The following is a 144,179-nucleotide window of genomic DNA, read 5'->3' as shown; positions in this document are numbered from 1 at the left end:
CGTGTCAGGCTCTGTGCTGACTGCTCGAAGCCTGGAGCCTGTTTCAGATTCTGTGTCTCCCACTCTCTCTGACCCTCCCCCTTTCATTCTCTGTCTCTCTCTGTCTCAAAAATAAATAAAAACATTAAAAAAATTAAAAAAAAACAATATTTATTCTTCCAATCCATGAGCACAAAATGTTTTTCCCTTTCTGTATATCTTCTTCAATTTCCTTCATAAGCTTTCTATAGTTTTCAGCATACAGATCTTTTACATCTTTGGCTAGGTTTATTCCTAGGTATTTTATGCTTCTTGGTGCAATTGTGAATGGGATCAGTTTCTTTATTTGTCTTTCTGTTGCTTCATTATTAGTGTATAAGAATGCAACTGATTTCTGTACATTAATTTTGTATCCTGTGACTGCTGAATTCATGTATCAGTTCTAGTACACTTTGGTGGAATCTATTGGGTTTTCCATGTATAATATCATGTCATCTACAAAAAGTGAAAGCTTGACTTCATCTTTGCCAGTTTTAATGGCTTTGATTTCATTTTGTTGTCTGATTACTGATGCTAGAATTTCCAACACTGTGTTAAACAACAGTGGTGAGAGTGGGCATCCCTGTTGTGTTCCTGATCTCAGAGGAAAGCTCTCAGTTTTTCCCCATTGAGGATGATGTTAGCTGTGGGCTTTTCATAAATGGCTTTTATGATGTTTAACTATGTTCCTTCACTCCTGACTTTCTTGAGGTTTTTTTATGAAGAAAGGATGCTGAATTTTGTTAAATGCTTTTTTCTGCTTTGATTGACAGGACCATATGTTTCTTATCTTTTCTTTTATTATGATGTATCACATTGATTGAGTTGCGAATATTGAACCAGCCCTACAGCCCACGAATGAATCCCACTTGATCATGGTGAATAATTCTTTTTATATGCTGTTGAATTCGATTTGCTAGTATCTTATTGAGAATTTTTGCATCCATATTCATCAGGGATATTGGCCTGTAGTTCTCTTTTTTTGCTGGGTCTCTGTCTTGTTTGGGAATCAAAGTAATGCTGGCTTCATAGATGATTCTGGAAGTTTTCCTTCCCTTCCTATTTTATGGAACAGCTTGAGAAGGATAGGTATTATCTCTGCTTTAAATGTCTGGTAGAATTCCCCAGGGAAGCCATCTGGTCCTGGACTCTTATTTGTTGGGATATTTTTGATAACTGATTCAGTTGCTTCGCTGGTTATGGGTCTGTTCAAGCTTTCTATTTCCTCCTGTTTGAGTTTTGGAACTGTGTGGGTGTTTAGGAATTTGTCCATTTCTTTCAGGTTGCCCACTTTGTTGGCATATAATTTTTCATAGTATTTATTCCCTGATAATTGCTGTATTTCTGAGGTTGTAATAATTCCATTTTCATTCATGATTTTATCTATTTGGGTCTTCTCCCTTTTCTTTTTGAGAAGCCTAGAGGTTTATCGATTTTGTTTATTTTTTTTCAAAAAAAAAACCCTCTTGGTTTCATTGATCTGCTCTAGTGGTTTTTTTAGATTCTATATTGTTCATTTCTGCTCTGATTTATTATTTCTCTTCTTTTTCTGGGTTTGGGGTGTCTTTGCTGTTCTGCTTCTAGTTCCTTTAGGTGTGCCATTAGATTGTGTATTTGGGATTTTTCTTGTTTCTTGAGATAGGCCTGGATTGCAATGTATTTTCCTCTCAGGACTGCCTTCGCTGCATCCCAAAGCATTTGTTTCCATATATATTTTAATTGCTTCTCTAATTGCCTGGTTGACCCATTCATTCTTTAGTAGGGTGTTTTTTAACCTCCATGCTTTTGGAGGTTTTCCAGACTTTTTCCTGTGGTTGATTTCAAGCTTCATAGCATTGTTGTCTGAAAGTGTGCATGGTATGATCTCAATTCTTTTATACTTATGAAGGACTGTTTTGTGACCCATTATGTGATCTATCTTGGAGAATGTTCCATGTGCACTCGAGAAGAAAGTATATGCTGTTGCTTTGGGATGCAGAGTTCTAAATATATCTGTCAAGTCCATCTGATCCAATATATCATTCAGGGCCCTTGTTTCTTTATTTATTCTCTGTCTAGATGTTCTATCCATTGCTGTAAGTGAACTATTAAAGTCTCCTGTAATTACCACATTTTTATCAATAAGGTTGCTTATGTTTGTGATTAATTGTTTTATATATTTGGGTGCTTTCAAATTCGGTGCATAGACATTTTTAATTGTTAGCTCTTCCTGATGGATAGACCCTGTAATTATTACATAATGCCCTTCTTCATCTCTTGTTACAACCTTTAATTTAAAGTCTAGTTTGTCTGATATAAATATGGCTACTCCAGCTTCTACTCCAGCTTTCTTTTGACTTCCAGTAGCATGAATAGATGGTTCTCCATCCCCTCACTTTCAACCTGAAGGTGTCCTCAGGTCTAGAATGAGTCTCTTATAGACAGAAAATAGATGGGTCTTGTTTTTTTTTGTTTTTTTTTGTTTTTTTTTTTTATCCATTCTGATACCCTATGTCTTTTGGTTGGAGCATTTAGTCCATTTACATTCAGTGTTATTATGGAAATACATGGGTTTAGAGTCATTGTGATGTCTGTAGGTTTCATGCTTGTAGTGGTGTCTCTGGTCCTTTGTGGTCCTTGCACATTTCAGTCACAGAATCCCCATTAACATCTCTTGTAGGGCTGGTTTAGTGGTGATGAATTCCTGTAGTTTTTGGGGGGTTTTTTTGGCAAACCTTTATCTCTCCTTCTATTCTGATTGACAGACTTGCTGGATAAAAGATTCTCAGCTGTGTATTTTTTCTGTTCATCACATTGAAGATTTCCTGCCATTCCTTTCTGGCCTGCCAAGTTTCAGTAGATAGGTCTGCTACTACCCTTATGTTTCTACCTTTGTATGTTAGGGCCCATTTATCCCTACCTGCTTTCAGAATTTTCTCTTTATCCTTGTATTTTGCCAGTTTCACTATGATATGTCATGCAGAAGATCGATTCAAGTTACGTCTGGAGGGAGTTCTCTGGGCCCCTTAGATTTCAATGCGTTTTTCCTTCCCCAGATCAGGGAAGTTCTCAGCTATTTGTTCAAGAACACCTTCAGGCCGTTTCTCTCTCTCTTCTTCTTCTGGAATTCCTATGATACGGATATTGTTCCATTTGATTGCATCACTTAGTTCTCTAATTCTCCCTTTGTACTCCTAGATGTTTTTATCTTTCTTTTTCTCAGCTTCTTTTTCCATAATTTTATCTCTAATTCCCTTATTCCTTCCTCAGCCACTTCAATCCATTCTGTGGCTGCCTCCATTTTATTTTGCACCTCATTTATTGCATTTTTTAGCTCCTCATGACTATTTCTTAGTCCCTTGATCTCTGTAGCAATAGATTCTCTGTTGTCCTCTATGTTTTTTTCAAGCCCAGTGATTAATTTTATGACGATTATTCTAAATTCTTGTTCCGTTATATTGTTTAAATCAGTTTTGATCAATTTGTTAGCTGTCGCTACTTCCTGTAATTTCTTTCAAGGAGAACTCTTCTGTTTCATCATTTTGGCTAGTTTTCTGTCCCTTATGCATTTTGAAAGCTTGCTCTGTGCTCTGCACCTGTGAGCACTGCTATATTTAAGGAGGGTCATACACTGTCCAGGGGCTGGCCCTTCAGGAGGTGTTTTTTTTCGGAAATTGTTACTTGTTCTCTGTTGTTGACTTCAGTTATTTTATTACCCTACTCATAGTAATATTTTGGACACTCCACCAGGTGTGGTTTGATTTGCTCCTTGGAGTAGCCCTGTAAAGGAAAACAGACAAACAGGAGGCAAAAACAGGCAAACACAAAAACAAATAACACAAACAAATAAACAAAAACAAAAAAATAAAGAACAAAAACATAAAACCAAAAAACATCGACTATAAGTAAAGAAGAGTGTGGAAGAGCATGTACAAAGAGAAAAATGATGCGGGGGCGGGAGGGTAGAAAAAAACGTTGATTAGGTAGAGAGACTAAAAGGCTTAATCCAGAGAGAGAGAAAAGAAAATAAAGAAGGAGGCAGGGAAAATGAAACAAAGGTAAAGTTAACCAGACAGAGAAACTATATGGCTTGATTATTCCAGAGAGAGAGAAAGGAGTAAAAAGAAGGAGGTGTAGAACATGTATCAAAACAATGGGTTAAATATGTCTGTTTAGACAGACCAATAACCAGAGTAAGCAGCTTAGGGGAGGGAAGAGATAAGGAGGAGAAATGGGGGAGGGGAGAGAGAAAATATCTATATATCCAGAATTGACCTAGAGTTAATCCAGGCAATGCTGCATCGCTTGTCAGGAGTAGCTATCCTCAGGGTCTGTGCCACTCCAGTGGATACGCAGTTACCCAGTGCAAAGGGGCGTGATTTGGTGTTATCTGGACCCACCTCCACTATGGGCCCTGGGACTGATCCCTGAGGCCCCACCTTGGTGGTGGCGGTGGTGGGGGCAAGGGATGGGTCCCCCAGTCTCTTCTCAATGGAACCAGACTGGGTAGATTCAGTTTGAGTCGTCCTCACTGTGCCACAGGTGCAGATGAGGTGGTCCTTCTATCTCGCCAACTCACCTGACCCTGCGCTTGGCTAGGATTCAAAGTCGCACTCTGTGCAGTCTGGCACCGGGGAAGCACCTCTCAGTGCTGCGATATGTGGTCCCAGCTGACTTTGTCTGTGCCGTGGCACTTCAGGGAGGACTTCCTTCTTCTGAGGACGGAGCTGCCGCCCTCGCCAAAAGCCCCTGGGGTGGCAGTCGCAGGCAGGCTTTGTCTTTTCTCACAGCACTCCAGGGAGATGGCTGCCTTTTCCTCCTGCAGACTGTGCCCTTGGCCCAGCCACTGTGCCCAGGGTGGCAGACGCAGCCAGGTTCTATGCTATGGTGCAGCCCTCCAGGGAGGGAACCACTTCTCCAACTGAAGACTGAGCCCCTGACCTACTACCGCACCCAGGCCTGGCTCCCCTTCTTCCCAGGTGTGCGAGCAGGCAGCCGGCTCCAGTCTGAAGAAAGCCCCACAGTTAGAGATCAGATCCCTCTCAGTCTCAGTCTGAGGTCTTTCTCCTGTCCAGATATGGTCCTACACTTCCCTAGCCAGTCTTTCTCTTCCCTTTGTCTCTCTGCAGAAGGGGGTCCCTCCCCTCCATGTTCACGTGGCCTTTTTTATCTCCCCCAGTTCACAGTTACCCACCTATCTTTTTTCCAGCTTTCCCATTTTCTTCCTAGTAGATTCAGTCTCTTTTCCTCCCAGGCTCTGATGTTCAAAGTCCTTTGGCTTCTACACTTCTTTGAGAGATGTGGGAAGTATGGATTCCCCTTCTTCTCTGCCATGTTGGCTCGGTTTTCAAATTTTCTTTACATTAAATAATACTGGCCAAGTTCTTGGTATTAAGTACTTAATGGATAATACAAACAGTCTCATTAATTTATTTTAGAATGTACTTCTGATCATTGTCATTGCATCTGTCACCCTTTCAGGCCATTCTAAGTGACTCACAGGTGATATTCAATCATCTCTGCCAATATAAACTTCACATTGTGACTCAAAACACGCAAGGGCTATAATGTGGGAGTTTAACTCCAATTATTCCAAGATTGCAGAGTAAGGTTGGTAGTTTTACCTTTTTATTCAATTTAATGGCACTAATTATATATTATTTTCTTTATTCTAGGAAGTCTAAAAGAATAGCATTGTCTTGCAGATCTTAACAGCTTTTTAGAATCTAAGGAACATTTATCTGGCCTTATCAAATCTTGGGTAACAACACAACTTACATGAAGGATATTTATTGATTGAAAGGATGGTTCACCAGCCCTCTCCTATAAAAGACTCTTATTAATTAGGACAGAAGGTTTTCAAAGGTCAATAGCTAACATTTTATACTGCCGACTGTTCTTCAGATGACTCCTCATTTTGATTTTTGTTAGTTTTCTTTACTCTAATTATTTCCCCTTTTACTATTGGAGAGGTGGTAGAAAAAAAAACCTTTACAAATAAAAAAGAAGTCTAAAAAAATAAAAAGCAGCCTGTTTTCAAACAAGGCAGAATTGAAACAAATTCAAATTTTGTATTCACTACTTGCTCAATTCAAATAGCAGAATCAAATTTTCTGGCCTTTTTTCCATGTATTTTATTCATTCCAGGAAGCACTGAATTTTCTTCCCTAGTTGTTGTAAAGGATGAATTCAATAGGTCATTTTCATCTCAAGCTTAACTAATTTATTCAGTAAAGTGATGTTAATTCTGAGGTACTACTCTAAGAACGTAAAGTAGTATTCATTTTAAAAGTAACACAAGGGAAACTATTATATATTTAGGCGTAGTTACTTAAATAGTCAACAAAGGAATACTTAGAGTAATTGCTCTTAAGTTATAATTTTTGCATGATATGTATGCCAATCACACAGATTTAATCAGTCATCCAGATGTTCACTAATTAACTTACTTACAATCTTAAAAAATATGCTAACCACTTTTTATAAAAGTATAGTTTCCTTACTTTAAGATGCAAAAAAAAGTAATCAGTTTATTTTAGATTTTTAAATTTTAGATTGGTTAATTATATTGTTTCCGTTACCATCAAAAGATCATTGGTACTATTTTCCTTCCCCAAAAGTGTTATTATTACACATCAGCATAACCTTATTACCTTATTAGAAAATGGTAGAAAGTGTAGGGGGTGCCTGGGTGGCTCAGTCTCTTAAGCATCCAACTCTTGATTTTGGCTCAGATCATGGTCTCACCTTTGTAAGATCAAGCCCTGCATCAGGCTCTACAGTAGGCCTGGAGCCTGCTTGAGATTCTCTCTTTCTCTCTCTTTTCCTCTTCCCCTCTCCCCTGCTCTCTCTCTCTCTTTCTCTAAAATAGTAAGTAAAAAAAGAAAATTATAGAAAGTATAAACTAATAGGCTTATTAGTTTTTAAAAGACACAACTTATTATAACATGGTAAAGTTCTTTTGGTTTTGTTTTTTTTTTAAAGCTGAAAACAACTTTTTTTTAAAAAAAACAATGTTTTTAATGAGAGAATAATTTTTGTTTAGGGAACAAGCTTAATAAGCTCCTTATGGGGAAACAGAGGAGACCCTGAGAGGCACAAGACATAAGTTGGTGTAGAGCAAGCAAAAATATGGTGGAACTTCCCTTCATGAGGAAATTAGGGGTTTGGGGAAAGGCAGAGAGAAAGGAAGGGAGCAGAATGATGAAGAGTTGGAGCTCTGTGTAAATTCTCCATCTTCTAACAACCTTATATAAAGTGTTTAATATACATAAATGCATTTAAACATAGTTTATTTGGTGCCACTTGAGCTCTGAGTATCATTAAGCCAGTGTACAGAAAACATGAAACAGAAGGTATCATGATCCATAAACTAAGTTAGATAATTCAGCTTAGTTCTGTGCGGGATCTCCAAACCAAACCAGATGTGAACTAAATTCTCATTGACTACACACACACACACACACACACACACACACACACACACGGAGGGAGTATGGGATGGTGGGAGGGGAGGAGAGGCCAACACAAGTCTTTTTAAAATACCCATTTATATATATAGTTCCTGCCTGGGGAAAAAAAATCTGGTCCTCTTATTGTCAGCTAGGAAAACAACACTACTAACTAGTAGAACCAAAAATCATATAGTTTAGCCTATTGTTGTATTTTGTTTTTATTATGTTCACCAGTACACAAAAATTTCAGTGTATATGCGTTTACTACAATTGTGCAGTCATTTGTAAACAATTTTAGATAATTTACACAGTATCCATTTTTTGTTGTTAAAATTCCAGATTTGGGGTTGCCTGGGTGATTCAGTCACTTAAGTGTCCAACTTTGGCTCAGGTCATGAACTCATGGTTTGTGGGTTCGAGTCCCACATGGGGCTTAGTGCTGACAGCTTAGAGCCTGGAGCCTGCTTCGGATTCTATGTCCCTCTCTTGCTCTGCCTCTCACCTGCTCATGCCCTGTCTCTCTGTCAAGAATAAATAAACATTAAAAGAAAAAATTTAAAAAAAATTCCAGATTTAGTGTTAAAATTCCTAACCCCATGTTTGCTTCTGAAATTGTACAGAACCTTGCAGATATGTGTAAAGGTAAAGCAAAGCTTCTTTAATCTTTAAGCAAATAATAATTAGCAACATACATTTTCTGATTTCTATGAAAGGCCATACTATCGATTCTAAACCCAGATAGAAATAATTTTGTATTTGGACTATCCCAACGTGCCACTTATAGCTTATCTATTTTCTCCTTAGACTAAATAAAAAAAAAACATGAAAGTTTTTCTTTTATTTTTTTATTCAGAAGGAATTCAATTGAAATCTGCAGAGGTATGGTCTTTTCAATTCTTTCACTCTTCTTAAGTATTCCCAAAACGCTGAAAGGCAAAAATCAGAAGTTCAAAATAAACACCTTTTTCATGACAAAAAAAATCCAAAGCTACTTTTTTGAATTTTATCAGTTTTAATTGACTTGAGGCCTTGAAGAACTGTATCTGGCCTGCAACCACTCTGCGATATCTCCTAACTTCACCCTGAATTCTTTCCCCTCTCCATTTCTCTGCAGATAGACTAAACATATATACAAGTGTGTATTCTGCATGTAGGGCAGCATTTTATTATTATAGATAGAACAAGAATACATATTAACTCAATGGGGAAAAAAAACTTTCTACTTTCACTCATCTGACAATAGACGTTGTGTCCATCTGTGCCAAGTATTGTGATAGACACTGGAGATAAAGAAAATGAAAGAAATGATTATAAATAAATGATATGATGAGGATGTACCAGGAGCAAGAACAAAGTATCTAAGTCTATGCAGAGGGAATGAGGGAGCTATAATAATGTTTTCTTAGAGAAAGTGACTTTTAAACTGAGCTGAATGATCAATAAAAGTTAGCCACATAAATAGAAGTGAGGAGAATATACAGGTAGGGGGAAAAGCAAGTGAAGATAGAAATCAATATAGAATATGGCCTATTCAATGAATTTTTAAAAAGTCAATATAATTGGAACAAAGAGAAAAAGGGGAGTAGCAAGAGAAAGGCTGGAGAAATAGAGGTCAGAGCTGGTAGGTTTGGTTTTCATCCTAATGGCAATGAAAAGACACTCAAGAGTTTAAATAAGAGAATCAATATAATAAAATACCTTTTTAAAAATTATGATACCTTCTTTGTGAAGAATCAATTGAGGAATGTAGTGCTGGGTATCAGTGAAGGCAAGGCTGTTGTCGCGATTCAGGTAAGAGCTGACAGTGACTGCTATAATGGTTCCATGACCTGTTACCATGAATTCTTGGTACTGAAGGTAAAGATAAGTGAAAGCATTGAGTAGTTATTTAGAAGCTTGAATGGGTAGGAAATGGTTTCTTTGAGTATTAGGGGGAAATGTGATTGTTGATGGCATGAAGGATAGCTGCCAGAAGTTTGGTATGGATAACTATGGACGTTGGATTAACTTTTTGAGTAAACATTGAGATGACAATAAAGATGTGTGTGTGTGTGTGTGTCAGAGGTGTAGTGAGGGGTTCAGTTTTGGATATGTTGATTTGAATGCCCAGCAAGATACCAAGGCAGAAATATTGAAAGGTAGTTGGACATTTGGGACATGAGTTGGAAAGTAGTTGGAGTAGGTCATCAGTACATAAGAAATAACTGGACTTGAGAACAGGCAAAGCCACCTAGTCAATGTAGAGTAGAAAGAGAAGAGAACCTGGTGTAGAAGGCTGAGGGACACTAACATTTAAGGGTTATGTAAAGCAGTGGAAGAAAAGAATATGGTGGTTTCATAAAGCCACAATGAGTGTGTGCTTTCAGAAACGGAACTTAAACAAGAATTAGAATTGTCCTTTGGATTTAGTAATGGGGGGTCACTAGTGCCTAACAAAATGTTTGTACCTCTAATGGTAAAATGCCCAACAACAGGGGAATAACAAGAACAATGTGAATGATGAGAAAAGTAATGTCTTCAACAGTGACAATGGTAAATACTTGTAAAAACATCCATTTCCTAGAAAGTATCAGCAATGTCCAAAACATGAGGAAGTGGAGAAGAGTGTAGACAGAAGTTTTACAGAGACTTCAGTAGTTAACAAGTAGCACAGATAGGGCCTATGAGCACATAGCTTGCAATGACATTTATGGTTGTTATTGCTTCTGTGGCCCTATACTCTCAATTGTCGTCTTAATGGTGTAGACAGTTTGAAACTCAGCGAAACAGATTAGATATGATGATTATGATAATAGCACGATTAGAGAACTCTAAAGTACATCTTAGAACTACCTGTTAATAATTCATATTAGGAAAACTTCCATTTTGAGTAAGGTGAGAAGGAATTGTAAATAAAATATATGAGATGGAGACTCAAATCTCCACTAGGCACACAACTTCACATCTCAGGGAATTCTTGGGAGACATCGCATAACACTAGCAGAGACCAGGGTCAGGAGGTGTGGATGTGGATAAAAATTGTGCACTGCCTATCTGAGAGGCATGAGGGATGCAACTGTAGTTTACACTTTTGATTCTATGTGCATCATAGAAAGCATCTCCAATTAGAATAGAGTGTACCTACTCCCGAAAAATGAACAGCAAACTAAACAAGGCCATTTGGAATAATTAGATGCGTATCTCCTATGCATATCCATTGTCAAGTATATAGAAACTGAATGAAGAGATATTTTTTACATGGAGGGGTTGCAGATGGAAGGTATCTTCTAAATATGCAGTAACTCACACCATTAAAGGTGCTTCTACCTTTCTTTGTCCACAAGTGCTCCTGCTTTGTCATTTCACATAGACCCCAGCTTAAAGCCGATTGGTAACACCTATCTAGTTTTCCTATATCCACAGGGTGAATTGTACCTAATTTTCTCTGGATAATTTTATTATTTTGGTTGAAAGTTATAATATATCACACTACACTACTTTAATTTTTTGGAGGAAATATAACAGCAGCCAAAGATCTTACTCTAATTTTCAAAGCGTATAAGGAGTATTACTTTTAGGAAAAGCAGAATAGTTACAAATAACTGTTTCTCCTGGTGGTGTGGATTGTTCTTTTTAACTTCAGTTGTGGTTATAAATAATATTTTCTCAAAGCTACCTTTTTGAGCTGTTACATTTTTTAAATGGTCACACATCCTTATAGCTTTCTCCAGGCCCCTGCAACACAAAGCTAGATGCTGCTCCGCCTAACTGACCACTTGGAGGAGGATTTTGTAGCAGAGCTATATTTAGCACTGGTTTCTCAGTACCATGGACAGCACACTACAGATTACTATGACAATTCAGACTTCTGCAGAGATTCATCACATCTGGAAGAAGGTTGGGTGGTATTGGTAGCCCCTCCAGGAGCTGGCCCTTCATCTAGTAACATGACATTCTTTGGGAAAAATGAAAAGGGAACAAATCTTGTTTTATCTATAGCACTATGTTATTAATAGCATCTCAAGTCTTGTCCTTCTTACTTTTATATGACAATATACATCAAAACCTGAGAAGAACTGATAGTCACAAAGGCAAGCCAGATTTAGAGGATGAGATCAGTTCTAGGCCATTCTCACTATGCCTGCTTGGATGAACCTATCTGTACCGCAGGTAGATTCAGGGACAAAGGGGTTTGGGAGATGATTGCAAAAGGAGAAACAATCTATGAAAATATGGGAAAATTTTACTAAGTCTTTAAGACTATTGAAGCTATGTGATATGATGAAAAAGACACTGGACTCAGAGTCAAGATTCCTAGGAACCAACAGACAGGTATTTTGTGTAAACTTTAGAGAGCCATTTTATCTCCTAGACTTGATTCTTCATGAGAAAAATAAAGGACTAGACTAAGTGATAATAATATTATTATATAGTTTTCAAAAGGAATTTTATACATATATCATAATTTAATATCCATGTAATTTTAGTGTATTGTTTACAATATATTTTTTGTATTCTATTCTCCCTTGAGTGAGAAATTGCAGAGAAGAAAAAAAATCCCTATTATTATTAGGACAAAAAACTTGGATGACAAGCAATTATACAACCGGAGCAAGTAATTACACTCAAAATTAAAAGCTTTCATTCTGCATATTTTAGGCCATTAGACTGAATAACAATCTGTCATCTATCTGCATCTGTTCTATCATTTAGACATAGCAACATCCTTAGAATTTATCATATATTCTGGGAACCAAAATTCACTGAAAAAATTAAGAAATAATCTTTATCCCTCATTAGGCAGAAGAATACCAGGCTATGTGAACATTCATTTACTAGCCATTCCTTACCAGAAGATACCAGGTACAAACTTGTTCCTGGGGAGGGGGGTGGAAAAGACCACAGTGAATGATTTTGGGTAGTTGAAGATGTATGTTTTAGGGATAGGATTTTCAAAACAAAATTTGGGGTAAAGAGACCCCAAAGGAATAGAAAGAGACTTTGATCCAGCAAGAGCATTTATGCGTGGGATTTGGTGACAGCAAAGCCAGTTTTTATGCCTAAATTTTTATGCATTTTCACTTTTATTATCAACTCTAATAGCAAATAAAACATATATTCATGTCTTCAAACCCAGACTTACTGAATCAAAAGTTATGGTGTGGATACCCTAGTGAAATTCCTTGAAAAAATTGAAACTGGTATAAAAGAATATGGGGAAATCAGAGTTCAAGGTGATGCTAGCAGCTAACTCCAACCAGGAATCTGAGAAATGTTAGGCAGGAATTGACAGAAAATGAAAACACAACTCCTGGAAGAAGAGCTGTGATTGTTGTTGGCTTCCCACCTGGGATTTTCCTCACACTCTGCTTATACTCTGAAACTTTTTTTTAAATTTTTTTTTCAACGTTTATTTATTTGTGGGACAGAGAGAGAGAGAGAGCATGAACGGGGGAGGGGCAGAGAGAGAGGGAGACACAGAATCGGAAACAGGCTCCAGGCTCTGAGCCATCAGCCCAGAGCCCGACGTGGGGCTCGAACTCCCGGACCGCGAGATCGTGACCTGGCTGAAGTCGGACGCTCAACCGACTGCGCCACCCAGGCGCCCCTATACTCTGAAACTTTTAAAGAGAAGATTCTCTTATAGGAAACAGGTAAAAATCCAGTTTTGTGATAAATATATTCAGGTGAGAAGAGAGCAGAAGTCACTCAAGCAAGCTGAATCAAGGTATTAAAAAGCTTAGGGGGTTAAATAAGTACAGTGTAACTCAATTATTTGGAAGATGGTTAAGATTCTGTTGGGAAATAGTGAGAGATGGAACATCATGGTAAAATTATGTAAGACCACTTTGTAAAGAGATGTTTACCATGTTAAGTTGTATGGATTTAATTTGATGGTAATAAGGAGAAAGATCAACATTTTATAAATGATCTTCAAATTTTGTTTTTGAAAGTTAACTGGTACCAGTGTGAATACTGGGTTGGAGTGGGGAAGGGCTGAAAGAGATGAGTTAGAGAACTACTGCAACCATCCAGCTTAGGGATGGAGAAAGAAAGGCATTAAGGCAGTGATGATAGTAAAGGAGAGGAAGGGATAAATTGGACAGATATTTGAAAGGAAAAAATAATCAATTACTGAAAGATGGTGTGTAAAGGTTATAAAATTGCTAACGAAGGCTCTAAACACAAGAGCTTGAAGAATTGGGTAAATGATAATTTTATTAACAGTAGTATAGAATTCAAGAACAAAATTATTGTAATTTTCATCCAGGCTGGGTCAGGCTGCAGAATATCCAGGTGGAAACACTCCTTGAGTAAGTTTGGAGCTCAGGAGACAGTAAGGGCTATAGAATATAAAGTTTATCATAGATAATCTATAGATAGCTCCTACTATAAATGTTCTACCATTCTACACCCATGTCTTCCTCTAATCTCTTGATCATCCAAAATTAATCAAAACCTTATGATCAGGTTTGGTTTTTGTTTGTTTGTTTTTGACTGTGAAATTGTGCTAGAAAATTCGTGAAAGCACCAGCTTAAACCTATGTGGACACATTGAATATTTAAAAAAAAAAGGAAAGAAAACATAAAATCTTTCTAAAATTTAAGTTTTAGTAAATTACATTTAGTAAAATGTATTAACATTATCTTAGATTCCATTAAGACCTATGACAAATACTTTCAATTTTTCCAAAATCTTTAAACAGTTTTCTGCCAAATACATCCAACTTAATTTAGATATCTTTTATTCACACAATTCACACAACTTCAGGACCATGATGTATCCTATCACACCTAATTTAAAATGCAAATAAAGTGTCTTCTGTTTATGGAGGTATGAGCTCAGCATGATAATTCAATGTTCTATCCAGTTGCTAAAAACAGTGTGTTACTTGTGTGTTGTTCAAAAAACCATGTTCAAGATGCCCTTCTGTGTAGCTCTTTCTATGATAATAGGTAATGATTTCAAATGAGCATATCTCTAGGCAGTTTTGCCAAATAATAAATAAATGTTATACAAATTAATAAATAATTTAAACAAGGTTAAGAATGCTTATATGTACTTTAAGTCATTAAAATAAATACGAAGAATTAAACATAAAGGTCTATTGACACAGATAATGAAATTAAAAATGTAATTTTTTAATTGAAGTATAATTAAAAAACAGTATTAGTTTCAGGTGTACAATGAGTCAACAATTTATACTTTGCTCAGTGCTCATCATGATAAGTGTAGTCTTAATCCCCTTCACCTATTTCAACCATCCTTCCACCCACCTCCCCCCAAAAAGTAAAATTTACGTCACATTTCATACTCTTTTTGGGCTCACCAAGAGTTCTCAGAATAAACTACATGAATCTTTTTTTCCCATCCATTTTTTGTTTTTATTTTTTTATTTTTTTTAATTTATTTTTTATTTTTCAAAATTTACATCCAAATTAGTTAGCATATAGTGAAACAACGATTTCAGGAGTAGATTCCTTAATGCCCCTTACCCATTTAGCCCATCCCCTCTCCCACACCTCCTCCAGCAACCCTCAGTTTGTTCTCCATATTTATGAGTCTCTTCTGTTTTGTCCCCCTCCCTGTTTTTATATTATTTTTGTTTCCCTTTCCTTATATTCATCTGTTTTGTCTCTTAAAATCCTCATATGAGTGAAGTCATATGATTTTTGTCTTTCTCTGACTAATTTCGCTTAGCATAATACCCTCCAGTTCCAGCCACGTAGTTGCAAATGCAAGATTTCATTTTTTTTGATTGCCGAGTAATACTCCAGTGTGTGTGTGTGTGTGTGTGTGTGTGTGTGTATTTATACACCACATTTTCTTTATCCATTCATCCATTGATGGACATCTGGGCTCTCTCCATACTTTGGCTATTGTGGATAGTGCTGCTATAAACATGGGGGTACATGTGTCCCTTCGAAACAGCACACCTGTATCCCGTGGATAAATCTTTTGATGGAATACTAGGTTTACCTAAATAATGACAAGGTCTGGTTTTTACTTGATTCTCTTTTTTCCTCACCTGCTTCCTCTCTAATATTCATCAGCAAAGTCAACAAAAACATATTCTTATTTTTTCTTCTTCTTTTCGGTAATCTCCAAATGCACCCTAACCCAAATAAAAATCATTTCTTATGTGAGAGAGAAAATTATCTCTTTCCTTTCCCTCTTGCCCACCCTTAAATAGATTTTCCCTTCAAAATAATCTTTTAAACAAAATGTGTTTACTTTTTTTAAATCCTCAAAAGGTCCCCATTACACATAAAAACTAATCACCTTACACTGTTAATGTCCTTCATAATCCTGTGCCTACTTCCAACCAAAATTCACTCTTTCTCCCTCTAGCCTTTGTGCTTCAGCCATCGTGGGCTTCTTCTGATTCCTCAAATGTGCCACATCTATTCCATCTCAGGGTCCTGGCATCAGGTCTTCTTTCCACTTTGAACACTGTTTCCCTGGTGTTTGTTTAGCCTGTTCCTTATTGTGTTCCAGATCTCTCAACTTGAATAGAAAAGTCTCTATCATTGTCCACTTTCCTCTGTGTAATATTAAAGTCCAGGACTGTTCTGTCCATGGTAGAGATGGTCACAGTGATGAAGAGCCACCCAATGGCTAAGGTTTGAAGCTGTGGTTATATTCATATGTCATATCTCTGGAAAATTATTAAAACTTGCTTTGCCTCAGTTTCTTATCTGTAAATAGGGGTAACATTAGTGATTACCTCTAAAGCTCTTGTGAATATTAAATGCATTTAACTAGGGCTGGTGCAATTTAAAGATCTGAGAAATGATCTATTGTTATCCCCTGGACCTCACACCTTGAACAGCACTTGGTACAAGTGGAAATCTAATAAATATTGAAAAAAATGAAAAAAAGCGATCACGCTATACTCCCTATTTATATTGAAGTGATTTTTTTTTCTTTTAGAAAAGATTCATTATCTTCTTTATTTCTGTCTCAAGATATGGGTATATATCCAAAAGGAAATTTATTTTTAAATTGTAATCTAACTTATCATAGATGTTAATATTAGATTATGCTTAAAGCTCACTGGTCTTATAAAATGGAACTAGTAATCCCTGACCTTCAGCAGTCCATAGAAATGTAAAGAAAAAGAGAAATGAAAAATAGCAATAATTTGCTAGCTGTTTGTTAATTTAGTCGCTGTCTCTGTGTAACCCCACAGCTGCAATATAAGGCAGTTTCGATTGTAAACTGGGAAGAGTATAAATTATGGCTAATTAAAAGTGCCAAGGAGATCTGAAATATGACAGAATGCAATTACCCAATTTGGGCATGGGCCAGTCCAGTACTGGTTATCTGCTCTTGGAAATAATGTGGAGTTTTATGTGGCTAGAACAACTTGGTAAAATATAGCTGCTACACTTAGCTAGTATCTCAGTTTCCCACAGTCTCTTCATAGGTCTGCATTCCGAGGACTATGTACTACTTGGACAGGAGTTTGTGGAACTTTCTTTCTCACAAATGACCACGTATATGCACAGATAAAACTTTATATTGGCTACAGCTCAAGAGTGCCATGGTTTCCTGGTCTGGGATATCTACTGCCCTCAGAAACCACAGGCTGTTAATTTGGTTTTGAGTCAGAAACTGCTATTTTCTTAGTCTTGGGGATTGAATAAAACACAATTTGGTCCTCTCTTCAGCCAAGAAGATGGAATTTAATATAATATTTTTTCTTTTATGTATCTTTTATGTGTCTTGGGCTTTAATTTCATGCATATAAAGAATACTTGCAAGATTTTTTAATACTTTTTATTAGGTTTGCTTTCATTCTGAGCTGTGAGTATTATGAGTTCATTAATTTATTTCAAACGTGGAAGGAAAGTAGGTTTCATTCTAATACCTACCTGCCTTATAGTAGTTTTCATTATTCCCACTTAACACAGTGTTAGAGAAGTTAAATTCCTTCTGTAAGATCATTCACCTTGTCCCTGGCTAAGCAGGGATTCCAGCTGAGATCTAGGTGATTACAGAACCACTACTTTTTCCACAATACCCCCCTAGTTTATAAGGACAACTAGATGCAAAATTATAAAGAAAGTTGAGAAAAGGGATCTGACATTATCTAAGGCCTTAAAATTTTACCCTTTGGTTATAGAAAATGCTATGTATGTGCATAATTAGTGAGGACATCGCCTCCTACTGCTTCTGCCCTTTTCTTAGAGGTCAAGCTATGATTATTGCTGGGATCCATGCATATCTGGCAGGATCTGTGCCCTGGTAAGTGAGCCTAAAGGAGACCACGGGCTTGAAGGGCTGAGTGGCTAGAAGAGGAGTTATCATTTCAGGAAAAGAATCACACATGACAAACTCATCTCCAGGAGTTGGAGCTGATTTAAGCCTCCCTGCTGCAAGTGTATTTCTTGTTCCTCCACAAGAACACATTCCACACTGTGTGATATTTGACAATCATTGCATGATGTGTTTGCTAAGAGACTGTTTGACTTCCTTGTGCACCAGCAATGTCTTGCATAGGGCTTGAAGCAGGATTTCAAAGTCTGTTGGTAGTGTAATAGCTAAAAGCCCTACCTCTGGGGTCAGCTCCAGGTTCCAATTTCTGTGTCACCAGTTACTATCCGTGTGACTTTTGACAAATTCATTAATCTTTCTGTGTCTCAGGTATCTCATCTGTAAAATAGACATACTAATACTACCTACTTTTGACCGCTCAGTATAAGGATGAAATGAATTAATATCTGTAAAATGCATGGAAGAGCTTAAATAATGGATTGAGCTTAAATATTCCCCTATCATGGTCATAAACCTTTGTTCTTTAGTCTTGCTGGGGCCTGGAGAGGAGCTTGGTTTGGCTTGTACAGTGTAGAGAGGAGCAAAAACTGAAATAGAATATGTTCAGAAATGGCACACACTCTTCATTTTTACATAGTCCCTACTGCTACGTGTTTTCTTACATTCTGCACCCTACACTCTTGTCTCATATGTCACACCTCCAGTAATTTGTTCTAAGACAGTGATAAAATCATTAAGGAGGACAGGACAGGGATTTGAATTCATTAGGATGGCACCGAGGTTTGATTCAATCCTTCTTAAATGCAACTGTTCAAACGGCTGTGAATCCATGTTAATGTACATCATCTAAGCTACATTTTCATATACACGTATTACTTTTTAAAGCCAATATTTTATTTAAAATAGTGCTTGTGGAACAACTATTATCTTCTAATTACATAAATATGCATACAACTGTCAGGTTACATATCAAATGTTAACAATTGCTGATGTTTGCTATAAATACATTTTCAATTTTTTATTTTAAAATGGTAGTAGAAACATTTGAAAATTTAAAAATATCTTTTCATGTGAATAGATACTTATTTTTATTAATAGTACTAGACTAAATCATATTCTATCATGTACTGTCTCATAATTTAGCCAGACTTGTATTAATGGACATTTTAATTTGTTCCAGTTTTCATGATTATTTCAAAAAATATTTTTGTAAAAACATTCATACATAAATTTTAATGCCCATCTCAGATCATAGCCTTAGGATAAATTTCTCTAATGTTATTGCTAGGATAAATGTTTTGCTGTTTTGGGGGCTCTCTATACATATTACCAAATTACCTCTAGAAAAACTGTACAAGTATATACTCTATATAAGAATGTGTGAGAAAGTCTGTTAAAAGGGCTTTCTCCCACTGAAGCTAACAGATCTTTCACCAGATTTTATAAATGAAAATATGGTATATCAGTGTAGCTTCAATTTGCATTTCTTTGAATATTAGCAAGGTTGAATGTATCTCCCAACTTTTCATTGGTTATTTAAAATTTTTCTGTTATGGGGCACCTGGGTGGCTCTGTTGGTTAAATGTCCAACTTCGGCTCAGGTCATGATCTCATGGCTCGTGAGTTCCAGCCCCACAGTGGGCTCTGTGCTGACAGCTCAGAGCCTGGAGCCTGCTTGGGATTCTGGGTCTCCCTCTCTCTCTCTCTCTCTGCCCCTCCCCTGCTCAGGCTCTGTCTCTCTGTCTCTCAAAAATAAATAAACATTAAACAAAAAATTTTTTAATAAAATTAATTTTTTTCTGTTATGAATTACCATTCATATTGTAATGTAAGTTTTCATTTTAAATTGGGTATTCATGTTTTCTGATAAATCTGCCAGAATAATATGGATCCTAAAAAAAATGTGTTTTTTCATAATAATACTTTGCAAAGTATTTCCTGGCAGGTTATTTACTTTGTAATCTTGCTTTTTTCATGTTTATATGGTCAAATCAGGTGTTAGTTTCTCTGTATTTTCATGCAATTAGGTCAACTTTACAAAGTCCATTTCCCTTCGAGTATTCATTTGTTCTTCTGTGTGTTCTTAATTTTTACTATATAGATTTCAATCTACAGTCCTAGAACTTATTTTGAGAACTATAAGGATACATGTTCCTTAGGCTTCAATTTGATTGTACCATCCACATAAAAATCAGCTCCACCTTTTGTGTATTCTAGAAGAATATAGGATTAGCTTTGTGTGGGTGTGGGTTTTTGACAATTTTTTTTTCACCTATTGCTATTTGTCTCTTTGGGGTTTTCCACATCGGTTTGCATCTGTCTTCATAATTTATATTTTCCTAGAAAACCAATTCTTAGAAAAATTTAAATATTTCCTGAATATTGAGCATGTTTTTCTCTTAATTTTTTTTTCATATTTATTATTTTTTATTTTTTTTTCAACGTTTATTTATTTTTGGGACAGAGAGAGACAGAGCATGAACGGAGGAGGGGCAGAGAGAGAGGGAGACACAGAATCGGAAACAGGCTCCAGGCTCTGAGCCATCAGCCCAGAGCCTGACGCGGGGCTCGAACTCACGGGCCACGAGATCGTGACCTGGCTGAAGTCGGACGCTTAACCGACTGCGCCACCCAGGTGCCCCTATGCTTGTGTTTTATTAACACTTTCAATTTTTTTTTAAGTTTTTTTTATTAAAAAAAAATTTTTTTTCAACGTTTATTTATTTTTGGGACAGAGAGAGACAGAGCATGAACGGGGGAGGGGCAGAGAGAGAGGGAGACACAGAATCGGAAACAGGCTCCAGGCTCTGAGCCATCAGCCCAGAGCCCGACGCGGGGTTTGAACTCACGGACCGCGAGATCGTGACCTGGCTGAAGTCGGACGCTTAACCGACTGCGCCACCCAGGCGCCCCATATTTAATTAATTATGTATTTTACTTCTCTATTTTCGTAGAGGTTTGTCCACGTCATCTTTTTAAAAATTTAGCTCTTGGATTTATTTATGAATTGTAATACTTACTTTGTTCTTATTCCTGATTTTATCTTACTAAGTATTAATTTCTTAATATTTTAGCTTAGGTTACTATTCTTTTTCATGAGGAAATGCTTGGAATCTTTTCATTATTTGTCATTTAATAATAAAATGATAAAAAGAATTTTTCAAACTTATGGATTATTTTCTTTTCCTCTCTCTGTCCTGTGTTTTGTCCTATTTATTCAAAGAGTTTAGTAAACTTTTCCTACCAGTCCCTGTCTCTAATCCTTGTTCCTACCTCTAAGGACACGATTTGGAATTTTTAATCCAGATATTATTACATTATTTTGCTATTGGAGAGTTTCTCCTCTGAAAATTTTAACTTTAAAATTATGTTTTATAACAAGATTTAAGACATTCTCTCTCTTTTTTGTTGTTGTTGTAATCACTGGTTTTAGGAGTTTTTACTGAGCTTTCTAAGCCATAAATTTCTTATTCATAAAGAGACGCAACTACTTTCACATGGGAAGGTGACACATGGAAAGAGGCAGGGAAGAATGAGAACCTTAGTAGGGTACTCTTCCTGGGTTCTTGTTTTTGAGTCACACTGTGCCCTTGCCCTTTCAGAAGTTGGGTTTATCAACAGAATTCTGAGAACCAAAAAATGTCATTATTTCTAATTTATGTAGTGTTTTTGACAGTTGAAATAAAAAAAGTCTGAGAAATGCCATTAACACATTTTCTGAATGTATACATATCTTAGAATGCCTTTCTGTCCCCTCACAAGCAACAACTTAACCATGTATAATATTGTCACCACCTAATTTCTTCAACATCCCATGTGTTGTGCTTATCTTGGACATAGTTTTGTAAAGGAGAAGTTAATATCAATTCTTTTTTTATTCATTTAAGTAAGCTATATGTTTTTTACCTGGATGTACATAACATTTTTCTCTTTTATCAATGAATTTAAAATTTTTTCCTCAAGTACTGATTAGTGAGCATTTCCATAAATTGATTTTATCTAGAACAGAATGAATCTTTTAAACTTACATGCATATCCATTTCTTTTTTCTGGAAATGTCCCATTATATACTTGTCTATTTTTCCTATTGAAGTTACTCTGAATCTTCCTTCCAGAGTTAATGTTTATTTTTGTTTGACTTTACTGTGCTTTAAAAAATGGCCCCTAGCCTCAGTAATTTATTTACAAAACAAGCATTTATATCTTGTTTACGTTTTATGTCAGTTATGTTACAACTTATATATTTTTTATTCTGTGATCTAGGTTGATCAAAAAGGAGTAGCTCCTTTTTGGAGTTTGCCATTCCTGTGGCAGAAGGAATAGTAAGGGAGATGGTAGAAACATGGAGTATTGTCCAGAAGTTCATCTTGGAAGTTACATACTATTATTTCCACCATGTTTTCTTAGCCCAAGCAACCCATGACCAAATTTGAAAATACAGAAGCATACTCCACTCCAGGAAGGCACTGTAAGCCATGTTGATTTGGGTAGAAATATATTATCTTCTTACAGGGCAGGGAGCACCTTATTGTAAACAGTAGTAAAATCAATGACAACATCTATGCTATTGTTGTCTATCCCCCAATTTTATTAGCTTTTTTTAAAATCACATACATTATTTTGCCTTTTTCCTTTACATACATGAAAACTGGTCAATTGTATCCTTTACTTCACTGATCCAGAGTTCTATGGCACTAATTTTCCTTTTACCATCATTAACAGGGGTCTGGTTGTTTTAATTTCCTTGTAAACTATCTTCTCATTTACTTCAATTACTAAGTTTCTTCTTCATCATATTCTATTCTTCTTTTATAGAGGCCATATACTCTTAAAATCTGCTTTAGATAAAAATAGTCACAAAATTTTTTTTTCTCTTTCCTTTGTATTTACTCACTGTTAAACAGGGTGAGATTTGTCCATACTCAATAATTGCCAACACACAGAATATATACTCTTTCTTCTTGTTGTTTTAACCTCTGGGTTATGTGCCAAAACCTCTTCATAAATCAGTTGGAGAGGACATTGATATAAACATTTTAATACTAAATGTCTGTGATGTATTCACCTGTTTTGTAGTTATTTTTGCTTCTTTTCTTCTCTTAATGGCCATCTACTCTTTGGGCTCCTAAGATTTAGGGTTCTCATGAATTATATTCCTTTTTCCACCTATAGAATACTGCTTTGGGGGACGACAGCTGTCAGATTACACATTGCCATTTAAATTTCTCATTGATTATTGTTGATCATTTATTCTGTAAATATGAAGTATCCCCCTTGGTTTCAAGAAGATAGTATGGGAGGAGTAAAAGAAAAGAGGAAAGATTGGTGATATTTATAGGGCAAGAAGATCAGCATTTCTTCTCAGAGTAGTTTCTTATGAGTAGGAGGAAGCCCCAGAACCTCCACACACGATTGTGCCCTGCACAAGGATGGCCAGTGATGAACATTGGCAGGAGCTGAAATTCATCCCTCTCCATCAACCAAGCCATATGCTCTTCATCAGCCTGAAGAAAGGGTGCCTTTTGGCTGCTTGCACAACAATGTTACATGTGCTAACAGCAGCCCAGTTTTTTTTTTTTCTGTTTATGCACTTAATACAAATAGGGTCCTAAATATATAGTATTTTTTGTCTGGCTTCTTTCAATATTATTTTTTTAATCTTCATTCATATTGTATGTAGTTTTGGTTTATTCTTTCTCAGTGTCAAGTGGTATTTATGCAATTTATCTATTCTATTATTATTGTTCATTTGAATAGTTTTCAGTTTGGAACATATAAATATTTTTGCTATGACAATTAGAGTAGATGTTTCAAGGGAATATATTTGCTTATTGTTAAATATATTCTTAGGGGTACAATTGCTATATTATTATGTATGTGTTATATTGTTATATAGTCTTACGTATATATAGTTTTAGTAGTATGAGCATCTAATTTTCTAAATTGTTGGGGCACCTGGATAACTCAGTTGGTTAAATGTCAAGCTCTTGATTTTAGCTCAGGTCATGATCTGAGGGTTCTGTTGGTGAGATCTAGCCTCTGGTCCAGCACTGCATTGACAGTGCTTGAGATTCTCCCTTTCTGTTTTCCTCTGCCCCTCCCCACCTCCAGCTCACTTGTGCGCATGTGCTTACTCGCTTTCTCAAAAATGAATAAATAAACTTAAAAAATAAGTGTTTTATTAGCTGATACTCCCACCATCTGTGCATTGGGGTTCTGGTTATTTCGTATTTTTGCCATTGCCTAATACTTCTATGTTCTTCTTTTTTCCTTCTGATGGGTATACAGTGGGTTTTTATTAGGATTTAATTATCAAATCCCTAATACTTATCATATGTATTAACATGTTGAGCACCTTTTAACATATATATTAAACTTTTGGATATGCTCTTTTATTAAGTGTTAATGTCTGCCCATTTTTCTATTGAATTATCTTGTTTTATTATTGGTAGGGGTTCTTAATACAGGCTTTTGTTGAATATTTGTTTTATGAAAATGTTTCATGATTTGCAGATTTTTTATCACTCTCTGAAAGGTGGTTTTTGATAACAGAAATTCTTAATTTTATTCTAATACAGCTGATTAAGTTTTTCTCTTGTGATTACTACCTTGGAGTCCTATTTAAAAAATCTTTGCATTACCAAGTTCACAAAGATTCCTTTTTAATAAAAACTTTATTATTTTACCTTTCACTTTTAGATATGCATTTTGAACTGGTTATTTTTATATGGTAAGTGTCCAGACACATTTTTCTTACAGATGCCCAATTTGATCCTAGGTCCTCTATTGAAAAGTTCATCTTTTGCCCACTGTAATATAGTATCACCTTTCTCATAAGTTCTAGGCAAATTGTAAAGTTGAAAAGCATTTTTAAAATGACATAATGTGTAATAAGTGCTCAGTATGAACCACATTTTAAATGGCTTTTCTTTTTCTGGAGTTAAAGTATTTTACAAACTTCTTACTTATTCTTATTCAACTTAGTAAGAAGCAGTCCTGATACTTCCTTGGGTGATCTGCTGATTTTTATTAAGCTTTCTTGCCATGTGCAAATGACAAACATTAAAAAAAATGAAGTAAAATATATTCTTCTCATCACGACCTCTACTCACTACAGTGGTAATGCACTCATTAATAGACCTTTTATACAGTCAGAGAAATTTCTATCTCCAAGTAACCTTAGAAATGTACTGATTTTAATATAAGAAAATTTTAGTCCCAGAAAAATGAAGTGGCTTGTCACAGTACTGGTTAGAGAAGGAGACTGGAGTTTAAACCCAAAAAATTCTGGGGCACCTGGGTAGCTCAGGTGGTTAAGCATCCAACTCTTGATTTCTGCTCAGGTCATGATCTCAGGCTTCTGAATTCGAGCCCTGCCTCATGCTCTGTGCTGGCAGCATTGTTCTTGCTTGGTTCTCTCTCCCCCTCTCACTGCCTCTCCCCTGCTCCTGCGCTCTCTCTCTCCCTCTCTAAAGAAATAAACATACTCTAAAAACCCAGAAATCTTGGGTCTTTTCTAGAGACTCATATTTTTTTTTAAAAAAACAAAGAAAAACCTGACTTACCTAATAATTTTTGAAAACCTCACAACTCAACAAAAACATAATTTCACTAGCTTCTTTGCTCTCCATATGATTGGAGATCACTGCGTCTCTGAATTTTGAGCTTAAGACAATGGAAGCCCTATTGCCAGGTTCCTGAGGATACTTGTTATAGGCTGAGTGTTTGTGTCCCCCCTGCCCCAAATTCACATGTTAAAATCCTAATCCCCAAAGATGATGGTATTAAGAGGTGTGGGACCTTGGGGAGGTTCTTAAGTCATGGGAGCAGAGCCCTCTTGAGTGCTATTAGAGAGGGGCAGTAGGGGGATGGATTAAACCGGTGATGGGGATTAAGGAGTTCACTTGCTGTGATGAACACCAGGTGTTGTTTGGAACTGTTGAATCACTATTGTGAACACCTGAAACTAATATTACACTATATGTTAGGTAACTGGAATTTACATTGAAGGAAGGAAGGAAGGAGGGAAGGAGGGAAGGAGGGAGGGAGGGAGGGAAGGAGGGAAGGAAGGGAAGGAAAGGAAGGAAGGGAAGGAAAGGAAGGAAAGGAAGGAAAGGAAGGAAAGGAAGGAAGGAAGGAAGGAAGGAAGGAAGGAAAGTGCTGAAAGACCTTTGGCTGTGTGAGAACTGAGAGAAGGCACTGGCTGTGAACCAGAAAGAGAGCCTTTACCGAAACATGACTATGCCAATGCATTGATCTCAGACTTCCAGCCTCCAGAACTGTGAGAAATAAGGTTTCGTTGTTTGTAAGTTATTCAGTCTGTGGAATCTTGTTATAGCAGCCTGAACAGACTAAGACAACACTTAACCTCTTGGTGACAAATCAAGGAAGCGACAGAGAGTGGAAACGAGACGCCCTGCCTGTGTGAATTCTTGCTGATATTTAGACTAATGACTCTAAGCTATCATTCACTGTGTAGACTTTGGAAAATTATAAAACAATTTGTGAAGAAAATGTATCTGTATCTGTATATATGTGTGATAGGGTATTTCTAGTTTCTGTATGTTATATAATCTTTCATGTATTTTTCTTGATCTTTTTAGTTGGACTTTATATAAATTTTTAAAAAAATACAAATTAAGTCTAATTGAGAGCCATTCCATATTTTTTTTTATCCAGAGGTCAATATATAATGTAGCCACACATTTCCTCTTTTTGAAAATTGAGTCATTTGCTTCTTTCTGGTTGTTCTGCATTTTTCTCTTCCTGCATAATTAAAATATTTATGGCAGTGACTCTGAGATCATATTTGTACATTTCTACGGCTCCCTAGTGTATAAATCTTCTGTTTCGAGACTTGGGTTAATTTAAAGTAACTAGGGAGTGTCTCAGACCATTTACATATTACCTCAAGCAGTAATATCTTTTTTATATTGTTCTAGATTTTTAGCTTGAAAGTCATTTTCTTTGCTACAAAAGATGGAATTCAAGGAATGTTTGAATATTCTTCCTTCTTTTATTTGTTATAATTTTCACTAAGCAGTATGTCCAGTTTTTCTTCTCATCTCTACAAGTAACTTTAGAAGAGTATAGATTTTTTTTTATTTTAAAATTGGTGTCGTAATGGACTCAAGAACACATGGATGTGAATCTTAATTCTGTTTTGTTTATTGGTTTGAGTGACTTTCTTAGCTTTTAGAAGTTTTCTTCATCTGTAATTCTGAAAAAAAATACATATAACCATTTAAGCTTTGTTAAGCACTTAAGGAACATACAATGTAAATAGAAAACATTTAGCATAGTGTTTGGCATATAGTATATAAAACACATTGTTAATTTCATTAAGTCACAAATTCATTTTTTCTGTGTTTTCTCGGAGTCATCATCACAGAGTAATTGAGAGTTACTGTGTCTGAGTTGTGTCTCTGGGAAACAGACCATGAACTGGATTTAGGAATGCAGAAGTTTAATTAGGGAGGGAGGGGGTGTGCAGGAAGAGGCTTCAGAATGCAATCCAGATCTGTCTTCTGTGAAAAGAGAAGAAAGTCTTAAACTGATATAGAATTCTGTCACATTCTCATCTGGCCAAAGGAGCTTTGGAGCAAAATTACCCATAGAGCAGACTCACAATAGGTAGAAATGCCAGACTCCAGCATCTCTGCCATGCTCCTCATTGGCTGGGGAAAGCCTGGGAAGAGTGTAACATTGGTTCAAAAATTTAGATATTGTAATGAGGCACTGTCAGCCAACTGTGTTTCTTCCGGCCAAACAGCCAACTTTCTTGGAGGGAAATCGAAGCGATGCCTCTCAAGCTGCCCCATAGGTTTCTGGAACATGCTACCTGTGTTCATTCAAATATGTCCCCTTCACTTACTAAATGGGGGGTTGTAAGGTACTTAACCATTCTGCTCTTGGTTTCTTCATCTGTAAAAAGAAGAAAGTAATGGTAGCTATCATAACATTATTGTGAAGGTTAAATTAAATAACATATAGAGTATTTTAAATAGCATCTGAAGTGCTCAATAAATACTTGCCATTATTACTGTCATATTCTTACATATTTTGCTACTTTGATTTACTCTTGCCTACATACTCCCTTCTTGCATTTTATGTACATATTGTTTTTAAAAAACAGGTTTTGGGCACCTGGGGGGCTCATCCGATTAAGCATCCGACTTCAGCTCACGTCATGATCTCATGGTTCTGGGGTTCAAGCCCCTCATCAGGCTCTGTGCTGACAGCTCAGAGCCTGGAACCTGCTTCAGAGACCGTGTCCCCCTCTCTCTGCCCCACCCCTGCTTGTGCTCTGTCTCTCTCTGTCTTTCAAAAATGAATAAACATTTAAAAATAACATTTAAAAAAACCAGGTTTTGCTGTGAACTTAAAATTGCTCTTAAAATCATCTTAAAATAACTTTTCAGAGAGTCCCCTGAGTGCGTATTCATTGTTTATATGCTTTCCTTCTCTGATTTCTTCTTGTTCATTGTTATCAGTCCAGGTAATTGCACATATTAATATTTCATTTAATAATCCCATTTGGTATAGGTAAGAAGAGAGTCTACATGAGATTTTCATGTCAAAAGCTTGCAGAGTCGATGTACTAGTTCCACAGTATGAACAAAATAAGTTTCTTTGAGAGAAAATCATAAGCACTATGTGCTATATCCTTCCCAGATAAAAAGGAGCTATTTTATATCCATCAAAGTTGAAATAAGGTTTAGTTTAGTGGACCAGAAAAATATTACCTGTTTTGACACAAATACAATAGAACAATTCCAAAGAAATCCAATTTTGAACAGCATTGCACGCAAGGATTAGAAAGTTTCAGAAGATTTGGATTTTCTGAATGCTTTTTGTTGTTTGAGGTGCTCTCCTAAGATTAACTGAGCATATTATGTAAGGATGAACCAGCTTTATCGTTGTGCTTTTTCAATCTCTTCGAAAATGAAAATTTAATCACAAGCCATCATATTCACAGATTCTCATCCATTCCAAGGATCTAAGGTTTTTTTTTTTTAAGTTGTAGTATATTTTATTTCTTAAATCATTATAAAAAAATGTCTAAGTTGTGAGATTTAAAACTATTCTGAAGTTTTTTATTTTTATTTTTTTATGTAGTTGATACTAGTAAAGTGATATGCCAGTGTGAGCCCTGGCTTGACAGGGGAGCCCCATAAAAAGCTTTGGTTCCCGATTAAATCGTCTTTTAAATAATAACACATAAAATCTCAACAAAGGTCTAAGGTTTTAGATGTATCATCCTCTTAAGAAGATATTCCTTGACAGCTGTCCCAAGGCCACTACTAGTATTCTTACATAATGATATAAACTAAAAACTATAAACTATGGGTGCAGAAGAGAAATTGGATTATTTCTGCCGGCTTAAATGATCATGTCTTTTTTAATGATGTTTTTAAAAATCATGTAATAGTGATAGCATGACATATAGAGAAAGTAAGTAATGGATCGGAGTTCTCTTTTCATATTTTAATCACCATTTTTCAAACATTGCCTTAGCAATCATGTATTCACTGTAAATACTTATTGAGTAACTACTTTGTGGCCGGCCTACTTCTAGGTACAGTGATATAGAAGTGAACAATTGACCTAGGATTTATTCCCCAGCTTAAGATTCTCCATTATAATTAAGAATTATTACATTACCTGCAAGGCTAAATCAATACACAAGTCTTTACATCTATGAGCTTAAGTCATACAAGATCCCCTGAGCTTATTCCCCTGTAAACCCACACTGTTCTACTGCCCTTCTCTTTGTCTTTGAACATGTCAAACTTTTTCCTGCCTCAGGCCATTTGCACTAGTAGTTATTGTTATCTGGTATGCCCTTCCTTAAGATCCTATGGTTTCTTCTCATTATTCAGATCTCTGTCAAAAGTGCAACTTCATAGGCCTAAATAAAATGGCTCTCAACCCCACTCTCCAATTACTATCCTTTAATACTGTTTTTTTTAATCTAAAATAAGAATTATTGGAAGTTATCTTACTTATTTTTAAATATATGCTGATTTTTACAAATCGTTTATGCCCTTTCTGATATTGTGACTCCATTTGACAGCCATTTCCCAATTTTTTGCCCTTTCTCCAAGAACCTACCATGTGTTGTTCCTGGATGACTTTGCTCTTTGTTCTATTATAGCACTGAGTACTCTCTGTGTTATAGTGCTCTTTGTACTTGACTGCCCCTGGCACTAATATGTGCTTCACGTCCGTATATACAGCTCCTGCAGCAATGCAGTACACCGTGATTTCTGGGGAAAAGAAAAAAGTTATTGAGCAAATTAATGAATTAATTTTTACATTTGTACAATATTTACCACTTAATTACTACATGCTGTTTCAACCGTTTCACATAAATAAGGGGAAAAGGGCGTAAGCTTAATATCTCTTCTTTATTAAATGTTGCAGTGTTACATTCTTTTATTTTTTTAAGTATTTACTTTTGAAAGGAGAAAATGTGAGTGGGGGAGGGGGATAGAGAGAAAGAGAAAGAGAGAGAGGGAGAGAGAGGTGGGAGGTTAGAGACAGAATCCCAGGCAGGCTCCACACTGTCAGCACAGAGCCTGAGGCAGGGCTTGAACCCATGAACCATGAAGTTGGATGCTTAACCGACTGAGCCACCCAGGTGCCCCCAAACAGTGTTATATTCTCACCCTAAAATTCTCAGAGTCATGTATTCTTACAAGCCACTTGTGAGTTCTAAAGTATTGAATCTTTTTCTCATTAGAGGTCTATAACAGAAAGCAAGTACCAAGAACTATGAATGTTTGGGGTACTACCATTTGAAATTTCTGTTCTAGGTCACATAATTCCCTTAAGCTAATTATGGAGAAAATCTCTGACATTTCATAGGAAGGAACTCATTTGCATATATGCATGAGAGGATAGGAGAAGCTTTATGTACTAATATTTTAATTATTCTTTGGATGTTTTTTATTTCTATAACCATTTTAATATATATCCCTTCTGTAGCAAAGAGCATATTGAATTTCTTCCAACAGTGACAATATCATTGGAATTTCTTCCACCAATGATTATAGTTCTTCAGTATCCTGAAACTCAATTATTTATTAATTTCTCAAGGAGAAGTATGCTTGTTACTTATTAACATCATAATAGGTAATTCCTCCTATTCAGATAGATTTATGGAGTAAATCTTAGATAAGAAAAAACAGAATACTTAATGGCCTGATTATATGCAGAGAACAAAATATATATCTATTTGATTATGCTTATTTTCATAAGAATTCTGTTTCAGGGTACCTGGGTGGCTCAGTCACTTAAACATCTGACTCCTGATTTCAGCTTGGGTCATGATCTCACAGTTTGTGAGACTGAGCCCTGCATCAGGCTCTGCGCTGAGAGCCTGGATCCTGCTTGGGATTCTCTCCCCCCCACCTCTCTCCCTCAAAATAAATAAACATAAAAAAAAATAATTCTGTTTCAAAATGGAATTTAAGTCCCCAAATACTCATAAGAAAACAAAATAAAACAGATCACCAATTAATGTAGCTATAATGTGTGCCACTGAGGTAACTTCCTCATATATCACTAGAATCAACCAGAATAAAGACAGTCTTGCTAGACTCATACAAAGAGAAATAATTCAGCTTTTATATTCAAATATTATTCTTCCATATGTGGTTAATATACATATCAATGACAGGAACATCAGAAAATTTATTAGATAACTAAACTGGGTCAAGTATTAATTTAAAGGCGTTACTTAATTCTCCAATAACCTTAGATCTAGAATCAAGTTTTTAAAAAATATTAAACTAATTCCTCATAAAAGGATACCTTTCATTACTTTATTTCAGAATGTTGTTTTATATAACTTATGACATATTTCTCTAGAGTTATGTTCTCAAGAGTATAGTAATTTTTATGATCTGGAAAAAGGTATGGGTTGGCATTGCTTTTGCTTTCTATTTTATTGAAGCAGTCAACTTGAACTGAAATTAATGCAAGAGAGAAATAAGCATAGTTCAATGGAAATTTCCATGCCCCACGGTCTGTGGTGTTCTTTGTAGAAATCTAGGGTGAAATGGCAGTGATTTCCATTCTAAAATTTTTTTTCCAACATTCTTTTCAATGCCTTTGATAGTGCGTGCAAAGAGGTATTGCAGTCACTGGCAGCCACACTTGCCCAAATACTCACGATGATTGCACTTTACGTAGATTTATATGTTGAGGATTTTACACACTGAGATAGTCAGCAATTCATGTCCACATTCTTCCAGTGCAAAAAAAAAAAATGTGCAAACCACATGCCAGTTGATTATGTGTAATACCTCAACTTGGTCAGCACTGCTTTAAAAGAAAGATGAACTCAGGAGCATACTGGAAAAAGAGAAAGTGTGGCCTAGAAGAAAGGAATAAAAGAGAAAAATGGTAGATGGGCTAGATTTTTATCTTGGAGTCCTACAACAAATTTAGGTTGATTTTCTCATTACCTTCTCCATTTCCCCACACATGTGTCCTACTCAGTCCATATTGTTTTCCAAATCATTTTATTTTTATTAATCTTTACAACCAGTACAGTAATTAATTCCAGAAACAGGCTTTTTGGCTTCCTGACTTCACATTAGCAAAGATAGTCCTTTAGGACTGAAAGTAATGATCTCTGGCATGCCATGTGTACAGTTTTAATTTTGAATTAGTAAAATGTTTGGCAGAAATATTAGGGACAAGTGAGGGTGTACAATGAATGAGATAACAGTTCCATTTTTCCCACACACAAGTGAAACTACTTGCCATGAGGGCAGGTAGGATGTGGCCATGCTTCCCTACCATGGTGAGGGAATTTCTCTCCCACAGTGCATCCTGGGAAGTGATCTTGTTTTATAAACCCTCCAAAGGCTTATGATTATGACAAGAGCCATGTTGGAAAAAAATAAGCAACTGACCATGCTGTAACCATAATGCTTTTCCTATTCCATGTCTATATACTGAAGATGATCCCTCTGTAACACGTGCATTTTCCCCATAGTGAGCTCCACTCAGCTGATGTGTCAACTTATGGTCTAAAATGCAAGGATATCTGTTGGGTAAACTATGGCCCTAATTACAGAAGCATGAGGGATGAAACTGATTTGTGTTAACAGTTATTATGTTCACCCTTCTACAACCCTATGCCCTAGATTTTAATGTAATTTTTAATAAATAAGGACTCCCAAACTTGGACCTTTCCTGTTACTCCCATTAGAACTTTTAACCCATTAACCTTTAACCTTTCCCATTAACCTGTTTTCTTTAGAACATGGACCTTTAAAGTGAGCAGTAAAATGGCTTTTTCTAGAATAATTCATGTGCTTTTTACTCATGAGAATATGCCATACAAATGTAGGGGATTGAAAGTTCCCCACATTTTTTGGGATGAATACTTGATTCAAAATGAGACTTTCTCATGAGGAATCAAAATGGAGGCTTTATTTCTCTTCCTTTCTGGAGGCCAAGAAGTAATAATTGTATTATATATTTTTCAAGTTTTTATTTAAATTCTAGTTAGTTAACATATAGTGTGATATTGGTTTCAGGAGTAGATTCAGTGATTCATCATTTACATATAACATCCAGTGCTTAACACAAGTGCTCTCCTTAGAACTAACTCATCACTCATTTAACCCATGCCCTGCTTACCTCCCCTCTATCAACCCTCAGTTTGTTCTCTATAGTTGGGTGGTTTGCTCTCTTATGGTTTGCTTCCCTCTCTCTTTTTCTTTTTCCCTCCCCCTATGTTCATTCATCTGTTTTGTTTCTTAAATTCCACATATAAGTGAAATGATATGGTATTTGTCTTTCTCTGACTGACTTATGGAAATAATAATTTTAAAACATTGTGTTGTATTCAAAACAGAAGAGGATGATAGGTTGATTTAAGTGACTAAACAAACTCAAGGACAGCAACAACAGAACAAGAGCAATCATTGTGCTCTTTTGTGATTAGAACAGAGATTATTTAGTATACCTCCTCCCTTCAAAGATCTGCATTTGAAAGTTTAACCAGAATGATATTTTGCTTTTCTACTTGTATTACTGACATTTTAATAGTCTCCCCCCATTTCTCCTTTAGAAACTGTAATCTCAAAAGAATGATTTAAACACTGATGCATTTAGATAATACAATGTACATGATTGAAAAAAATTTAAATACTATAATTTAAGACACTTAATGCCACAGTTATTTTCATATTAGTTACACCCTCATGCTAGTATAATTCTAATCTAAATTTCTGGCTCGACATGTTTGATTCTGTGGGCATAATCTCAGGTGTCCAAAGCCTTAGGTACTTTTCCATTTCATTTTATTTTTAGCCTTTGTTTGATTTCAATAATGTAATTATTGAAACAATTAGGAAAAAAGCACAGTGAGCAAACTTTCAAAACCTAAAATTCTATGAATCTGTAAAAATCACCATGCCACTGACCAAATTTAGAAGCTATCAAATAAGCTTAAATCAGGTCATTTTGATCTAGACTATTTTTATCCTCAGAGAAATAAAGAGGCAACTTTTCTGCCAATGAGCAGTTTTTAAAATATTTTTAAAGAGATTTTATTTTTAAGTAATCTGTGCATCCAATGTAGAGCTCAAACTCACAACCCCAAGATCAAGAGTTGCATACTCTACTGACTGAACCAGCCAGGTGCCTCTTTAAAAAAATGAATAAATAAGATTTTATTTTTAATTCATGCCATTAAGTAGTTTAAAAAAATGTAAAAACTCCTTTTTCACAGATTGATTATCCCCTTCCCATCTCACCTGTTGGTCACCTGTCACATTAGTGAGAGCATGCATACCTTCTCTTAGGAACATAGCAAAAGTTACAGCTTTTCTTCACAGCACAGGTGAAGCAATGAAAGTGAGGAAATTTGGAAGCCTTGTAAAGATCAATGAGAAATAAACGCGAAGTTACTTTGCAAAGTATAAATTACTATTTACATATAAATACGGCCATTCTTTGCCCCATTACTATTATTATTGGTGCCGTTACTGCTGCTACTACTATGACTATAGTTAATAATTGGATTTTACAAAGCCTGAAAGAATCTCAAAGATCCTATTCGTCCATGAGAGGAGGTGAACTGCCATCAGTTGATAATAGGCCTTGTCACAGAGATCCATATCTGAATTGTGGCTCAATATTCAACATCTTTGTTATCTGAGCCAAATTACCTTAATTATCTGTGCCTCAGTTTCCTTCTCTGTAAAGTGGGAATACAAATTGTATCTGACCTTCAATTAAAAAAAAAAAATGTATCTGAGTAATTCCACTTCGGGTCATGATGGAGTAAATGGTACTAGACTTTTCTTCTGTGTAAATAACCAGATAAATATGTACAAATAACCTGTGTGTCTATTTCCAGACATTAGGCTATACCCAGAGCCAACTGCCCTTAAAGAGAGGAAAAAACATGCTAAGACCTACAATTGTTTCAGCTTTCTGCCTGGATGTGTATTCCAGACTGTGGAGCAGGGAGAGAGAATTTATATAAGGGTGGCATTTTTGCTCAGTTGAGGAGTTAGCAAGCAGAAATCAGTGAAGCCTAAGCAGCTGGAATTTTTAGGGTGGAACTGTAAGGGGAGGAAGCAACACAAGAAAAGGCACTAAAATTTACAGAGGGGTTCCGTTGGTCTTTAAATATGGAACTGTCACATGTGATCAGACTCCATGAGGCCATCACAGAATAATTACTGGAACAGGACAACTTCTGGGAGCTATTTGCTGAAAGATCACCAAATGAAATTTTTAAAGGAGCTGAATATATTCGAGGTCTGACCAGCCAGAGCAGAGTATCTTACAGAACATTCAGTAGAGAATCTACTATACAGTTAAAAACAAAACAAAACAAAACAAAACAAAACAAAACAAAAAAACTTTAAGCAATTTAGTCTGTATTGGTTATCTTCATTGAGTCCTTCTTGTTCCTGTTTCATTTTCTAAACTTTGAGGTGAGGATGAGGGTAAATTTTACTAAAAGAGAGGTGGAGATGTGACCCTCTTCTTACAAAAGGAAAAAGGAATAAGAGAGAGATAAAAAAAAGTAAACATGAGACACATACGCATGAATCCAAAGGAAAAGGGACAAATGTCATAAAATATGAGTTCTGAATCACTTTAATACTCATGACAAAAACTCTTACCTCTCAGCGCCATGACCTAATAATATTCTTCACCAGACCTCCATCAGCGCTGCTTTTTCTTGGGGGTAGAATACAGAGGGCTTCAATTCAGCTAGAGAGGCTGAAGTTTTCCATTAGTATCATGACCTGAACTCCAGTGATAGCAACATGGAAAAGGAAATAAATTGAGAGATGCTGCAGAGGGATAAATACAGGAGTTTCAGTGATTAAAATGAGAGAAAACCGTGGCACCATAAATAGGATATGGGCCATGTATATAATAGACAGGGATACAAAAAGTACACAATGCCTTGAACATACGGAGACAAGTCTAATTTTGTGTATACAGAATCGGGCTGGTGTATCACTGAGGTGAAGCTGTGCAGCTGATAACAGAACAAGGAGACATATTTTATATGAGCTGTGGAAATAAATATATAGATTTCAAAGTGATCTGTTTGGAGGTGACTATAGACTTTTAGAAAATAATTAAGGAAGAAGTTGACATTAAGGGAAATAAAATAAGTTTAGATAAAATGTGAAGTAAATGGAAGATGAGCCAGCCAACATAGATGAAGGGTGAGAACACAGATGAAGTGAGAAGTGAGATTACCAGTGTTCAATGGGTAAATTAACTTGCTAGGGCTGTGTGATATTGCGATTATAGGAAGAAATATATGTTTACTTTTTGACATCCTTCCAGCACAGAGCTCCTAAAACCATTAGGATTTCCTAAGGAATGGAAACAATAAACATGTTTCTGTTGCCAATGAAGTGACTTTTGCAACAAACCTAAGGATGAGGGCTGGTTTCCAGGAGAGCCAACCTGTGATTATAGACTGTTGAAACTTTCAGTTCCACTCCACCCTTAAACAAACATACTGGGAAGAGAGGGGCTGGAGATTGAGTCCAGTCACTAACAGCTGATGATTTAATCAAGCATGCCTATATAATAAAACCTCCATAAGACCCTAAAAGGGTGGGGTTTGGAGAGCTTTCAGGTGGGTGAACATGAGGAGATCAGAGGAGAGTGGCAAAGCATGGTAGCTCCACATCCTTTTCCCAAGTCTTGCTCTATGCATCTCTTCCATCTGTCTGTTCCTGAGATCTATTGCTTTATAATAATCTGGTGATCTAGTAAGTAAAGTCTTTCTCTAAGTTCTGTGAGCTTCCCTAGCAAATTAACCTGAGGAGAGGGTCTTGGAAATCTCTAATCTGTAGTCAGAAACCCAGATGATAACATGGGCTTACAATTGGCATCTGAGAGGAGCATGGGGGAGGAGGGCAGTCTTGCAGAACTGAGCCCTTACCCTGTGGAATATGATGCTAGCTTTAGGTAGATAGTTGTCAGAATTGAGTTGAATAGGGCACCCAGCTGTTGTCAGAAAATTATTGGTGGTGTGGGGAATCAACACACACACACACACACACACACACACACACACACACACACACAGACACACGTGCACACACACAATAACTGAGTGTAGAACCCTTTTGCTGCCATAACAAAATACCATAGACTGTGCAGCTTAAACAAAAGAAATATATTTTCTTACCATTCCGGAGGCTAATTGTCCAAGATCAGGATGTCAACAAGTTTGAATTCTTCTGAGACTGCTCTCCTTGGTTTGCAGGTAGCTGCCATTAACCGTGCCATGCAGGGTTTTTTCTCTGTAAAGAAAGATCCCCAGTGTGTCTCTGTAGGTCATAAGAGCCCTCTATTATAAGATCACCAGTCAGATTGGATTAGGGTCAACCCTAACAACCTCATTTTTACTTAATTACCTCTTTAAAGGACCTATGTTCAAAGATAGCTACATTCTGAGGTGCTGGGGGCTAGGACTCAACATATAAACTTTGAGGGAATACAATTAGCCCATAACAATGAGAGAGAAAGAAAAGGATTTCAAGATATCTACAATAAACTAGAAACTGTCTAAAACTAAAACTAAACTATCTACTGAAAGATATCTACAATAAACTATAGAGTGAGGATAGAGAGATTACAAAACATAAGCTGTGGAATTCATAAACAAAATAGTATGAAAGGGATAGAAGACAGAATGTAAAGGATTAGGATTGAGTGTTTGGGTATTGAAGACAGATATTGCAATTTGAGGGTATAACAAGAATGGAAGGACCATTTTTTCAAGTGCAAAGATCTGTGCACTTTCAGTTGAATGGAAAAAGTTGATGATACATGATGTAATAGATATGGTTGATGGAAAAAAAAATTGTGAAGGACGTTGGAAGGAAATAGATTAGAAGGAAAAGGTGTTAGGGGGATTTAATTTGCAAGATTTTTTTAAGTCATGGAGAGAGAAGTTGAATATGCCATTGGTTTCAACCTTCATTAAAGTAGTTAGCTAGGCCATCTTGAAAAAAAGAAAGTGTCCTTCTCGGACTGACTGATTTTACTTAGCAACTTGCGTGATGTATCTAAAATGGTCAAACACAAGGAAGCAGAGAGTAGAATACTGGTCATGAGGGGTTAGGGGAGTAGGAAATGGGAAGTTTCTATTCAAATGGTATAGAGTTGCCATTATATGAGATGATTATATTCTAGAGATCTGCTATCCAACATTGTTCCTATAGTTACAATACTGTATTGTACATTTAAAAATTTAAGAGGGGGGATTTCATGTTAAGTGCTCTCACCACAATAGAAAAAATAAAAGTGGTGCAGCTCCAGCTTACTAGTAATGCAAACACATAGGAAATGATGGAGAAAAAAGAAGTTAATGTAATAGTGGCATTGAGTAGGTTTAAGAGGAAGCAACAAATGAGAGGTTGAAGATAGGTAATTGTATTTAAAGATGTGTTTGGTGGAATGCTGGAGAGATAATAAGAATGGAACGTTCTTGTGCTTCAAGAAGATACAATGCTAACACTAGGTTTCAAGGATTTGTCAAATAAAGAAAAGTAGTTTAATTTCACTGAAGAATGAGTGGGAGATGAGCTAATATCAGGCAGCTGACATTAACAAAAGTAATCTTTTTTTTTTTCCCTGTCACTCTTAGTGGCCCTGCTCACATAATAAACCACATTAAGAGCTAAGGGGTTATTTTAATTCTGTAACAATGCCTCATCTTTGAATTATCTGAGTGGTTTTCATTATAAACTTTTGTTGCAAATTTTAATAGGCTGAATATACACAGCCTTAGGAAAGCTAATTTGTTTCGAAGGAATTCTTTAATAGCTATTACAAAAACTAAGAAAAAAATAGACCTTAAAAAAAGGATTAAAGTTGATTTATCTATGTCTCAGAAAATGCAAGCTAACTGAAAATACAACATGCCTCAATGCATGGAAATTGTTGTCATAAAAATAAATTATCTCAGTGGATATGCATTCAGAAAGTGGTAAATAATGCTGTTCACTCATAAGAACACATTTTAAACTGGAAAAAATTACAGACATCTCCCATTAAGAAAGATAGCCTCTTATGTTCTTGTAATATAGACACACTAAATGGTATAAAATCACAGCACAGTCAGCAAGTCTGAAAACTCATGAGGTCATGTCTACATAATGATAGTAGTAGGATCCAGGTTCAAAAATTATATTTTGCCCATGTTGCCTGTTCTCATTCCACTACAAGATAATGTAAGTAAAATAGATAAGCGGATTTTTTATCTATGGTTTCATAGGATTCAGAAAAATTTGGTACATAATCACACTCACAAGGAGATAAATTTGGCAGGGTAACATATTCACTTCCGTTGCAGTTCAAAGGAATAAAAGAGTGCATTGACCTCTTATTCTTTCTATCTGATCTGCTCTTCCTGAAAAGCCTCCAACCCCAGTGGACTACTGAAGGAAGGAAAACTAAATTTACCTAATCCAGTAATCTTAGTTTGAGTCGATAATGTCAAATGATCCTTTTTTTTGGGGGGGGGGGGAGGGAAGGGGGGAGACTAAAAGCTGGGGAGAGGCAGAGAGAGGGGAACATATGATATGAGGCAGGCTCTGCATTGACAGGTTGACAGCAGCAAGCCCAATGTGGGGCTCAAACTCCAGAACTGCATTGAGTCCTTCTTGTTCCTGTTTCATTTTCTAAACTTTGAGGTGAGGATGAGGGTAAATTTTACTAAAAGAGAGGTGGAGTGAAAACAGTGTGCTATTTATCTTCTTGGCCATGATGCCTACCCCAGAGTTTTTCACATCATGGGTTTTCAATCATCTCTTTTTTTTTTAATGTTTATTTTTGAAGGAGAGAGAGACAGAGTAAGTGGGGGAGGGGCAGAGAGAGAGAGAGAGAGAGATAAACATAGAATCTGAAGCAGACTCCAGGCTGTGTCAGCACAGAGCCTGACGCAGGGCTCGAGCTCACGAACCTCAGTATCATGACCTGAGTTGAGGTCGGATGATTAACCTATTGAGCCACCCAGATGCCCCTTTCAATCATTTCTTGAATGAAAACATAACTTTTAAGCTCCTAAAAAGTAGATGACATAGTGATTACATATGCATGTTGTCCACAAAACCAGATAAGTAACATCTCTGTGAAATGTGCACTATAACATTTGGTCAATGAGACAAATCAATTTCAACTTGTTTAAATTTTCAAAACAGATGCAAACTCTGCCAATTTGGATTTTGTGAGGCATCTCTTTTAGCAAATTACAGCTATAGATTTATGGGGAACTTTCATCAATTTTAAGGACTGAATAAAGCCCAAGCATCTTGGGAGGATCATCTGAGGCTATGTTGTATGATATCAGGAAAAAGAAAATAACTTACAGAATAGTCAGATTAATATAAGATGAAAAGCATTACATTAACGTAAAAAACAGCCCTAACATTTCCCTTTGCCTTTATTTCATAAGTTCTGCAGCATTGAGGGAGACTAGCAAAAAATCCTTCTTATCTATTTGGTTGGTAAGTTTCCCAAATCTTCACAAAGTCAACATATTTCATTTTAAAGAGTTATAAAGTATAACTGTTGTCCCCATTCCTATTTGACTTTCTTAAAATTAATTTCCCACACACAACAGCCAAAATATTTTTGAAAATCCCTATCAGATCATGTCATCACCCTGCTTAAAATATGAGATGTTAGGATTAATCTGCCTTCTTACCCTGAATTACATAGCCCTGTATATTATGACTCTTACCTGCTTCTCCAACTTTTCTTACCACTTTCACTCTTGATTACAGTGCTCAGTACACTCAGTCCAACACTACCTAACATTCAAAAAAATTTTTTTTCATGTTGAGGTCTTCACCCTACTTCCCTCTATCTGAAATGTTGTTCTGTTTTCTTTTTTTTTTTATGTGAGTCCTTATTACACTTCAGTATCAGCTCAATGTTACCTTCTTAAGATAATTCTCCCCTAATAATCCTATCTAATGAAACCATATGTGAACATTTCTTTCATAGCACCTTTTATAATTCAACATTAAATTATATGTTTGTTTATTATTATTATTATTTTTTCCTTATCTCGCTCTTCCCCCATTAGGTCCATGAAAACAGGGACCTTGTCTTTTGCATGCATTGCTATATCCCTAGTGATCTGTCCATAGCAGGTGGTATTCAATAGATCTCTATTGAATAAATGAGTGAGAACATTATATATATATATACATATATATATATATGATGGGAGGAGCATAGGGCCTTAGAGTCAGATTGACTGGTTTTGGATATCAGCCCCACTGCCCACTAGCTATATACCGTGAGCAATTTAGTTGATCTCATTATGCCTCAGTAAAATAGAAATGATGAAAAGCCAATCTCTACACTATTGTGGAGATTAAATGCCTAGAACACAGTTAAGCATAAAACATACTTAATAAACATTAGCTTTATCAGAGTGGGAAGCAACATGGTCTTATTTAAAGAGAAGGAAACTGCCTATATGTCCACCACTCATTTTTAAAATTAGGAACCCGGGGCGCCTGGGTGGCGCAGTCGGTTGAGCGTCCGACTTCAGCCAGGTCACGATCTCGCGGTCCGTGAGTTCGAGCCCCGCGTCGGGCTCTGGGCTGATGGCTCAGAGCCTGGAGCCTGTTTCCGATTCTGTGTCTCCCTCTCTCTCTGCCCCTCCCCCGTTCATGCTCTGTGTCTCTCTGTCCCAAAAATAAATAAACGTTGAAAATCACCTTTAAAAAAATAAATAAATAAATAAAATTAGGAACCCTAATATTTAGAGGAAAGGAGACTGGTAGTGGACTTTGTTCCCTTCATGTAGAAAGGGAAAATTTAAAACTTTTCCATTAGCATATCCCTGAAAAAACAGGCCACAAGCATGGGTTGACTTAGCCAGCTAGGAAAAATGTCTAGGAGACAGTGATTGTTTTTCATAGAGTACTACACATAATGACATGAAAGATTCTCAGAACAGGCAAAGTGGGTAAATGCTATAATTTCCTATGATTAATTCATGAAAAGATTGAATAATTTTCCAAAAGAGACTTTATACAGATGAAAAACACTATTTTGAACCAGGAGAAATGGATAAGCTAAATTTAAGGTTTATTTTTTGTTCTTTATTCCAGTCTTTTGAAACTAGGGTTAGATAGTAAGACGAAATCAGTAATAGGAAATAAAATTCTGTGAATTTGACTTATAGTGTATACCTTTTGAAATTCCAGACACACACATACACACTCATTTAAAATGGTTTTGAATAGGGGCGCCTGGGTGGCGCAGTCGGTTAAGCGTCCGACTTCAGCCAGGTCACGATCTCGCGGTCCGTGAGCTCGAGCCCCGCATCAGGCTCTGGGCTGATGGCTCAGAGCCTGGAGCCTGTTTCCTATTCTGTGTCTCCCTCTCTCTCTGCCCCTCCCCTGTTCATGCTCTGTCTCTCTCTGTCCCAAAAATAAATAAATGTTGAAAAAAAAAATTTTAAATGGTTTTGAATAATATTTTAAAACATACTATGAAAAAATTCATCAATTATGCCGTGTCTGACGCCAAGGAAAAAGTCCTTGAACTTGAGTGTGCAAAAGAATTGGCATGGTGATGTTATCCAATTACAGATATTCAGTCTTTAACTCCAAAGAGTCCGATTCAGTAGGGTTGGGCGGGCCTGGAGATATGCATTTAAAAAACTCATAGATGACCAGTCATGTGGCAGGCTGCATGAGGAATAAACTTCAATAAAACTCTTTGCTTTAAAGACTTGTCAGACTGGTAGTTTCAGCAAATTAAGAACACACTTTCGCAGGGCTTAGTCCATAAGTAAATAACAAGCCCAGACTTTAGATTGTATGAAAAGAGGGGGAGTAAGTCATTGAAAATACAAATGCCTTCTGCTCATAATCTGAAAACCTAATAACTATCATTGGCCGTATCAACTGATAACCAGAAAGTGTTGAAATACGTTTTTAAAACATACTTTAAAGTGGCCAATTAGCTCAGTTGGTTAGAGTGTGGTGCTAATAATATAAAATACTTTAGGGAATGCAAACTCTGTATAATTAAAAAGGTTAGGGGAAAAAAAGTCTTACACAGAAATGAAGACAAAATTTCATATATTCTTCTACTCTTCCTAAATATTTCATTTCCAAATAGCTTAAATTATACCTGAAGTCAAATACAAGGTGTGCCAACTGCTGACAAGTACCCTTAATTTTATACCCTTAAATGCTGATAATCAAGGGCAAATGCATTCCCATTGGAGTCTCAAGTGGCTTGAGCCAATATGTCATTTAAAAAAGAATTTTCTTCCCACTGTGTGGTTCCATCTATGTATTACATTCAGTGACAGACAAAACTAATCCATGCTGTTAAAGGTCATGATTGTAGTTGCCATTGAGGGAAGAGGAGTGATAGGGACTGGGGATAGAGGACTGGGGGAAAATGAGGAGGTTTTGATGGTGCTGGTGATATTCTATTTCATGATCTGGGAGGTAGATATACAAGAGTTTAAACAACAGTGAGCTATATACATAGGACATGTACCTTTTGAAATAACTTTTTGTAAAAAAAAATTAAGTTAAAAAAATAAAATGTTTTTGTTGTTGTTTTAGAATACTTTTAGATTTATAGAAACATTGTAAAGATAGTCCTGAGAATTTCCACATACCTCACACTCAGTTTCCCCTATTATTAACATCTTACGTTTGCCACAGTTTATTCAGATTTTCTGTTCCAGGATTCTAATCCAGGATTCCACACTGCATTTAGACATCATGTCTCCTCGGCTGTGATGGTGTATCATCAATTTTTGATGACCCTGACAGTTTTGAGAATATGGTCAGGTATTTTGCAGACTATCCCTCAATTAGGATTTGTCTGATATTTTTCTCATTATTAGACTGGGGTTATGGGTTTGTGAGAGGAAGTGGCATTCTCATCACATCATATCTGGAGTACATACTATCAACATGACTTAACACCATTGATGTTAACGTTCATCACCTAAGGTAGTTATTGTCAGATCTCTTCACTGTAAAGTTACTGTTTTTTCTTCTTCCTTTCTGCACTTTGCTCTAAGGATGGAAATCACTTATGCAGCCCACACTCAATGTGTAGGAAGTTATGCTCTACCTACTTGAGGTTAGGATACCTACATAAATTTTTTGGAATTCTTCAGCACAGGAGAATTTTTCTGTTTCCTCCTCTTTATTTGTTTATTCTCGTAGTTATATTACTATGATCTAATAAATATTTATATTTTACTTTGGATTGAACTAATACTACTTCATTATTTGTTCAAATTTTACCAGCCTTGGTCACTGGGAACCATCTTAATTCCTGAGTTCCTGAGTCCTTTTGATGTATACACACACAGTGCCTTTTTGTTTTGTTTTTGTTGTATTTGTTCGTTTTGGCAAACATTCCCTTCCTTTCAGGCACTACAAAATGCTCCAGGCTCCTCCTACACATTTCCTACTTCAGGTCTAGAATCAGCCATTTCTTCAAGGAGCAACTGGCTCTTTTTATTGGACAATGAGAAAACCAAGATCTGACTACTGAGTGTGATCACTGCCACTAGAATGTTGTTGATTCTATGCCCTCTCAGCTGACAGATCAAGAAAATATGTGTGTATATACTAGCTCATGTATGTTTAAATATCTATACATATCTCTATATGTCATCACCTGCTTCTATATTAAGCTGAATATAAATTTACACAAACTCTACTCCATCACCCCATGAATCCTTCTAGTTCTTCTTCTCTGTAGCCCCCCACTCCAACAACAAGAAACCTGGTATGCAACCCATTAATTTAATTGTTCAGTTGCAGTAGACATGTAAAACATTAGCAAAATTGTCAACCAGTTATGCTGTGCAAAACAGTTTTATCAACCAGGGTATCGTACTTACAAGCAGTTTCTTCTGCCTTTAGTCTTACAGACTCCACACATCTCCCAAATTACTTCAGTCACCACCTTTCACTCCCTCCCCTTTAGTGAAGTTGTTTCACATTTATTTACTCTTGTATTCTGTCCTGTGGTATCTTTTTAAATATTTGAATTGACTTTTTAAAAGTTTACATACTTAAAGGTTCATTCTTTGTGCTGGAAAGTTCTATGGGTTCTGACAAATACATAGTTGCATATAACCATCATTACAGTATCATACTGACCAGTTTTGCCTGCTCCTAACATTCCCATTCCCTCTAAGTCATCCTTCCCCCACAACCACTGAACTCCTGGAAGCCACTGATCTGCTAGTTGTCCTGACGGTTTTGCCCTTTCTAGAATGTTATATAACTGAAAGTATATGTATGTAGCCTTTCAGACTGGCTTCTTTTCTTTAGTAATATGCATTTTAGATCCATCCCTGTGTTTGTGTGGCTTGATACTTTGTTTCTTTTTATTGAGTAGTATTCTGTTGTATGGATGTAAATGAGCTCACTTATCCATTTACCTATTGGAGGACATCTTGGTTGCTTCCAGACTTTGGTGATTATGAATGAAGCTACTATAAAAAAATTGTGTGTGGGTTTTGTGTGGATGTTATGTTTTTAAATTATTTGGGCAAATATCTAAGAGTTGTATTGCCGAATCCCAAGTGAAGATTAAGTTTGGCTTTGAAAGAAACTGCCAAAGTGTCTTCCAAAGTAGATGTACCACTTTGCATTCCTTCCAGAAATGAATGAGTTTCTGTTGCTTTATATCCTCACCAACATTTGGAAATGTCAGTTGTTTGGATTAGCCATTCTAATATGTGTATAGCAGTATCTCCTTATAGTTTTAATTTGTATGTCCCTAATGACCCGTGATATTGACTATCTTTTCAGGTGCTTATTTGCTATCATTATATCTTCTTTGATGAGGTATTTATTCAGTTCTTGTGCTCATTATTTACTGATTTAATTTATTTTTGTGCTTGAAGAGTTCTTCGTATAATTTTGGTAGGTTCTTTATCCTATATATGTTTTGCATATATTTTCTCCTAGTCTGTAACTTGTCTTTCATTCTCTTAATAGTATGGTTTGCAAAAGTTTTTAATTGCATTAAAGACTAACTTACCACATTTTTGTCTTTTATAGATCACGCTTTAAGTATTACATCAAAAACTGATCACCAAATTTAAGGTCACCTAGGTTTTCTCATATATTCTGGCAGTTTTAAATTGTTTCATTTTACATTTGGTATATGCATTTTATATGTAAGACATACATCAGTGAAGAACTCTTTTTGTTTTTGTTTGTATTTTTGTCAAGATGAATCTTCTATTCCAAGATATTTTTGCCAAGTGTTCACCCACTGGCCTGAGCTGGATTAAAGAAAAGTTGTGTCCTGAAGTGGCCTGGCCTCAGTTAGATAGGCCAACACTTTGGTAACCACTCCCCCACATGCCATAGCTCTAGTGGCTACCAAGATCAAGCTCTACCTTGGTGCTATGGTATGTAGTGTTCTAGTGTGTTACTCACTTTCCATGCTTCCAGGTGTAGATAGCTCTGGATCTTGGGTGAACTTGAAGGCTCCTGAAACCTTAGGTTGAATTTTTGAGAATGTATTATGGAGAAGAAGGGCAGAAGGTAGTGGTGGGTTGTACCTGGCATCCTCTTATATCCTTAGTTGCCATATTTGATGTTGGATCCTGTAATGTGTTTTATGCTAAAGAAAAGACACAGTAACCCGACTTGATTATATAAACTAAAATTACTTTGTTCTTGTGCAAGTCTTATTTCAGTAACTGATACCGGGAGGTCAGATTGATAGCTCTTTGGAAACCATAGTACAGTTATCAGAAATGCAGGCGGGTGGGCATGGCTGACATTTTAAGAACTAGATTTATTATACAGCTAATTCTAAGGTTGAAGTACTCTCCCTTGGGTTGGAATTCAGTTTTTGTTAATTAAAAATCCATTTATCTAAATTGTGTTAGGTTTCCCACAAATCTAAAATGTGAACACCTGCAAGTGATATTGACATTCTAAAGCCCCGACTGCATAAGGATGGGGCGGTTATTTTTCATTGTCAGAAATGCCCTTTTTCCAGATCTCTCTATGAGGAAAATAAGTATATGGTAGAGAAAAAAAATGAAGCCCACCATTATCCTCTGAGAAGATGGATACTTTTTAGAGGAAGGGAATGTCACTATATTGATAAATCCTTATTCTGAATTATTTTGCAGTAGATATTTAGAAGCAGTAGAACATTATGATAAATGAAAGCTCAGATGCCAGACTACATGGTCTTGTATCCCAGCTCCAAAAATGATTGAATAGGGGAGCCTGGGCAGCTCAGTCACTTAATCCTCCAACTTTGGCTCAGGTCATGATCTCATGGCTCCTGAGTTCAAGCCCCCATAGGACTGGGCTCTGTGCTGACAGCTCAGAGCCTGGTGTCTGTTTCAGATTCTGTGTTTCCATCTCTCTCTCATCTCTCCCCCATTCACATTCTGTCACATGCACGCTCTCAAAAATAAATAAACATTAAAAAAATTTTAATGACTGAATAGTTGATCTTGCACAAGTTTCTTAATCTCCGTTTCCTAATGTATGCAGTACATAATGATAGTGACTCTATACTCACAGGGATATATTCTGGTTTAATTTAGTGCTGCTTTGGTCAGGGATGAAGTTCTTTCCTCAGCCCTATTTCCATTAGAATCTTCAAATTTCCTACCATTTTTTCAAGAAGGAGCTTACAAGCATCCAAACTGTGGAAAATCAGGTTCTTTGCCCTTGATAGATTGGTGAGGGTAGGGGAAATTCATGACCCATCACAGTTTCATCTTAGAAGTGTCTCCAAACCATCCAGTCTCTCCTTTACATTTTACATGTAACATCATTTTTTCCTCTCATTTCCACAGGCTATTTCGTCTACGAAAAAGTCTTTTTCTGGAAAGAAAACCATGTTTTCCCTATATATTGGCAATTTCTTTCAATCTTTCTTTTCCCTTTAGTATAAGATACACAGAAGGAAAATAGCCCCTGGGTTACAAATGCCAGAGAAGAGGTTAGAGAAGTCGGGAAGATAGCTATATTAATTAATACTTCAGGATATAATTCCACCATACGTAGAACACCCAAAGCCTCATGCCTGGCACTAGTAAGGGACTAATAACAGACTTGTTATTATCTAATCATAATCAACATTATAATGATGACTGTCTTAGTTCGGGCTGCTATAACGAAATGCCACAGATTGAGTAGCTTATAAACAATAGAAATTTAGTGTCAGGTGGGGGCCCTCTTCCAGAGCACAGACTTCTTGTTGTGTCATCACTTGGTGGAAGGGGCAAGGGAGCTCTCTGAGGACTCTTTTATAAGAACACTATCCCATTCAGGAAGGTTCCACCCACATGACCTAAGCAACTCCCAGTGTCCCCACTTCCTAATACCATCATTTTGGGGCTTTAGATTTTTAATACACACACACACACACACACAGAAATGACCCAGAAAGTTTTCCTGATGTGGAGTTTGGAAAAGATTATAAATAAGAATGCCTGACGAGAGAGAGTTAAAAAAAAAAGAAAGAAACTGTCCTGACCACTTCAAATAGCAACCAAACCAATGATAGAGAACAAAAAGAGAGTGATCCAAGGGATGAAAGGAATCAGAATTGCCCTAAATGCTTTCTTGGACTAACTTGTACTTCACTCTAAATAGCAGCACCTTGATCTCAGATCCAGGAAAAACAGAGTCAGTCCTGCGTGGGGACCCACATATGTATTGGCAAGTGCCAATAGAACATTGTTCAGTAAACAGCAAGATGGGCAACACATTGCTCTCGTATCAGTCTGGACTTGGGTACTGGTCTCTCCAGAGCCTCAGGTTGTACTAACGCAGGACTCCCTGCAGGGCCCAGTCTGGGTGACCCCCTAATATTTTCCTTTTCTTTTCAGTGCAAATGGTTTCCAAGTCACTTGGAATAAAAAAAAAAATGAATAAATAGGAAACTTGCCATTAGCAAGAAATAATGACGTAATTAGAAGATTGATCCCAATATAAAGGCTTAATCAATTTGAGAAGTCATTTTTTATTTCTTAAGCTGTACTTGGGTCAGTTTTACATGTTGTATTCAGAAGCTAGAATTACTCCTGTTCCTAAAATCATCAAGCATATTTATTTTCTTTCCATTTCTATGATCCTCTAGGATATTCTCTGAAGCTACTCTGTGGCTAAAGTGACTTAATCATTACTTTTTATTTGTTTTCACTAAACATTCAGATTTTTAGCACTGAACCTCAGCTTGACTTTTACATAATAATAGCCTATTTGCATATGCTTTACATGTTAATTGTTGTGCTGCTAATCTCTTTGCTATAATTAAAGTTAGCACTTCATTATAAAATCCTATTTTCTAAGTTTTATAGCATGACAGTAAATATTTCCTGAAGCTAATATTAACCTACCCACTTATTGCAGCTCCTTTTTATGTATTGAGATATGTGTGTGTGTGTGTTTGTGAGTGTGTATGTGTGTGTGTTTTCCCAAGTGTGGGAATGGTAAAAGCTTGGAAAGTTTTGCATTTTTGTTTTATTTTCATTTCTTAGCCTGAAGTTAAAGTTTACTCGAGTTTCATGATTGAAAATTTGCATTAATAGTTGTTTTATCATTGCTACATTAGTTTGGGTTGCATATATTGATGCAACATTTCCTATATCAAAACATTTTGTATTAAATCAATCCTACCATCTTATGATTCATGGGGGTTCTGAATAATCTAAGTATACGAGTGTCTTCTTGTAATGGAAATAGATTCTACCAGAACTTTGCTAAGTGCTAGCACCACTATTGAGTCAGCTGGTCTTATTAAGTTTAGACACTCGAGGAAAACCTCAAAGTACAGATATCATTTACTTTTCATCTACATTCCAAAACATGGAGCCACATCTATTTCCTCCTCTAAATCCTCTTTAAGTAACTGTGAAGAAATACTCTGAAAAGAACATGTGACAATATGGATTGGTTGTCAGGCAGTCAAAGCTTTATCTGGAAGTTTGACCAGGTACATGTCTCTTAACTTCTCTGGTATTTGGCTCAAAATATGAGGGTTTTGTTGAGATAATTTCTAGGCTCTAATTGGTTTAAAATTCTGAGATTCTGAGAACTGAAAATTATAGAAGGCTTATGTTCAAATCTCAAATCTACTGTGATAAGCTTTATTGTTCAGTTAATCTCCCTAGAGTTAGGCTTCTCATCTATGAAACAAGACAAAGAAAGTATCTGATATCTGTAGGCCTTTTCAAGTATAACCTTAAGGATCACAGATTACTAGTGCAGCAAAATAAAGAATGAAACCACAAATAAGGGCATGTTGAATGTATGTATTATGTTCTACTTTTTGCTAAAATCCCATTAAATGACACCAAAAGAATGTTTATAAGTTTTGGAGATTTGAAGATTGGGAGAGAAAATTTTATAAGAAAATGACAAGTACAGTGAGAATGGGAGGAGACCCAATAGCGACCAAATTTGGGAGCTGGAATGTTGAAGCAAAAGGAGGAACAGACTTGGTGCACCCAAGAAAACAGGAGCCAATGGTAGGGAAAGCAGAACAACAACCCTTCAAAAGGCTCCAGAATTCACTTTACTAGTTACTTCTGGAAACGGGGCAGAAAGTAGGGTTATACAAGGCTGACTGAAGATCCCTTTAAGGTATTGGTAGACCTCCACATATCCATCTCAGTTTTGCAACTGAGCAATGGCTCTTCCTCTATCCAGAGAGTGATTGGAGCTCTTTCTGGATTGACTCAAACTGAGGATTCTTGAACTAGGAGACAGCAGACCAAATTGAAAGAGTCCATACAGAAAAGAAGGAGTAAATTGAAGTGCACGTACTACTTAAGTCTTCAAACCTTCTCCTTCACTTATCCCATAGAATGCCAGCAGCCAGGTCAGGAGACAGAAAAAAAAAATCTCCAAGTACCCTGAATCAATCAGTCAAGAGGAAAGACCCAATGACATTGACAGAAAATGCTTCAATAAATAAATAGTCCAGATGAACAACCCACATTAAAACTACACTCAATACAACTTTACCTAGATGTTCCTATCACTGTTTTATTGTCTACACTAAAATGTAAATGGACAGCCAAAGGTAATCATGCATTTTAGACATGCATTTAATATGAAAGACAAGGCCAAAGGTGCACAAAAAACAGCATAGGAGGGTAACGTGAGAACCATTTTTTTAAGTGTTTTTTTTTAATGTTTTCTTTATTTTTGAGAGAGAGAGAGGGAGAGAGCTTGAGTAGGGGAGGGGCAGAGAGCAAGGGAAACACAGAATCAGAAGCAGACTCCAGGCTCTGAGCTGTCAGCACAGAGCCCTCTGTGGGGCTCAAACTCATGAACCATGAGATCATGACCTGAGCTGAGGTCGGACGCTTAACCCACTGAGCCACCCAGGCGGGGGGAACCATTTTTTTAAAGCAAGGTGACAAAGAATTACCAAAAAGATTTGGAAAGATGAGGGGAAAGGGTAGGGATGGAGGGATGAAGAGCAGGAGGAGAAGAAGGAAGAGCGACTCTGTGGATAACTGATGCAGTAAACTGAGCCAAATTGCAACCAACCAATACCCAGAAAGAAAACTTTGTAAGTTATTCACCAATTAACTTCTTTCTTTAATATGAAGAAATCAAGAGGTAAATTCAGGCTTTATTCAAAGAAACTCCTAAAATGAGAACTTAACAATGACCTCTTATCTAAAAGTCTCTTTTAGTCGTGTTTGTTTGCATTCATTGCCTCAATTTTCTACTCAGTTTTCCTAGCTGAATTCTGACTGTAGTGACAGAAACATGCTGAATGTTTTCTTCTTGCTTGTTTTAGAACTGATTCAGAGGGAAGTCCCGAACAACCCTTTCACATCTCTAGAGGTCCTCTGGGGGACCTACAAGGGCAATCTCAGAGGCTAGAGCCACACGTACACGGGGGGGAACCACTGATTTGCTCCTGTCATTCTCAGCACATTGCAGTAGAGGTCTGTGTTAGAGTATGAAGTGGAAGGGATTGAGGCAGATCTATCTGAAACAGTCACCAGGTAGAAAGGAGGAACTCTCAATGGTCTGGGACCCCTGTGGAGAGCTCATGGCTGTGCTCATGAAAGGAAATCCACATGTACATTGATCCATATGTTTGATCTTCTTTCTTATGGCATTATCCTAGGAAAACCAGGAGCCCCAGCTCAGCTCAGCACTTTCTGTGCTTAATCCATCATAGGAGCCCGCTTGGTATGTGCAATTCACAAGCTGAATTGCCTACTTTTCTCTCAACTTTGTGTCCAGTTTCCATGTTTTAACCCAGTGCTTGGCCAGGCCCAGGAGCTCCCAGCTAAGAGAGGAGGCTATGCAGTGTGAAGTAGATTTGAGAGCAGTGCAAGAGGCAGAACACAGCTCTTCTAACATATTTTGTAGAGAAAGAAACCAATATGCTTCCTGTGTTTGTTTCTCTGTTACTCCTTCTTTATTAGAATGCAGGAAGATAATTATTCTGAAAACACCAATTTTTAATTTGAGAGGTATTTACTTTGTATTTTTAGGTGTGGAAATAATATTTAACTATATAGTATGCCCATGGTATCTCTTCTTGTTACAATATTCCCTACCTACTTCACAGAGGTGAAAGACATTGTCACACTTCAATGAAGGATCCTTCATAAACTGCAAGTACTAGTTTGAGAAAGCTGACATTTGAGAAGTCATGCTGTGTTTCCATGGAAACTACTTGCAGTTTTAAGAAAAACTCTTAGAGCCAGATTTTAATCTCAAATGCAAGAAGCACAGAACCACGTATTCTAAATGGAGAAGAGGAATGGAGTGATAGAAGAAATGCTAATTTGAAGGCACAGAGTGACAGGGTTTTTGTTTGTATGTTTGTTTGATTGTTTTCAAATTTAAAACCTCATCCCAAAGTCATATTTGTTGTATGTACATAGTTTACTAATAGTGCATCCATGTTTATTTTTGTCAGAGGTCCAAGCGCATTGAAATGAAGCATTTTTAGTATGAGACTCTCCTCTTCAATTTTGGAGGGAATTTGAGAAAGCTGTTTAAACGGAAGAACTCTATGGACGAATACTTTTGCAGTCATGCACCATGAGGCTATGAAAGTTTGGCACAGACTCATCTCTGGAAATATAGCATCATTCTTAGGCACTAAATGACAAATTGGCTATGTGCTAAAAATTTATTATGAGGATGGGCAGGTGTGTGAGAAGCATATTAAATAAAGACTCAGAAAAAAAGAGTAGGATTCTTTTATAATATTTATAATGAAAAAGATGGGAAAAAGGAAAAGCTTTGTGATGGTCTCAAAAACATACAGAGGTATGTTGGCACATTTAAAAAGTAAGTTGGAAGGAGATATGAGGCATTGCTAGCTAAGACAAAATGTCTTTCAAAAGTTTTGAATGCTCTTTTGAATGTTTTTGCCATCTGTGAAAGATCAAAGCTAACTAGGGGATTACTGATTAGGTAATGAATGTTATAAAATGTCCTAAATAATTCTTTTTTTCTCAGTGAAATTTGCAGAAAAAATTCAGTTAATGAGAATTTCTTAAAAGCCTAGATAATAAAGACTGCTATGAGAGTTGAACAAGGAAAATGGAGACAAGATCCCCTATTTCCCAGAAAGAAGAAAAATGAATCTATCAGAAATGTGATAAGATCATCAAAACCACATAAATAGCTACAAATAAATTGTAGCACTATGCGATGAATCTATTGCATGACAGAAAATTCTTCATCACGATATAAAAATTTTAATGAAAGACAGACTTTTCTATAATTCAACAAATGGTGATATTTTGATACTTTAATTTTTACAATTTGCTGCTCTGTTCACGCTTCACGTTCGCCTCAGGAACTTGTGTGCACTGCAATACAGCAGTGAGTAAACAAAGAGGACATACCAGGACACAGAGCCTGAATTCCAGAAAGGATCACAGACTGTAAAAACAGCTGTATAATATTGTCTTTTGGTAAAGGATCCTTGAAGAAAAGTGACATAGTACAAGGGAATAGAGAGTGATATGCCTGCTATTTTAAATAGTATAGTCAGGGAAAAATTTGAGACTTTTGGACAGAAGCAAAAATGAAATGACGGTTGCAGGGAGCGTTACAAATATCTTGGGGAGGATCATTCTGAAGAGGAAACAGAGGGACAAAGAAAGGAGGAGCCTGAGGAACACACCTGCATAGAGTGCTGTAGAGAAGGCAAAAAGGTCTTTGTGGCTGGGGTGGAGTGAGCAAAGAATAATGAAGGAAAGATGATCAGGACTGAAGCAGGGGCTAGATCATGCAGGCTTGGGCACCTACTGCAAATATTTCGGATTTTATTCCTACTGTTGAGGAGAGTCATTGGATAGTTTTATGAAATATCATAATGTATAATTTAACATATTAAAAAGAATAACTCATGGGCATCTGGGTGGCTCAGTCAGTTAAGTGTCCAACTCTTGACTTCGGCTCAGGACAATGGGGAGCCTGCTTAAGATTCTCTGTCTCCCCCTTTCTCTGTCCCTCTCCCACTCATATGCTCGCCCTCCCCCCTATTTCTCTCTCAAAAATAAACTTAGCTACTAAGAAGGAGATAGACTATATGTTTCCAAAAATAGAAACACGATGAGAAGTTACAGTCAGGGAAGAAAAGGTGGTGGCTACAACCAAACTAGTCTTAGTTAGTGAATGGAGTGAGAAACTTTCATATTTGGGACACATTTTAAAAGCAGAACTGGCATATGCTCCACAAAGGAATGGGTGTAGGATGTGAAGTAAAGATTGATTCTACGCATTTTGGTATGAGGAACAGAAAGTATGCTGATGCCACTTGCTGGGAAAGCAAATGTTGGGGGGATGTAGGAAATCAAATTCAGTTTTTTAAAATTAAATTTAAATTACTTATTAGAAACCCAAGTTCAGATTAGCTATATAAGCCTAGACATTTGGATGAAAAGTCAAGGCTTACACACACACTTTTGGAAGTTATATCCTATAGATATAGTTTTGGAAGTTACTTGCATATCCGTGGTACTAGACAAAGTTGCCTAGAAAGAGAATGTCAATAAAAAAGAGAAGATAAGCAAGGACAGAGCCCAGAGCCTTGTAACCTTCAGTGGTTACAAAGGGCAGGAGCATGCAGCAATGTTGACTGAAAAAGAACTTCTAATGTTAATTTTTTTTAATGTTTATTTTTGAAAGAGAGAGGGAGACAGAGCGTGAGCAGACAAGGGGCAGAGAGAGAGGGAGACATAGAATCCGAAGCGGGCTCCAGGCTCTGAGCTGTCAGCACAGACACAAACACAGAGCAGTGAATGTTAGAAGGAAAACCTAAAGTGGGTGATGTCACCAAACTAAGGGAAGAAAGTTCTTCAAGGAGGATGAAATGATGAACTGAACTCACTGCTGGGAGTTTGAATAAGATGGAGACTGAGAATTACCTTCTAAATTTGGCAATTTGGAGGTCATTAGAGACCCTAATAAGAGCACTTTTAGTGGAGTGATAGGAAAGAAAGATTTAACTGGACCCAAAAGAGAAAAGCAGGAGAAGTAGAGAGTATAAACAACTCTCCAGAGATATTTGCTGTATAAAGGAATAGAGAGCTGTAACTGGTGGGAGATAAAGTCAAGGGAAGATTTTGTTGTTGTTTTATGATGGGGATATTACACATTCTTCTATACAAATGAGAACTCTCCAATAGATAGAGAAAAATTGATGATGAAGAGGGAGGAAATAATTCTAGAAACAGAGTCTTTGATGTGAAGAGAGGTAATTGGATTAAATGCACAATTCAAAAAATGGCATTAGGAACACAGAAAGTCTATATATTATAATAGAAGAGACAGTTGAATAACGAAGAACAAACTGTAGGTAGATTGGAATACTTGATGGATGTAGAAATTCTCTTCTGATGGCCTCTATTTCCTCAGTGAATTCTAGAGATCATAGATAAAGAATTTGGGGGGATTCAGGGGTGTGTTAGTTGCATATTTCTGTGTAACAATAATATCACAAACGTAACAGCTGAAAACAGTGCAGATTTATCATCTTCCAATTTCTGTGTGTCAAAAGTCTAAGCATGGTTTGTCTGGTCCTCTGAAAGGCTGCAGTGAAGGTGTCAGCCAAAGCTATGCTCTCAACACTTGACTAGGGATGGATTCACTTCCAAACTCATGTCGTTGTTGGCAGGAGTCAGATACTTGCAGACTGATGGATTAAGGGTCTTAGTTTCTTGCTGCTGTCAGCTGATTACTCTCAGTTCTTTGTCATGGGACCTTTCAAGTAAAACTACTTGCTTCATCAAAACCAGCAAGCGATAGATTCTTCTAGCAAAGCAGAAATTTCAATCTCAGATCATAACCACGGATGTGACATCTAGTCACTTTTGCATATTTTATTAGTTAGAAGCAACTCCCAGCACCCCCCCCAACCCACACACAAAAGGAAGAAATTACACAAAAACTTGAGCACCAGAAAGGTGGGATAACTGAGGTTGTCTTAGAGTCTGTAGGCCACAGGAAAGAATAGGAGCTTGAGTCAGATTAAAATAACGTTTAGTGCCATGTGAAGGTAAATTGATAAAGGATGTGAAGTTTGGACTTTTTGTCAGGGAACTAAGATAAACAAGAATATAGGACACAATAGCTATTTGTATTGATGGTGTCTTATGGGGATATGAATGATTAAGTCTAATTATAGACCCATCTTGGAACTGGTTCAAGATAAGTTTGAGATGATTGGAGGATGGGAAGTCACAGTCAGACTGAAAGTAAAGCAAACTCTGTCATTTCCCCTCCCCTCACCACTTCCCAATCCAATGGAGAGCAGTGCGGGAGCTAGTGGAAGGGGTTCTTTCAGGAGCAGTTAGCCTTCAGTATGTCATTATAGCACAATTAGGCACATAAACTATAGAGTTGAACAGGAAAGGTTTAATCCTGGTCCTAAACTGTTAGCTCTGCAACCCTGTGTAGGTTACTGTGCAACATTTTCCTCAACTAATGGCACATAACTCCAGGAGTTGTGTGCTATTATTATTTGCATTTTACAGATGAGGAAACTAAAACTGGAGCTAAAGTTAGCTCCTTTGCCCTACAAGGATGTTTTGAAGGTTATTGAAACCACCAACCTAAAACATAGTCAGTAGATATTCAAAAACTATTAGTCATAAATATCATCCTCATCTATGATGAATCAACGTGCTATAATCAAAATATATGTAGGGAGTGATGCAAGTTCAACTATTATATAATTGAGGGTTTGTAATTTATGAAAAACGTGATGACCATCTCCACTAAAACTTACTTTTGAAGTCTACAAAGTTCAAGACAGATTATAACATGTAAAAATCACTTTGGAATTTAGATTTAAAAAGTGAAGAGAGAATTTTAAAATGTATATCATCATATACTTTGTATCTCAATAGTTCTACCTGTTAAAAAACCTGGTCTGAAGAAATGTTATTTGGAGCAGTTAGCTTTTTTGTAGAAAGGAAGTAAAGAAACTGGCAAGGAAATAAAGAAGGAAGGGAGGGGGAAGGAAGGGGGAAATATAGAAAGCAAGGAAGAAATGAAGATAAAAAGAAAAAAAAAAAAGAAAAAGAAAAAGATACCCTAGGGAAATTTGTAAAAATATGAAAATGAAAGATTTAAGCTTATTTCCAAGTTGATTATCAAGTTTTTCGTGAAAGTGTCACTATAAATTGTTGGCTCACTTGAAGCTAGTTAGGTAAAATAGGTTTCTCAAATTCATAGTTGGAAATATTTTATTTCTTAGAGCATAGTAATTACCATTAAGAAAGCATGATGCTTAATGACGCTTATAAATGGTGAATAAAAATACATTTCTCTGGAGCTGTTGGAAATCAGCGCACAGTAAAGAAGATATATTTCAGTTTAGGATCCTCGGATTAATGCCTACAAAAGTTAAAAAGTCAAAAGGACTGAAATGTTGCAAGGCATCATTAAAGAAAATCAATATTTTCTCAGCTATCTTAATAATATACAATGCCATAATGCTGAGCAACAAAAGAACAGTTGTCAGTTAGTGAAAGATACCTTATTTAAAGAAAAGTTTTGTGTGCTTCACCAATGATAGATTACTGAGATCAATCTGCATGGTGTTACAATCACATCTGTAGAATGTCAGATATTATTTGAATAAAGTGAATATTTGAAAATGTGGATAAAAGGAAACCATTGTGCATTGATGATAGGGATGTAAATTGCTGCAGCAACTATGCAAAATAGCATGGAGGTTTCTCAAAAAATTGAAAATAGAACTACCATACTATCCAGCAAGTCCACTTCTGGCTATTGATTTGAAGAAAACAAAAATACTAATTCAGAAAGATATGTACCCTATGTTCATTGCAGTATAATTTACAATAGACAAGATATGGATATATCTATAGTCCATATAGATAACGATAGAAAGAAAATGTAATACACACACACACACACACACACACACACACATGAATATTACTCAGCCATAAAAAACAATGACATCCTGCCATTTGTTATGATATGAACTTAGAGGGTATTATGCTAAATGAAATAAGTCAGAAAAAGACAAATACTATATGATTTCACTTTCATGTGGAATCTAAAAAAGCGAAAGGAACAAATGAAATAAAACAAAACCAGGCCACATAGATATAGGAAATAAATTGATGTTTGGAGAGGATGAAGAATGGGTGGAATAGCTGAAAGGGATTAAAATGTACAAACTTCCAGTTATAAAATAAATATATAAAGTACAGCATAGAGAATATGGTCAATATTATAATAATTTTATATGATAACAGATGGTAACTAGACTTAAGCTCCATAATTTTCTAAAGTATTTAAATTACCTCCATTAAACCAAGGTAAGAACACTTGAAACTAATGTCATATTGTATATCAGCTATATGTCAATAAAAGTAAAATTAAAATGAAATAAAATAGAATAGGGGCGCCTGGGTGGCGCAGTCGGTTAAGCGTCCGACTTCAGCCAGGTCACGATCTCGCGGTCCGTGAGTTCGAGCCCCGCATCAGGCTCTGGGCTGATGGCTCGGAGCCTGGAGCCTGTTTCCGATTCTGTGTCTCCCTCTCTCTCTGCCCCTCCCCCGTTCATGCTCTGTCTCTGTCCCAAAAATAAAAAATAAATAAATAAATACAAAATTTAAAAAAAAAGTTGAGAAAAAAAAAAAGAAATAAAATAGAATAAAGCCATGTTTAAGTGAATCCAGGTCTTAATCATAACAGTATGGAATTTTAAGTTTATGAACACTTAGGTAATGTAATAAGTACAGATAAAGAAAATTTAGTAAATATATCTGAAAATAAGTTATTCAATGTGATTTCATATAATTTTCAAATACTGTAATAACCATGAAAATTTCCAAATATGAGTCTGTGGCAGCTGGCATTGAGAAAAAATAGAAAATAATGTGTTCTCATTTATTAGGCATCTCTGCACAAATATATTTTATTTTTTAATGTTCTCAATTTTATAAATTATGGAATGAAACTTTACAGAAAGAGCTAATTTCGTGTGGACTTTAATGATGAAACAACACAAACTTAAGCAAATTATCTGCGGTATGGTTTTGTTATTCAGTCCTTACTAGCAAATTAATTTAATATTCATCAATACAGTCCCCTTTTAATATAGGCAAAAAATATTGGGTTATATTGTAAGTGTAGTGTATTAAGAAAGAATGTCCCTATCGAAACTAAACAAGACATGCTTACTTGAGGCAGCAAAATCAACATACTTAATTTAAATAATGTTTTTTCTTCTATGTAAAAATATATAATGGTTATATAAATATATCATGCATAATTTACATATTAAGCTTAAAATGGTTTTATAAGAGAAATATTCATAAGAAAAAGTTCAAGAGGCTGCAGCATATAGAAAATTCTAGATCAACTGGTGTTGGATGGTATTAGATTTTGTTAGCAAATAAAATAAATCTGAAGTTCTCTCAAAACTGTCAGTTTTTATAGGGCTATTTATGCATTCTCAAAAATATTTGTCACTCTTCCTCATAGAAATTAACATGTTTTTTGTAAAAAATATTTTGCTACCACTCGGAGCTAAAGCATTTTAAAAGTATCACATTTACATGTCTCAACTGTTTTTGTTTGCTTGGCTAAGTTGCACTCCTGGAGAGAACACCCACTAACTCATCCAAGCAGTTGTCTCCAGCTCTACTTGACTCAGTGGTTCAGCCACACTAGGGGAAATACTTGATTCCCATAAGAAGTTGTTCATAATTGTATATGCTTAGAAATAACCGCTCCACTCAGGGGTGGTAGCTAACAGGTAATAAACCACTGGTCTGTTTTACCCATTGGTGCTTAGTATATTGTTCACCTTAATTAAACCAAAGTTAGATGATTTTAGGACTCAAATTATACCCTTTATAGAAAATCCAGTCCAGGGGCGCCTGGGTGGCGCAGTCGGTTAAGCGTCCGACTTCAGCCAGGTCACGATCTCGTGGTCCGTGAGTTCGAGCCCCGCGTCGGGCTCTGGGCTGATGGCTCAGAGCCTGGAGCCTGTTTCCGATTCTGTGTCTCCCTCTCTCTCTGCCCCTCCCCCGTTCATGCTCTGTCTCTCTCTGTCCCAAAAATAAATAAATGTTGAAAAAATAAAAAAAGAAAAAAAAGAAAATCCAGTCCACAACAAATAAGGTTTATTTATGTATTTATTTATTTTGGAGAGAGAGCATGTACATGTGTGTGCAAGCTAGCACAATGTGGGAGGGGCAGAGACAGAGAATTCCAAGCAGGCTCCATGCTGTCAGTGCAGAGCCTAATGTGGGGCTGGATCTCAAAACAGTGAGATCATGACCTGCGCCAAAATCAAGAGTCAGACGCTCAACTGACTGAGCCATCCAGGTGCCCCCATCGCAAATAAAGTTTTTATGTATTAGTGATTTCTTAGAACATATGGGAAACATTTCAAAAATTATATATCATAAAACCCATTTCCCCAAAAAGATCATACAATGGAATTTGGCTGCTGCTGGTTCAATTACCAGGTGTAAACTTGGCCAAATTAGTAATTGCTTTCTCCCTTCATTAAAAAATTGGAGATAATAATAGAATCGATTTCACAATATATGTGATATGCTTAAGACCATGCTTATCTCATAGTAAGAACTCAGAAAATCATTAACATATTTTCTTGGTTTGCCCAAATGTTGGGTTCTTAGACTTTAAAATTTAAGAGTGACTCCTCTGTGAATGTTTCCTTAGCCTTTCAGAGAGGATGGACTCACTCTTTGTAATGTCTTTTCCATATCTACCTCTACATTGAGATTTACAATACTATATGCAATTGTATCGATCATGACTCAGTTCCATGAATTAAATCTAACTAAAATTAGCTTAATCCAAAAGAAAGGTTTACTGGCTAATGGAATGGAGCCAAAAGGCGGATGTAGTTTAGGGTAGAATTTGAGGGGTCCAGATATGTTATCAAGACTCTTTTCTCCACCTCTTGCTTTTTGCTTCCTCCTGTATATTCGATTTTTCTCAGACAGATTTCCATGTGGGGGAAAAAATGTATCTAGGGAGTGCTCCAAGCCTATATTATTAGAGATCAACTGAGCTTGATTCACAACATGTCTAGCCCTGGAGCAATCACTGTTGCAAATGGAGTAGATTCATTTGGTAGTTTCTACCATATGTCCAATCTAAAGATTCTGGGATTAATAATCCCACCAGGACCACACAGAATAGGGAAAGGTTGTTCCTCAAATACAGACTTTTTATCATAAAAACTTAAGGGACACTGGACAAGCAGAAACAATGATTACCTTGTGAAGAAATTATTCTTTTGTTTCTAGCCTGTGAAATTACTTGTGCATGGAGATATTACCTTCATTTTATTTCCTTATTATCTAAAAGTAAGTATGCTATAAACTTGTGTTCCATGAAAATAGTAGGTGTATTCTAAAATAAAATAGAATCGTCAAAGAAGGACTCACTGGAAAGTCCTCACTGATATTTCAGCAAAGGCCTAAAGAAGGTGAGGGACCACCATGGTGTATTTGTCAAGCCTAAGAAACTAACACAGACTGCTTCAGACTTTGTTCAGAGTTCAACAGTTGTTCCCTTCATGTCCTTTCACTGTTGCAGGGTCCAGTCCCAGAAACCACTGAATTTAGTTGCCATGTTGCCTTTGTTTCTGCTGGCCTATGACAGTCAGCCTTTCCTTGTTGCATGATCTTGACAGTTTTGTGGAATTCTGGTTAGGTATTTTGCAGAAGGTCCCTCAATTTGCGCGTGTCTGATTTTTTTTTCTCACGACTAGACTGGGGTTATTGTTTCTTGGAGATGATACCACAGAGGTGGTATGTTTTGTGAAGCCAGAAGAAACTAGATCCTGTTTGATGATGAAATGAGTCAGTAGAGAAGGGGGAGATTTAATGATTTCTGAGTAAGAGAGTACCACTGTCAGTTTTGTGCCTTTGATCACAAAGGGGAAGTAAGGTTTAGAACCCAGAGGGAGAAACTGGACTTAGATGAAATAAGGATGGTTTGTTCATAATTAAGAGAAAGGCTGACAGAGTTTATGAGCCCAGATGTGTGCAGGAGAATGCATGTGGTGGTGGCAGCTTATGCACATTTTCTTTTGACTGTGTATTAATTTTCTATTTCTATGTGATAAATTATTAAAAATTTAGCAGTTTAAAACAACAAATATTTTATTATCTCACAGTTTCCTTGAGTCAGGATACCTGGCATGGCTTACCTGGATTCTCAGCTCAGGGTCTTACAGGGTGGTAAATAAGGTGTCAGCTGGTGTTGAGGAAAATGTAATGCTGAGTCGTCTTCTCAGCTCATGCAGTTGTTGGGGGACTTCATTTCTTTGAAGCTGAAGATACATGGTGGTTTGCTTCTTGTCAGTAAGACAGTGTCTCTAATGTATTGTCTCTAACCTCTGGCCTTTTTTAAAAAGCATTCAACTGATTAGGCAGCCAACCAAGAATTATATACCTTTTGATTAACTTAAGGTCAACTGATTAGGTGTCTCAATTACATCTTCAAAATCATTTCACCTTTGCCATATAATTGCATAAATGCTAACTCCTTAACTTTGATGTAGTCTGTTGGAAATAAATGAGTATAGATTATAGATCCTACTCACACTTATGGGGAGGGGATTATATAAAGGAATGGCTCATTGGGCATCATCTTCAATTTCTTCTACTTTCTTAGTTAAGTAGGAAGCAAGATCACAAATTGGACAGAGAAGGTAGTGGAGGTTTCAGGAAGTGGGAAAAGGGCTGACCTATATCTAAGAATGTGTACCTTTTGACTCAACAAACTCCTCAAGATTTTTCCAGAATGTGGTTTCCTAGGATAACTGTTTATCCAACCCAATCATCATACTTTATCAATTGCTAAATATGCTGTATGGTATCTGTGGGACTTTGTCACAGTAAGAAAGAATTCACTCTACTGTATTACTTAAAATTGAAAGATCTAGGAGGAATTATGATTAATGGAGAAATGAGGTTAATATTCAACACATGGTTTTCTAAATCTTAATATTGATTGAAAAGCATGTCAATATTTACTTTTTAAAAATTTCTGGTGCATGTTATGTTTTAATAGCTGTGTTAAATTTAGCAAAACATTTAGTGGGAAGAGCACAGGGATTATGCAAATACCTCAGAAGCTATGACTATCTCAAACATTATACTGTTAGAGAAAATGACTGATTATAAATCTGTTTAATTGGGACACTTATAGAATTTCTGCCACTAATGTATTTAATCAACAAAATAGCTTTACTTTTCTGTAAGCAATGGAGTTTTTTGTTTATTGTTTTTGTTTGCATTACAGAGCTTTCCTGAAATTGACTTTGTATGAAAGGGTCGGAAAAACAACAAAATAAAATTTGTGAGATACAACTACAATTTTATTTATTTATTTTTTAAATGTTTATTTATCTTAGAGAGAGAGAGAGAGAATGTGTGAGCATGAGCAGTGGAGGAAGAGAGAGAGAGAGAATCCTAAGCACGGTCCACAACAGACACAGAGCCTGATGTGGGGGCTCAGTCCCATGAACCATAAGATCATGACATGAGCCAAAATCAAGAGTCGGAAATTTAACTGACTGAGCCAGCCAGGTAGCCCGCAACTACAATTTTATTTTTAAAGTTTTAATTAGTGATTATAAAAATAAATTATATATACCAATATTATTTGGTTTAACCATCAATTCATGGAACACATCTACAATTTTCTTGCCAGTAACTAAGAGGACAAGAATAATAATAAGAAATGTTCATGAGAAGAAACCTTTGTGTAACACATTGTTTTTTGTATATGCAAAGCTTCATATAAATCTGTCTTCAGTTCAACAAGTATTTAATTTGCACCTAATCTGTGTCACACTGGGAGTGTAAAGATGGAAAAGACACACTCCCTGAGGTTTCAGATTTATGAGGAATGCTACATTTCATTAAATTTAGTGCTGGGTCCATGACAGCCTTTTAAAAAAAAACTAAATATCTATTATGTTCTTTTTCTGTGTATGACATATTTATATTCTTAAAAAAAAAGTGAAGCCAAAGATATTCCCCACCCCTAATGTGCTTATTTTAGAAAGATATCACCCATGAAGCTTATCTCAATACAAAGTAGTAAGTGCTAGGATAGAAGTGTAGTTGGAGTATCTAACCTATGTGAGTAGGGAAAGTGTTGGCAAATAGTTCTAGGTAAGTTGGCCCTATAGTAGAATGACATAGTTTGTTCAGACCCATCTCTACTCAAGTGGCTGTAGGACATTGACAAATTTTGTAATATAGTATCAATTATAACCTCAGAATGTTAGATGATTATCACATGAAATAAAATGTACAAAACTTTAATGCAGTGTTTGACACACATTAGATACTTGTTAGAAATGTCTATTTCCTTTCTACCTATGCTTTCCTCTTCCATTCTTAACCTCTTTCAAGTAGGAGTAAATAAGTGAGGAACAATGAAAAAGACATCACACACACACACGCACACACACACACACACACACACATCTTCATGGGATTATGAAATAGCAAGTTGTGTTTGACAATCCCTCTAAAAGTAAAATATTGTAGCAAAAAGTTTGAGGGAAAAAATGACCCAGGAGATGAGACTGTTCCTATAAGCATTGAAGAGTAATGAGACATCTAACATACCTTCTGAAGTTTGTGCTTTATTCTGTAGGAAATTGGCAATCACTTAAAAGATTCGAAGCAAGAGAATGACCTAGACTCTGGGTCTAGAGAGTGATTTGAATTAGATACTGCTCCAAGTATATAAACTAGTTGAGAAGATCTAATAGGCTAAGTGAAAACATGATGATGTCTTAAGTATGATCAGAGATTATACAGATGGAGAATAGCATACATATTTAGGAAATATCTAGGGGAAAAAGGTAGCAGTACTTAATGGCTGATGTGGTTTAGGGCACTGAGAGAGTGTGGTAAGGCACAGAAGGACCACATTTCTGGTTGTGTGGCATGAATGACAATGGCATGATTTGAGATTGGGAAAAGAAAATGAGGATTCAAGATGAGAAATTCTGCTAGTGGAAGTGACATTGTTGGTCATAGTGTAAAGATATGTCTAGCTATATAAGAAATTGTCAAATGGTTTTTGAAAGTTGGTGAAGTATTTTATACTGGCACCACAAAAGGATGATTGCTTTAGCATTCTAAGTCTTCGTAAATTTTTGTCATTTGTATGAATGTCTACTAGTACCACATTATAGGCTTAAACATACTAATATACAGAAAATTAAACTGTTTCTTTTGTGTGTATGTGTTTGTTGAGTGGAAAGCAGTTGTATAGCCCCATGAATTTTGACAAATGTATAGCGTTGAGCAATCAACAATTATTTTGTGCTGCTCCTTTGTAATCAAGCCCCTGTCCCCAACACCTAAACCATGGTGACCACCAATGTATTCTGCCTGTAGAATTTTGCCTTTTCGAGAATATCATGTAAGTAGAATCACAATGTATACAAATGCTTCTCTTGCTATCAAAAGTTTGCTTTATGCCATTTTTGTTTCAGGAAAGAGCTATAATAGCATCTATTTTTGCTAACCAAAAGAAATCCGAAGAGGATTTTTGCTTTTGTGAAACGGCAATTGTTTCTTTGCTTTACATGATTTTAGCTCATAAAAGATTTCATAGGAATGTTTTGCTTTCAGGTAAATGGGGAAAACCTGTAAGTGGCAGCTGACGTCTTTCACTTAGCATAATGCATTTGAGATTTATCCACATGGTTGCATGTATCAGTGTTTTGTTGTTTTTTAATGCTTAGTAAAAATGAATGTACCAGAGTTCATTTACCCTTTTGCTCACTGACAGACATTTGAATTGTTCTTGAGTATAAAAATTACAGGAATGTCCAGCATTTATATTACCATGTTTCAGTACTATTTTAGCACTTTATTTGTATTAACACATTTAATCTACAACAATATTATTTGAAAGGCACACATGAGAGTAATAAAATCCAGAGTGGATGACAGATATTAATTTTAAGGTTTGTATGATTTTATCAAATCGTTTTTTTTTCCAGCTACCATTTATGTCTTTATTATAGATATGCAGACCTTGCTTCTCTCTCTCTGTCTCTCTCTCTCTGTCTTTTTTTTTTTTTTTTTTGGTTTTGGTGCTATTGATAACATAAAAATAATTTTAGTTCCAGATAGCGGTCTTAGTTGTTTTTCAGCCCAATGCCTCCATTTTAAAGATAGAGAAACTGGGCAGATGAGTTATCAGTAACCATTTTGGTATCCTTTTTTGTAAATGAATGGTGATCTATGGCTAATGTACAACCAATTCAGCAAATGTCAATTTTTTTCTGTATAAAATTCTATATAATTTCATTTTCCCTTCTGGAACTAAAATATATTTGACTCAGCCTTTTATTTTGATTATTTATCAGAAAGTTTCTGTTATGAATATAGCTGATTAGGCATGAGGAATCAAAAAATATAAACTGCATCACCTAAAACATAATGCTTTGTTAAAAACTTTATCTTGAAAGCAGGTAGCTACTGTTTTATTCATGTATAATCCCCTTCACCAGTTTCTGGCAAAACTTCAAGAAATTTTAATTAACAAATAACTCAAAAAATTGTGGGAAGAATTGCTTGAAGGATACATGGACTATCCACTTTTTGAGATAAATGGATGGATAGGTATTAAATGCTTTCAGTGACTGTGCTTTAGCATGATACTGAAATCACATATGTAAAGACATTTATAAGAAAAAGCCCTATGAAATTTGGTCTTGACATATTATAAGGAGAGTGTTGATAAAAATATTGTTCTTTAGGGGTGCCTGGGTGGCTCAGTTGGTTGAGCATCTGACTTCAGCTCAGGTCATGATCTCCTAGTCTGTGAGTTTGAGCCCTGTATCGGGCTCTGTGCCGACAGCTTAGAGCCTGGAGCCTGCTTCCGATTCTGTGTCTCCCCCTCTCTCTGCCCCTCCACCACTCGTGCTCTGTATCTCTCAAAAAGTAAACAAACATAAAAAAATTAAAAAAAGTATATTGTTCATTATATTACAGTATCCTCTTTGTGAGAACCCTCCAAAAGAAATTCCTCTTTCAATACTAAGCGCTCTCTCTCTCTCTCTCTCTCTATATATATATATACTCTCTCTCTATATATATACACACACATATATGTATACATATATGTATATGTACATATATATGTATACACATACATATATATATATATATACATACACATACACACAATTATATATATGCAATTGAAATACAGTTGACATACAATGTTACATTAGTTTCAGGTGTACAACATAGTGATTTGACAAATCTATACATTATGCTATATTTACCATGAGTGTAACTATCATCTTTTCACTATACAACACTATTATATCATTGATATACTCCCTGTCCTGTACCTTTCATCCCTGTGCCTTCTCTATTCCATAACTGGAAGTCTATATCTCCAACCCATTCTCATTTAGCCATTTTGCTCATTCCCCCACTCCTCTCCCTTCTGGCAACCATCAATTCGTTCTATTTATGGATCTGTTTCTGCTTTATTTATTCATTTTTGTTTTTTAAATTCCACATTTGAGTGAAATTAAGGTATTTGTCTTTGTCTGACTTACTTCACTTAGCATAATACCCTCTAGGTCCAGCCATGTTGTTGCAGATGGTAAGATTTTATTCTCTTTATGGGTAATACTCCATTATATATATTTACCACATCTTCTTTACTCATTCATCTATAGATGGACACTTTGCTTCCTTATTTGGCGAAAGCTGAATAAACATAGGGGTGCATATATCTTTTCAAAATAGTATTTTCATTTTCTGTGGGTAAATAGGTAGGGGAATGACTGGAACATATGTATTTCAACTTGTAATTTTTCAAGGAACTTCCACAGTGGCCGCACTAATTTACATTGCCACCAACAGTGCATGAGCGTTCCTTTTTCTCTGCATCCTTGCCAACACTTCCTGTTTTTTTCAATTTTAGTCCTTTGGTTAGGTGTAAGATGATATCTCATTGTGGTTTTGATTTGTATCTCCTAATGGTTAGTCATGTTGATGGGTCTACTGGTCATCTGTAGATCTTCTTTGGGAGAATGTATACAGGTCTTTTGCCCATGTTTTTATCAGATTTTTCTGATGTTGAGTTATAGATGTTTTTTATATATTTTGGATGTTAACCCCTTATTGGATTTTTTAGCAAATAGCTTCTCCCACTCAGTAGGCTGCCTTTTCATTTTGCTGATGGTTTCCTTTGTTGTGCAGAAGCTTTGTATTTTGGTATAGTCCAATAGTTTGTTAATTTAGTTTAATAGTTTAATTTTCAGGCAATAGTCCTTTCCTAAGGAGACATACCTACAATTACATTGCTAGAGTTGAGGTCAAAGAGATTACTTCCTATTTTATTCTAGGAGTTTTATGGTTTTAGGTCTCACAGTTAGGTCTTTCCTTAATCCATTTTATTTTTTGTATTGTGTAAGATAGTGATCCAGTTTCATTCTTTTGCATGTAGCTGTCCAGTTTTTCCAGCACCTTTATTGAGGAGACTGTCTTTTTTCCCATTGTATTCTTGCCTCCTTTGTCATAATTGACCGTCTAAGCATGGGTTTATTTTTTTTTAATTTTTTTTAACGTTTATTTATTTTTGAGACAGAGAGAGACAGAGCATGAACGGGGGAGGGTCAGAGAGAGAGGGAGACACAGAATCTCAAACAGGCTCCAGGCTCTGAGCGGTCAGCACAGAGCCCGACGCGGGGCTCAAACTCACGGACCTCGAGATCATGACCTGAACCAAAGTCAGCCGCTTAACTGACTGAGCCACCCAGGCGCCCCAGCATGGGTTTATTTCTAACCTCTCTATTCTGTTATATTTATCAATGTTTCAAGTTTTGTGCCAGTGCCATAGTGTTTTGATTACTATAGCTTTGTGTAGTATATCTTGAAATCTGGGAAAGTTTTGTTCTTCTTTTCCAAGATTGATTTTGCTACTTGGGGCTTTATGTGGTCGCATATATATCTTAGTGTCATTCTGGTTCTATGAAAAATACTCTAGGTATTTTGATAGAGATTGCAGCAAACCTATAGATTCCTATGGATAGTAAGAACATTTTAGCAATATTAATCCAATCCATGAGCATGGTATATCTTTCCACTTGTTTGTGTCATCTTCAATTTTTTCATTGGTGTTTTAGAGTTTTCAGAGTACAGATCTTTCACCACTTGGGTTAAGTTTACTCCTAGGTATTTTTCTGATGCAATTTAAATGGGATTGTTTTCTGAATGTCTGTCTTTTGTCATTTTCATATAGAAAGACAACAGATTTTCTATATATTAGGTTTGTATCCTGCACCTTTAGTGAATTCACTTTTTATTTCTAATAGTTTTTTGGTGGACTCTATGGTTTTGTCTTATATCATGTCATCTGCAAATAGTTTTATTTCTTTCTTACCAGTTTAGAAGCCTTTTATTTCTTTTTTGTTGTCTAATTGTTGTGGCTAGAACTTACAGTACTAATTTGAGTAAATGTAGTGAAAGTGGACATCTTTTTTTTTAATGTTTATTTATTAAAAAAATTTTTTAATGTTTATTTTTGAAACAGAGAGAGACAGAGCATGAATGGGGGAGGGTCAGAGAGAGAGGGAGACACAGAATCTTAAATAGGCTCAGGCTCTGAGTTGCCAGCACAGAGCCTGACGTGGGCTCAAACTCATGAACCGTGAGATCATGACCTGAGCCGAAGTCAGACGCTTAACCGACTGAGCCGCCCAGGAGCCCCTGTTTATTTATTTTTTGAGAGAGAGTGTGTGAGCAGGGGAGGGGCAGAGAGAGAGGAAGACACAGAATCCAAAGCAGGCTCCTGGCTCTGAGCTGTCAGCACAGAGCCTGACGTGGGGCTTGAACTCACAAACCATGAGATCAAGACCTGAGCTGAAGTTGGAGGCTTAACTGAGTAAGCCAGCCAGGAGCCCTGAGAATGGACATCCTTAAGATAGCTCTACTTTTCCTGAGAAATTTATTTGTATTTTATGCTATGGACATTACCCAATATGTGGATGATTAGATGCTTTACCATATTGGCTACTCAAAAGCTTAAAGTTAAATTTGTAACCACCAGTATAGCAGTGTATTTACATTAATACTGTTTTCCTTTCAATGCTAGCTTCATGTATATTCCTATTCTTGCTCCATTTCAATGGAGACTTTTTGTCACATGTTACATATTCTAACAAATCACTAGTATCCTTTTTGAAACAAAACAGGAAATAACGAAACTAAAAGGCAAACTTTGGAATGGGAGAAGATATTTGCAAATGACAAATGATGATGAAGGGTTAGTATCCAAAATCTATTAAAAAAAAAAACAAACTCAACACCCAAAAACCAAATAATCCACTTAAGAAATGGGCACAACACCTGAAAAGACATTTTTTCAAAGTAGACACACAGATGACCAAAAGACATGTGAAAAAATGCTCAACATCATTCATCAGTTTTTTCATTTTTTTAAAAAAATGTTTTTTTTGAGAGAGAGACAGAGTGTGAGCAAGGGAGGAGCAGAGAGGGAGGCACAGAATCTGAAACAGGCTCCAGGCTCTGAGCTGTCAGAACAGAGCCCGATGCAGGGCTCAAACTCACGAACTGTGAGATCATGACCTGAGCCAAAGTCTGATGCTCAACTGACTGAGCCACCCAGGTGCCCCACTGATACAAATCAAAACTTCAAAAGATGTCACCTCACACCTATAAGAATGGTTAAAATTAACAACACAAGAAACAACAGGTGTTGGTGAGGATGAAGAAAAAGGAGAACCCTCTTGCACTGTTGGTGGTTGATGGGAATGCAAACTGGTACAGTCACGAAAAAAGTATGGAGCTTCCACCAAAAGTTAAAAAATAGAACTACCCTATGATCCAACAATAGTACTATTAGATATTTACCTAAAAGATACAAAAATACTAATTTGAAGGGACACATGCACCTTGATGTTTTCAGCAGTATTATCAACAATAGTCAAATTTGGAAGCAGCCTAAATGTCCATTAACTGATGGATGAATAAAGAAGTTGAATACACATGTACACACACACACACACACACACACACACGGAATATTACTCAGCCATCAAAATAATGAAATCTTGCCAGTTGCAATGACATGGATGGAACTAGAATATTTTATGCTAAGCAAAATAAGTCTGAGAAAGGCAAATCCCGTATGATTTCACTCATGTGGAATTTAAAACAGATGAACATGGGGGGGGGGGGTTGGAAAGAGGCAAACCATAAAACAAGACTTTATGTATAAAGAACAAACAGGGTTGCTGGAGGGGAGAAAGGAGGGGGTTGAGCTAAATCAGTGATGGGTGTTAAGGAGGGCACTTGTGAGGAGCACTGTGTTATATGTAAGTGATAAATCACTAAATTCTCCTGAAAGTAATATTACATTATATGTAAACTAGAATTTAAATAAAAACTTAAAACGAACAGGAAGTTGAGAATAAGAAAGACTGAATGGCAGGCATCAAAAAGTCAGAAGTGGGGGCTATAATTAAATGCAATTACTCATAGTGTTTTCTATTTATTTTTAAAGTTTCAAACATAGATCCATACCTAACAAACAATAGAATAAAGCCTTCCAGGACCTTAGTAAATAAAATTCACATCAGCTATTCAAAAATCAAGTTAGGTTAAGTAATAGAGAAGACTGGTGAAGAGATACACATCTAACTCATTTTGAGGTGCTTTATTTCTGATCTTGCACTAGATAAGATCTGGGAAAAGCTATCATATAATCAGAACCCTCATGGATTCACTTTCCCTGAGTTTTATTGTTATATACCTGGAATTTATCCAATAATCATCACAATAATTTGATAGATGAAATCCTCTTAAGTGTAATAAAACATTATGACAAATATTCTCAATAGTTTTACATTCTTTATATCAGAGGTCACATATTAGTGACCCCCAACCAACAAATATTTTTAAAATCATCTGTGATATTTGCCAACATGTTATAATTAGAAAAACTTACACACACATGGACATAGTACCTAATTCTTCATTTTAGTGATGCCTAACTACAAAATGAACATTGACAGAGCTGATTAGCAGCTATTCCTTTTAGGAGTGGTCCACAGTTCCTAGGATTCTCTCTAGGGTCTTAGACCTGATGCATTTTATTTGTATTACCTGACAGGTTCCTGTAGGTTTTTACACTTTTGACACGAGGTATAATGGCCATTTGAGAAATTTATTTTTCTGAAATTTTTTGCATGGTTGATATACATTAGTTTCAGGTATACAACATAGTGATTCAAAAACTCTATGCATTATGCTGTGCTCCCCATAAATGTAGTTACTACCTGTCACATGCAACACTATTATAGTACTATTGACTATATTCCTTATAACTTTTATTTTAAATTGTGTTGACAAGGTGAACTTTACCTTGGAGAGGAAAGGAGGTGCTTCTTTTCTGGCAGTAAGAAACATATAACATTTTATATTAACTACTCAAGCTCAATACGAAATATGTAGTCAACCACGTATGCTAGCACTGTATATGTATATTCTTTTTAAAATCTCATGTTTCATTGTTCAGATTAAAAAAAATGTTAATGTTTATTTTTGAGAGAGAGAGCAAGTTGGGGAGGGTCAGAGAGAAAGGGAGAATCCAAAGCAGGCTCCAGGCTCTGAGCTGTCAGCACAGAACCCAATGCAGGGCTCGAACTCATGAACTGTGAGATCATGACCTGAGCCAAAGTTGGACACTTAACTGACTGAGCCACTCAGGCCCCCACTTTTTGCAGAAAAAAATGTTATGTTTTTCAAAGAGTACACATATTTTAAAAAAAGGAAATATTACCTACACCCTATATAAGAATGACTCAAGTGAAAATAGTGAAATACTATACATTAAAAGAATATTTGGAGATTAAGTCTTTAGCTGAAAATACATAATACTCATGAAAAATAAAACAGAATTTGAGCTCAGCTACTTATTCATAAAGTGATTATCATTCAACATTTTTTACAAGATGGGTAAAAAGTCGAGTACTTTCAAGACACATGTACTTTAACTAAAATGAATATAACACCAATTTTCAAGAATTTAGACTTACAGTTAACTTTTTACATGAAGTCAAAGATCAGATTGCTCTACTTTAATATTAATGGCTTAACAGTGTGCCACATGGCTAATGAATCTAAGTAAAAAACAATATATAGAATGGCAGTCTTTAAAATAAACTTACTACATACAAAAAAAGTTCTGGCACACTACATTTAGATGACTGTTTAAATATATAAATTTCTAAGCTTTATTGGATTTATTACAATTGAATTTCTTCTAAATTTTTTTTTGTATTTTCAAAATCAGGGTAACGATCGCATTACATTAGATATTATCAAAAGAGTGAGTGTCTTCATAATGGCTTTTATAAAACTGATTCAAACATACTTTTATGCATGAATATAATTGTAATGAATTTTAAATGTGATTGAATAGCTAAAGAGTGTCACTTTATGTTGTTTACAATCTTTTCTTGGATTTTTAACCAATTCTTTCAAGTCAAAAACACAAAGCATGAGGATACAATCATATACCATAAGTTGAATTGTATATAGAATTATAATAGTACACTATTGTTTTATGTCATGAGATATTTATTTCATGGGTATTTTCTGAAAGTCTCTTTATGGTTAAATTCATGGTTAAATTTTTTTACAATTTAATATATAAGATGCTTTTAAATGGGATCTAAAACACTAAGAATAAAAAGTGCTACTCTTTTAATTTCAGTAAATTTTAGATGTATGATCATTTGCTTACTAGTTTTTAAATTCTTTTGATATCCTAAATTATGTAAAACCAACAAAAACTAATCGCATTGAAAAATGTTCCTCTCTCCACGGATAATTGAAATGTAACAGCACTACTACTAAGTTCTTTAGACTAAGGATAAGTGAGTCTTTGTAATTAAGCCAATGTAGTACCTGAATTCTCAATGATAATTTTACAGTAAGCATACAATAACATTTAGACTTTACGTGGACATGTAACAAAGTCAGTATAAAATTCAATTTGGAGTTTATTTTTAAACAGAGAACATGTGAGCCAAAAAACGTTTCTGCCTGTGGCTGTGGCTAGGTCCATTTTTCATTCTGAAATTGTAGATATTTATGAAAGTAACTGGACTTTTTCTAAATAAATATTTATTAATAAAGTAACGAAGTATTTAATAGTAATAAAGTATTGCTTTATACTTTAATAGTATTGCTTTATACTTTATACTATATGCTTTATACTTTAATAGTATTGCTTTATACTTTAATAGTAATAAATAAAGTATTGCTTGTACACTATGGGACATGAGGGTGTTTGACCTTAATCCAAAATTTAGATACAGAGTTTTAAGAGCTGTTTCTGTAGGGACTATAGAGTTCACACATGTCATCGTGTTTAAACTGAGTAACTGGTTAGTTTGAAAAGTGCATGGTTATAAACTGGGTAGACTTTCTGGTAGCTTGTTACGGTAATACCAATTTCATAAGAGTTAGAACATGATTATGCCTAAAGAATAAAAAAAAAAATAAGAAAACATCTCCCAAATAAAAAAAACATGTTTAGCAAATTTACATTTAAAATGTATATGCAGTTAAAGATAGACTTTGTGAGTGTTGCGTATTTCAAACAGAAAATAGAGTGCTGAATGAATACTACTTTCATCTGTTAATCATCAGAAATTAAATATTTCATTAAGCAGAAACATTTTTATATATATTTCATGTACGCTTTTATTAAATGAAAGTTAATATAACAAAATAGTCATTTTTTAATTTCAAACAAAAAAGTTAATGTACAACTTAAAAACTAATAACAGCAGTTTTTGACAATATTAGTCCTTAAGGGGACAATAAAACAAAGATTTTCTATACAGTCAAAACAGACTGATTAAACCATAAAAGAATTATGATTCATGCATTGCATATATTACACTGTTTATTGAATTTACACCTATATAGTTTAGGCAATCAGTTCTTTGCTCTCATTTACTTGTGATTATAATGATATAAACTGTGTTGTAAGTCAAATGATGCAGGCAGCTGTAATGAATACCTGAGGAAGGGTTTTGAGAGCATTTTTGAGAATAATTATTGAAGATGATTCCTAATAATTTTTTTAACAGGTGAAAAGACACACGATGTTCATATAAATTCTTAAACCATTATATCAGATTCCAAACATTCTTCCCTTGAGAATAACTTTCTGCACTGAAGACAGAATCTGTTTTATCTTACTTTGAAGTCTGATTGTTACTGGCTGGATGGGGTCAAGTTCAGAGGTAAAGCATGCTGTTGATTATCTAGGTCTGCAATGAGAGCAAAATAGGAAGTGATGGTATTTGTGTTGAGGATTTGCTGACCTTGTTTTTATCCACTTTCCGTTAATCAGAACCATTTCACAAAACTTTTCTGTCACAGTAGGTTCAAATATATAGTACAAGCAATGTCAAAAACTCCTCTGTAGCATTCTTCAAAATTTAATACAGTGTGATTATTAGGCATGATGTATTTAGAATTCATCCCTAGGATAGCATACAGTGGCTAACTGGATAGAAGAAAAAAAAATCCACAGGTTCTATCTGTATGAGTGGTCCTATGAAGATGCTTGCTTACATCATTATAGTGATTTATTCTTGTCATTTTCTGAGAAAGTGGATTACTATTATTGTACTAATTTCCCATCGTCTGATCATTCTGAGAAATGGCAAATTAAGTTATAAGTTTAACACTAATCTTGCCTCTTTTCAAAGAAATTTTACTTCAAAATCACTGATTGAAAATAAATTTCATCACCTGATGGACTATTTTATGATAAATTGTTAATTTACTGTTAATTCTACTGTTAATTTATTTCTGTATGAGTATCTCTAAACCCTGAAGATTTATATGTATTTTTGATTAGTACTGCCCAATTGCTTCTCTTTAATAAATAATATTCATGTAAGCATATATTTTTTACTATATTTCTAATTACAAATATTAACTATAAGAACTGGAGAATGACATATACTCTATTATTAAAGAGATTCATTGTTGGGCCGCCTGGGTGGCTCAGTCGGTTAAGTGTTCGACTTCGGCTCAGGTCATGATCTCATGGTTTGTGAGTTTGAGCCCTGTGTCAGGCTCTGTGCTAATTGCTCAGAGCCTGGAGCCTGCTTCAGATTCTGTAGTCTCCTCTCTCTGCCCCTCCCCTGCTCGTGCTCTCTCAATAATAAATAAGCATTAAAAAAAAAATATTCATTATTAGCATACAGGTAGATTAATTTGTCACAATATGACAAACAACTGATCACAAGCATTAAACGTGATAGGTACCATGAATGTATGATGTTTTTACACACGGGGATGTTATTACATACAATAAAGTATTTTAAATGAGATTATTTCAATCATTAAATTGGTAAAAGTAAAATGTAGGAATGGATTTAAGATATAAAAATATTTTCACTTCCATGGCCTTAAAATGCTAAGTAAATTTTCTCTATTTTGGTAAAAATAGCTAAAAACAAGAAGAAAAACAAGAAAGAAAAAAAAATTGATACAGTTGGTCTCTGATTAACATTGAATTTTAAAAACATGAATAACAATTGTGAACTATGTTTTCTTATTAACTGATAAGCAATTGTTAACTTTTATGAAACAACTTTCCACAGCTTCTAAAATCTGTAATTCATCGATGTGAAGCAGACACATTAGACGGACAAAACACCAAGCGTGCTATGGTTTATCAAAATTCCTCAAAGGATGATGCAGGCCTTCCTCACACAATAGGATTCACAGTAAGACTGATGTTATGATTACATTCCCTTAAGTATTTTTATTGGAGACTTTAGTGTTCAAACTCTGGATGACTGAATCACTGAAAAAATTCTACATGAAACATGTACACTATCGTTTAAGCCTTATTTTCCTCAGTAGACATACCAAATATGCACACAATCTATTTCTTTGGGCCCAGAATACAAGTTTGATGTAACTGTGCACTAATTATGTAACACAAGCATTTACTGTGAAATGAAAGTATCAAAGTAGAATTTCAACTGCAAATTCAGAACACTGTGCACTTTTCTCTCATTTTTTCAGTGCAGCATTGTGAAGGGTGGCAATGAGGACATTACCATTTTTAAAAAAGAACAAATTCTTTTTATTAAGTGTATCAGTGTATACTGATTGATAGTTATTCCTAAAACAAAAAATATTTATTGATTTCTAGAATTATAAATGCATTAAGAAAGAGGCAGCTCATGATCGAATGCATAAGCAGCTCTTTCCTTACTGTATTTTTCAGACCACTTGCGAGTTAGTTCTAGATAAAGACTTGGTTTATGAGGACGGTAATCTAGGTATACTGTATTACTGGTTCTTTTGGGAACAGCTTTTTCAATCTGAGTTCCTTCGTGCCACTCATTAAAAGAGGTGATGGAAATTACACTGGGGTGGGCATGGAGTGCGGCACCCAGGGCAGTTTCATAGTACTTCCCGCTGATTCGGTTCCGAGTATTTTGAGCGTTCCACGGACGGATGCTGGTGTCTATGTATCCTGGGCCCACACTTGGGATAAACAGTAGGTTGAACTGATCACAAAAAAATTTTAGCCCTGCCCAGTTCTCATAGGATGAGCCGTAAGTAAAGCCGTTTGTGGCAAAATATGTGTAAATTCCATCAAAACCACCTTGTAGAATATCATACCTATGTTTGCTTTCTACTAGAAGTGCAATGAACAGTCCATCATAAGGAGAATTGCGAATGCTTTGAGACCCTGTGGTGGTTAACAGATTGGCCCATTTTTCAGGCTTTGTGATATAGGAATCATAGATATAAAACATAGGAAGGGCATTGCCAGTCTTAGTCTTGTACCTATAAAAGGCTGGATGATTTCCATACCTAAAATACAAAAATATGTAAAAATGAAATGAATATCTGCAACTCATTTTCCATAGACCATAACTGTTTCTATATTGAAAATGAAGGTAATGCATGCATTTTAATAAGCACATTGTTCACTTTGAGGGGGATCAGTTGTATTATGGGTAATGATTAAAAAAGTATTTTCAATTTTGCAGATTAGAAAAATGAGATACTGGATACATCAAGACATTACCTAACAACAAATTAATTATCTTATATTAAGGTTTACAAATAATGACCAATACCATAAAAAGCCCATTTTCTATATGAATATGTCAACTGCTTCCTACTAGTAATCAATGTCTCCCTGTTGCTGACGAGTTTCTTTTTAAGAGTATATAGTATCTGTCACAGTTCTCATCAGTAAAATCCTTGAACAAAATTAATAAATGCTTCTTTATAATCAGATTAAATATAAATATTAGATGTGAGTCCACTGATAGAGAAGCAGTTCATGTTTAATAATTAAATATTTTATATCCTTTATAGGATATGAGAAATCATAAAAAGCTTAATAAACACAAACAGTAAAGTGAACAATCTACACAGAAAGTGAATTATAAGGAATTTCATAAATATTCCTCAAAATGATTAGTTTTAATGTATCAGATCATAACTCATTCAAATCTCTCAAATACATTTAAATTTACTCTTCTTATAACTGTAATTATCACTGGCTCATAAAAAATAATTATAAACACAGAAGAAACTCACTTGTCTATAATATATTTGACATTTTTGTACATGTTTTGATCATCCCGATTGCTATATGGCTCGATGTGAAAAGTGACCTAAAACAAAAAATTGATTAGAGAAATTATTTATAATGTAAAAAAGGTTATTAAAACGTGGAATATACTTTCATTAATTTAAGATAACGTTTATGTTCAATAAGTAGTCAACAGAGAATTCTAAGGGAGAAAGCTCTTAGTCAATGTTGTTACTGTGAAATAATATGCTCAACAGTTTATACTTTTTACCTCCATTCTCATGACTCTCTAAAGTAGTTACTAAGTGAGTCAGACACTTGGAGTCAAAATGGGCAATCTGAATTCAGAACCCAAATGTTCGACCACCATCCAATACGTCTTCCTATATTTCTTATAAAGAATAGGGATATATTCTACATCCAGACATAGGTTTCTTTAAAAGAACATGGTCCAGAAAAATCTCGATGGATTCTGTTCCCAGGTATGACCAACTAAGTTTACATTTAAATGGAGTCAATAGCAAATATCTTTTTTTTTTAAAGTTTATTTATTTTGAGAGACAGAGTGGGGGAGGGGGAGAGAGAGAATCCCACGCAGTCTCCACGCCGTCAGTGCAGAGCCCCACAAGGGTGTCAAACTCATAAACCATGAGATTATGACTTGAACAGAGATCAAGGGTCAGATGCTTAACCGACTGAGTCACCCAAGCATCCTAATAGCAGGTATCTTTAAATGACAACGTCTCCTATCATTAAAACAATATTTCACAAAATAATCTACATATGTGTACTATTACTCAAAGGATTTATTCCAATTACTGAAAAAATAATATGTGCAAGTACTATGAATGCTTGTTGATAATGGTTTATAGATAGATCTCAACCATAATTGTAGAAAGCAGTAACCAAAAGTATTTTTTAAATACTGTGCACAGAACAATCATTTTGTAAACTGAAAAACATTACTTATATACAAATTTAAAAAAACTAATTATGGCTAGCAAAACCATTTTGAATGCTACTTCCAACTAGTACTTAAGATATGAGTATCAAATAATGTGAAAATTTTCACTTTCGTTACTAATTTTACTGACTTATCAGTAGTCCTTAAACATCTTTATGACAATCAAGTAACATCAAAATGTTTATCTTAACTTTAGGGTTTGGTCTCTATGAAGCATGCATGTAATTAGAAACTTCTAGGGGGTGTCTGGGTGGGTTGGCCAGTTGAGCATCCAACTCTTGATTTTGGCTCAGGCTATGATCCCAGGGTGATGGGGTCAAGCCACACATTGGGCTCCATGCTGAGTGAGCATGGGGTCTGCTTGAGCTTCTCGCTCTCTATGTAAAAATAAAAATAAATTTCTATGCTACTGCAATATAAAGTGCCTTTGTTTTCAATTACCCAATTAAAGTAAAATGAATTTTACATAAATCAGTGCTAACAATTGTCACAGAAGTTTAAAATTTTTTTTTTCAACGTTTATTTATTTTTGGGACAGAGAGAGAGGGAGACACAGAATCGGAAACAGGCTCCAGGCTCTGAGCCATCAGCCCAGAGCCTGACACGGGCTAGAACTCCCGGACCGCGAGATCGTGACCTGGCTGAAGTCGGACGCTTAACCGACTGCGCCACCCAGGCGCCCCATGTCACAGAAGTTTAAAGTCAGATAGCATTTAATGAAAATATTCCCTACATTGTATAATATTATCGAGACTTCATTTTATTAATAGGAAGTTTTATCATTAAGATCAAATTCAATTCTGTGTGTTGTAAGTATTGCTAGGATAGTCATAGTTTTCAGTAGCTCTGGTATTTGCTTTTTAACTTCAATGAAAGCAGATTGGTAAGGATATAGGTATTCTTATGTAATGTTACCTTGGGTAATTCTCCCTTTAGATGGAATGTTGTATTTTCTAAGTTTTCACTTTATAAATAAAGGGCACCATATTAAGCAAACAGCCTATGTCAGATACAAATGACATCCTTCCTTCTTTTGTAAAGTATAGCTCAATATACTTACAGTAATTAAAAAAGCCATTATTGATAAATATATAATATTTTCATTTTCCCTCATATATTTCAAACTTTTTAATTATAATACCACTTTGTAGGTTTAATGATGTAACCTAGTTACTATTTCTCATTCAATGGGAAAATCCTATTAGACCAATGCTAAAATAACCTTATAAATGATAGAATACTATAAATAAAATGAAATGCAATGCTTTAGATTATGGAGTAAGAATCATGAATGTTTCTTCATTTCAGGCTTCTACTTCTGACCTCTCCAGCTCTTCTCCACCCTGCAGCCAAAGTGAACATTCTAAAGTGAACATCTGACAGTCCTGGTGAGGTCAGAAACATGCTGGCATAAAATGTTTCTCCTACTTATCCCCCTTTTTAATCAAAATATTTGACATTCATACATAAACCAAAGCACCCTCGTGGGTGTTTTCAGACCTATCACCTTACTCCAAAGAACCTGGCAGGAGTCTTACCCACCAGTGCAGCCAGTAAGAGACAAACCAACCTCTGTAAGAGCTGGGGAACCAGAGAAGGTAGCCAAACTGCCTAGACCCCTCTTGCCACTATGGGACAAAAATCGGGTGAGTGCAGATCTGAACAGGCACTCACACATCAGAGAGAGAACATGCTCCTGAGTCTAGACTTCCCTAAGGCAGACTCTAGCACACTACCCTAAAGGGAAAAATATAGGAGTTTGGTTGCAGAAGAAGCAGTAAGAGAAACGTTCTAGGCTAAGAAAATACTGAAGGGTGCTGATTTATCTGGTGGCAGTGACCTCTCCTGCAAGGGAAAAGAAATCAGTGACTGCCCACTTATGGCAACTAGAGAAATCCATTTTCTGCCTCAGCACATGGAGTACTAAGGTGGGAGCTCTATAACTGGAAGTTGGGAGGATACTGGAAAAGAAGCAGGTAAGAATTTCAAATGGTGTGAGAAGGACTGTGCTTGACAAGAAGTACCACTCCTGGGATCATCCTACTGGGTCTGTGGGAGCACCCAGTGCTAAACCCACACCTCCCCTCGAGGTCTGTTAGTTCCTTGTCCAGGATTCTCAAGTGCCACCGTGAGAGTAGTCTCTAGTAGACAGCACAAACTTGAGCTATAGTGCCACCTTCTAGAAAACAAAAGAAATGCTTGTAGTCTGGTAAATTATAAGAACCAGAGAAAACCTAAAAGCTTTAGAAAACTGCCCCAAAGGAGGAACAAGATGACGAGAAGGTTTCTTCAAAAACACAGAGGAAAAATACAGTAACAATACTATAGAACATAATACCCCATCTGAAGACAGTAAGCAGAATTAAGGAGGTATCTTCTACTTCAAATGTGAAAGCACCAATAAATATCTACAAAGGTTATGAAAATTCAAGGAAATAGGGCATTACTAAGAGAAAATTATATTCTTCAGCAATCAAGCTCACAGGCACAGGGTATTCTGATCTAACTGATAAAGAATTTAAGATAGCTATAATGAAGAAACTCAACAAGTTCTAAGAAAATTCAGAAAGACAAATTCAATGAAGTCAGGAATTAAAAATACAAACAAAATTTTGTTTTTGTTTTTGTTTTTTTACCAAAGAGAATGAAATTATAGAAACAGAACAAATTCTGGAGCTGATAATTCAATAAAACAGAGAGCATATATAACAAGGCCCATCACACAGAAGAAAGAATAATTGACATGGAGAATAAGAATTTTGAATTAACACAAAAGAGAGAAATTAGAGTTAAAAAAAAGTGAAGAAAGCCTATGTGAGTGGTGATTATCCATAAAGGAGGCAAATATCAGAATAAATCAGGATTTCAGAAGAAGAGACAGAGAAGGGGGCAGAGTTTATAAATAAATTTTTAAAAAGCTGAGAACTTCCCAAACCTGAGGAAAGTTATGTATGTCCAAGTCTACCAACTAATAGATCACCCTTTTATCTCAATACCCAATGACCTTCTATAAGACATAACTGTCACAAATAATAAAGAATATTAAAGACATCCAATTTAAAAAAAAATGTAACTTACGTAGGAATTCCCATTAGGCTATCAGTGTATTTCTCTGCAGAACATCCACTGGCCAGGAGAGAGCATGATGACATATTTGAAGTGTTGAAAGACAAAAAATTGTCAGCCAAGAATATTTAATCTGGCAAAGTTTCCCTTCAGATATGAAGAGGAAATAAAGGCTTTCCCAGACCAATGAAATAAAGTTCACCACCACTAAATCTGCCTTGCAAGCAACCTGATAAAGAGTTCTTCAAGCTAAAACGAAGACATGCTAATAAGCCACATAAAAACATTCAAAAGTACACAACACACTAGGTAAAAGTAAAAATATACCTTAGAAAACTGTAACTCTATATTAGGATGGTGTGTCAACTCTTCAACTACAGTATAAAAGTCAGAGGAAAAGCAGGAAAAATAAATACAGCAACAATAAGTTGTTAAAGAAAAAACAGGAGGTCAATTGGAACATCAATAATAAGACAAAACCCAGAGCAATTTGACAAAGGAGGAAACAGAACATACCACCATGAAAAATAACCAATTTACAAAGGTAGGCAGAAAGAGAGGTAAAAAGAAATAATGGAAATATAAAAGCTATTAACGGTTAAGGACTTACTAAAAAATCACTCTAAACATAAGTGGTTTGAATGCACCAATCAAAAGGCACTCTGGCTGGCTGGATAAAAACTAAGACCCAAGTATTTGGTACCAACAATGGATACACTTCAGCTTTAAGGATGCATGTAAAACTTGAAGAGATGGAAAATATACTCCATGCAAGTGGAATTGCAGTAGAACATCAAATTTCAGAATATAAATTCAAAGAGGGCTGAAAAATTAAGCAAAAATCGTTAATTTTTTTATGGCAATGTTTCCATGTGCTGTGGCAATGATGCTGTATTTTAAAAGTATTTTTGTGTTTCTTCTGGTAATACTTTCCCCTAAAATATCAACAGATATAATTTATTGTACTTATGCTAATTATGGTTAACTTTCCTCTTTACAAAATTGTGTCTCTGTGAATGTTAAATATTTTTGTTTCTTTGTAGTTTTACTTTATAATTTATTTGATATAAATGTTAACTCTAGTAGGGAAAGAAAATAAAAAACGGTTCCAATTCAAGATAGTGACGTAGGAAGAAGATCCTACACTCACCTAACATGGACACACTATATCTATAGCTGTATCTATGGAATAATTTCCTCTGGAAAAAAAAAAAAACCCTAAAACCTGGCAGCATGAGCTCTTCACATCTGGCAAACATGGGAAAAACCATATCAAAGTATATAGGAAAGACTGAGACAATCTTATGATAAACCCATCCCCGATCCATAATCAGAAGGGGATTCAAAAGCTGGAGCTTCTCCCAGAGAAGCAAAGTGTTTGATCCCACATTGGGTATCCCACTTTTAAGACTGCCACCTGACAGAGGAGTCCCCAAAACATCTGGCTTTGAAGACCAACAGGGTTCATACCCACCAGACTGATGGTTCTTAAAAGGTTCATGTGCCGACTCACCTGCCCCAGGGCCCAGCACAGAAACAGTTCTTTGAAAGGTGCCCAGACTTTATGTCAAAGAGATTCATTTGCTAATGTTAAAGCATTGATCTGAGAGGCAGGGGCCTACGGGAATACTCTCTGGGGAAGAAGGCCGGTGGGTGAATTCTTCCTGATCTCTCTCTCTGTTGTGCTCTAGAACACCAGTATCTCCTAAAGGAGAGCTTTTACCCATGTCTGGTATCCCGGTTTTTATGTCTGGTGACCCAGTTTTTGTGTCTGCCACTCAGGAAACACCCCTTGATCACCTGGCTCTCAAGAACAAGCAGCTTATCATCTTAAGGGACCCAGGAACACAACAGAGAGGCAGTTCTTGGCAGACTGGCACTCCCCTGGGAGAGTATTGATAGCAGACTGAAACCCAGTCCCAAATTGACAAAGAGGCCTATTTGCTTGTCCAGGAGCTCTGACCAGAGGGTCTGACCTAAGGCTTCTGATTTGGCACATTTATAGATATCCAGAGAATTGCTCAGTGGATGCAGTATTTACGTTCTCCATCTGCCTTGCTTAAACTTGCCCTTATCTTCAAGAAAGGAACTTAAGTTCTTGGCTGGTGCCTTGATTTGTACAGCTGCTTCCAGGGGACACCTCCACATCACCTGGTTCTGCTGGCCAGTGGAGTTAATGCTCACAAATGCCACAGGACTGTAACACACAGAAAAATAATTCTTAAACAGATACCACCTCTTTGGCATAGCAACAGGTAACAACTAGGAGCTCAGTCTTTTTGTAAAAGAGGCCTAATAGTTTTGTCATCATTGCAATCTGAGAGGCAGGCTTCTAATTAAACACATTTACGGGCTGACTATAAACCTTTTCTGGGCCCTCAGAGAGCCAGGCACTATCTCTGGTTCTCCCTCTGCTGCACTTCAGAGCATCAGCATCTCTTAGAGGGGGCCTCTTACATGTGTCTGGTGCCCTGATTTTTGCAGCTGCAACCAAGAGGATAACCCTTGAATGCCTGGCTCTGGTAGCAGCAGTGCTGGAGTTCTGGAGTCTCCCAGAAATGCACTAACCAGAGACTTGGTGGCACAGGTACTTCGTGGCACAGCACACAGCAGACTGAAACACAGCCCCATTCTGTCAAAAAAAAAGGCAGACTTGCTTGTCCTGGAGCTTCGGCCTTAGGGAAAGATTTCAGGTTTGGCACACATCTGGAGCATACAGAAGTGCTTTCAGGGAATGTAGGCCAGAGGATGTGGTCTTTGCACTCTCCCTCTGCTTCACAGCTTGTGGAGTCTCCCGGAAAGGAGCTAATAAACTTGTCTGGTGCTACAATTTTCACAACTGCCATGCAGGCAACACATCCAGATTGCCTGGCTCTGATGGCTGGTGGGTCTCACGTCTGTGGTCCCACTGGACTGTATTTATTTGTATTCTTTAAAAAGCTACTGCCTGGGGCGCCTGGGTGGCTCAGTCGGTTAAGCGGCCGACTTCGGCTCAGGTCATGATCTCGCCATCCCTGAGTTCAGGCCTTGCATCGGCCCTGTGCTGACAACTCAGAGCCTGGAGCCTGTTTCAGATTCTGTGTCTCCCTCTCTCTGACCCTCCCCCGTTCATGCTCTGTCTCTCTCTGTCTCAAAAATAAATAAACGTTTAAAAAAAAATTTTTTTTAAAGCTACTGCCTAACTAAGGCTCTGGTTTATCAGCCTGAATCTAGGTGCTGATGGAGGCTCTCCCTTGCTTTGTATAACTATTTGGAATACCCCAACTACAGGGATCTATTAAAAATAAAATAGACGGTGCCTGAGTGGCTCAGTTGGTTGAGCATCCGACTTTGGCTCAGGTCATGATCTCACAGTTTGTTTAGTTTGAATCCCACATTGGGCTTGGGCTCACTGCTGTCAGCGCAGAGCCTGCTTCAGATCATCTGTCCCTCTCTCTCTCTCTCTCTCTCTGCCCCTCTCCTGCTTTCCCTCTCTCTCTAAAAAATAAACATTAAAAATAATCTTAACAGACAGCCAAAAGCTAGGGCAGGGTTGAGTTTTAAGGTTCGGCTCCTGTATAAGGCCAACCATTCAAGACAGGGAGAGATGGTTGTTTCATCTAATGTATAGAAACCAACAGAGAGTCAAATAAAATGGAGATAGTAACTGATAAAGAGCTGAAATTAATAATCTTAAATATGGTCACAAAACTCAGAAGAATGGATAAAAAAGTGAAAACTTCAACAAAGGGATAATATTAGAAAGTACGAAATGAAAGTCAGTGCTAAAGAATTAAATAGCTGAACTGAAAAATACACAAGAGGGATTAAATAGCATGAAACAGAAGAAAGTTTCAGTGAACTCAAACACAGGGCATAGGAACTCACCAACCAGAACAGCAAAAAATAAGTAAGTAAATAATAAATAAATTAATTAAAAAGAATGGAAAAATAGTGAACCTAAATTAAGGGATTTTTATAGGAGAACATCAAGTAAACATTTGCATGACAGGGGTCCCAGAAGGAGAAGAGAGAGAGAGAAATGGAGATGTAATGTAGGACATAGTGACTACAGTTCCTAATACTGCACTGCATATTTGAAATTTACTAAGAGATTAGACCTTAAAATTTTTATCACAAGAAAATTTTATAATCATGCGTGGTGGTAGATGTTAACTGGACTTAGTGTGGTGATTATTCCACAATATATATAAATATAAAATCTTTACACTGTACACCTGAAACTAATATAATGTTACATGTCAATTATACCCCATTAAAAAACAAAGGAAATCAAAGAATGTCTCAACACAAATGAAAATGGAAACACAACACACCCAAACCAACGGAATGCTTCAAAACTAGTTCAGAGACAAGTTTATAGATGATAGATGCACATATTAAAAAATGAAAATGAGAAAGGTCATATATAAACAGCCTAACTTTATACCTCAAGAAACTGGAAAAAGAACAAATTAAGCTTAAAATTAGCAGAAGGAAGGAAATAATAAAGATCAAATAATAAAGATCAAAGATCAAATGGAAACCAGAAAAGCAACAGAAAAGAGTAACGAAACTAAGGGCTGTTTTTTTGTGAAGATTAACAAAATTTACAACTCTTAAGTGAGAATGAGACAGAAGACTCAAAAAAGAAATTACAACAGACACTATCAAAATAAATAGGATAAGAGACTACTATGAATAATTATATGCCAACAAATTAGATAACCTAGAAGAACTGGATAATTTCCTAAAGACACAGAAAAAGAAAATCTAAGCACACATAAAGAGATTGAATCAGTTATCAAAAGCTTCCTGATTCATGAAACCCCATGACCAGATGTCTTACTTAACTGGGAATTCTACCAAATATTTAAAGAGTTACTGCTAATACTTTTCACTTTTTTCCAAAAAATAGAAGAGCAGGAAACACTTCTAAACTGATTGTATGAGGCCAGCATTACCGTGATGCCAAAGCTAGATAATGATGCTACATGGGTAGAAAACTATGGACCTTCTGAAAAGACAGGCACAAGTTCTCAACAAATATTAGCAAACTGAATTCAAGAACTCATTAAAAAAATTATATACCACGACCAAGTAGAAATTATCACTGGGAATCAAGATGGTTCAACATACTTAAATCAATGAGATACATCACATTAACAGAATGAAAGATAAAGATCATATGATGATCATCTCAATAGATGCAGAAAAAGCATTTAAAAAAATACAACATCCTTTCATCATAAAACCCTCAACAAATCTGATATAGAAGGATCATACCTAACAATGCTCTAGACTGTGGATCAGGTTCAGGTCTGCTCTGTGTGCCTTACCATTTAGGGTCCTAGGCACAAAGAGCACCTGGTGCATGCTGTTCTCATTGAAGAGAAAGGAACACGACCATGGACAATGCTTATGCTCAGACATGGTATACATTATGTTTCTTCACATCTCATCAGCCAAAGTAAGCCATGAGGTCAAGCCCAACATCAGTGGGGCAAGAGGTACCCTTACTCTTTTCCACGGAGGGGAAAGGAAACAGGAATATTGGCCAAACAATGACACAAATCTACCAAAACATGTCTCACTCAAGTACTGTTTCACTGCTATATTCATGAAGATGTAGGAGGGCATGGGGCACCTGGGTGGCTCAGTCAGTTAAGTGACTTTAGCTCAGGTCATGACCTCACGGTTCATGAATTTTAACCCTGCATCAGGCTCTGTGCTGACAGCTCAGAGCCTGGAGCCTGTTTTGGATTCTGTGTCTTCCTCTCTCTCTGCCCCTCCCCCTTTCACCTTCCCTCCTTCTCTCTCTAAAATAAATAAACATTAAAGACAATTTAAAAAACTAAAGATCAGAGGTGGATTTTTTTCTACCCTGTATTTGCCCTCCTATACCTTAAAAAAATTTTTTTAATGTTTATTTTTGAGAGAGAGACAGAGCATGAGCGGGGGGCGGGGGGGAAAGAGAGAGAGGGGAAGACAGAATCCAAAGCAGGCTCCAGGCTCTGAGCTGTCAGCACAGAGCTCGATGTGGGGTTCAAACATGAACCATGAGGTCATGACCTGAGCTGAAGTCAGAGGCTTAACTGACTGAGCCACCCAGGCACCCCTGATTTTTTACAGTTTTTACAAAACCAACCTACTCAGTGACAGTTAAAAGTGATATAGCTCTTATTCCAGTGAATACGCTGACAAATATATGAGAGAGCAGATATCTCTCTTTGAAAACTTATGATTTATATTTTAGTTTTACTCATTTACTTTGCCCCCCCCTTGAAGAAATTAATCCACATTTGCTAAAGATAATCCAAAACAAGTAACTACAGTGTCAAACATTTTTATTATTCTTGCTTGTTTGACTTAAAACGCACTAACCTAAAATGACTCTTGGTTGAAGTTAATAAAAATTGCAATTACTAAGTACTTAGTGACTAATACTAGTTATACTATTATGTAATGAAAACTAATGAGCTATGACTAAAGCTTAACTATGAGACAAACTCATTTTTGAGCAAACTCTCTTTCCTAAACAAAAAAAAAAAAAAAGAGAGAGAATAAAGGAAAAACATTTTCAGCTCAGAAAGTAGCAAAAGAGGAGTAAAACAAACCCAAGCAAAGAATGAGAAAAATATCAATCAAGGTTGAATACAATTAATACATTAAAACTACTGGAATATTTTAGGGACGCCTAGGTGGCTCAGTCAGTTAAGTGACTAACTCTTGATTTCAGCTTGGGTCATGATCTGGTTCTTAGGATTGAATCCCACATAGGACTTTGCACTGATAGTGCAGAGCATGGATGGGATTCTGTCCCTCTCTCTCTTTCTACTCCTCCCCCACTTATGTGTTCTCTCTCTAAATAAACACTAAAAAAAATGGAATATTTTAAAAATAAAATTGATAAATTGAAGAACTGCTTTCTTAGGGGTAAGGGACTAATACTAACTCTATACTAATAAAATTGGAGAAAAGGGGAGATTACTTCCTGGGGCTGAAAATTAGCAAGCAAAAAAAGTTTTTATTAATAAACCCATTTATTTTACCCTTAAAGCTTCAGGTTTGGTGACAAATGTGTATTGTGGGCCCTAGTTTATTAGCACAGAACTCAGAGAATTACTCCTCCTTTGTATCATTTTGCCTTAAAATTTTAATTTTAGTAAATTACTGTCATTATTTAAGCATTAACTTTTGTTTGAACTAGAAAGCAAAGTATCCATTCTTTATAAAAACAGGATATATTATACTTTATCTATTTACAAAAATATCCTTTCAACAATATTACAGAAATCACACAAAAATCCAATAAATACAACCATCTTATGGTTTCATGTCATTTCATGACATCTTATGATATCATTTTAAAATGAGGAAGATAAGCCAAGAAGATGAAGTAAGTAACATAAAACTCCAGAGCTAAGAACCCCAGTCTCATGGTTCCCGGTCTACTTTTTTAAAGCACTGCATAATTGCTCCCCACATACAAATCAAAAAAATTGTCCTAAAAAGTTTGTAAAATATTAGACTCTCTGGTTCCAAATTTTTCTGATCATCAGATATAAAATTTGAGACACATATTTGCAAACAACATGATATTCTATTAGAAAACATGAAAGACCACCAAAAAAATTGCTAGAATACATGAACTCAGCAAAGTTGCAAGACATAAAATCAACGTACAGAAATCTCTTGCATTTCTATATGCCAACAATGAAGCAGCAGAAAAAGAAATCAAGAAATCATTCCCATTTGCAATTGCACAAAAAAACGTAAGATAACTAGGAATAAACCTAACCGAAGAGGTAAAAGATTTATACTCTGAAAACTATATAAGACTTATGAAAGAAATTAAAGAGGACACAAAGGAATGGAAAAACATTCTACGCTCATGGATTAGAACACTGTTAAAATGTCTACACTACTCAAAGCAATCTACACATTTAATACAATCCCTGTCAAAGTGGAACAGAACAGAACCCCCAAAATGGACCCACAACTATATGGTCAACTATACCCAATGGAAAAAAATGGTACTGGGAAAGCTGGATACTAACATGCACAAGAATGAAACAGGACTACTTTCTTACACAATACACAAAAATAAATTCAAATGGATGAAAGACTTAAATGTGAGACAGGAAACAATCAAAATCCTCGAAGAAAACCCAGACAGGAACCTCTTTGACCTCCACTGCAACAAATTCTTACTGGACACGTTGCTGAAGGCAAGGGAAACAAAAGCAAACATGAACTATGGAGACTTCATCAAGATAAAAAGCTTCTGCACAGTGAGGGAAACAATCAACAAAACTAAAAGGCAGGCTACAAAATGGGAGAAAAGAGGGGAGGGGCCGACATGGTAGGGAAACAGGGGGATCCGAAGTTCCCTCATCTCACAAACAAACCAGTGCTGAAGCTAAAGGACTTTGAACTCTGAGAGTCTGGGAGGAAAAGAGACAGTCGTGCTTCCAGGCACCCACTGGGACAATCTGATGAGCCATAGGTGCATGACTGCAAACCCGGAGAGAGAAAACGAAGGAGGGGAGGGATCCCCTTCTGTGGAGAGACAAAGGAAAGAGCAAGAGTGGCTGAGGAAGCTTAGGACTGTATCTGGACAAGAAACAAAACAAAACAAAACAAAACAAAAACATGGATCAGGAAGGAGAAAGAGCCAATCTCTAACTGAGGGGCTTTCTCCAGACAGGGGACTGGGGCTGGCTGCCCATATGGTGCACCTGGGGAAGAGGGGAGCCAGCCCCAGGCTCAGTGGCTAGGTCAGGGGTGCAGTCCTCAGTAGGAGAAAGCAATCCTCTCCCTGGAGTGCTGTGGGACAGGGCAGGTCCCCCTGCACCCGCAGCTGGGGACCACATATTGGGTGGCGCACAGCTGTGCTTCCCCAGTACCAGGGCACACGGACAGGAGTTTGAATCCCAGCCAAGCACTGGGACTTGGGAGTCGGTGGAGCAGGACAAACTGACTCGTTTTTGCCCGTGGCACTGTGAGGACGGCTCGAACAGAGTGGTTTGGCTCACTGGGTCCAAGGAGGAGAGACTGGGGTGTCACTATTTTTCTCCCCATCACCAACAAGGGGGGACTTCAGCAAAGGGCCAATGGGGCCCACAGAGGAGGCGGGACCCGCCTACACCAAACCACACCCCTCTGCGCCTGCTAACTGCCTATCTACTGGAGCAGGATTGATACTGATGAACCAGACGGCCTCTTCTCCAGACCAGCGCTGTTGCATTGCCTGATCTAATTCTCAGACATTTATTATATAGATATATTCTTCCTTCCTTTTCTCCTTCTCATCTCTTCCCTCCTCTACTCTGGTTACTCTAAATATGTCTTTAAACAAACCAAAACCAATCTATTCTCTTGATACATGTTCTATACCTCCTTCTTTATTCTCCTTTCTTTCTCTCTGGATTAAACCATATAGTTTCTCTGTCTGGGTAACTATTTTCTTTTTCTTTTTCCAAGTGTCGTCTTTATTTTCCTTTCTCTCTCTCTCTGGATTAAGCCACATAGTTTCTATGGTCAGTTCTTATTCTTTCTTTTTCCCTACCCCTGTCATTTCTCTCTTTGTATGGGATAAGGCCTCTTCCATCAGCACCACCTCCACCCTGTTGTTTACTAGTAGCTGGTGTTTCTGGTTTTTTGTTTTTGGGTTGTGTGTTCAAGTGTTTTTGTTTTCTGTTTGTTTTTGTTTGTTTTCCTTTCCAGGGCTACTTCAAGGAACAAATCAAAGCACATCTAGTGAAGGGTTCAAAATATCACTAAGTGCAGGGAGACAAAGTAGCCAAACTCACAACAATAGAGAGCAAGTAGCACTCTCCAAAAAAACACCTCCTATAGGGCCAGGCCCTGGACAATGTATGACCCCCCTTTAATATAGCAGTGCTTGCAGGTGCAGGACACATACAAAGCTTAAAACACATAAGGGACAGAAAACTAGCCAAAATGACAAAAATGGAAGAATTCCCCTCAAAAGAAATTCCAGGAAGAAATGACAGCTAAAGAATTGCTCAAAACAGATATAAACAATATGACTGAACAAGAATTTAGAATAATAGTCATAAGATTAATTGCTGGTACTTGAAAAAAACATAGAAGACAGCAGAGAATCTATTGCTGCAGAGGTCAAAGAACTAAAAAATAGTCATGATGTATTAAAAAAAATCTGTAATGAGGTGCAAAATAGAGATGGCAAAAACCAGAATTGAAGATGCAGAGGGGAGAAGAGTAAAATTATGGAAAAAGATGAAAAAAATTCTGGATCACAAGGGGAGAATTAGAGAACTAAGTGACTCAATGAAACAGAACAACATCCATATCGCAGGAGTTCCAGAAGAAGAAGAAGAAGAAGAGAGAGAGAAGGGGGCCTAAGAAGTGCTTGAACAAATCATAGCTGAGAACTTCCCCAATCTGGGGAAGCAAACACGTTGAAATCCAGGAGGCACAGAGAACTCCCTTCAGACGTAATCTGAATTGATCTTTTGCAAGACATATCAGAGTGAAACTGGCAAAATACAACGATAAAGAGGGAACTCTGAAAGCAGCTGGGGATAAACGGGCCTTAACCTGTAAGGATAGACAGACACATGAGGGTAGTAGCAGATCTATCTACTGAAAATTGACAGAAAGGAGTGGCAGGAAATTTTCAAAGTGATGAATAGGAAAAATATGCAGCCAAGAATCCTTTATCCAGCAAGCCTGTCATTCAGAACAGAAGGACAGATAAAGGTTTTCCCAAACAAACAAAAACTGAAGGAATTCATCAGGACTAAACCAGCCATACAAGAGATCCTAAGGGGGACTCTGTGAGTACTGCAAAGACCACAAAGGACCAGAGACACCACTACAAGCATGAAACCTACAGATAACATGGTGACTCTAAATGCATATTTTTCATTAATAACACTGAATGTAAATGGACTAAATGTTCCAATCAAAAGACATAGGGTATCAGAATGCATAAAAAAACAAGACCCATTCTATTCTCTGTCTATAAGAGACTCATTTTAGACCTGAGGGCACCTTCAGATTGAAAGTGAGGGGATGGAGAACTATCAAGAAAGCTGGAGTAGCCAAACTTATATCAGACAAACTGGACTTTAAAGGCTGTAACAAGAGATGAAGAAGGGCACAGTCTATCCATCAAGAAGAGCTAACAATTAGAAATGTTTATGCACCGAATTCAGTAACACTCAAATATATAAAACAATTAATCACAAACCTAAGCAATCTTATTGGTAAGAATGTGGTAATTGCAGGGGACTTTAATACTCTACTTACAACAATGGACAGATCATCTAGACAGAAAATCAATAAGAAACAATGGTCCTGAATGATACACTGGAGCAGATGGACTTCACAGATAAAGTTAGAACTTTTCATCCAAAAGCAGCAGAATAAACATTCTTCTTGAGTGCACATGGAACATTCTCCAAGATAGATTACATACTGGTTCACGAAACAGCCCTCAATAAATACAAAAGAATTGAGATCATACCATGCACTTTCAGATCACAATGCTATGAAACCTGAAATCAACCACAGGAAAAAGTTTGGAAAACCTCCAAACGCATGGAGGTTAAAGGACATCCTACTAAAGAATGAATGGGTCTACCAGGCAATTAAAGAAGGAATTAAAAAAATATATGGAAACAAATGAAAATGAAAACACAACAATCCAAACCCTTTGGGATGCAGCAAAAGTAGTCCTAAGAGGAAAATACATTGCAATCCAGGCCTACCTCAAGAAACAAGAAAAATCCCAAATACAAAATCTAACAGCACACCAGAAGGAACTAGAAGCAGGACAACAAAAAAACTCCAAACCCAGCAGAAGAAGAGAAATAATAAAGGTCAGAGCAGAAATCAACAATATAGAATCCAAAAATAAAAATAAAACAGTAGAACAGATCAATGAAACTAAGAGTTGGTTTTTTGAAGAAATAAACAAAATTGATAGCCCCTAGCGAGACTTCTCAAAAAGAGAGAAGACCCAAATAGATAAAATCACAAATGAAAATGGAGTTATCACAGCCAATCCCTCAGAAATACAAGAAATTATCAGAGAATACTTTGAAAAATTATATGCCAACAAACAGGACAACCTGGAAGAAATGGACAAATTCCAAGACACCCACACACTACCAAAACTCAAACAGGAAGAAAGAGAAAATTTGAACAGACCCCAAACTAATGAAGAAATTGAATCAGTTATCAAAAATCTCCCAACAAATAAGGGCCCTGGATCAGATGGCTTCCCTGGAAAATTCTACCAGACATTTAAAGCAGAGTTAATACCCATCGATCTCAAATTGTTCCACAAAATAAAAATGGAAGAAAAACAGCATTACCTTGATTCCTAAACCAGACAGAGACACCACGAAAAAGGAGAACTCCAGGCCAATATCCCTGATGAACACAGATACAAAAATTCTCAACAAGATACTAGCAAATCAAATTCAACAGCATATAAAAAGAATTATTCACCATGACCAAGTGGGATTCACTCCTGAGCTGCAGGGCTGGTTCAATATTTGCAAATCAATCAATGTGATACATCACATTAAGAAAGGATAAGAACCATATGATGCTGTCAATAGATGCAGAAAAAGCATTTGACAAAATACAACATGCTTTCTTAATAAAAACCATCAAGAAAGGAACATACTTAACATCATAAAAGCCATGTATGAAAAGCCCACAGCTAATATCATCCTCAATGCGGAAAAACTGAGAGCTTTCCCCCTGAGATCAGGAACACGACAGGGATGTCCACTCTCACCACTGTTGTTTAACATAGTGTTGGAAGTTCTAGCATCAGCAATCAGACAACAAAAGGAAATAAAAGGCATCAAAATTGGCAAAGAAGTCAAATTTTCACTTTTTGCAGACAACACAATACTCTACATGGAAAACCCCAAAGACTCCACCAAAAGACTCCTAGAACTGATACATGAATTCAGTAAAGTTGCAGGGTACAAAATCAATGTACAGAAATCGGTTGCATTTTTATACACCAATAATGAAGCAACAGAAAGAGAAATAAACGATCCCATTTACAACTGAACCAAGAACCATAAAATACTTAGGAATAAACCTAACCAAAGATGTACAAGACCTGTATGCTGAAAACTATAGGAAGTTCATGAAGGAAACTGAAGACACAAAGAAATGGAAAAACATTCCATGCTCCTGGATTGGAAGAATAAATATTGTTAGTATTTGTTAATAATATATTTGTATATTAATATTTATTATATTTGTATATTGATATGTGTTAATATTGTTAATATTTGTCAATACTACCCAAAGCAATCTACACATTCAATGCAATCCCAATCAAAATTGCACAGGCATTCTTCTCAAAGCTAGAATGAACAATCCTAAAATTTGTATAGAACCACAAAAGACCCCAAATAGCCAAAGTAATATTGAAGAAGAAAACCAAAGTAGGAGGCATCACAATCCCAGACTTTAGCCTCTACTACAAAACTGTAATCATTAACACAGTATGGTATTGGCACAAAAATAGACATATAGACCAATGTAACAGAACCCAGAATTGGACCCACAAATGTATGGCCAACTAATCTCTGACAAAGCAGGAAAGAGCATCCAATGGAAAAAAGACAGTGTCTTTAGCAAATGGTGCTGGGAGAACTGGACAGCAACATTCAGAAAAATGAAACTAGCCCACCTTCTTACACCATGCACAAAAATAAACTAAAAATGGATGAAAGACCTAAAAGTGAGTTAGGAAACCATGAAAACCCTAGAGGAGAAAGCAGGCTACCTCTTTGATGTCAGCCGCAGCAATTTCTTGTTCGATATATCTCCAAAGGCAAGAGAATTAAATGAAAAATGAACTATTGGGACCTCATCAAAGTTTCTGCACTGCAAAGGAAATCATCAACAAAACTAAAAGGCAACAAACAGAATGGGAAATGATATTTTCAAATGACATATCAGATAAAGGGCTAGTATCCAAAATCTATAAAGAACTTAACCAAACTCCACACCTGAAAAACAAATAATCCAGCAAAGAAATGGGCAGAATTCTAAAGACATCCAAATGGCCAACAGACACATGAAAAGATGCTCATTGGGAAACACAAATGAAAGCCACACTGATATACCACCTCACACCAGTCAGAGTGGCTAAAATGAACAAATCAGGTAACTATAGATGCTGGCGAGGATGTGCAAAAACAGGAACCCTCTTGCACTGTTGGTGGGAATGTAAACTGGTGCAGCCATTCTGGAAAATAGTGTGGAGGTTCCTCAAAAAATTAAAAATAGAGCCACCCTATAACCCAGCAATAGCAATACTAGGAATTTACCCAAGGGATACAGGAGTGATGATGCATAAGGGCCTGTGTACCCCAATGTTTATAGCAGCACTTTGAACAACAGCCAAATTATGGAAAGAGCCTAAATGTCCATCAACTGATGAATGGATAAAGAAGATGTGGTTTATATATTCAATGGAATACTATTTGGCAATGAGAAAGAATGAAATCTGGCCATTTGCAGCAATGTGGATGGAACTGGAAGGTTTTATGCTGAGTGAAGTAAGTCAGTCAGAGGATAGATATATTTTCACTCATATGTGGGTCTTGAGAAACTGAACAGAAGACTATGGGGGAAGGGAAGGGGAAAAAAAAAAGATACAAACAGAGAGGGAGGGAGGCAAACCACAAGAGACTATTAAATACAGAGAACAAACTACGGGTGAATGTGGAATGGGGGAGAGGGAAAATGGGTGATGGGCACTGAGGAGGGCACTTGTTGGGATGAGCACTGGGTGCTGTATGTAAGCCAATTTGACAATAAATTATATTCATTAAAAAATGGGAGAAGATATTTGCAAATGACATATCTAATAAAGGGTTAATATCCAAAATATATAAAGAACTTATCAAACTCAAAATAACGTAGAAAACATGAACAGACACTTTTCCAAAGAAGACATCCAGATGGCTAACAGACACATGAAAAGATGCTCAATATCAGTCATCATCAGGGAAATACATATCAAAACCATGATAAGATACCACCTGGCACATGTCAGAATAGCTAAAATTAACAACACAAGAAACAACTGGTGTTGGTGAGGATGCAGAAAAAGAAGAACCCTCTTGCACTGTTGGCAGGAATGCAAACTGGTGAGGCCACTCTGAGGAAGAGCATGGAGGTTCCTCAAGAAACTAAAAATAGAACTACCCTACAATCCAGCAATGGCACTATAGGTATTTATGCAAAAGATACAAAATTTATGCAAAAGATACAGATTCAAAGGGGTACATGCACCTCAATGTTTATATAGCAGCATTATCAACAATAGCCAACAACAGAGAAAGCCCAAATGTCCATCAACTTATGAATGGATAAAAAAGATGTGGTATACATACACAATGGAATATCACTCATTCATCAAAAAGAATGAAATCTTGCCATTTTCAATAATGTAGATTGAGCTAGAATGTATTATGCCAAATGAAATATGTCAATCAGAGAAAGTCAAATACCATATGATTTCACTCATATGTGGAATTTAAGTAATGAAACAGGTGAGCATATGGGAAAGGGGGGAAGAGAAGGGAGGGAAACAAACCGCAAGAGACTCTTAATGATAGAGAACAAACTATGGCTTGACAGAGGGAAAAGGTTGGTAGTTGGGCTAGATGGATGATAGGTACTAAGGGCAAGCACTGGGTGTTGTAAGTGATGAATCACTGAATTCTACTCCTGAAACCAATATTGCACAGCATGTTAACTAAAATTTAAATTAAAAAAATACTGTAACATAATAAAAAAAATCTGATGCAAAAAGACTAAGTATGTTGGCAATTAGACATCTTTGCCACATTCACCTAAACAATAAGCTTTAAACAGGAGAAATCCAAACCTATCCCCATTCATCAGAACACCCTCAGTGTACCTTTAAACTCTGAAAGTACAATCTAAAAAGCCAGCTTTCTTGGGTTGTGAAGGCCCCTTCCCTCTCATATCCCAGGGTTATAATATCTATAGTTATAGGGAAAGAAGAGTAGCCCTTGGACCTGTTTTGTAGAAGATAAATCATATCACTTATCCAGTTTCAGACTTGGTGCCAGAATTTGCAAGGTCTGTGTATTTGCAGATTTCAAGTGCCAATGAAAACTAACTGAATGGTACAGGCGACATGGCAAATGACAGCTCTTCCCAGTCACCTAATTTAGGAGAGGCTGCCTTAAGAGCTTTAGGGTTATAAAGTAGGAGAAGGCTTTATGGACAGGAATTAAAAACAAACAAAAAAAGACAGAAAAAAGAATTTGCCTATCTAGTTGCTCCCGCCTGTTTCCCTAGAGTTCCAGTTCTACTCCACAATAAACTACTAAATCCTTAAGCTGTGAAAGAAGTATTAAAACTAAGTTTCCTCTTTTTATTTGGAAATAATTTACCTGTACCAGACAAACCAGCTGTGTTTAATTAGGATATATAAACTGGAAGAAGTTTCAGAGCAAATAAAAACCCTCAGTGATTTTTAAGAGTGGTAACAACCTGAAAATTCAGAGTAACTAGTCTCTAGTGAAAAGATACTGATTCATATTTTCATCAAGATTTGCTAACATCTTTGCTAGATTTGCTAGAAAAGCAAGAATAAATCTGAAGAAAAATGAACAGCCTGAGAAGAATTACTAGACATGAAAATTACTGCTTAAGGACAACAGTGGAGTGAATAATGCAAAAAACTAAACCAGTACCAGGAAGACAAGATTATTAAATACATTCCTTTTATACTTCATTCTAAATGATTCTTCAATTATATACTAGAATTCCACATAAAGTGCTTTGTTTTTGGACTGTTTCATTTCATTGATCTCTTTCTGTATAGTAATGCTAATGCCATACTTCTAATATCTATCATTTTATAGTACATTTTGTTATTTGGAAAAACAAGTTTTTCCCTTCGTTAATAAACATTTTTTTTAAGTCTTACTTTTTTCTAACATAGTTATAAACTTTAGGATTAGGTGGTTAAGTTCTATAAAATCTCATCAGAATTTTTCATTTGAATTGCACTAAATTTACAAATTAATTATATTAATATAAAAAATACAAATGTTTGAAAGAATGTCCACTAGGCAATTTTGACTCTTCACAATAAATTCACGTTTCTCCAGGGGTGCCTGGGTGGCTCAGTTGGTTAGGGGTCTGACTTCGGCCCGGGACATGATCCCACACTTCGTGGGTTCAAGCCTTGCGTCAGGCTCTGTGCTGACAGCTCAGAGCCTGGAGCCTGCTTCAGATTTTGTGTCTCCCTCTCTCTCTGTCCCTTCCCTGCTTGCACTCTGTCTCTCTGTCTCCCATGAAATAAATACTAAAAAAAAAAAAAAAAAAAATTAATGTTTCTCCATTTATTCAAGTCTTTTATATCCTTTCATAAAATGCCAAAGATTTCTTTGTATATTTACTGCCATGCTATTTTCAATGTACATTTTTTCCATTCTGTTCCCTATAATACAAGAATCCTCTTGACTTGTATATTCTTTGGGTTTGGCCACCTTATTAGACTCTTTACACATAATCGTTTTTAGATAATTTTCATGAGTTTTATAGGTATTTTCCACTTGTAAAGAATGGTAATTTTATTTGGAACACTTTTAGTTAAAATGATTTGTTCAGAATTCAATCACTATTAAATAATACTGACGATAGAAGGCATTTTTGATTGATCTTGGCTTAATAAACATGTTTTACCATTGTTTTTCCATTAAATGTTTGATATAGGTTAGTAGAAGACCTCATTTATCAAGTTAAAAAACTTGCATTAGAAGATTTATTACTAATGAGTTTTTATGTAGTCAAGATTTCAGTATCTGTTATGACATATTTTATCTCCAGTAAACTTTATTTACTTAACATTCATATAGCGCTTACTCTGTGCCAGACACTGAGCACTTTTCATATATTACTTCATGTAATCTTTCCAACCACTCTGCAGATTTTCTTTTTCCATTTGAAAGATGAGAGAACTCAGGCATAAGTGTTACATAGTTCTTATGTGGTTGAGTCAGGATTGAATGCAGAGATCTGAATTCAGATTTCATACTCTTGAAACAATTCTTTAGCTTCTTGCTAATGGACACTTCTTATCTGCATTTTTGCTTTAGGAATTTTGCATATATTTTCATTAGTGAGATCAGTCTATAAATCTTTCTCATGCTGTACTTGTTTAGTTGGTCTACCAGTAGATAAATCCATAGAATAAGTCAAAGTGATAGTCACTTCTAAGATTAGGTCAAGAAAATACTGGACTCTGTCTCAGATCATTCACTAAGGGGAAACTAGCTGCCATGTGTTAAGGGGACTCAGGTAACTCTGTGGGAAGGCTTACGTGATGAAGAACCAAAACTCCCATTCCAATAGCTGACAGGAACTGAGGCCTGTCAACCTTTGCATAAGAAGCTCGGAAGTGGATCCTACAGCCTTCCGATAACTGCAGCACCAGCAAAGAAACTGACTACAACCTCTTGGGAGACCCTGAACCAGACCCACCAGGTTCAGCCACTTCCAGATTCTCAACTTTTAGAAAATGTGTGAGATAATACATGTTTGTTCCTTTAAACTGCAGAATTTTACGGCAATTTGTTATGTAGCAATAGATAATGGGTAAACTCTCCACTGTATTTTAGTATCATAAGAATCAGCTGTTTCTCAAAGGTTGACTAGAAGTAATGGGTGAAATCTGATGCTATGTAAAGATATGCTCAATAAACTTTTAGATTTTTTTCTAGGATACAAGTTAATTCAGAATGAACTATCACAAAGAGAAATTAAGAAAATCCCATTTACAACTGCATCAAAAATAATAAAATACCTAAAAATAAATTTAACCAAGAAGGTAAAAGATCTGGACACTGAATAGAAGACATTGAGAGAAACTGAGGAAGACACAAATGGAGAGATACTCCATGTTTATAAACTGAAGGAACTAATATTGTTAAAACATGCATACTATACAAAGCAATTTATAGATTAAATCCCATCCCTAGGAATATTCCAATGGCATTTTCAACAGAAATGGAACAAATGGTCCTAAAATTTGTATGGAACCACAAGAAAACCAAAACAGAGGACGAAAAAGAAACCTTGAAGTATCAAGGTCTCTAATTTCAAATTGTATTACAAAGCTACAGTAATCAAAACAATGTGGTTGGTACTGGCAAGATCAAAACCAGAGTTATAAATCAATGGAACAAACAGAACAGAAAGCTTCCTCCCCCAAAACCCACACAGAAGAAAGCTCCCTTCCCCAAAACCCACACAGATATGGCCAATTAATCTTCAACAAAGGAGACAAGAACACACAATGGAGAAAGGCCAGTCTCTTCAATAAATGGTGTTGGAAAAACTGGACAGCTACATGCAAAAAACTGAAACTGAACCACTGCTTTACACCATACAAAAAATTAACCAAAAATGGATTAAAATCTTATAAATTTAGAAACTACAAAACTGGAAGATAACATAGGTGGCAAGTTCTTTGACACAGAGCTTAGCGATGTTAATTTTTTTTTTTTTTTTTTGGATTTGACACCAAAAGCAAAGGCAACAAAAGCAAAAACAAACAAGTGGGACTATAGCAGACTAAACAGGTTCTGCACAGCAAAGTGAAAGGCAACCTAGCAACTGGGAGAAAATATTTGTGTATCATATATCTGATAGGGAGTTAATATCCAATATAAATTTTAAAAACACACAATCCAATTAAAATTCTTAACATTTTTTCTAAGATATCCAGACAGCCAATAGGTACATGAAAAGGTGCTCATCATCACTTACTTAACGGGGAAATGCGAATGAAACCACAAAGAGGTATATCTTATACCTGTTAGAATGGCTATTATCAAAAAGATAGGAAATAACAAGTAATGTAGAGGATGTAGAGAAAAGGGAACCCTTGTGCACTGTTGGTGGGAATATAAATTGATTCAGCTGCTATGGAAAACACTATGGAAGTTCTTTAAAAAAATTAAACATAAAACTACCATATGACCCAGCAATTTCCTTTCTGGTATTTATCCAAAGGAAACAAAAACAAGTTTGAAAAAATACTTATGCTTATTGCATCATTACAAGCATATCAGAAACATTATAGGTTTGGTTCCAGACTAGTTCAATAAAGTGAATATTGCAAAAAAGTGAGTCAAATGAATTTTTTGGCTTCCCAGTGCATAAAAAAGTTATGCTTACACTACATACAGTGTAGTCTGTTACATTTGCAACAGCATTATGTCTAAACAAAAACAATGTGTCTTAATTAAAAAATACTTTACTGCTAAAAAGTGCTAGCCATCATTTCATCTTCCAGTAAGTCATAACCACTCATCACAGATTACCTTAATAAATATAATGCAAAAGTTTGAAATATTGCAAGAATTACCAAAATGTGGCAAAGAACATGAAGTAAGCAAATACTGTTGGAAAATGGTGCTGATATTCAGCACCAAAAAGTTGGTTGAATATTATTCAGCCACAAAAAGAAGGAAATCTTGCCATCTGCTACAACATGGATGGACCTTAAGGACATTATGCTATGTGAATTAAGTCTATCAGAGAAAGACAAATACCCTATGATCGCACTTAAATGTGGAATCTTAATAACAAAACAAAACAACCTCATAGATACAGAGAACAAATGTGTGGTTGGCCTGAGGTGGGTGTGAGGAGGGGTGAAATGGGTGAAGATGGTTAAAAGGTACAAACTTCTAGTCACAAAATAAAAAAGACCTAGGTATATAATGTACAGCACGGTGACTATAATTAATGTTGTATTACGTATTTGAAAGCTGCTAAGAGAATAGATCTTAAAAATTCTTATCACAAGAAAAAATAATTTCTAATTGTGTGGTAATAATGTTAACTAGACTTATTTTGATGATCACTTCACAAAATGAACACATCAAATCATTATGCTGAACACCTGAAATTAATATGTCAATTTTATCTCAATAAAAAATAAATTAAATACCTTCAGATTATATTTATGAGCTTTATCCAAAATAGTTGGTACCAAATCATCAGTATTTTCTCCATTTTCATCATTTGTACCAGGTGGGTACCAAGATAGGGCTAGTACACCTAATAGAAAAAAACAAAAAGAAAAATAAATACAGGAACAGGACTGATTGGAGGTATTCCACACAGATTTTTCTTAAAAGGCAGAACAAAGACCAAATTGGCAACAATAAAAAAGAAACATATTCCCATATAAGTTATTATTTTGTTACTTAAATATTACCTATGTCTATTTAATTACTTTGTATAGTCATATTTAAACTATCAGGTATGAATATATTTAATAAGTTTTACTTTATAGAATTTAGGTTTACAGAAAAACTGCACTGAAAGTACAGTTTCCATACATTCTCTTCCACACCCCCTCTTCCAACCCACATATGGTTCCTGTTATTAATACCTTGCATTACTGTGGTATGTTTGTTACACATAATGAACCAATATTGATACATCATTATTAATCAAAGTCTACCTTTTGTGTTGTACAGTTCTATGGCTTCTGACAAAAGCATATTTGCCCACTGTTACAGTGTCATATAGAATAGTTTTACTGACCTCAGAATCCTCTGACATCCCTCTATTCATCCCTCCTCTCTCAATCCCCTGGACAATAATTGATCTTTTTAGGATCTCTATTGCTGTCTTTTCCAGGATGTTACATAGGTAGAATCATACAGTAACTTCTTCAGACTGGCTTTTGAAATTTAGTCATACATACATAACTAAGGTTCATTCATGTCTTTTTGTGGATTTATAAATCATTCTTTTTTATTGCCACATACTATCTCATTGTATGAATGTGCCAGTGTATCCATTCAACTACTAGAGGATACCATAGATGCTTATTTGGGGAAATTACGAACATTCAAGAAAAAAATTAGTTTCTTCCTGTAGTACTTACTTTTGAAATGATAAGTTACAAAATAAGTTTTAGAAACATAAGCCTGCAAAAAAAAAAAATCACTCACTTTGATGGAATATTTGAAGTCAAGTAATTCAAACCCACATTAATATATAAAGCTATAACAGGCCATTAGAAAAATGCTACTAATTTCTAAATTAATCAACATACTCTTTAAGGCATGGAGAGAAATACAATGGTACCAAAAGAGAAGCATGTGGAAATGCAGAAACTGCAAGGTTAGAAACCGGTAGAGAACTAAATTATAAGATTTAAACTTTAGAGTAGACATGCCATGTACAGAGCAGCCCCATCTAGGGAAACAAAACAGAACTTTCATTAACATTTCCAAAAGAAGAAGAAGAAAAAGAAGAAGTGGTCGTCTATGTCCTCTATCTGAAACAAGAATAGCATTAAGAACACAAGAGGTAGAAAAAGAACCTATAACAGGCTTTAGGAAAGCTTATGGCTAGTTACAAAGGGAATCTATTATATAGAGGGAAATGATGGTAAGAAAATGGTCTGGAAACAATTGATCAAACATTTAAGCTGCCTACTAGCCTAGTTTATAAAAAGAAAAAAAAAACACCACTAATGAAGAGTCACAATTAAAAAAGTTTCAACACTGGACCTATGAAAAAATCCTGCAAAAAATAAGAAAACAAGCATGAGACAAAATAATAAAGGAAGAATATATAAAAGATTATCCATGAAGCCTAGGAAAATTTTAAGCATAGCATTCTCCCATGAAATTCAAATCAAAAGATTCCTGTTCCTAGCAATAAAGATTAGGTTACATAGACCAACATTTCCAATGACAAACAATTATTAAACAAAATACGGATTACAAAAACAAAAAAACAAAAAAACAAAACAAAAACCAAAACTTCTCAAAGCCAAAGAGCTGGAGAATAAGGAATTATCTGTCCAAACTGAGGCAAAAACACAAAGAAGAGAAGTATCTGAGCAAGAACTTGGTCTGCTCAAAACATAATTGGCAGAAGTAAACTAACCCTCAAAACCAGTGGATTAAGTATCAGGTTGACAAGCTTGGGAAGTCCTCTAGCTTTAAATTTAAAGTGACTAGTATTTTCTACTGTACTGAATAGCATAGATAAAGAACATTTTCATTCTTACAGAAAGTTCTACCGGACAGCGTTCCTAGGTTTCTGATCCTCCTAATACCTGACCATCTCATTCTTGTCTGCTGAGTTTTCTTCCTCCCTATCCTCACTCGAGTTCTACTCTAAGGCTTGAGAAGACTGTTCTTTGTTCCTCCTCGTTACTCTGCTTCAGCTTTTTTATTCTGTCAAATTATCATTTCCACATGTCTAATTCTATACCCTTACTGTGCTCCACAGTCTAATTTATCTTTGCAGCATATCTTTTGGACTGTATCCCTCATGAGCTCTGAACACAAGTAATAGTCTGGGAAATAAGCCAATCATGGTCTTCCTCACAAGGAGAGTTGAGCCACTGACAATGGTAATGAACCTTCACAGCAACCAGAAAATTTTCTCTAACACACATAATCTAAGTATCATTTATAAATAAGATTACTGAGTATTTCTACTATTTCAACTGTATAGTGAAAAGGGATATTGAGGTCTATGCTTAGCACATTAGCATTTTATTAAATGCAGATCATGTCATATTGATCATGGTGTCCCTCCATAGCACTTATTACAGGGTCTTCAATATAAATGGTACCCGACCATTTATTTTATGAAGTAAAATGATGAATCTAAACAGGGTAATAGTTAAGAAGATACGAAATCGGACAGACCTGGAGATTCAAGTTCTCATTCTCTTATTTGATAGGTGTTTATCTTTAATTAATTTTACTTAAGTTTCCATACTTGTAAATTGGGGATAAGCTCAGTTCATTCCCTAAAAGTGTTTTTAAAAATAGAAAATGCCTTACAAAGAATAAGACCCCCAAAAGTGATTATAAAAACAATAATAAAAAGACAATGGCAAGTAAATTAGGATACATTTAACTCCACAGAACTTATGATAGCTTCTCTTCGATATAGAGAACTTACTGTTTCTTTCAAACATATTAAACACTCCTTCAAACTAAAGATTAAGCAGAAATAAAGGCAAGCCCAGTTTCAGACATAAACACTATTATCACTATATAGGATGACCCATGTTCAACAAAAAGTATAAGGCATACAAAAAAGAAAAAAAAAACTGTCAAGAGGCAAAGAAGTCAACAGAACCAAACTAGACATGAAACAGATACTTAAATCATTAAATAAGCAATGTAAAATTACTATTATCAAAACATTAGAAGATCTAATGGGAAAGACAGCTACCATATGTGAATCGGCTGGGAAATATGCCAGAAATGAAAATTCTAAGAATCAAATAGAAGTTCAGGGAAGACAGCAGAGTAGGATGATCCCAGGTTCACCTCCTCCCATGGACACAGCTCTGAGACCAAAGCTAACTCTAAGTAACTAACTCTGAAAATGACCTAAAGACTGGCAGAAGACCTTTCACAGTCAATCATAGACAGGAGGCTACGTCAAAAAGGCAGAAGAGGTGGACACATGGTTGGGAACCAACCACCCAGGTGAGATTAACCACAAAAAGGACTTACACCACAAGCAAAGAGAAAGGAGAGGATTAGACCCCACACTAGGCACCAGAAGTACTGGGATATGCACTAGGAAATGAGTCCCCATCTGGCTTTGAAAACCTATGGGGCTGAACTTTAGAAGCTTTTAATATCACCAAGATTTAACTCCACATACTTTACAAGTCAACTGGGCTTAACTCCAAGAGAGTCAGATAGCAATAGGAAACTGAGTTCCGCCTTTAAAAAGCCAGCATAGTGCTCGCTTCGGCAGCACATATACTAAAAAGCCAGCATAGTAAATGACTCAACCAAAGACACAGCATAATAGTAGCAGTTTGAAAAGTGCCTGGGGTATACGTGAAGGAGAATCACTTACTAATCTCAGAACACATGCTAAAGGAGTGGGAATGATCAGAAGACTTCTCCAAAAACAAAAGTACTAGGGGGTGCCATTTCTCTTCCCCTCCCCCATCCTAGATAGCTGGACATTTGCAGGAGCCAGTACTAATGCTCTACTTATCTTTCTAGCACTGTGTGCTATGTCCCCACATTCCCATGCAGACCTGCCAATCCAACCCTCCTGCCTTGGCAGGCATAACAACAAAGTGGTTCCTGCCCCACCATAACCTGAAAGCAGCCCCAGCAGGGATCCGCACAGCTACAAAGTGACTCCTGCCCTGGGGAGAGGCCAAGTAATCTCACACACCAGCAAGCCCACAATTCCAGCAGCAAAGCCTCTTCACTGAGCAGAAAGAAGTTTTGCTGTTTGGTATCTCATAGCTGTGGCAGACAGGCTAAGAGCAGACAGCCTGACTGCTGACCCTGCCCACCTACAAGCCTGCAGAGGCCTCAGACTTCTCAACTGCACTGGAACCAAACCCTGCCTAGTGTGCCCACAGCAGGCAAAGTCAGTCACTGCAGCTGATTGGGCCAAAGGTAAATGAGGTTCAGGCACAATAGTAGGGTGCACACAGCCTGCAAAAGAAACACCACAGGAGCACCTGTTTCTGGTGACCAGGAGGGACTGAGCTACAGGGTATCACAGGACCTCTTCTATAGAAGGCCACTATTTTTAAGATCAAGAGATGTAGCTGACCTCCATAATATATGGACACAGAGAGTCAAGCAAAATGAGATGACAGAGAAAGATGTCCCAAATGAAAGAAAAAGACAAAAATCACAGCAAAAGAGTTCAATGAAACTGAGACAAGCAAAAATGCCTGATAAAAACAATTCAAAGTAATGGTCATAAATATAGTCACTGGAAGGGCACCTGGGTGGCTCAGTCAGTTAAGTGTCTGACCTCATCTCAGGTCATGATTCTCACAGTTCATAAGTTCAAGTCCCGCGTCGGGCTCTGTGCTGACAGCTCAGATCCTGGAGTCTGCTTTGGATTCTATGTCTCCCTCTCTCTGCCCCTCCCCTGCTTATGCTCTCTTTCTCTCTCTCAAAAATAAATAAATATTTACAAAAATTTAAAGATAGTCACTGGACTTACGAACAGAGTGGATGAATTCAGAACTTTTACAAAATTACACATATAAATCAAAAGAACCAGTCAGAGATTAAAAACAAACACCTCGATAGCTGAAATAAAAAATAATTAACAACGAATTAAAAAGACACAGAAAAACAGATCAGTGATCTGGAAGACAGGGTAATGGGAAGCAACCAAGCTGAACAGCAAAGAGAAAAAAGATTAATAAAAAGCAGTAAGACTAGGTTAAGGAAACTCATCATCAAGCGTAATAATATCCACATTATAGAGATAACAGAAAAAGGAGAGAGAGAAAGGAAGAGAAAATTTACTTGAAAAAAATCAAGCTGAAAATGTCCCTAATCTGGGGAAATAGACATCAGTTTCAGAAAGCACACACAGTGCATAACAAGATGAGTCCAAGACATATAAGTAAAATGGCAAAAAGTAACAATAGAGAATTTTTAATTCAGCAAGCAAAACAAAACAATTACATATAAAGGAAACTCCATAACCCCAACAGGTGATTTCTCAGCAGAAACTGTTCAGGCCAAAAGGAAGTGGCATGATCTATTCAAAGGAATGAAAGGGAAAAAAAAAAAAAAAACAACAAAAACTTGCAACCAAGAATAATCTACTCAGCAAAGTTATCATTCAGAATAGAAAAAGAAGTTCTTTCCTAAACAAAAACTAAAGGAGTTCATCACCACTAAACCAGGCTTACATGATAATGGGAATTCTTCAAATGGAAAGAAGATGCCATAACAAGTAGGAAAATTAATAAAGAAAAAATTTCACAGGCAAAAGCACATATATAATAAAGGTAGAAGATGAATCACTTATAAAGCCAATACAGTGGTTAAGACACAAAAATTGATTTTACATCAATTATATTTACAAAAATCATTCAAAACATACATAAAATAAAAAGATAAAATATGACACCATATATATAAAACAAAGGGAGAATAATAATTTAGTGCTTTAGAATGTATTCAAACTTAAGCAACCATTAACACAACTGCATACATGTTATATATGATCCAATGGAAACCACAAATCAAAAACCTATAATGCCCCCCCCCACAAACACATACACAAAGAATCCAATCCAAGCCTACCACTAAAGAAAGCCATCAAACCAAATGAAGATAGAGAAAAACTATACCAAAAAAATTAACAAAATGGCAATAGGTACACACATATCATTACTTTAGAACAAGACTCACCTATATTCTGCCCACAAGAGCTTCAGTTCAGACCTAAAGACACATACACCCTGAAAGTGAAAAACAGCTGGAAAAACATATGCCATCCAGAAAACAAAACAAAAAGAGCTGGGATAGCAATACTAATATGAAATAAAAACAAAACAACATGAACAAAATTAAAAAACAAAAAAACACTTTAAAACAAAGACTGTGGCCAGAGACAATTAAGGGCATTACATAATGATAAAGGGACCAATCCAACAAGAAGATATAACAATTGTAGATATCTATACAACCAAAGCACCTAAATATATAAATCAAATATTAACAGACAGAAATGGAGAAATTGACAGTATTACAATGGTAGAGGTCTTTAACACCCCACTTACATCAATGGATAGAAAATCCAAACAGAAATCAACAATGAAAAAGTAGCTCTGAATTGACACATTAGACCAGTTGTGAATTAACAGATATATACAGAATATTCTATCCAAAAACGTAAGAATAGCCATTCTTTTCAAATGTACATGCAACATTCTCCAAGACAGATCACACATTAGGCCACAAACAAGTCTCAATAATAGTATGAAACTAGTAGTCAATTACAAGAAAAAATCTGGAAAGAACACAAATTTATGGAGGTCTAACAACAGGCTACTAAACAGGGAAGAAGTCAACCTTGAAATCAAAGAGGAAATCAAAAAACACATTGAGACAAATGAAAATACCATTCCAAATCTTTGGGACAGAGCAAAAGTAGTTCTAAGAGAGAAGGTTATGGCAATACAGGTCTATCTCAAGAAACAAAAATCTCAAATAACCAAAACCACACCTAAAAGAGCTAGAAAAAGAACAAATGAAGCCCAAAGCTAGTAGAAGAAATAATAAAGGTTAGAGCAGAAATAAAAAAGAAAAAAAAAAAACAGGAAAAAAAAAAGATCAAAGAAACAAACTGGTCCCTTGAAAAGATAAACAAAACTTACAAACTTTTAGCTAGACTCATCAAGAAAAAAAAGAGGCCTCAAAAAAATAAAATCAGAAATGAAGGAGAAAGAACAACCAACACCAAAAAAAGTAAAGCATTATAGAGAACAGAATGAAAAATTATGTATCAACAAATTGGGATAACCTAGAAGAAATGGATTAATTTCTAGAAACATATAATCTGTCAAAACTGAATCAGGAAAAAATAGAAAAATTTGAACAGGCCAATGACTAGTAATAAAATTGTACTGGTTATGAAAAAAAAAATCAAATGTTCAAATGAGATCTACAGGTGAATACTATCAAACATTTAAACAGTTATTACTTATTCTTCTCAAACTATTCCCAAAAAAAACAGAAGAAGGAAAACTTCTAAAATTCATTCTTTAAGTCCAGCATTACCCTGATACCAAAATAAGACAAAGACATCTCACAAAAAGAAAACTGGAGGCTAGTATCTCTGATGAACATAGATGCAAAATCCTCAACAAAATACTAGCAAATACAATTCAACAATATATTAGAAAGATCATTCACCACTATCAAGTAGGATTTGCTCTAGGGATGCAAGGATGTTTCAATATGTGCAAAACAAAGTTTTTCCTCTATCAGGAATAAAACAAGATGTCTACTCTCACCACTTTTATTAAATATAGTACTGAAGTCCTAGCTGCAGTAATCAGAAAAGAAATAAAAGGTATCAAAATTGTTAAGGAAGAAGCTGTCACTATTTGCAGATGATGTGATACTATATATAGAAAACCATAAAGACTACACCAAAAAACTACTAGGAACTGATAAATGAATCCAGTCAAGTTGCAAGATATAAAATTAATATACAGAAATCTGTTGCATTAATTACAAAGTAGCAGAAAGACAAATTAACAATTTCATTTGCAATCACACCCAAAATAATAAAATAGCTATAAACTTAACCAAGGAGGTAAATGACTTATACACTGAAAACTCTAAAACATTCATGAAAAAAATTAAAAAGAACATAAATAAATGGAAAAATGTTCCATGCTCATGGTTTGGAAGAATTAATGTTGTTGAAATGTCCTATTAATATTGTTGAAATGTCCTAAAGCAATTTACAGACTCAGTGCAATCTCTTATCAAAATACCTACAGAATTTGTCACAGAACTACAATATATAATCCTAAAACTTATACAGAACCACAAGACCTCAATGAGCCAAAGCAATCTTAAAAAAGAACAAAGTTGAAGGTATCACAATCCCAGATTTCAAAGTATACTACACAAAGCTGTAATAATGAAAACAGCATGGTATTAGCCAAAAAATAAGATGCATACAAGAATCGAGGACCCAGAACTAAACCCATGCTTATATGGTCAATTAGTCTATAACAAAGGAGGCTAGGATATACAATGGGTAAAAGACAATCTCTTCAATAAACTGCACTGGTACAGCTAGAGAGCTACATGCAAAGAAATGAAACTGTACCACTTTCTCACAGTATACAAAAAAAAAGAAACTCAAAATGGATTAAAAACCTACATGTGAGACCTGAAATTGTATCCCACAATATGTTTATTGCAGCATTATTTATAATAGCCAAAAATCCCTAAAAGAAAATAGTAATAATCTCTTTGACATGGGCCTTACCAAAATTTTTCTAGTTAGGTCTCCTTTAACAAGGGAAACAAAAAGCAAAAATAAACTATTAGGAGTATACCAAAACAACAACAACAACAACAACAACAACAACAAGTTTTTGCACAGTGAAGGAAACCATGAACAAAATGAAAAGGCAACCTACTGATAGAAGACATGTGTAAATCATGCATCATATAAGGGTTTAATATTCAAACTACAAATAACTTTTACAACTCAATACCAGAACCAACAACAAAAAAAACCTGACAAAAAATAATTTAGTTAAAAAATGGGCAGAAGACTTGAGTAGATATCTTTTCCAAAGAAGACACACAGATGGCCAAAATATGAAAAGATGTTCAACACCACTAATCATCAGGGAATTGCAAGTTTAAACCATGAGATATCACTTTACTATTGTGAGAACGGCTAGAATCAAAGACAGGAAGTAACAAGTCTTGGCATGGATGTGGAAACAAAAGAATTCTTGTTCTCTGTTGGTGGGGCTGTAAATTGATGCAGCCACTGTGGAAAACAGTATGGAAGTTCCTTAAAAACTTAAAAAAAAGAAATACCTAATGATCCAGTAATTCTACTACTGGGTATTTACCCACAGAAAATGAAAACTCTAATTCAAAAAGACATATGCACCCTATGTTTATTGCAGCATTATTTACAATAGCCAAAATATGGAGGCACACCAAATGTCCATCAACAGATGAATCACTAAAGAATATATGGTGTATACATATGTATACACACACAATGTAATATTATTCAGCTATACAAAGAATGAGGTATTGCCATTTGCAACAACATGGATGGACCTAGAGGGTATTATATATTAAGTGAAATAAGTCAGGCAGACAAATACCATAAAATTTCACTTATGTGTGGAACCTAAAAAATAAATGAACAAAGAAGAAACAAACCCCAAAATATAGAGAACTGGTGGTTGCCTGAAGGGAGGGATGTGGGGGGAATGGGTGAAATAGATAAAGGAGATTAAGTACAAATTTACAGTTAAGAAATACATAAGTCACAGAGATGAAAGGTATAGTATGGAGAAAATCATCAATAATATAGTAATAACATTGTAAGATGACAGATGGTGACTACAGTTATAGTAGCACTGAGTAATATGTAAGATTTGTTGAACCAGTATGTTGTACACATGAAACTAATACACCACTGGATGTTAATTACACTTCAATAAAAAGAAGAATCAAATAGAAATACTGGAAATGAAAAACATGTTAAAAGATGAGGAATATCTTCAACAAACTCATGAAAGGACTGAACAGAGCTGAGGAAAGGGTCAATTTCCAGTCACATAAAATTACATTAAAATATAATATGACTAAGGTAAAACACACATGTAACTGAAAACTCAGAAGAGGTAGAAGGTATATATGTCAAAATAATTGCTAATTATGCAAAGTTGATGACAGACACAAAACAACAAATTCAAGAAGCTCAGAGAATATCAAGCAGAATAAATACCAAAACCAACAGATACACACATGTTTAAACTACTAAAATTCATAAACAAAGAAAAAACATTTTAAAATCAGTGCAAAAAGGAAACATACAGGACGTAAAGATATAAAAAGTTTTGTAAAACTTACAGTATACTTCTCATCAGAAACCATGATAGAAGACAATGGAGCAGCATTTTTAAAGTTCCAAAAGAAAACATAAACCTACAAAACTCTTCCTGCTGACAATTGTATAGCAAAGGAGACATTCAAAACAAAGGATATAAACAATACTTGAAAGATTAATATTGGTTCCTTAATTACTTTATAAGATGAATGATTGCTTAAAGTTGTCATCAACAAGCTATTGTCCATGAGCCAAATCTTGCCCTCTGTAAGTCTTGTATACATTTGTCTACATATGGCAACTTTTACACGATAATGGCATAGTTGAGTGGTTGTAAAGAGATAATATGGGCCACAAAACCAAAAATATCGCTGGTCCTTTACAGAAGATGTTAACCAATATCTGGTCTACAAGAAAAAGAACAGTAATGTACACCATTTTATATACTAGAATGATAACAATAGCAAAAGATATGGGAGGAAAAAACTAGGAATATATGTGGAGAGGTCCTTCTGCTACATATGAAGTATATATTATTTGCAAGTACCCTGATCATATAAAGGTTTATTTGGTAAATCTTATGTCAACAACTAAAGAGATAAGAAGTAACACTAAGCAAATGTGGAGTACGTGGAATCATAAAAAATGTTCAACTAACCCAAAAGAATACAGAAAAAAAAAAAAACCAGGAGAACAAACAAATTGAGTACATAGGAAGTGGCTAATAAAGCAGATTTCAATCAATATAATCATAAAAATAATCACACTGAGTGCAAACAGTCTAAGCATACTATTTTAAGGACAAAATTTTCAAATTGGATTTAAAAAAAAAAATCAAGACCTGACAAAAGAATGATTTCCTTGCACACACACAACACATACGTTAAAAGTAAAATAATGAAAAAAGATTCACCAGGCAAACACTAATCAAAGAGAGCTGGAATTGTTTATATTAACATCAAAGTTGATTTCAGAACAAAGAATATTACCAGCACTAAAGAGAGATACTTCATAATAATAAAGGACTCTGTCTAAATGATATAACAGTCCTAAATGTTTGTGTACCTAACAAAAGACCTTCAAAATATAGAAAGCAAAAAATGGCAGACCTGAAAGGGGAAATAAATAAATCTACAATTATACTTGAAGACACATCAACACTGCTTTATCAATAATTGATAGAACAGGTAGATAATTGGCAAGGATACAGAAGACTTGAATACTATCAAGAACTTTAACTGACATTTATAAGACAATCCAACAGCAGCACAACAACCTTTTTCAGATAATGAAACCAACTGTTCATTTACTGAAAGGATCAATAATATTAAATATTAATTAGATATATTGACCAAGAAAAAAAGGAGAAAAATATTAGCAAAAGCATGGATGAAAGAGGTAAAACATACAGAACATACAGACTTCGTACACTTTAAAATCATAATAAAGGGATAATACAAGCAACTCTGCTCATAAAACTGACAAATATGATGACATTGACCAGTTATTTACAAAATATAAGGACCAAAACTCACTCAAGAAGAAATAAATGAACATAGGGGAAGTGAAGGAAAATAAGATAAAAAGAGAGGGAGGCAAACCATTAAGACTCTTCAATAAAGAGAACTGAGGGTTGCTGAGTGGGGATGTGTGGGGAGATGGGCAAAATGGGTGATGGGCATTAAGGAAGGCACTTGTTGAAATGAGCATCGGGTATTATATGTAAGTGTTGAATCACTCAACTCTATTCTTGAAATCAATCAATAAAAATAAAAATGTTCTTGGAAGAAAAAAAGAGGGGGAGGGAACACCTGGCAAAGCTAATAAGCTGGCTAGCTTTCTTTATTTGCTTGGCTTTTAAAATATTCTTCTGCTGAAACCCTGAATTGACCATTGTTTTACTTATTTGTAATCAAACATAACTGGCTGAACCATGTTCTGCTAGCACAGCTTCAAAAAAAAAGAGGAAAGAAAAAAGGTAGTAAAGGGGATCAGAACATGCCATACCAAAATATGCCGCTCTGGCATTTTGAGCTGAAGGTACTTGAGAAACTGCAGATGCAGAAGGGCTGACTTTCCCCTTTCTACCTAAAAGCAGGTTGATCATAAAATTTCCCATGAGAAAGTTGCCGTCCCTGTACCAGAAAGAGAGTATCTTATCTCCTGAGACTGGGAGTCAACCCTGCAATGGACCTGCAAAAACAAACCTACTAAAATAACCCTTGAACTTCTATTAGCTTCCCTCCTACATTTCCTGTTCACTGTCCCACAATCTACTGCCCTGAGCCCAAACCCCTTTGTCTGGTCACATCCCCACAATTTATTGTTCTTTGTGTAAAAAGGTCCATAAACTTTTAAGCCTACCATCTTCTTCAGGTCTTCATTTCTCTTCTGAGGACTTTCATATAAGCATCGAAAATATTAAATAAATATGTATGCTTTTTTTCTGCTAAAAAAAACTGATGACCTGAATAGTCCTAATAATGAAATTGAATTTATAATTAAATAATGAAACCACCAAGGCAAGATAGTTTTACTGATAAATTCTATCAAATACATAATAGGAAATAATGCCAACTCTACTCAATCTCTTCCAGGAAAAAAAAAAAGAGGGAAGTTTTCTTAAATCATTTTATGAGGCCAGCACTACTTTAATAACAAAAAGACAAAAGACATCTCAAGAAAAGAAAAACTACAGATCAGTATACCAGCTGAACATGGATACAAAATCTTTCTTAAAAGATTAGCAAATAGAATTTAGTAATATATGAACAAAATAATAAGCCAACAACAAATGGAGTTTATTCCAGTAATGAAAAATAACAGTCAGTATCTGAAAATAAATCAACATAAGTCACCCTAGTAGAGACTAAATGATTAAACAACCAATAGATAAAAGAAGAAATCATGAGGGAAATGTTTCTAAACATTTAGAAATGACTAAAACAAAAACATGACATACCAAAACTTATGGCATATGGATAAAATAGTGCTAAGGGAGTAAACTGACAGCTATAAATGCTTTACATTAAAAAAAAGAAAAGAATGATCTCATCAACTTAACTTTATAACTTAAAGAACTAGAACAAGAAGAAAAAAAACTAATCCTAAGGCTTGCAGAAAGAAGGAAATAATAAAGATTAGAGCAGAGATAAATAAAATAGGCAATTAAAAAACAGAGAAAAATCAATGAAACTAAAGGTTGGCCCTTTGAAGAAATGAACAAAACTAATAAACCTTTAGCAAGATGGACTAAGAAAAAAGAAGATACAAATTACTAAAATCAGAAATGAAAGTGGGGACATTACTAATAATTTCTACAAAAATAATGATTATCAGAGAGTACTATGAACAAATACATGGCAAAATATTGGATACCCAGGTTGAAATGTACAAATTCTAGAAGCCCAGGGGCACCTGGAGTGGCTCAGTGAGTAAAGTGACTGACTTCAGATCAGATCATGATCTTGCAGCCTGTGAGTTCAAGCCCCGCCTCAGGGTCTGTGCTGACAGCTCAGATCCAGGACCCTGCTTCAGATTCTGTGTATCCCTCTCTCTGTCTCTCTCTCCCACTCACACTGTGTGTCTCTCTCTCAAAAATAAATGTTAAAGAAAAATTAAAAAAAAAAAAACAAATTCTAGATGTCCAAATGCTACCAAGACTATATTATGAAGAAATAAACAGAATAGACTTGCAACTAGTAAGGAAAATGAATAAGTAATCAAAAACCTCCCAAAAAAGAAAAGCCCTAGACCCAATTCTATCAAATTCTAAGTCAAATACATAAAGAATTAAACCAATTCTTCTCAAAATATTCCAAAAAATTAAGGAAGAGGGAATACTTTCTAACTCATTTTAAGGTCAGCATTACCTTAATACCAAAGCAGACAAAGACACAAAAAAACTAGAGCACTATCGCAAATGAACACTGATGTAAAAATGCTCAACAAAATACAGATGGTACCAGACATAAGATGGTTCAAGTTAAGATATTTCATCTTTAAGATGGTGTGAAAGTGATAGGCATTCAGTAGAAACCATACTTTGAATTTTGATATTTTCCCAGGCTCGCAATACGTGGTAACATACTTTCTTTTGATGATGGGCAGCAGTAGTGGGCTGCAGCTCCTAGTCAGCCAGGCAATCATAAAGGTAAAAAACCAATATATTTACAATGTATATGTAATATACAATGTACACTTGCAATACAGTATTCAGTTAGTTACATAGACTTCTAACACTTTAGTATAAAATAGGCTTCCTATAAGATGATTTTGCCCAACTGTTGGCTAATTTAAGTGTCCTGAGCACATTTAAGGTAGGCTAGAATAAGCTACAATGTTTGGTAGGTGCATTTTCGGCTCATGATATTTTCAACTTACTGTGGGTTTATCAGGAAATAAACCCGTCCTAAGATGAGGAAGATCTGTTATTACCAAACAAATACAGTAGCATAGTAAAAGGATTACACACAATGATTAAGTGGAGTTTATTCCTGGAATGCGAGGATGATATAATATGTGGAAATCGTATGCACATTAACAGATGAAGGGGGAAAAATGATCTCAGTTGATATAGAAAAAGCATCTGACAAAATTCGACTCTTCATGATAAAAATACTCAAAAACTTAGAAGGAAACTACCACAACACAACAAAAACTACACACACACACACACACACACACACACACACCCCACACAACCCACAGTGCCAACAGTGAGATTTAAAGATTTTCCTAGAAAATCAAGACAGGATGGCCCTTATACCACTTCTATTTAACACAGCATTGAAAGATCTAGACAGAGCAATTAAGAAAGGAAAGGAAAAGACATCCAAGTTGGAAAGAAGTAAAATTATCTGTTTGCAAATGAAGTGATCTTATATATAGAAAACTTTCAAGGTTGTACTAAAAAGAAAAAAGAATAAGTAATTTCAGCAAAGTAGCAGGACATAAAGTCAACATACAAAAATTGGTTGCATTTCTATACTAACAATGAAAAATCTGAAAAGGATATTGCAAAAATAATTCCAATAGCATCAAAAAGAATAAAATATTTAGGAATTAACTAAGGAGGTGACAGATTTGTACAATGAGAAACACAAAATATTGCTAAAAGAAATCAAGGGCCACAAGGAAAGACACAGGGGGAAAAAATGTAACCTAAAATGGAAACACCATTAGGCTATTAGTGGATTTGTCTGCAGAAACTCTACATGGCAGTGGAGAATGGAATGACATATTCAAAGAGCTTAAAGATAAAAATGGCCAGCCAAGAACATCTCCAACAGTTATCCCTTAGATATGACGGACAAGTAAAGGTTTTCTCAAACAAAATCGGAAGGAGCTCACCATCACTAGATCTGTCTTGCAAGAAATACTGAAAGGAGTTCTTCAAGCTGAAATGAAAACAGGCTAATCAGCCTCATAAAAACATATGAAAGCACACAACATGTTGGTAAAGCTGAAAATTATACAGTCAGATGTAGAAAACTCTAACTCTGTATTAGAATGATGTATTAATACTCAACTATAGCACCAAGGCTAACAGAAAGCTGGAAAACTATAGCTACTATAAATTAACAAATACATAACAAAAAGTAGATAAACTGTAATACCAATATAAAAAGTAGGAGAAAAAGAATGGAGAAATTTACAGGCAATCAGTGATAAGTTACTCTCAACCTAAAATGCATGTGTTTGTAAGATGTTTTATGTAAGCCCAAGAGTAACCACAAGAGAAAAACCTAGAGCAGATTCACAAAAGAGAAAAAAAGGTGGAAACTGACATACCACCATGGAAAATAATTTATAAAGGTAGGCAGAAACAGAAAAATAAAACCAGAAAGCAATTAACAAGATGTCACTAGTAAGTCCTTACATATTAATAATTGCTCTAAATGTAAATGAATGGAGTTCACCAATCAAAAGGCATGCAAGTAGCTAGATGGATAAAAAATAAGACCCAGTTATGCGGTGCCAATAAGAGATCCACTTCAGCTTTAAGGATGCACAGAAGACTCCAAGTAAAAGGACAAAAAGATATTCTATACAAGTGGAAACCAAACAGAAGTAGGGATAGCCATACTTGTATCAAAACAGTTAGAAAATTTGGAAATATGTAGAATCAAACAAACTCCTGAACAACCAATAAGCGAAAGAATAAATCAAAAAGGGAATCAAAGAATATCTTGAAACAAATGAAAACAGAAACAAAACATACCAAAACCACTGAGATGCTGCAAAAACAGTTGAGACAGAAATTTACGGCAACATATGCATACATTAAGAACTAAGAAAGATTGCAAATAAACATCATAACCTTATACCTCAAAGAAGTAGAATAAACAGAACAAACCAAGACCGCAGTTAGTAGAAGGAAGGAAATAATAAAGTTCAAAGTGGAAAAGACCGGAAAAATAGAAAAAAAAAATCAACAAAACAAAGAGCTATTTTCTTTGAAAAATAAACAAAACTGACAACCCTTTAGCGAGTACTTATGACAGAAAAGACTCGAATAAATAAAATCAGATATGGATGAGTAGAAAGTGCAATTGACTACAGAAATATATAGACTCATAAGAGACTACTATAAACATGTACATGCCAGCAAATTATAGAACCCAGAAGAAATGAGTAAATTCCTACAATCCCATAACCTTCCAAAACTGAACCAGGAAGAAATAGAGTCTGAACAGAATGATAACATGTAAGGAGAATGAATCAGTAATCAAAAACCTCCCAACACAAAAATATCCAGACCAGATAGTTCCCCTGGTAAATTTTTGCAAACATTTAAAGAAGAATTAAAGCCAATTATTCTCAAACTCTTCCATAAAGTTGGAGAGAAGGAAACACTTAAAAAGTTATTTAATGAGGTAAACAATACTCTGATGACAAAGTCAGATAAGGATCCTACAAGAATAAAAAACTACAGACCAATGTCCCTGATGGACACAGATGCAACAATTCTAAACAAAATATTAGCAAACCAAATTCAAGAATTCATTGAAAGGATTATATCATGACCATGTGGGATTTATCCCTAGGATTCAAGGATGGTTCAACGATATATGAATCAATAAATGTGATACGCCAGATTAATAGAATGAAAAATAAAAATCATATGATCATCTCAAAAGATGTAACAAAAAAACACATTTGACAAAATACAACATTCTTTCATGATAAAATTCCTCAATAGATTGAGTACATAAAGAACATACCTCAATATAATAAAAGTAATATACAACAAACACACAGGTAACAGCATACTCAATGGACAAAATGGAAAGCTGTTTCTGTAAGATCAAGAACAATACAAAGGTGCCCACTATTACCACTCTCATTCAACATACTGTGAGTCTTACCTAAGACAGTCAGGCAGGACAAAGAAAAAGCATCCAAATAGGAAAGGAAGAATTAAAATTGTTGCTATTTGCAGATGATGTGACATGATATACTGAAATAAAAAAATGGTTGGGTCTAATCAATGAATACAATAAAATTAAAGGATATAAAATCACAACACAGATATTAGTTGTTTTCCATACACTAACCATAATGCATCTGGAAAAAATTAAAAAAAAAAAAAACTATCCCATTCACACTAGCAACACAAATAATAAAATACCTAGGAAGAAATTTAATCAAGTAAAAGATCTATGAAAACTACAAGGCTTTTCTAAATGGCATAAAAAAATTGGAAGGATATCCCATGTCAAGGATTTGAAGAGTTAATATTGTTAAAAGGTCCATGCTACCAAAGCCATTTATAGATTCAACACAATCACTATCAAAATTCCTATGGCATTTTTTAAATTTTTTATTTTTTAATTAAAAAATTTTTTTAAATCTTTTTTTTTTTTTATTTTTTAAGAGACAGAATGCGAGTAGAGGAGGGACAGAGGGAGACACAGAATCCAAAGCAGGCTCCATGCTCTGAGCTGTCAGCACAGAGCCCAAAACAGGGACGGAACTCATGAAACATGAGTTTATGACCTGAGCTGAAGTCAGACCCTTAACTGACTGAGCCACCCAGGTGCCCCAGCATTTCTCACAATAGAAAAATCAATCCTCAAATTTGTATGGAACAACAAAAGATCCCTTTATAGCCAAAGCAATGATGATAAAGAAAATCAAAAGTGGAACCATCATACTTACTGATTTCAAAGTATACTACAAAGCTATACTAGTTAAATAGTACAACCCTGGCCTAAAAACAGGTACTTAGGTCAACAGGACAAAATACAGTACCCAGAATTAAACTCCCACATATACTGTCAACTAATAAATGATAAGGGATCTAAGAACAGTCAATAGGGAAAGGATAGCTTTTCAATAAATGATGCTGGGAAAACTCGATAAACACGTGCAAAGAAAATTGGACCCCTACTTACACCACCCGCAAAAATCACCTAGAAATGGATCAGACTTAAACATTTGGATAGGATATCCAAACCACAAATGTAAAACAAAACAAAACAAAACAAAACAAAACAAAACAAAACTTAAATGGGACTACATCAAACTTAAAAGCTTCTACACTGCAGAAGCAAGAATTAAGAAATTAAGAAAATGAAGAAATTAAGAAAATGAAAACGCAAATGAATTATTGGTAAATAAAAGACAAATGGATAATGGGTTAATATCCAAAATATACATAGAATTCCTAGAACTCAGTAACAAACAAACAAACAAACAAAAAACCCACAAAGAATCCAATTAGAAAATGGGCAAAGGAACTGAAGAGGTACTTTTCCAAAGATGACATGCCAATAGATACATGAAAAGGTGCTCAACATCACTAATACAAGTCAAAACCACAATGAGATATCATTTCACACTTGTAACAATAGCTATTATCAAGAAAACAAGAGATAACAAGTGTTGGCACTGTTGGTGGGAATGAAATTGGTTCAGCCACGATGGAGAACTGCATAGTTTCCCCCAAAAAAGTTAAGAATAGAACTACCATATGATCCAGTAATCACAATTCTGTGTATACATCAAAAGGAATTTAAAATTATCAAAGATATACACTGTATACTGCAGCATTAACACAATAGCCAAACTGTGTCCATCAACAAGTGAACGGACAAAGACATGGTGACACACACATACAAATATATAAATAAAGTGTGACAGATCACATTTTATTTACATTCATATCACATTCATATACATAAAACAGAATTATACATATATACATATATGTGTGTGTATATAAATAAAACAATACTCTTCAGCCACAAGAAAAAGGGAAATCCTGCCGTTTGCAGCAACATGGATGGATCTTGAGGACATTATGTTAAGATAAGACAAATACTGCCAGATACCTCCTATATGTGAAAGGTAAACAAAACAAAACAAATGAAGAAACAGTAAAATGGTACCTGCCAGGGGCTCAGGAGTGGACAAATGGAAGAGATGTTGTTCAGGGTACATGCTTGCAACTAGTACATGAATAAGACATGGGGATCTCATATGCATACAGTGATTACAGACAGCAAAACTGTATTAAAGACATTAAACTTGCTAATAGACTAGATCTTAATTTTTTCCACCACTAGAAGAAATGATAATTACGAGATGTGATAGAAAGGTTTGCTAATGCCTCAATGGTAATCGTATGAAAACATGTATATCAAATCAATGTGCTATGTATCTTTAACTTACGGCATGTTAAATGTCAATAATATTTCAATAACAAAGACTATAATTCAAGATAAGAAAATAATTTAACTGATAAGAAAATAATTTATTTACAGATGGATTATGATGTCACTTTTATTACTATCAAATGATTTTTTTCCCCAGAAAATCTACCAAAGAAAAAAAGGATTTGCATCAATAGTGAAACTGTGAACATTTATAATTAAGATTAATTGTATTGACTTTTGTTTTGAAACAATTCATGTTCACACATATTACGTAGTAGTAAAATAATATACGGGGGAAAAAAGGTCTTCATAAACTTAAGATAGGCATAAAACTAAATATAAACTGAAAGTTTTCTTCCTAATCACAATTAAATTATAACATACAAAGTATGTCATTTATATATTATTTCTTTATATGAAAAGTATCTGGGGGGAAAAAACACTCATTGCATTCTGTTCAGTTTGCATGAAAAAAACCTTGAGACTTCCACGGATATCAATTTTTTGTCAAGAACTACTAGTATAGTCATAAACAAATCAACATTGTAATAACAAAAAAGCCTCAAATGTGATATAAATTCTTTGTACAAAATAGTTAAAAAGTCATTTGCAAGATCCTCTCCACAAAAGTTGTAAGCAGAGATAGCAGTCAATGCTGTCTGAATTTACCAATCCTATTTTATGTCATATTTTATATCCTAGAACACAGAAACTGCAGCTGGCCAGAAAGCTAGATTTTTTAAAACCAGTTGGAAAAAAAATCAATTACAGAAGAAAGTCATCTTGCACACAGTTGGTGCAGATTCACAGAATTCTACATTGTTTTGCTCATGAAAAAGCCTTGCACATCTCCATATACGTTTCAGCTCAATAATAAGTTTGTGCCTTTTGTACAGCTATAAAAATGTGAAAACACTCAATCTGTTCTTGTGGTCCCAGTGCTATGGAGACTGGGAAGACACAGGAAACATAACAGAGAAGTTTTGTTTTTTGTTTTTGTCTTTTTTTAAGGGTAGATTAACAAATTGAAGAATTCTCAGGCATCCCATTTTAATTTTTTCTTATGAATTACTTGTGAGATAATCTGACTCTATGTAAATGTGTGCAACTGGAGTGCCAGAAGTTAGAGGGAAGAAAAAGCTGCAGGGAAAAAAACAATACAAATAACTACAGACTTCTTATCAGTTAAGTTAAAGTGTATATTGTAAATTTTAAAGCAATCATACAATAAATAAAATGAAGGGACATCTAGTGAGTCAGAAGAGAAAATAAAATGGAATAAACATTTTATACAAAAGAAGGCAGAAAAAGAGGAAAAAGGAACAAAACAGATGGAATAGACATAAAAAACAGCAAAGAAAGCATGATTAACCGTATCACTATTACATGAAATAGAAATAAACACAGAAAGTTAAAAAGAGATTGCTAGGCTAGTTTTAAAAAAACAGAAAAACAAGACCAAATTGTATACTACATGTCTAAAATTTGAAACAGTACAAATGTCCATCAAGATGAATGCAGAAACAAACTGCCACAATCATACAATGGAATACTACTCAGCAATAATGACTCAACTACTGATACAGTTAACAGCATGAGTGAATTTCAAAATGATGTGCTAGGCAAAACTTCACACACACACACACACACACACACACACACACACACACGTGCGCACTGGCTGATTCTATTTCATAGAGTCATATGTAGAACATTCACAATTATTCTACAGTGATAGAAATTAGATTTAGTTTCCTGGGGAGGAATGTGGGTGTGTATAAGGGAAGCATGACAAAAGTTTCTGGGCTATAGAATATTTTACTTCATGTTGGGGTAATATTTAAACAGGTGTATACCTTAGAGAAATATCACTGAGATATATACATAAAGTGGGAGAATTCATTGCCATCTTATGTTAACCATAATTTAATAAAATTAAGAATGTTAAATTAGGAATCAAAACTATATCCAGAAATGTTCCAAAAGTTAGAAATTAAACACAGTTTAGAGTAGTGTTAAAAGGTGGTTTATCATATGTTTAAGAACATATGTATGTATATACAGCTTAATTTAGAATCCATGTTTAAAATTATAATTAACAACAATGTGAAGACTAATCAGTAACTTAAATATTCTACAAAAAATTCTTTATACATACACACAATCACATGCCTAAACACACACACATAAAGTAATTACCAATTGAAGCTGAGTACATTTGTTTCATGTGAGTTTCAATGACAGAAGGATCCCGAGAGCTGTAAATTCCCAACTCAGGGTAAAAGCTGGAGCCAATGTCATCCGGGGGATTATGTTTCCCTTGTGGATAATTCTTGGTTATTCTAGGGTCCCAATGCTTCAGGATTGGATGGTTCCAATGTATATATTTACCATCAAATTGTGGATTTCCATACCAACTGTAATAAAAGACATGCAAATAATAATTCAGAGGTCGCAGCTCTTCCAGGTAAGGTTCAGAGGCTTTGGAAGGTTTCAGAGTGATTTCAACACTTTTTAAATTCTTGATATTTGTTTCACTGTTGATTTTGTCATTGTTTTGGGAATCAAGGTTTTTCCCTAAGTGAGTTTGTTGATGAAGTTCTGGAAGAAGTTCAAGTCCAAAAGGATCTCCAAAAGTAGCTTTATTTGGTCTCAGCATTTTTAAACCCATCATCAGGGAGAAAATAAACAGAATAAAAAGTGACAAAATGATGCAAGTCCTTCTTCGAAATTTTGCCATGATGACATACTTTAAACTCCAAAATGGTAAGTGTTTAGCTGTAATTTATTGAAAAGTGGTAATTAGTAAGTAGTATTGACAATATTATCCAATGTATTCAAAATGAAAACAAAAATCTGTAAAGTTCATTACACTGAAAGATTTTAAAAGTTCATCATATTAGTTGTATAATCAAAAACTGAGATCTACAAAATAGTCGATATATGGCTAGATTAAATAGCAGTATTTATTTGGAAATATCACAATTACATTTTATGTTTTTATGTTTAAGTATGTATATACATATATGTATAGGTATGTGTGTATATGTACATACGTATATACACACATATGAATAAAATATCTTTATATACAAATTTCTGGCTTGGGGAAAAGTTGACATTGATTTATAAAATACGACTTTCTATGATAAATCATGCTGTTGTTATTCCAAAGAATTAAGTTCATAACAACTAATCCTGATAGAAAAGACAGACAAGTTAAACATAATCAGCAAGTAATTCTGTCTCACACATACACAAATACTTTCTATAAACTGTTACTTCCATTATGCATATATGCAAGAATTACTAAGATGAGCAAGCATATTTCTTTTAGGGCTAAAATCAGTCTTCTCAAAGTAAAGTTTAATTGTGAAATATAACACACCTAAAGATTAATATAAAAGACATACATCTAGGTTGAAACGTATAAACATTCAAAACGGAAGCTGCCAGCTTAAAAATTCATCTCCACCTTTTGTGCACCTTGCCAATCACCAGCCCTGCCCCTTCTCCTTAACAACAACCACTTGCCTTTTGTATTTACCATCCCCTCACCTTTCTTTGTAGGTTTTCTAAAACATACATGTATCTAACCAATATTCATTTTGTTTTGCCCATTTCAAAATTTTACTTAAGTAGATATGGTAACATCCATATGTACATATACACAAATAGAGAATATGCATATTAATCTTACACAAATATATGTGTATGCCTTCCATAAACTTAGATATACTATAAATATGTATAATTACATATATAATTAGATGTACAGAAGTTACACAAAAATATTGAGAAACTTTATTAAACCTTCTCTGACACTTTACATGGTATCCTACCTCTTTTCCATCCCTATGTTCTAATTTGCATCAGTTCTTCCTCTCATAAAAAAGTCATGAAAATGGAAAGGCATAGGTAGATAGGTCTGGAGATTTTGTTTTACAACTATAATAATCCACTGGTTTCATGAAAATGCTTTCATGTCAAATATTCTCCTTCTTAAACTTTTGGAAGTAAAAAGTTAACGCTTTCTCTATTGTTCCTAAGACTAATTTAGGGACACCCCCCCAAGTTATAATATTTTAATATTATTACATGGATACACTATGACCACACCTACAAGCTGGACTCATTAACGTAGATCATGTAACCAATTCACTAGACATAAACTAAAACAAGCATTATGAAAGTAGAAATAGTTGACTTTTAGATGAGAAACAGGTGAATCCTTACTGTTGTTCAAGGAACAAAAATATGTTTCATTTGGTTGGAATATCAAAACAAATTCTAGACTCAGTTTAATTGAGCAACTAAATTGTGTAAAAAATAGTATGCTAAGCGCCACATGAAACAGATTGATTAGTAAGACACAGTTCTTATGTTCAAGATGCTTGGAGTCCCCAAGGAAGGCAGAAGACATGTGTGCAAATAAACTATAACTCAAAGAAGAAAAGTGCTAAAAGGGAAGTGAAAGGCATATATAAAGCAATAAGATACCATATAAATTAAGGAGTTGAAAAAAACTCTTTATGAAAAAAAAATGTAAAATCTTAGAAGAAGGAGTACAATATGCATAGGCTGGTGGAAAAGAGAAGGGAAAAAAAAAAAAAAAAAGAATGTTCCTAGTGTCAGAGAAAGGATGTGCCCAAAGATATACCGGGCATGAAAGACACATTGTGAAACACAAAGGCCTCTGTAGGCTGCAGCCAGTAAAAGATAAGGAGGAAAAATAAAGCTATAGTGCTATGTTGGAACCATACTACACCAAAGAAAGAAAACTTTTCTGGTAAACAAGGGACCACTAAAGGCTTGTAAACAAAATATTGGCATAATAAGAGTTCAGATTAGAAGAATGGAGCCCTTATAAAAAAATAATGTTCAAGGCATCAAACTCCACCATTTTCTGAATCTAATAATCTCCCATTCACTGATCATTTTAACAACTTACTCCTTTCCTACTTCTATTACTATTTTTAGTGACTCCACCAATATGGATGATCCAGTCCCGTAGTTTAGCCGCCCCAACTCTTTGCCTCACTTCTAAAGATCTGTTCTTTCTTTCACTCCACTTCACTAACTCAGGTGTCATACTCCTACTCTTGATCCTGACATTGTCAAACATTTATTACTCCAAAATCTTTATTTTTTTTCCCATTTCCAAACATAACCTTCCGTGCCTTGAGCCCCTCTAGTTTAGTATTCTCATTCTCGCAATTCCTTGACCTTATTGAGATGTCCAATCCACTGAGTCCACTGCTTTTTTGCTATATTTCCTTTTCTTCATGTTTTGTCTCTAGTGACAGTTTATAGTCCATTGTCCAACATTATAATTCCTCACTTCTCTCCTTTCTTAATACATACTGGTAAAACCCCAAATAAATGATGTGTGCCTTGACCTTGATCCAGAACCACAGAATTATACTGGACAAAACACACAACCATGTTGACTTTTCACTATGAATTCATACTCAAGATGCTTAACAATCCTGTCACTGAACTCCAGTATGTTCACTTTTCTAACCTCAGAATTACTTTATTCATTTTTGTTTTTCATCAAACCTACGGCTACATCACCAACTTCCTTCATTATCTTCAGATATCTATGTCTTATCCAGCTGACCCTTGAACAATGTGGGTTTGAACCATGCAGGTTCATTAATATGTGCATTTTTCAATAAATATAGTGCAGTACTAAAAATGCATTTTCTCTTGTGATTTTCTTAATACCATTTTTTCTCTAGCTTACATTATTGTAAGAATACAAATATCATATAAAGGACATATATAAATAACATATGTTAATGAACTGTGTGTGTTATCAGGAAGGCTTCCAGTCAACAGTAGGTAATTAGTAGTTAAGTTTTTGAGAGTCCAAAGTTACAGGAAGATTTCCAACTGCATAGGAATCAGCACCCCTAACCTCCAGTGTTCAAGGGTCAACAGTACTTCATAAACAAAAACAATTTTACATAAACTCCCTTATCTTCCCATTAAGAAATTAATATCAACTTGTTTTTATTGTCAGCAAAGGTTTCCAATTTTAATATTTGTTGTTTCACTCCTTTGATTTTCTTCTATAGAAAGCTCTATTACTTTTATTGAATTTTGCTCAACTTTTACAACTGTATTATCTCTTCAATTTTTAAGTTTCTGTACCCTTTACATTTCATAGGGCATTATCTATTGTGTTTGTCTTGTAATCTTCATTTATAAAATTTGCTCATTTTTCACTTTTCAGTCATAATTTGCTTATTCATCCAAATCTCATATAGCTATTTTAATTATTTCTATTAAAATATTAGGTTATGGTTGTCATATATTTTATGAACATGTCTCTCTGGCATGCTTTCAGTATCTACAAGTATGTTCACTTCTTTGCTTATAAGGACTTTGTATGGAACCTGACTGATCTTTTTCTATTGAAAAATATTACATGAAATAATTTTCTCTCAATTTTTGGAAGTGAATGCTTTATCATGATAGTTTTTCTAGATTCATGCTCTATAGAACTTAAGCTGTTTTGGGGAAATCTTGCAATGGCTTTGAATGTCTTTCTGAGATCAGTTGGGTTCTTCTCCATTCCCACATTTATCTGGCATTTTTTATTTCCTTGGCTTGTATGCTAGTATTACCCTGCTCAATTTGAAAGCTATTTCCAGAAGTTACTCTTCAATATGGGGTTTTGTCCTGAAAACCAATATGTTGTAGCCCCTTCAGATGTTAGGCTTCAAAGTCTCCCTCCCCCGTTGCAGCTACTATTCTCAAAGTGGGCCGTCACTCTTTCAATTAATATCTATGGTTAGAAATGTTCCTGTCTTCAGTTCAAGCAGATGCACTACTGCTTTCCTCGGTTTCCTCCTGCACAGAGTTAGAAAACAAGTCTTATAGTTATTAGAGAGCTGTCCCCTTCCACTCATACTGTGAGTCCATGGGGGATAACTTGTCTTTCAGTTTTGTTACAGATTGTTTTGGTTTTACTATTTACTGGTCTGCTTTTATGATTTCAGGATAATTTAAACATTATACCAAAGCTGTTGCCATCACTCCTCAATTCTTTGTACTTTCCTTAAAATGTGTTAATACCATAACTCTACTGCTAATTACATCTTTAGCAGTATCTTAGAAGTTCTGTATTCTGTACTTTTATGACCACTGAGCTCAAAATATATTCAAATTTCCATTATTTCTCCCATGAGAACTTATTTATAGATGTATTATATTTGGGTGATTTCCTAGTTTTTTGTTGTTGTTGTTATTGATTTATAGTGTGAATCCACTGAAAACATCGCCTGCATGGTTTCAGTCCTTTGAAATATGTGGAGACTTGCTTTAAGGCTCAGCCTATGATCAATCTCATTAAGTGTTCCATATACATCAGGAAAGCATATTCTGCAGCTAGTGGTTACAAGATCTACGTACCAAATATGCTATCTTGTTTATATCGTTCATATCATCAGTATTAAAAATCCCCTATATTTAGATCTACTTGTTTATATTATATAATTTTAATTGATGGTATGATGTAGAGACAAATTTGAGACTGCTAGATTTTCCTGAAATATTAAATCTTATTTTATATGAAATGTTCCTTTTCTTCTCTGATAGAGTACAGTGTAAGACAAAACCTAACATTAATATAGCTACAACAGATTTCATTTGGTTGACACTGGAACAGAGTATCATTTTCATCATTTTATTGTCACCTTAAATGGTTATTTTTGAAATAAGACATTATTATTGCTGTTTTTAACCTGAGAGTCTTTGTCTAATAGTTGTAGTATACACTACATTTACAGTTCTATAAATATGGATATTTAAATCTAATTCTTGCCCTTGTTTTTCCTTTTGGCCTTCTTACAAGCTCCATTTTCTCTCTTCCTTTTTTTTCTCCCTCTCTCTTATCTTTTCAATGGTTTCATTTTTCTCTATTATGCATTCTCGGTGCAATTAAGAGCATGCATTTTTCTCAAAAACTGGTATGAATTAGAACTTTACTATTTCTCAAACAATAAAAGCACACTTAGAAGACTTTAGTTCCTTTATCCCTGCCCCAACTTTGAGCTCCTATTTTGGTGTAGATTATTTTTTTTTTTACACATATCTTAAACCCCACCAGATATCATTTTTTTTTAATATTCATTTTGAGAGGGGGGGAGGGGTAGAGACGGAGAGAGAGAATCCCAGGCAGGCACCATGCTGTCAGCACAGAGCCAGCTGGGGGGGGGGGGGGGGGGGGCAATCTCACAAACTTCAAGATCATGACCAGAGTCGAAATCAAGAGTCCAGGGCTTAACTGACTGAGCCACCCAGGCACCCCTAGGATATCATTTTATACAGTCCATTATTGCATTTACCCTTTTCTTTCCTCTTTAGTTCCTCTTGCATTGGCCTACTTCCATTCAAACTAATTTTCCTCATGGTGAAAAAACAATTCCCTTTAACAGGGCTTTTGGTATTAGTCTGCTGCTCATAAACTCCATATTAGTTTGTTTGAAAATATATGTGACCTTCAACTTAACATGTATACATAGACTTCTATATGGCAATTATTTTCTTTCAGCACAAACTATTATCTTCTGCCTTTGTTTCTGTTGAAAACTTAACCACTATTTTTTTTTCTCTTTGATTTTAAGGATTTTTAAAGGTATTTTTTTCCTCTGGTTTCTTTTAATATTTTTCTCTTTTTCTTTGGTTTTCAGCAGTTTCCCTATGGAATAATACACATGGAATATGGTTTTCTTAATACTTATCCTGCTTTTGGTCCAAAGTGCTTCTTCAATCTGGGGTTAATAGCATTCCTTAGCCTTGTAAAATTCTTGACCACAATCTCTTCAAATATTGCTTTTGCTCCATTATTGCCTTCTTGCTCATTTTGGAATACATCACACATGTTAGAATTCTATATCCTATGTGTTTATAACATTTTTTTAAACTTTCCCTCCATATCTCTCCATGCCTCTGTACTTCTGAAATATCTTCTAGTTTCCTATTTCTCTTCAGCTGTCATTTCTTAATTTCAGTTATAATTTTACTCTTAGAATTTCCATTTGACTCTTTTCAAAGGTATCAGTTTTCTGTTAAAATTTTCCTTCTCTAATTCCTTGAATGTGTTAATCCCATTTATTAAAGTCCACCTCTAATAACCTGAATTAGACCTTAGGGATTCTGTTTCTATTGCCCGTCTTTTGTTGTTTTGTTCTTGCTTAGTACCTGGACAGTCACAGTCTTTCTGTAAGGTGGGTTAATTTATTATTGAATGCCAGCCCTTGTGTATGAAATGTGAAGAGAAAGATTATCTGAATCTAGTAAGAGCAAAATCTTCAAAACTGGGTTTAAGTCCTTGTGACTATTTGGACTATTTCTAATTAATCCTTATTCCTTTACACATATGGGTACTGAAATTAAAGGCATGGGTTTTACCAAGATCCTTCAACTTTCTATTTTCTATATGTTTAGCTTCTCTGCTACTTTCAAATGAGGGATTTTGAATAACCCTTCCTATCTCCCCCACAATCTCCCAAAGAATAATGCATGATGTAGGGCTCAGAGCCATTGAAATAAGTAATTCCACCTGAATTTCCTTATAACCTGAGCGTAATGAAACACTTTAGAAGGGACTCAAAATTCAGATTCAATAGAAGTCATAATTTGTCTTTTCATTAACTATAACTTTTAAAATATGCATATCAGAACATACGGTCAACAAAGGACAACTGACAAACTGAAAATACCAAGATATTCTACCTCATTCAAAATTTTTAAAAATGCAAATTAAGGGCACCTGGGTGGCTCAGTGGTTAAGCATCTGACTCTTGATTTTTGCTCAAGTCATGAGCTCTCGTGGTTGTTAGATCAAGCGCTGCATCAGGCTCTGCGCTGATGGTGTAGAGCATACTTGGGATTCTTTCTCTTTCTCTCTCTGCCCCTGCCCCATGTGCGCTTACACACTCCCAATCTTGCTCTCTCAAAATAAAATTTAAAAAATGCAAATTAAAACTACACACACAAAAAAATCATTTCTTATCTAGGAGACTGGCAAAACAAAAACACAAATATATGCTGTTGGTAACACTGTGGGAAAACAAGCACTTCCAAACACTACTAGTGAATGCAAATTGGTACAGCCTTTTTGTGAATTTGGCACTAACAAAATTACATATACATTTACCTTTGGACTCAGTCCTACTTCATGGAAATTACCTTAAAAATACACAACATACACAAAAAATACAAAACCACATGAACAGTACATAAATCCATATACAGCACCATTTGTAACTGTAAAATGCTGGAGTGTTCAGCTGAATGAGGAAGAGATCTTGGAAATGACATAAACTGATTTTCTGGATATATTCTTAAGTGAAAAAAGGAAAATGCAAATAAGGAAATATACATTTTTCAAGTGAGCAAAGAAACAGAATAAACATTAGATAATGATGTGGATTATGTATGGGGGTAAGGAGAAACAGGACAGAATAAAGGGGGATGAGAATGGGTAGAAGGATTGGGGGATAGAAGTGACTTCTCTTTTTGTATAGTTCTTTTTTGAGCCATGTTATATTTCACATACTCTAACAAATATAAAATGTTAAACTCCAGTTAGTAAGTTGTTTTTGCATTGGTACAGGTTAGCAATTCTTAACACTTAATGTGTATTCTACAAGTAAGCCAACAAACAATATACGCTGGAACCTGGGGCCCAGGTTTTTCACTGACAAAAAAGTTGAGTTATGTATAAAGTGAAGGCTAGAAAGAAACTTGTGTTATCAGACAGTAATTAGCAGTATTAGTATGGATGTGTGTTTTTTATCAGTAAATGGGGGAAGTGTGTATATACACATTAACATAACCATATTATTTCCTAGTTCTGCCCACTGGCAGTCTAGGACCAAAGAAACCCCAGCAGCAATGAACACATCTGATGCTAAGATTCTTGGTTTTTAAATATTCCTTCTCTACTTAGAAGCAGCAGTAGTTACCTTGGAGAAATGTGGATTCCCAGACTGTGGCTGAGAAAGTACAAAATGAGCCTTGATCATCTTACCAGAAAGTAAAGTACTCAAGAAGTGTTGGGGATATGTCCATTGGACACAAAAGCCAGACTGAGGGGCAATCACTGGCTAAATCCAGGACAATTTCAGCACCAAAATAAGGAATAAGTAATAAATGATAGGTATTAAAATAAGAATTCATGAATCCATGCTGATATTTTTAATTTTTTTTATTTTCATACTGATGTTTAAAATGCAAAATAAATAAAAGGATTAGAGAAGACTCATATTAGAATGCCAACTAATAAATTAAAAAAATTTGTTTTACATTTATTTATTTTTTGAGAGACATAGAGAGACAGAGTACAAGTTGGGAAGGGGCAGAGAGAGAAGGAGACACAGAATCCAAAGTAGGTTCCAAGCTCCGAGCTGTCAGTACAGAGCCCCACGCGGGGCTCCAACTCATGAACCGTGAGATCATGACCTGAGCAGAAGTTGGACGCTTAACTGACTGAGCCACCCAGGCACCCCCGCAACTAATAAATTTAGATAGAATAATGGAATACCACTATTTGGCAACCACCATAATAACAACTATTATTAGGCAAAATCATCAACAGATTTTAAATGAGGAAATAAAAGTTTGATGAGAAACAGGATATCCATATATTGGCAAAGTAGCTCTCCAAAAGACACCTAATTAACTACAAAGGGAACAACAGTAACTCAGTGCAAAACCTAGCAGACACCACCTTAAACGAGTGATCAAAATGAACTTCATCAGTTAATTCTGGCTAGGTAGATATAAGTTTCCTGAGAGGATGCCCTAAAAAGGAAACAATCACTGCTATGCTATTCCTGTCAAAATTTAATTTGGATCTTATCATGAGGAAACATCAGACATTAGACATACACATATCCATACATATATTACATACATATATATACACCTATGTACACATACATGTTACATGTAATGTATATAATTATGTACAACATAATACAGAAGTGTGTACATGCATATAATGATAAAGCAAATACAGTTAAGATATTACCATTTGGTGAAATGCAGGGGAAGTATATAGGGATTTGTTGTACTGAAATTTACAAATTATCAAGATAACTGATAATAAAAAAATCCTTCCCTTAAAGATAGTGAGAAATCTGACAAGCAATGAAGTAGAAAAAACAATTATGAACATAATATCTCAACAATACTAAAGATATACAAAGGAGAACATAAATAATGATTACCTCTGGGTGATAACATAATAGTGATATTTTCTTACTCTACCTTCTAAAATTAGAACTTAATACTTCCTAAGAAAGAAAATTTTAGGAAATAATGGTAATGAATATTGCTAAGTCACAGAGAATGGGAGCAATAACTACAGCATTAATTAGTAAGACATTGGTTTTTCAGAGACTGACCAGTTGAGTGGTGAAGTAGGTAGAAGAGTCAGGGTATGTAACAGAGAACTGATCTTGCCATCTAAAACCGAAGTCCAAATCAGCTAGGTTGATCCCCTTGTGGGACCCTCACTAAATCATTTAATCTCTTTTTAATTTTTTTTTTTTTTTTACATTTTATTTATTTTTGAGAAACAGAGTGAGACAAAGTGTGAGTGGGGGAGGGGCAGAGAGAGAAGGAGACATAATCTGAAGTAGGCTCCAGGCTCTGAGCAAGCAGTCAGCACAGAGCCTGATGCGGGGCTTGAACCCACAAACTGCGAGATCATGACCTGAGCCGAAGTGGGACGCTCAACCAACTGAGCCACCCAAGCACCCCTAATCTCTTTTTAAAGAAAGAACACATTAGGTGTGTTTTCTGACAAAGTAGTTCTGTGTCTTATGCAAGATGATGTTTGCAAAAGAAGTGGAAGAGGGTAATATTTTACCAATTGGATTTAAGAATAAGTGCAAAATTGGGGCGCTTGGGTGGCTCAGTCGGTTAAGCGTCCGACTTCGGCTCAGGTCATGATCCCACAGTTCATGAGTTGGAGTCCTGTGTGGGGCTCTGTACTGACAGCTCAGAGCCTAGAGCCTCCTTGGGATTCTGTGTGTCCCTCTCTCTCTGCCCATACCCCACTCACACTCTGTCTATCTCTCAAAAATAAACATTAAAAAAAGAAATAAGTGCAAAATGAATATAAAAAAAAAACATAGTTCTGAACAACTCTGAAACTTTTGTACATTTGTTAGATTCATTTCTCAGATTCGTTTCTCAGATCTACAGAAGAACACAAAACAAAACGTCCATTTATGGAAGTTGCCTGGTTGATTCCCCACCTTTGCCTGTAAATGTAATTTTAAGTTGGTCCCTCTCTTTTCACATTACTTATTTCACTCATTTAAATGTTCATTTATTACATCATTATAGATGGTTCTTCCCAACCTCCACATCACAATTAACAGTAAGTCACCTCAAATAAAAGGCAGATCACTGTGATTAAAAGCAAGTATCCCCCAGCTGTTTTGTTTTTTGTTTTTGTTTTTCAGCTATTTCACTCATCAAATGACCTGATCTTTCTGTGCTTCTTTTCTTATCTATACAATGTTATTACCTCATTCACAGATTTGTAGGCATGAAATAAGTTGGTATTATAAAACTTCTAGAATAATTTCCTGTTTAGAGTGATGGTGATGAGGATGAGGATGATTAAAGACGGGCATCTAGCAAGCAATTAATAACTAACACATAGTTAATTCTCTCTAAAGGTCCATTCTCTCTCTACAGGACTAACTTTTAAAATGCTACTCCTCCTTCAAGACAACGCTGAAATGTTGCCTCTTCTTGACACCTTCCCTAATGATTCCACAGTGAAAAGTACTCATTTTCTCAAATATTCTATTGTTACAGCATTACCTACTTTTTAAAGTGGCGTGTATGTGTTGTATTATGCTATTTACATATATTGTATCCACTAGATTGCTTTTAAGTTCCAAAAATGGAATCCTTCTCTTTACACTGCAGTAGAGCCCCATATATCTTATACACAGCCAATGACCATTAAGTGTTTAGCTTAAACAACTTAATGTCAGGCCCTTCTGTTTTTGACATTGATATGTATTTGGGCAGTATGTGTATAAATAGATTCTACTGACTATACAGATAGTTGACTTTTTTATAGTCTATATTGAACATATTACATAGGAAGAAACCTAGATCCAATAATTTTAAAAATCCATTTTAATAAATTGTCAAGTTCAAGATAGCAAAACCACAATGACCCTTGAGATGCCCAGGGTCTAATTATCTAGCAAGGAAAGAGTGGAGAACTACTTCTATTGCTTCAACAAAGGCAAGAAATTTCACAAGTCTCCTGAGAAAATAATAAAATCACAACTGAAGATGTATGGACACCCAAACCAGGAATCTACTCAAGGTATTGGCTATTGAAGACTGAAAAGGACACTTTACATTACATAATACACAGAAGTTATACCTAATAATATCTTTTAGAAACTGTATCATTTGTACTTTTGTGTCTTATGCTTTTCATCTTCTGGAAATTCTAGGTTTTGACTTAGAGGCCTAGTGAGGCCTAACAGACACAGAACAATGTGAGATGAACTATTTCAAAAAGTGCTGTCAATCCAGTTAGGAACACCTTTTAATTACCCTATTACTAAATTTTACAGGCTTCTAGTGCTTTTTCTTTTTAGTATTGTTTTCTAATTTCATTTTCTAAGAAGCCATTGTAAATAAAAAATACTAGAAAACACACCTGGAACTTTCAAAACCAGTTTCTATACCAACGCTTCCTTACCCCAGTTTTAATGAAACACACCTGCTGGTTAACAGAAATTCAGTTAAGCATAATTTCATCCCTCCACTTTAACCTTCACGATGACCTAGGAAGTAAAACTTTCTTAACGCCATTTTACAGATGACACAGTAGAGGTACAAACCAATTGGTAACTTTTCAGTCTGTGGGCTAGTGAAGAGCTAAGTAACATGTCCGAGGTTAAGCAACTAGCAAGAAACAGGGCAAATTTGGCTCTAGAATTCAAGCTCTAGCCTTCTATTCCACCATCCTACAACATACTAGACAAATTAAGTTTAAAAATTTTTTGTGACACAGATGAAAACTGCCAACATGTGGCCAAGTTTTCATTTAAATAGTACGGTCTTAGGGGTGCCTGGGTGGCTAAGTGGGCTAAGCTCCCACTCTTGGTTTCAGCTCAGGTCATGAGGTCATGTTTCTGAAGGTTCCAGCCAGAGTCCCGTTGTCATAGCAAAGCCTGCTTGGGATTCTCCCCCCCCCTCTCTCTGCACCTTCCTGGCTCACTCACTCTCTAATAAACTTTAAATAAGTAAATAAATAAGTAGTATGGTCTTAGAAAACAAGATAATCTGTTACCTACTCATAAATTGCAGCTCAAATTTAATCTGAAGACCGTTTACTTTCTGATCATACACTTACTGTTAACCACGTGACTAACAGCAACATCACTGGTAATGTTTTATGCATAGATAGAGCCTGAAAATCCACAAAATTCACAGCACTACACCGGTTTTAGGAGTTTACATATAGCTCAAGAAGGAGGAAATAACGTATTGTCGTGAAAGTGACCAGTAAGCAATGTGGCAATATTACCAATACCTAGATTTTATTTTGCATTTTTCTCTCAAACTGTCTAAAATACTTGAACATAAACCCATTCCAGTCCTATTCGTCTTTTTAAACATCATATCCTATTATCCTCCCTTATTGGTCTTTAAACACTTCGAGGTTTTCCCTTGACACTTATCCAGAGGGTCTTACAATAATACAACTAAAACTGTCGTAAACGCCTGAAGTTCAATTTGCTCCTTTAGAAAATGTAGCAAGACATAGTCCGGCATAGCTGCATCCTGAAACTTAAAAGATAATAGTCTACGAAGATAGAGCCAAAAGTGTTTTAACAAGCAAATGGAAAAACCACCGCTGCGGTGGCCCAAAGGCTCCAGGAGGTTGGTGGCCGCGACCTTCCGCCAACACCCGGAGCCCGGTAGGCCTCGATCCCCCCACTCTCCCCGCAGGCTCAAGGCTTAGCTGAGGTTTGCATACAAAAGGACCAGGCCTAGAACAGCTTCCGTCGCTCCCGGAATGCCCAACTTGCTGGGGGAGAGAAGGGAAAACAGAGGCGACGGGAGGTTCCTCTCCGAAGAAGTGGCGGACACAAGGCCGGCAGGATCGGGAAACAGCAGGCAATAAAAGAAGGCAATAAAACTAACCCAGACACAAAGAAGGGCTAAGAGTGACAGAGTGAGTTGCCCCGGGGGGTCCCGAAGCACGCAACGCGACACCTCTCGCTCGCCGAAGGGGCGCGGGGTCAAAGGCCACCCGCAGAAGCTGCGAGCACATTGGCTGGCGGAAGAGCGCGCAGGCGCCCGGGGTAAGTCCCGTACCCGCCGCAGCCGCGTCTGCGGGGCCCTGAATCTTCCAGCTACTCACCAGGGAATCCGGTCACCAGCAGACGATCCAGCCAGAGCCGTGAGGGTAGAGAGAAGAGGGAGAGCGGGTGCAGAGAGCCCGCGGCCTCCCGTCAGCTCGCCCATCCAGCCCCGCCTCCCCAAAGACGCGCGCAGAGCGTTCCTGCAACCCCGAGGGGGCGGGGCTTTGACGCCGGGCTCCGCGAGCCAGCGGGGTGCAGGCTTCCCCCGCAGGGGCTCCTCTTATCCGTCTGGGCCTGAGGGGCGTGGACGAATGAGGGGAGAGCTTTTCTGGGCGTTCTGTGCGGGTGGAGAAAAGGGGTGGAGCGGGTTCTAGCCGAACTCCCAACCTCCCCCTCCAACAAGAGATGACCCACCCCTCTCTTAAAAAGAGGTCTTGTGAGGTTTCTCTGCGAAAGTCTCACTGATCCACTGATCGAGGGCAGCTGGTCTTGATGTGGCCTTCGAAAGTTGCATTAACTGATGTACACCGGTTGTTTTCATGCTCTTTAAATTAAGGAACCGTTTTTTGTCTTTTTTTAAAAAACTAGAACTTTTCTTAAAGGCCCTAAGTAGAGAATCAACGATGACATTTAATTTGCAAATATATTGTATAAAGTCACATTTGTTCTGAAGTAGAGAAATGATTGAAAACAATGAGGCCGGTGGGAACAAGTACTTTGGAGACAGGTTACAGCTGAAGGTTTCCATCTTACATCAGCCTCAGAAGCCAAGAGAATACCGTATTTTGTTTGGTGACATGGTAACAAGGAAATCCTGACTCACAGTCTAGAACTTGCTGATGTGAACAATTTTGTAAGGGCTACCTTTAAAGTCAGACTAGATTTTTTAAAAGGAATGTTCATTGTGAAATATGCATATATGAATGTATCCCGTATGTGCACATTTTAAAGAATAATAAAAAGAATACCCTGCTACTCACTACGGAGCTGAAGATGCAGAATACCAGTATTTCTGAGACCTCGGAAGTCCCTTTCCATCTCCCTCCCAGACAGAAATAAACATTATGCTAAATATTGTATTACTTATTTCCTTGCATTTTTGAATATAGTTTTATATGTATAATTCCCTAAAAATATAGTTATCCTGGTGATGTAGATTTTATAATGAATCATACAGCATTTTCCCCCTCTAACTTCTTTTTTCACTACACATTTGGGTTTTGAGATTCATCTATACACAGATACATTTCACATGGACTAGACTGGCACATGATTATCCATAACACCTGTTATTTTTAGAGTTTAAAATTTTTTGCCTGGTAATATCCTCTTTTAATTTGCTCTTTCAATTTACATTAACCCCTTGCCAATGAAGTTGTGCAGCTTATAAATGCTTAGTGGCTATTTGGGTTTCTGTGGAATGCCTGTTCTCAATTTTGACTCACTTTTTATAGGCTTGTTGCTTTTGAAAATTAATTTGTTAAAAAAATTAATTTGTAGATAATCTTTATATATTTTTAAAGCTTAAATACTTCTCTGTTGTTAGTTATATGTGTTTTAAATAGCTTCTCTCAGTTTGTGGATTGTATTTTAACTTTCTATGGTCTCTTTTGATGAACAAAAGCTGTATATTTTAAGGTACTGCTAGCTGATAACAAATTTGTACATTATAATTTCATGCTTTTTGCTTTCGTGTTTACAAGAGGCTTCCCAACCTTAGACCATGAGATATTCTCTTTTGTTTTCTACATTTTTGAAGTTCAATTATGAAATATTTTCAGACACAGAAAAATACAGATAATAACATAGTGAACACCCATGCACTCTACATAATGAAAATTTTTTCAAGCCCCTCTTTCTTATGATTCTTCTTTAAAATTGCCTTTAGCTACTCTTGGCTCTTTGCTCTCTCATATAAACTTTAGGATGAGTCCATTAAGATCCATAAAAAACCCTATTTGGATTTTGATTGGAATGGAATTGACTTTATAGAGTAACTTAGCAAAAAATGTCTTATCAGTGAACATGGGACAATTATCCATTTATTCAGGTCTTTTACAGCCTGTAATGCTTTGTATTTTATTAAAATTTTAAACAACTTTCATTACACAGGGTCTTAGATTTTCTTCCTAAAATTGGAGCTATCCTTCTTTAAGTTACATTTTCTAATTGGCTATTAATGGTTTATAAAAAGGGCACCAATTTTTGTACATTGGTCTCATATCCATAAAATTTTGCTGAATTTTTTGTGTTTGCTTTGTTACTTCGTTACCTCTCTGGATATTTTATGTAAATAACCATGTCATGTATAAATAAGGGTAATTCTTTTCCTTCTTTTTCATTTCTTAAACCACTTATTCATTTTTCTTTTCTTTTGTATTAACAGGACCTTCAGTACAATATTTTAAACTTTTTTTTTTTTTTTAGGGGAGAGACAGAAGAAGAGAAACTATCCCAAGCAGGCTCCTCATTGTTAGTACAGAGCCTGATGTGGGTCTCAAACTCACGAACCCAACCGTGAGATCATGACCTGAGCCGAAATCAAGAGTCAGATGCTTAACCAACTGAGCCACCCAGATGTCCCATACAACGTTAATGGAAATAATGATAGCATCTTTATCTTGTCCCTGACTTTACTGAAGTGTTTCTAAAATTTTATCATGAAATAATGCTTGCTATGGGCTTTTGGTAGATACTTTATCAGGTTTATTAAGGTTTCTATTTATAGTTGCTAATTTTTAAAATCAAGAATGGTTATTTTATTGATTTTTTCTTCATGTTTTGAAATAATTATTCCCTCCTCTAATATTTTTATGGGAGTTATTATATTAATATTCTGATGTTGAATAAAAGAAAGGTTATTTTATTTTATAAATATATCCAATGCATGCCTACTTCTTAAAAATGGTTTGATTATGCCTGCCACCATAAATAAATTAGGGTAAATAGATTCTCATTGCATCACTTTTCTACCCATCAGTTTCAATGTATAACAATATTTATAAATTGGATTGGGATCACAGCTAATGCCCCATCCTATAAGTCTTACTGTTCTATTGGTCCCTTATCCCTTGCTAATGGCAAGAAATGTTGAAATATCACTTATAGAGACAATGTTATCCTTTTTTTTTCACATCACTTTTTTTTTCAAAATATTATTGTGTAGATTACTTACTTATTGGGAGGTATGGTAACAATATTTTGTCGTAATGATCACATATAT

At 35.7% G+C, this 144,179-nt stretch overlaps 1 protein-coding gene across 2 annotated transcripts; it reads right to left on the bottom strand.

Moving 5' to 3' along the window:
• Positions 1–75,924: 75,924 nt before the first annotated feature.
• Positions 75,925–141,264, bottom strand: MANEA (mannosidase endo-alpha). Of its 2 annotated transcripts, none has more exons than XM_043591958.1 (5): positions 141,016–141,264; positions 126,780–126,997; positions 104,483–104,592; positions 79,442–79,518; positions 75,925–78,703 (listed from the first exon to the last, which is right to left on the bottom strand). In XM_043591958.1, exons 1-5 carry the CDS (start codon positions 141,117–141,119, stop codon positions 78,046–78,048), a joined length of 1,167 nt encoding a protein of 388 aa, XP_043447893.1. In that variant the 5' UTR covers positions 141,120–141,264; the 3' UTR covers positions 75,925–78,045. The 2 variants fall into 2 exon arrangements, with proteins under 2 accessions (XP_043447893.1, XP_043447894.1); XM_043591959.1 differs by having other exon boundaries at positions 126,780–127,358; positions 141,016–141,105.
• Positions 141,265–144,179: the final 2,915 nt, after the last annotated feature.

This window comes from Prionailurus bengalensis, chromosome B2, assembly GCF_016509475.1.
Source record: "Prionailurus bengalensis isolate Pbe53 chromosome B2, Fcat_Pben_1.1_paternal_pri, whole genome shotgun sequence".
Taxonomy (NCBI): Eukaryota; Metazoa; Chordata; class Mammalia; order Carnivora; family Felidae; genus Prionailurus; species Prionailurus bengalensis.
The sequence above is the reverse complement of the archived record's forward strand: the minus strand, read 5'-3'. Positions and strand labels throughout refer to the sequence as shown.

What these genes read in the sequence shown, in the direction of transcription:
- MANEA (XM_043591959.1), bottom strand. Translation starts at nt 127,320, where the DNA reads ATGGCAAAATTTCGAAGAAGGACTTGCATCATTTTGTCACTTTTTATT. An exon ending in CTCATAAATATAATCTGAAG is followed by an intron (nt 79,519 to 104,482) that starts GTATTTAATTTA and finishes TTTTTGTTTTAG; the next exon opens with GTCACTTTTCACATCGAGCC. An exon ending in GTCAAATATATTATAGACAA is followed by an intron (nt 78,704 to 79,441) that starts GTGAGTTTCTTC and finishes TTTGTATTTTAG; the next exon opens with GTATGGAAATCATCCAGCCT.